At 36.6% G+C, this 130,748-nt stretch overlaps 18 protein-coding genes, 1 non-coding gene and 1 pseudogene across 22 annotated transcripts in view; 9 read left to right on the plus strand and 11 right to left on the minus strand.

The window, feature by feature from the left end:
* Positions 1-538, minus strand: part of LOC137710912 (kinase-interacting family protein) — a 1,317-nt gene extending 779 nt beyond the window's left edge. The window contains exon 1 of the mRNA XM_068450072.1: positions 1-538. This exon is cut by the window's left edge and continues 779 nt beyond it. Within this exon, the coding sequence (XP_068306173.1) occupies positions 1-404 (404 nt within the window). The 5' untranslated portion in view covers positions 405-538.
* Positions 539-22,354: 21,816 nt separating this feature from the next.
* On the plus strand, positions 22,355-23,809 carry LOC137711398 (germin-like protein subfamily 1 member 13). The gene is made up of 2 exons (XM_068450635.1): positions 22,355-22,575; positions 23,098-23,809. Exons 1-2 carry the CDS (start codon positions 22,449-22,451, stop codon positions 23,649-23,651), a joined length of 681 nt encoding a protein of 226 aa, XP_068306736.1. The 5' UTR covers positions 22,355-22,448; the 3' UTR covers positions 23,652-23,809.
* An 801-nt stretch (positions 23,810-24,610) lies between these two features.
* Positions 24,611-26,746, plus strand: LOC137710325 (uncharacterized). 2 transcript variants are annotated; one of them, XM_068449272.1, is made up of 5 exons: positions 24,611-25,213; positions 25,317-25,454; positions 25,655-25,771; positions 26,212-26,269; positions 26,348-26,746. In XM_068449272.1, exons 1-4 carry the CDS (start codon positions 24,725-24,727, stop codon positions 26,257-26,259), a joined length of 792 nt encoding a protein of 263 aa, XP_068305373.1. In that variant the 5' UTR covers positions 24,611-24,724; the 3' UTR covers positions 26,260-26,269; positions 26,348-26,746. The 2 variants fall into 2 exon arrangements, 1 of the variants encoding a protein (XP_068305373.1); XR_011064967.1 differs by having other exon boundaries at positions 24,613-25,213; positions 26,212-26,347; positions 26,445-26,746.
* On the minus strand, positions 26,566-31,120 carry LOC137710324 (kinase-interacting family protein-like). Its single transcript, XM_068449271.1, has 3 exons — positions 30,885-31,120; positions 29,679-29,896; positions 26,566-28,183 (listed from the first exon to the last, which is right to left on the minus strand). Exons 2-3 carry the CDS (start codon positions 29,857-29,859, stop codon positions 27,183-27,185), a joined length of 1,182 nt encoding a protein of 393 aa, XP_068305372.1. The 5' UTR covers positions 29,860-29,896; positions 30,885-31,120; the 3' UTR covers positions 26,566-27,182.
* A 398-nt stretch (positions 31,121-31,518) lies between these two features.
* On the minus strand, positions 31,519-35,238 carry LOC137710893 (dehydrogenase/reductase SDR family member FEY-like). The gene is made up of 8 exons (XM_068450050.1): positions 34,912-35,238; positions 34,569-34,689; positions 34,371-34,488; positions 34,135-34,271; positions 33,782-33,883; positions 33,178-33,270; positions 32,902-32,974; positions 31,519-32,139 (listed from the first exon to the last, which is right to left on the minus strand). The coding sequence occupies exons 1-8, from the start codon at positions 35,097-35,099 to the stop codon at positions 31,877-31,879; spliced, it is 1,095 nt and encodes a 364-aa protein (XP_068306151.1). The 5' UTR covers positions 35,100-35,238; the 3' UTR covers positions 31,519-31,876.
* A 2,348-nt stretch (positions 35,239-37,586) lies between these two features.
* On the plus strand, positions 37,587-38,970 carry LOC137710422 (uclacyanin 1-like; annotated as a pseudogene).
* A 1,689-nt stretch (positions 38,971-40,659) lies between these two features.
* Positions 40,660-41,736, minus strand: LOC137710264 (uncharacterized). The gene has a single exon (XM_068449190.1). The coding sequence runs from the start codon at positions 41,734-41,736 to the stop codon at positions 40,660-40,662; it is 1,077 nt and encodes a 358-aa protein (XP_068305291.1).
* A 14,610-nt stretch (positions 41,737-56,346) lies between these two features.
* Positions 56,347-60,421, minus strand: LOC137711247 (probable ADP-ribosylation factor GTPase-activating protein AGD15). The gene is made up of 8 exons (XM_068450477.1): positions 59,350-60,421; positions 59,181-59,239; positions 58,933-59,023; positions 58,436-58,490; positions 58,140-58,230; positions 57,838-58,039; positions 56,874-57,054; positions 56,347-56,631 (listed from the first exon to the last, which is right to left on the minus strand). Coding segments are annotated over exons 1-8 (732 nt in total). The 5' UTR covers positions 59,401-60,421; the 3' UTR covers positions 56,347-56,629.
* LOC137710265 (sufE-like protein 1, chloroplastic/mitochondrial) lies at positions 60,059-60,391 on the minus strand. Its single transcript, XM_068449191.1, has one exon. It carries the CDS (start codon positions 60,389-60,391, stop codon positions 60,059-60,061), a length of 333 nt encoding a protein of 110 aa, XP_068305292.1.
* A 109-nt stretch (positions 60,422-60,530) lies between the features above and the next one.
* On the minus strand, positions 60,531-60,603 carry TRNAF-GAA (transfer RNA phenylalanine (anticodon GAA)). Its single transcript has one exon. It is a non-coding gene; the product is annotated as a tRNA-Phe (tRNA).
* Positions 60,604-63,472: 2,869 nt separating this feature from the next.
* Positions 63,473-67,386, plus strand: LOC137711049 (E3 ubiquitin-protein ligase RING1-like). 2 transcript variants are annotated; one of them, XM_068450249.1, is made up of 2 exons: positions 63,473-64,780; positions 67,105-67,386. In XM_068450249.1, the coding sequence occupies exon 1, from the start codon at positions 63,626-63,628 to the stop codon at positions 64,769-64,771; it is 1,146 nt and encodes a 381-aa protein (XP_068306350.1). In that variant the 5' UTR covers positions 63,473-63,625; the 3' UTR covers positions 64,772-64,780; positions 67,105-67,386. The 2 variants fall into 2 exon arrangements, with proteins under 2 accessions (XP_068306350.1, XP_068306349.1); XM_068450248.1 differs by having other exon boundaries at positions 63,475-64,780; positions 67,099-67,386.
* A 1,361-nt stretch (positions 67,387-68,747) lies between these two features.
* LOC137711040 (uncharacterized) lies at positions 68,748-70,919 on the plus strand. Its single transcript, XM_068450236.1, has 3 exons — positions 68,748-69,252; positions 69,386-69,516; positions 69,741-70,919. The coding sequence occupies exons 1-3, from the start codon at positions 68,989-68,991 to the stop codon at positions 70,486-70,488; spliced, it is 1,143 nt and encodes a 380-aa protein (XP_068306337.1). The 5' UTR covers positions 68,748-68,988; the 3' UTR covers positions 70,489-70,919.
* Positions 70,920-71,139: 220 nt separating this feature from the next.
* On the minus strand, positions 71,140-72,013 carry LOC137711310 (protein phosphatase 1 regulatory subunit INH3-like). The gene has a single exon (XM_068450538.1). It carries the CDS (start codon positions 71,864-71,866, stop codon positions 71,519-71,521), a length of 348 nt encoding a protein of 115 aa, XP_068306639.1. The 5' UTR covers positions 71,867-72,013; the 3' UTR covers positions 71,140-71,518.
* Positions 72,014-72,468: 455 nt separating this feature from the next.
* On the minus strand, positions 72,469-77,054 carry LOC137710362 (dolichyl-diphosphooligosaccharide--protein glycosyltransferase subunit STT3B-like). The gene is made up of 6 exons (XM_068449316.1): positions 75,870-77,054; positions 75,184-75,720; positions 74,361-74,815; positions 74,027-74,149; positions 73,364-73,423; positions 72,469-72,913 (listed from the first exon to the last, which is right to left on the minus strand). Exons 1-6 carry the CDS (start codon positions 76,806-76,808, stop codon positions 72,784-72,786), a joined length of 2,244 nt encoding a protein of 747 aa, XP_068305417.1. The 5' UTR covers positions 76,809-77,054; the 3' UTR covers positions 72,469-72,783.
* Positions 77,055-77,197: 143 nt separating this feature from the next.
* LOC137710363 (DNA-directed RNA polymerase II subunit RPB7-like) lies at positions 77,198-79,228 on the plus strand. The gene is made up of 6 exons (XM_068449317.1): positions 77,198-77,449; positions 77,745-77,910; positions 78,036-78,086; positions 78,261-78,326; positions 78,441-78,509; positions 78,967-79,228. Exons 1-6 carry the CDS (start codon positions 77,334-77,336, stop codon positions 79,027-79,029), a joined length of 531 nt encoding a protein of 176 aa, XP_068305418.1. The 5' UTR covers positions 77,198-77,333; the 3' UTR covers positions 79,030-79,228.
* Positions 79,229-79,683: 455 nt separating this feature from the next.
* LOC137710651 (plastid division protein CDP1, chloroplastic-like) lies at positions 79,684-84,555 on the plus strand. Its single transcript, XM_068449732.1, has 12 exons — positions 79,684-80,099; positions 80,396-80,509; positions 80,631-80,768; positions 81,082-81,186; positions 81,278-81,400; positions 81,682-82,050; positions 82,199-82,294; positions 82,438-82,557; positions 82,925-82,990; positions 83,078-83,851; positions 83,963-84,153; positions 84,274-84,555. Exons 1-12 carry the CDS (start codon positions 79,842-79,844, stop codon positions 84,356-84,358), a joined length of 2,439 nt encoding a protein of 812 aa, XP_068305833.1. The 5' UTR covers positions 79,684-79,841; the 3' UTR covers positions 84,359-84,555.
* A 633-nt stretch (positions 84,556-85,188) lies between these two features.
* On the plus strand, positions 85,189-88,429 carry LOC137710416 (succinate--CoA ligase [ADP-forming] subunit alpha-2, mitochondrial-like). The gene is made up of 7 exons (XM_068449430.1): positions 85,189-85,515; positions 85,977-86,186; positions 86,435-86,605; positions 86,846-86,969; positions 87,661-87,722; positions 87,902-87,983; positions 88,078-88,429. The coding sequence occupies exons 1-7, from the start codon at positions 85,300-85,302 to the stop codon at positions 88,215-88,217; spliced, it is 1,005 nt and encodes a 334-aa protein (XP_068305531.1). The 5' UTR covers positions 85,189-85,299; the 3' UTR covers positions 88,218-88,429.
* A 6,795-nt stretch (positions 88,430-95,224) lies between these two features.
* LOC137710288 (nascent polypeptide-associated complex subunit beta-like) lies at positions 95,225-97,766 on the minus strand. Its single transcript, XM_068449219.1, has 6 exons — positions 97,631-97,766; positions 96,468-96,535; positions 96,042-96,190; positions 95,889-95,945; positions 95,645-95,683; positions 95,225-95,567 (listed from the first exon to the last, which is right to left on the minus strand). The coding sequence occupies exons 2-6, from the start codon at positions 96,533-96,535 to the stop codon at positions 95,389-95,391; spliced, it is 492 nt and encodes a 163-aa protein (XP_068305320.1). The 5' UTR covers positions 97,631-97,766; the 3' UTR covers positions 95,225-95,388.
* Positions 97,767-116,420: 18,654 nt separating this feature from the next.
* LOC137710289 (uncharacterized) lies at positions 116,421-123,024 on the plus strand. 2 transcript variants are annotated; one of them, XM_068449220.1, is made up of 13 exons: positions 116,422-117,000; positions 117,632-117,681; positions 118,201-118,472; positions 118,558-118,632; positions 118,718-118,776; positions 118,928-119,063; positions 119,732-119,828; positions 119,928-119,994; positions 120,296-120,394; positions 121,089-121,178; positions 121,746-121,900; positions 122,318-122,419; positions 122,589-123,024. In XM_068449220.1, the coding sequence occupies exons 3-13, from the start codon at positions 118,220-118,222 to the stop codon at positions 122,713-122,715; spliced, it is 1,260 nt and encodes a 419-aa protein (XP_068305321.1). In that variant the 5' UTR covers positions 116,422-117,000; positions 117,632-117,681; positions 118,201-118,219; the 3' UTR covers positions 122,716-123,024. The 2 variants fall into 2 exon arrangements, with proteins under 2 accessions (XP_068305322.1, XP_068305321.1); XM_068449221.1 differs by lacking the exon at positions 117,632-117,681 and having other exon boundaries at positions 116,421-117,000.
* A 331-nt stretch (positions 123,025-123,355) lies between these two features.
* Positions 123,356-126,066, minus strand: LOC137710290 (uncharacterized). The gene is made up of 6 exons (XM_068449222.1): positions 125,935-126,066; positions 125,333-125,503; positions 124,497-124,629; positions 124,262-124,376; positions 123,483-123,671; positions 123,356-123,414 (listed from the first exon to the last, which is right to left on the minus strand). Exons 2-5 carry the CDS (start codon positions 125,488-125,490, stop codon positions 123,613-123,615), a joined length of 465 nt encoding a protein of 154 aa, XP_068305323.1. The 5' UTR covers positions 125,491-125,503; positions 125,935-126,066; the 3' UTR covers positions 123,356-123,414; positions 123,483-123,612.
* Positions 126,067-130,748: the final 4,682 nt, after the last annotated feature.

Genomic DNA, 130,748 nt, shown 5'->3' on the forward strand with positions numbered 1-130,748 from the left:
ATCGCGTCCAAATCCAAAACCATGCCATCATCCTGAGCGGCAGCAGCCAGAGGTAATTGCTGATAGGAGAGGGAACTGTCCACGTACGAATCCATCTGGCTTAATGTATCACCATCTCGGTCTTGTTGGTCATGATAGTCGTCATAGTAGTCATTATCAGTGATTGAGGTTTGGGAGGAGTGTCCGCGTCGATGATTGGTTTTGGCGATTGTTTGAATGTAACGATCGGATAAAGTGAGGTAGGCATTGTACAAGTCTTGAAGCAGAGAGAGAAGCTGAGGGCGTCGTTTGTAGTAAGCCTCGGCTCGTTCAGCGAAGGTGTCTCCAGTGTCTTGTTGAGCTGTGTTAGATGCCAGCATCTTCATCCTCTCTTCCATATCTGACATATATAACAACCGAGGCATCCGTTAATCTTATTTGAACTAGAATGCAGCATTCGCTTCCGCTCATATTTGTCATCAATAACATGCACATTATATGCTGCTGGGCTTTTTCTTTTTTGGGTCGGGCTGCTGAGCTTAAATGTGGAGTGCAGAGATCAAAAGTAACAAACAAATTAAACATGCAATTAAAAAAATCAAATTGGAGTTTAAATTGGGAAATTATGATGGAGACTAGAGAGTGAGCAGAGCATCTAATTCAAAAAGAGATTTTGAATGAACAGGACCACCAAATTGTGAAATGACCAATTTCCCCCTGGAGACATATATGTCACTATCCATCAAGATATGTAGAGCATGTTTGTTATCCTGCTTAAAAACTTAAATTGGTCTTGAAACTAACTTTTAAGAACATTTCTTAGAAACAGTTTTTTTTAGGTTTCAAAAACGTGTTTGGCATTGAACTTAAAAACTATTTTTGAATCTAAAAATTTGAAAACTTGTTTGGTTTAACTCTTAAAAACAACATTTTTTTTTCAATTATGTATTTGTTTTAAGATATACAAAATATATGAAATTAAACCTTAAACATACTATTTTGATATTCATATGCTAATACAACACATATATGCTCGGTGATCAAATTAAACTTCAAGTCTTAGACAATAAATATTACATTAAAACATTCTAGAAAACCAATAAACTTTGAGACTAATTGTTATTGACGTAATCAAGCCACATTAATCCGGCTATGTGGTCTCTAACATCATTCATAACATTGTCGTCATTCAAATGCATGTTTTTCCCTTCTGAACTTGAACCATCCAAATCAGATGATGAATCACTTTCTGAACTTGAACCAATGTTGTCCACTTCATTTGAATCCATCCTATATAGACAAACCAATAATTATATTCACTTATGAATGTACAAAGCTAAAAGCTACATTCACTTATGAATGTACAAAACACATATATACTCAGTTCTATGTAGTATGTACTATATACTCAGTTTTCACGAACTAGATGATAAATAAAAAGGCATTTTATGCATGCGAATATCAAACAAAATAAGAGTAGTGTGACCTAAGAGTAACTCATTTACCTCTTCCAAAGACACATGCATGATAATACGACTCCACGCAAGTCCCCAGTTGAAAAGACAAGGTTAAAGGAAATCTCAAAAGAAAGGGGACATAGTTTTTGTATTGCAAAAGTCATACAAATTTACCAGAAAAATGAAAGATCAAAACTTAAGTAGCATTCAGTTCTAATTAGCTAAATATGTAATGAACAAGAAGAATAAGGGCAACCCTAAACCAACAAGTCTCCCGCTTTGTGAGGAACATAAACCCCCATGAATAACAAAAAAGATTGGAACTTTGCCTTCCTATTCATTGTTCTTCATTCACCAAATTAACCCTTAATTTGTAACAAATTAACAAATTTAAAAACAAGATATTCACAAAGGCTCCTATTGAAATTTGTAGGTAAGTAGATGCTATTTGTACCAGAGAATCCAATGTATCTAATGAATAAAAACAAGATATTCACAAAGGCTCCTATTGAAATTTGTCAAGTTAGGTTAGATGGGAAGTGCTTCGACCACTGCACTCATCCCGTCTTTCCAGCCTTTGAACATGATGAATCAAATGGAGAATCAAAGCAAATCAAGGGTTCCAAAAAACAGAAGGGTACATGAGAAGTTGAGAACACAACTGAAAATCACTACCCTTGTTGAATTCCAAGGGTTAAAATCCAAATTGCACAATTTTCGACACCAAAATGAAAACAGAACTTCTCTTATTAAATCCAAACAGGAACTATCGCTAAAAAACACAATGTAATTCAAAGACCAAGTCTGTCATTAAAGCATTCACAGAGAAAATATGAAAAATTCATTTTTGAACTCAAACATTTGACATTTTGGCTACTCCAAAGACCCATCCAATGAAACAAGTATATCACATAATATTACTTGCTACATACATGTAGCAAATGTCAGAAATCCATTCTATGAAACAAGCAACCATATGAATTTTGTAACCAACCACATATTTACCATGTCAGCATAAAAAAAGGATCTGAACCCATCAGCTAATTCGTGCCATCTATCAATTCAAGATAGCAAAAATCCAGCTTAAAAAGATGATTTTCAAGCTCGTAGCCATCTAATAAACAAACCCCACTTCCAAAAACTCCTCAAAAGTTGAGTTTGAATGGAAAAACGGATAGCAAATTATGACCATCAAACTAACAAAGAATGGATTTTTTAATACACTTTTCATGTAAATTAATCACAACCAGATGGTGGTTCCCAATCCTTTTCTGAAACTAACTACGTAAAATGCGAGTGATGAACAATCAAAGCATTAAAGCATGGGTTTTTTTTTGTTTTTTTTTATTTTTAATATATATATATATATCTATATATATATATATATATATATATATATATATATATCTATATATCAAAGAACAGAGAAGATGAGGAGGAGGACCTTGTTCGATGATCGGATTCTTGAGCTAATAAGGCTTGTCCAGAACGCTCTCCATCGAGAACGAAAACGACCGAGTCCGATTTGATGTCCTTGTGAACAAAAGCTTGTATTTGTTCTTCCTGGAAACGAAATCGATCAGTTTGGATTGCGATTTGCAATGCCACACTGTCTCTGCTCCGCTGCTCGAAATATATATACAGTATATAAATGAATCGCACCAATTAGACAGATAAACTCAATTTCTCACAACCCAACACATAAATCCAACTTTCTGATCATTTTCTTCATTCCGAGGAACCAAACAAAATAGTAAGAGAAAGACCCATTACCTTGATTGTTCCTGACAGTGAAGAGAATGACCTAGTCTCATCCCCAATCAACCACTCGGAGATTCAAAGCTTAAAGCTATTCGCCGGAACCTTCACCCTACTAGCCGAAATCTCTTGGTCGTTCGTGGTTGGTGAGGCGGAAGGCTTGTTCGTGGTCTGCACGGCGCAGGTCACTCAAACCTCCATTGCGATCTGAATCTGTGAAAAAGAAAATACTAAAACCTGACTTTTGTTGTTTTCAAATTATAATGGGTTGTTCTTAAATTTTTTTGAGTCCAGTTTTGCAAAATGGGCTTACCAAACGGGTTTTTTTACTTTAAAACTTAAAAATTGTTTTTGAGTTAAAAACCTTGGACTCAAATCCAATACCAAACAGGCCCGTAGATTCCCTCCTTTATAGTTGCTTAATACCACGGTTTAATGATATTCCTTTTCATCTGTAAAACTAACTCCAATGGTGGGCTAAAAACCAAATTACCCCCCAAACCCACTCCAACCCAAGGGGAAATTTTGGGCTAAATGCTAAATGCTAAACCAATGCCAAATTCCTCCCAAAATTTAGCCCAGAAATTAAAGTGGACTCCATCCAATATTTATCGGAATTTAAATTTTTTTAGATTAAAATGTTCATAAAATTAATTTACGATAGTCTACATATTTATTTTTTTAAAAAAAAATTAATTTAACAAAAAAAATAGCCTAAATTCATTCTTTAATAATCTCGGGCTAAAATTTTAGGTTAGAACGGTTGGAGCAGAAAAGCTATTTCTAGGCTAAAAGCTAAATTTTTCGGGCTAAAAAATTTGGCTTTTAGCCCAACCATTGGAGATGGTCTAAGTGAAAAATCTTAAATTCAATTTTCGTCAAAGACGAAGGTGAACCACATTATTATATCAAGCCTATTGTAAGGCTTAATCACTCCCTCATCCGCTTAATGTATATACTATAGTTTGTTCAAAACATAAAAAATAAATACCCTCCCCCATTGGTTTCAAATTTGATACAAACTAAAACTTATAGCGAATCAGCAATGGTTCATACTGGAATGTGTAGATGTGCACAGCATACACCAGTTCATACTCAACTTTGATGATAAGTCATAATGTTTGTTCTGCTTGATTCCAGGTGGCTCTCTTTAGATGGTTTTCAGAACATTATTTCACTTGACTGTACTATACTTAGCAGAACATCTCAAACATGATTTCCTTTTCCCCAATCCCAGTTTCTACAACTCAAGACAAGAGTCCAGCCAATTTTGACCCTGATGTATTAACAATGGCAGTAAAAAGGAAGAAGAAGATGATGACGTATACTGGAATATTCCTGACGGCGTCAACTGACGCCGTCAGCGTGCCAGGCACGTGCCTGCGCGTGGCCGGCGCGTGGGGGCGCGTGCGACGGTGAAAAATTATTTTAAAAATATGGGGATGTTCCTGAAGTTGAGTAGATCACGTTGGTGTATTCATACACCTCATTTGAGCATTGTATGAGAAGTTATTTCTAAAGGTTGGTTATGTGCTTTAAAATTAACGTTTTTATAGTTGTTTCGCATATAGGTGAATCCTATCCCGAGGACGAGCGTGGTCACTCGAGGCAGGGGGCTTACGACCCTTCCACATACCAGTGAGTGGGCTTTTAGTTTTCCGTATATACCTATACACTTATATTTTCCCAGAAAGTGATTTAAACGTTTATTAGTTATATGCCATATGTTATATTGCCATTTGTTATGCATGATTAGTTGCATTTATATATGTCTATGTATTGGTGCTGCGGACGCACAGGTAAGTGCCAGGTAAGTGTAATTCATGTTTACTTTCAGTAGTGATTTGAGATGCATAGAGAGCTCATAACCTGCACCCCCGGTGTTAGTGCTCCCGCCCAGAGTTGGGCACAGTCCTTCACGTGATGTTCACCTCCCGCACCACACGCTCAGCTTGGATCCAAGTTAGGTGCACAGTCCTGTCGTACAGACCACTCTAGGTGGTTCCGACTCGTAGGTGACCCGCGATTATTCACACAGCCTTCACGTGATCGTATCACTTGAGCGTATATATGTTACAGCCAGGCCTGTCGTACAAACCACTTTAGGTGGTTCCGACTCGTGTGCAGGTCTAGTTAGCGAGATTGAGATTTGAGCTCTAGATTCAGCCGTACAAGTCACGTTAGGTGACTCCGGCTGACAAATTATATGACATTGCTTGAGCACTTGCATTTTACTTTGAGGTTTTGGCATAGCATATTCTTGAGCATGATTTATATATGTATATATTCTATTTTCTGGGAAGTATACAGGTTTTATGGCGAGGGGTTAGAACATTTTTACTAAATGGTTTTCGAAAAGCTTTGTTTTTGCCCACTGACGCTTTTGTTTTGCTCCCCTCCAGGTTCTAGTTGGCTAGCACGTTTGGTGGTTTCCCAGAGGGTTTTCCCGGCATATCTAACAGATGATCACCAGGGTAGGACCACCTTCGGGTGTACTTTTGTTGCGTCATTTTCTTTTGGACTGCTTTAGGCTTTCATACTCTGAACTTAGCATCGCACTTACGTTGCACTTGTTTACTGTTACCTTATGTAAGACAAGTTTTTATTTATTCGTACTATTTACATTATTATTTTATTAGCTTCCACACTGTGCACATGGTTACGTCACTTCCACGTGACGGCCAGCATGCCCGGATCTCGATCGGGGTGTGTCAAAAGTAGGCTTACGATCACTGGTTTAAAGATTAGCAAAATTGATCCAAAATTGTGACGTATAGCTGACAATTTTAATGAAAACTGAAACTTTTGAACATTTGCAAAGGACTCATAAGGATATTTTACTGATTTTTTTTTTTTTTTGTGGTGAAATAAAAAAAATAAACAAACGTTGGCGCTGATCAAAAACGATATCCGAGATCTAGAAAAATCATTAAGAGCCTTACACATATTATTATCAAGCTTATTGATCAATCAAAATGACATGAAAGTACGCTTACGATCACTACTTTAGGAATTAGCAAAATTGATCAGTAATCGTATAGCTCAGATTTTTCGTGAAAAATGCAAATTTTGAATTTTTTTGGTACATGCATTCAAGAATGTCTTATAAGCTCTTCGGAATTAGTTGGCCCATTTTTTAAGACCTACAAGCTTTTTTTTTTTTTTTTTTTAACGGATTATTAATGTGATGAAATAGAAAAATAAATAAACACTAGCGGAGACCGGAAATGATATCCGAGATCCGAAAAAATCATTAAGAGCCCAAAACAGATTATTCAAAAACTTATTGATCGATCAAAATGACACGAAAGTAGGCTTACGATCATTGGTTTAAAGATTAGAAAAAATGATCCAAAATCGTGACTTATAGCTCACAGTTTTAATGAAAGAAGAAACTTTTGAACATTTGCAATTTTTTTGATATACGCTTCAAACAAATTATTATAAACTCTTTGGAAGTAGTTGGACAACGTTTTAGGACTCACAAGAGTATTTTACTGATTTTTTTTTAATTTTTTATTTTTGTGGTGAAATAGAAAAATAAACAAACACTGGAGTTGAGAGAAAATGATATCCGAGATCTAGAAAAATTATTAAGAGCCCTACACAGATTATTGAGAAGCTCGTTGATCAATCAAAATGACACGAAAGTAGGCTTACGATCATTACTTTAGAAATTGGCACAATTGATCCGTAATCGTGACTTATAGCTCACAGTTTTTGTGAAAAATGCAAATTTTGAACATTTGTAAATTTATTGGTGTACGCATTCAAGAATGTTTTATAAGCTATTTTGAAATAGTTGGACCGTTTTTTAAGACCTATAAGTTTTGTTTTACGTGGTATTAATGTGGTGAAATAGAAAAATAAATAAACACTAGTGGAGAGCGGAAATGATATCTAAGATCTAGAAAAATCATTAAGAGCCCTTCACAGATTATTAAGAAGCTTATTGATCAATCAAAATGACACGAAAGTAGGCTTACGATCATTACTTTAGAAATATCGTGATCTATAGCTCACAGTTTTCATGAAAAATGCAAAATTTGAACATTTGCAAATTTTTTGGTATATGCGTTCAAGAATGTTTTATAAGCTCTTCGGAAGTAGTTGGCCCATTTTTTAAGACCTTTAAGTTATTTTTTACGGATTATTAATGTGGTGAAATAGAAAAATAAATAAATGCTAGTGGGGAGCGGAAATGACGTCCGAGATCTGAAAAAATCATTAAGAGCCCTAAACAGATTTTGTTTTAATTTTTTTTTTTAACAAACGATATTATCTATACTAAGGGGAAGGGGGCGGGCTTATCCTCACATTGGGCTATGGCGATAATCTAACCTAAAACCTCTCACTTACAAGTGAAGAGAAATACCACTAGACCGTAGTACTAAGTGGCTCCCTAAACAGATTATTGAGAAGCTTATTGATCCATCAAAATGACATGAAAGTTGGCTTACGATCACTGGTTTAAAGATTAGCAAAATTGATCCAAAATCAAGATTTATTGTTCACAGTTTTAATGAAAAAAGACACTTTTGAACATTTGCAATTTTTTTGGTATACGCTTTAAAGTATTATAAGCTCTTCGAAAGTAGTTGGACATTTTTTTAGGACTCATAAGGATATTTTATGGATTTTTTTGGTGGTGAAATAGAAAAATAAACAAAAACTAGCGCTAAGCGAAAGTGATATATGAGATCTAGTAAAATCGTTAAAAGCCCTACACAGATTATTGAGAAGCTTATTGATAGATCAAAATGGCATGAAAGTGGGCTTACGATAACTAGTTTAAAAATTAGCAAAATTGATCCAAATCGTGAGTTATAACTCACAGTTTTAATGAAAAATGAAATTTTGAACATTTGCAATTTTTTCGGTAGACACTTCAAAGAAAGTATTATAAGCTCTTCAGAAGTGGTTCTATAGTTTTTTAGAAATCATAATTATATGTTATGGATTTTTTAATGTGGTGAAATAGAAAAATAAATAAACACTGGCGTTGGGCGAAAATGATATCCGAGATCTGGAAAAATCATTAAGAGCCTTACACAGATTATTGAGAAGCTTATTGATCAAACAAAATGACAAGAAGGTAGGCTTCCGACCACTACATTAGAAATTAACAAAATCAATCCATAATCGTGACTAATAGCTCACAGTTTTCATGAAAAATGCAAATTTTGAACATTTGAATTTTTTGGTATACGCAATCAAGAATGTTTTATAAGCTCCTTGGAAGTGGTTGGACCATTTTTTAAGACCTATAAGTTTTTTTTTTTTTAATTTTTTAATTTTTTTATATGGATTATTACTGTGTGGAAAAGAAAAATATATAAACACATGGTTTTTTTTTTTTTTTTAACGGGTTAATAATGTGGTGAAATAGCAATTTTTTTGGTATTTGCTTTATAGAAAGTATTATAAGCTCTTCGGAAGTGGTTCGACAATTTTTTAAGATTGATAATCTTATGTTTAAATATTAGCAAAATTGTGTATGGCTTAAATATTAACAAAATTGATCCTAAATTGTGAGTTATAGCTCACAGTTTTAATGAAAAATGAAACTTTTCAAAATTTGTAATTTTTTTGATATATGCTTTAAAGAAAGTATTATAAGCCCTTCGAAAGTGGTTGGACAATTTTTCAGGACTCATAAGTATATTTTACGGATTTTTTTTTTTTTGGTGAAATAGACAAATAAACAAACACTAGCGCTCATCGAAAACGATAACTGAGATCTAGAAAAATCAAAAAGTGCCCTCCACATATTATTGAGAAATTTATTGATCAATCAAAATGACACGAAAGTAAGCTTATGGTCACTAGTTTAAAGATTGGCAAAATTGATCCAAAATCATGATAGCTCACAGTTTTAATGAAAATGAAACTTTTGAACGTTTAAAATTTTTTGGGTACACGCTTTATAGAAATTATTATAAGCTCTTCGAAAGTGGTTCGACCATTTTGTAGGCCTCATAACCATATATTATAGACATTTAATGTGGTGAAACACAAAAATAAATAAACAATGGTGCTGAACAAAAATGATATCCGAGGTCTAAAAAAATTATTAAGAGCCTACGCCGATCAGTAATTGTGACTTATAGCTCACAGTTTTTGCGAAAAATGAAAATTTTCAACATTTACAAATTTTTGGGTATACACATTAAAGACTGTTTTATAAGCTCTTCGGAAGTAGTTGGACCATTTTTTAAGACATATAAGTTTTTTTTATGGATTATTACTGTGGTGAAAAGAAAAATAAATAAACACTAGCGGTGAACGCAAATGATATCCGTGATTTGAAAAAATCATTAAGAGCCAACACTGATTATTGAGAAGCTTATTTATCAATCAAAATGACATGAAAGTAACACTGATTATTGAGAAGCTTATTTATCAATCAAAATGACATGAAAGTAGGCTTATGATCACTAGTTTAAAGATTAGCAAAATTGATCCAAAATCGTGACTTATAGCTCACAGTTTTAATGAAAAATTGAAACTTTTGAACATTTGCAATTTTTTTGGTATATGCTTTAAAGAAAGTATTATCAGCTTTTCAAAAGTGGTTGGACATTTTTTTAGGACTCATAAGGATATTTTATAGATTTTTTTTTTTTTTTGGTGGTGAAATAGAAAAATAAACACACACTGGCGTTGATCAAAAAGGATATCTCAGATATAGAAAAAACATTAAGAGCCCTACATAGATTATTGAGAAGCCTATTGATCAAGCAAAATGACACGAAAATAGGCTTACGATCACTACTTTAGAAATTAGCAAAATCAATCCGTAATCATGACTTATAGCTTACAGTTTTCGTGAAAAATGCAAATTTTCAACATTTACAAATTTTTTGGTATATGCATTCATGAATGTCTTATAAGCTGTTCGAAAGTAGTTGGCCCATTTTTCAAGACCTATAAGTGTTTTATTTTTTTTAATTTTTTTACACGGATTATTAAGTGGTGAAATAGAAAAATAAATAAATACTAGCGAAGAGCAGAAATGATATCCAAGATCCGCAGAAATCATTAAGAACCTTGAATAGATTATTGAGAAGCTTATTGATTGATCAAAATGACACAAAAGTAGGCTTACGATCACTGGTTTAAAGATTAGCAAAATTGATCCAAAATTGTGACGTATAGCTGACAATTTTAATGAAAAATGAAACTTTTGAACATTTGCAAAGGACTCTCATAAGGATATTTTACTGATTTTTTTTTTTTTTTTTGTGGTGAAATAAAAAAAATAAACAAACGTTGGCGCTGATCAAAAACGATATCCGAGATCTAGAAAAATCATTAAGAGCCTTACACTTATTATTATCAAGCTTATTGATCAATCAAAATGACATGAAAGTACGCTTACGATCACTACTTCAGAAATTAGCAAAATTGATCAATAATCGTATAGCTTAGAGTTTTCGTGAAAAATCCAAATTTTGAATTTTTTTGGTATATGCATTCAAGACCTACAAGCTCTTTGGAAGTAGTTGGCCCATTTTTTAAGACCTACAAGCTCTTTCTTTTTTTCTTTTCTTTTTTTTAACGGATTATTAATGTGATGAAATAGAAAAATAAATAAACACTAGCGGAGACCGGAAATGATATCCGAGATCCGAAAAAATCATTAAGAGCCCAAAACAGATTATTCAAAAACTTATTGATCGAGCAAAATGACACGAAAGTAGGCTTACGATCATTGGTTTAAAGATTAGAAAAAATGATCCAAAATCGTGACTTATAGCTCACAGTTTTAATGAAAGAAGAAACTTTTGAACATTTGCAATTTTTTTGATATACGCTTCAAACAAATTATTATAAACTCTTTGGAAGTAGTTGGACAGCTTTTTAGGACTCACAAGAGTATTTTACTGATTTTTTTTTTTAATTTTTTTTTTTTGTGGTGAAATAGAAAAATAAACAAACACTGGAGTTGAGAGAAAATGATATCCGAGATCTAGAAAAATTATTAAGAGCCCTACACAGATTATTGAGAAGCTCGTTGATCAATCAAAATGACACGAAAGTAGGCTTACGATCATTACTTTAGAAATTGGCACAATTGATCCGTAATCGTGACTTATAGCTCACAGTTTTTGTGAAAAATGCAAATTTTGAACATTTGTAAATTTATTGGTGTACGCATTCAAGAATGTTTTATAAGCTATTTTGAAATAGTTGGACCGCTTTTTAAGACCTATAAGTTTTGTTTTACGTGGTATTAATGTGGTGAAATAGAAAAATAAATAAACACTAGTGGAGAGCGGAAATGATATCTAAGATCTAGAAAAATCATTAAGAGCCCTTCACAGATTATTAAGAAGCTTATTGATCAATCAAAATGACACGAAAGTAGGCTTACGATCATTACTTTAGAAATATCGTGATCTATAGCTCACAGTTTTCATGAAAAATGCAAAATTTGAACATTTGCAAATTTTTTGGTATATGCGTTCAAGAATGTTTTATAAGCTCTTCGGAAGTAGTTGGCCCATTTTTTAAGACCTATAAGTTATTTTTTACGGATTATTAATGTGGTGAAATAGAAAAATAAATAAATGCTAGTGGGGAGCGGAAATGACGTCCGAGATCTGAAAAAATCATTAAGAGCCCTAAACAGATTTTTTTTTAATTTTTTTTTTTAACAAACGATATTATCTATACTAAGGGGAAGGGGGCGGGCTTATCCTCACATTGGGCTATGGCGATAATCTAACCTAAAACCTCTCACTTACAAGTGAAGAGGAATATCACTAGACCGTAGTACTAAGTGGCTCCCTAAATAGATTATTGAGAAACTTATTGATCCATCAAAATGACATGAAAGTTGGCTTACGATCACTGGTTTAAAGATTAGCAAAATTGATCCAAAATCAAGATTTATTGTTCACAGTTTTAATGAAAAAAGACACTTTTGAACATTTGCAATTTTTTTGGTATACGCTTTAAAGTATTATAAGCTCTTCGAAAGTAGTTGGACATTTTTTTAGGACTCATAAGGATATTTTATGGATTTTTTTGGTGGTGAAATAGAAAAATAAACAAAAACTAGCGCTAAGCGAAAGTGATATATGAGATCTAGTAAAATCGTTAAAAGCCCTACACAGATTATTGAGAAGCTTATTGATAGATCAAAATGGCATGAAAGTGGGCTTACGATCACTAGTTTAAAAACTAGCAAAATTGATCCAAATCGTGAGTTATAGCTCACAGTTTTAATGAAAAATGAAACTTTTGAACATTTGCACTTTTTTTGGTACACACTTCAAAGAAAGTATTATAAGCTCTTCGGAAGTGGTTCTACAGTTTTTTTGGACTCATAATTATATGTTACGGATTTTTAAATGTGGTGAAATAGAAAAATAAATAAACACTAGCGTTGGGCGAAAATGATATCCAAGATCTGGAAAAATCATTAAGAGCCTTACATAGATTATTAAGAAGCTTATTGATCAAACAAAATGACAAGAAGGCAGGCTTCCAACCACTACTTTAGAAATTAGCAAAATCGATTCATAATTGTGACTCATATTGCTCACAGTTTTCGTGAAAAAATGCAAGTTTTGAACATTTGGAAATTTTTTGGTATACGCAATCAAGAATGTTTTATAAGCTCATAGGAAGTGGTTGGACCATTTTTTAAGACCCATAAGTTTTTTTTTTTTTTTTTTTTTTACAGGTTATTAATGTGGTGAAATAGCAATTTTTTGGTATATGCTTTATAGAAAGTATTATAAGCTCTTCGGAAGTGGTTCGACAGTTTTTTAAGACTGATAATCTTATGTTTAAATATTAGCAAAATTGTGTATGGCTTAAATATTAACAAAATTGATCCTAAATCGTGACTTATAGCTCACAATTTTAATGAAAAATGAAACTTTTGAAATTTTGTAACTTTTTTGATATACGCTTTAAAGAAAGTATTATAAGCTCTTCGAAAGTGGTTGGACAGTTTTTTTGGACTCATAAGTATATTTTATGCATTTTTTTTTTGGTGAAATAGAAAAATAAACAAACATTGGCGCTCAACGAAAACGGTAACCGAGATCTAGAAAAATCATAAGTGCCCTCCACATATTATTGAGAAACTTATTCATCAATCAAAATGACACGAAAGTAGGCTTATGATCGCTAGTTTAAAGATTGGCAAAATTGATCCAAAATCGTGACTTATAGCTCACAGTTTTAATGAAAAATGAAACTTTTGAACGTTTAAATTTTTTTTGGTATACACTTTATAGAAAGTATTATAAGCTCTTCGAAAGTGGTTCGACTGTTTTTTAGGCCTCATAATCATATATTACATACATTTAATGTGGTGAAACAGAAAAATAAATAAACAATGGTGCTAAACAAAAACGATATTCGAGGTCTAAAAACATTATTGAGAAGCTTATTGGTCAACCAAACTGACATGAAAGTAGACTTACGATCACTACTTTATAAATAAGCAAAACCGATCCGTAATTGTGACTTATAGCTCACACTTTTCGCGAAAAATGAAAATTATCAACATTTACAAATTTTTTGGTATACGCATTAAAGATTGTTTTATAAGATCTTCGGAAGTAGTTGGATCATTTTTTAAGACTTATAAGTTTTTTTTACGGATTATTACTGTGGTGAAAAGAAAAATAAATAAACATTGGCGGCGAACGCAAATGATATCCGTGATTTGAAAAAATCATTAAGAGCCTAACATATTATTGAGAAGTTTATTTATCAATCAAAATGACATGAACGTAGGCTTATGATCACTAGTTTAAAGATTAGCAAAATTGTGACTCTCACAATTTTAATGAAAAATGAAACTTTTGAACATTTGCAATTTTTTTGGTATACACTTTAAAGAAAGTATTATCAGCTCTTCGAAAGTGGTTGGACAGTTTTTTAGGACTCATAAGGATATTTTACCCTTTTTTTTATTTTTTTTATTTTTTGTGGTGAAATAGAAAAATAAACAAACACTGGCGCTGAGCGAAAATGATATCCGAGATATAGAAAAATCATTAAGAGCCCTACATAGATTATTGAGAAGCCTATTGATCATTCCAAATGACACAAAATTAGGCTTACGATCACTACTTTAGAAATTAGAAAAATCGATCCGTAATTGTGACTTATTGCTCACACTTTTAATGAAAAATGCAAATTTTGAAAATTTGAAAATTTTTTGGTATATGCATTCAAGAATGCCTTATAAGCTCCTCGGAAGTAGTTGGCCTATTTTTTAAGACCTATAATTCTTTTTTACGGATTATTAATGTGGTGAAATAGAATAATAAATAAACGCTACTAGGGAGGGGAAATGATATCTGAGATCCGAAAAAAAATCATTAAGAGCCCTTTAAACAGATTATTGAGAAGCTTATTGATCGATCAAAATGAGACGAAAGTAGGCTTACGATCACTAGTTTAAAGATTACACAAATTGATCCCAAATCGTGACTTATTGCTCACAGTTTTAACGAAAAATGAAACTTTTGAACATTTACAACTTTTTTGGTATACGCTCTAAAGAAAGTATTATAAGCTCTTCGGAAGTGGTTGGAAAGTTTTTATGACTCACAAGGATATATTTTATGGATTTTTTTTTTGTGGTGAAATAGAAAAAAAAAATAAAAATACTGGCCCTAAGCGAAAATGATATCCGAGATCTAGTAAAATCATTAAGAGGCCTACATAGACTATTGAGAAGCTTATTGATCAAGCAAAATGACACGAAAGTAGGCTTACGATCACTACTTTAGAAATTAGCAAAATCGATCCGTAATCGTGACTTATAGATTACAGTAGTCGTGCAAAATGCAAATCTTGAACATTTGCAAATTTTTTGGTATATGCATTCATGACTGTCTTATAAACTCTTCGGAAGTAGTTGGCCCATTTTTTAAGACCTATAAGTTTTTTTTACGGATTATTAATGTGGTGAAATAGAAAAATAAATAAACACTAGCGAAGAGCGGAAATGATATCCGAAGAAATCATTAAGAGCCCTAAACAGATTATTGAGAAGCTTATTGATTGATCAAAATGACAAGAAAGCAGGCTTACGATCACTAGTTTAAAGATTAGCAAAATTGATCCAAATCATGAGTTATAACTTACAGTTTTAATGAAAAATGAAACTTAAGCTCTTCGGAAGTGGTTCGACACTTTTTTAGGACTCATAATTATATGTTACTGATTTTTTAAAATGGGGAAATAGAAAAATAAATAAACACTGGCTGGGCGAAAATGATATCCGAGATCTAAAAATCATTAAGAGCCCTACACAGATTATTGAGAAGCTTATTGATCAAATAAAATGGCAAGAAGGTAGGCTTCCGACAACTACTTTAGAAATTAACAAAATCAATTCGTAATCGTGACATATTGCTTGCAGTTTTCGTGAAAAATATAAATTTTGAATAATTGCAAATATATAAACACATGGTTTTTTAACGGGTTATTAATGTGGTGAAATAGCAATTTTTTGGTATATGCTTCATAGAAAGTATTATAAGCTCTTCGGAAGTGGTTCGACAATTTTTTAAGACTAATAATCTTAAGTTTAAATATTAACAAAATTGCGTATGGCTTAAATATTAGCAAAATTGATCCAAAATCGTGAGTTATAGCTCACAGTTTTAATGAAAAATGAAACTTTTGAAAATTTGTAATTTTTTTTATGTACGCTTTAAAGAAAGTATTATAAGCTCTTCGAAAGTGGTTTGACAAATTTTTAGGACTCGTAAGTATATTTTACAGATTTTTTTTTTTGGTGAAATAGAAAAATAAACAAACATTGGCGCTCAGCGAAAACGATAACTAAGATCTCGAAAAATCATTAAGTGCCCTCCACAGATTATTGAGAAGCTTATTGATCAATCAAAATGACACGAAGGTAGGCTTACAATCACTAGTTTAAAGATTGGCAAAATTGATCCAAAATCGTGACTTATAGCTCACAGTTTTAATGAAAAATGAAACTTTTGAATGTTTAATTTATTTTTTTTGGTATTCTCTTTATAGAAAGTATTATAAGCTCTTCGAAAGTGGTTCAATCGTTTTTTAGGACTCGTAATCATATATTACAGACATTTAATGTGGTGAAACAGAAAAATAAATAAACAATGGCACTGAACGAAAATGATATCCGATGTCTAAGAAAATCATTAAGAGCCCTACACAGATTATTGAGAAGCTTATTGGTCAACCAAATTGACATGAAAGTAGACTTACGATCAGTACTTTAGAAATATGCAAAAACGATCCGTAATTGTGACTTATAGCTCACAGTTTTTGTGAAAGATGAAAATTTTAAACATTTGCAATTTTTTTGGTATACGCATTAAAGACTGTTTTATAAGCTCTTCAGAAGTAGTTGGACCATTTTTTAAGACCTATAAGTTTTTTTACGGATTATTACTATGGTGAAAAGAAAAATAAATAAACACTAACAACGAACACAAATGATTTCCGGGATTTGAAAAAATCATTAAGAGCCTACACAGATTATTGAGAAGCTTATTTATCAATCAAAATGACACGAAAGTAGGTTTATAATCACTAGTTTAAAGATTAGCAAAATTGATCCAAAATCGTGAGTTATAGCTCAAAGTTTTAATGAAAAATGAAACTTTTGAACATTTGCAATTTTTGTAGTATACACTTCAAAGAAAGTATTATAAGCTCTTCGGAAGTGGTTTGACAGTTCTTTAGGACTCAGAATTATAAGTTACAGATTTTTAAATGTGATGAAATAGAAAAATAAATAAACACTGGCACTGGGCGAAAATGATATCCGAGATCTAGAAAAATCATTAAGAGCCCTACACAGATTATTGAGAAGCTTATTGCTCAACCAAAATGATATGAAAGTAGGCTTACAATCACTACCTTAGAAATTAGCAAAATTGATCTGTAATCGTGACTTATATAGCTCACTGTTTTTCATGAAAAATGCAATTTTGAACATTTGCAATTTTTTTGGTATACACATTCAAGAAAGTTTTATAAGCTCTTTGGAGGTAGTTGGACCATTTTTTAAGACCTATAAGTTGTTTTTTACGGATTATTAATGTGGTGAAATAGAAAAATAAATTAACACTAACGGAGAGCGGAAATGATATCTGAGATCCGAAAAAATCATTAAGAGCCCTATACAGATCATTGAGAAGCTTATAGATTGACCAAAATGGCCTGAAAGTAGGCTGAGATCACTTGTTTATAGATTTGTAAAATTGATCCAAAATTGTGACACACAATTTTCGTGAAAAATGCAAATTTTCAACCATTGCAATTTTTATGGTATATGTCACATCCCAACTCCCAGCCTCCAAGGATATTGTCCGCTCTTGCATTCCCTGCCCGAAGACAGGGCTACCTCGCGGTTTTGTTTCTGTGGACCGGTACTCGCCCGTAGGCAGCGCCTGCCAACCCCGAAGGGCCTGCCCACAAAAGGCCTCCTTGAAACTTAAGAGTTGTGAATGGATATATAAGGCCAGGACTCGACCCTCGTGTGGCCGATGTGGGATACTACAATCCACCCCCCTTAGGGAGCCCGACGTCCTCGTCGGCACACCGAACCAACACGAGTCCGGCTCTGATACCAAATTGTCACATCCCAACTCCCAGCCTCTAAGGATATTGTCCGCTCTTGCATTCCCTGCCCGAAGACAGGGCTACCTCGCGGTTTTGTTTCTATGGACCGGTACTCGCCCGTAGGCAGCGCCTGCCAACCCCGAAGGGCCTGCCCACAAAAGGCCTCCTTGAAACTTAAGAGTTGTGAATGGATATATAAGGCCAGGACTCGACCCTCGTGTGGCCGATGTGGGATACTACAGTATACGCGTTAAGGTTCTAAAAAACGCTAGGCGCTAGTCGGGCGGCGGGCTAGCGCTTAGTGTCTAGGCGGCTCGGCGGATTTAGGTAAATTTCTTGTATATCTGGTAAATAAGTGCATATTGACACTTACAAAAAATTAAACTTGTATGAGATCCATGGATAAGATAATAAAAGAATAATAAAATGCAAAAAGAGTATCCAACAAGTCCAAAATTTAAAGACACATTAAGCATATATGCCATAGAACCATAGTGAGGAGTATTATAGGATGACACATGTACAATAAGTTCACAATTTAAAACCACATAAAATGCAAAATAGAAGGAAAATAAGGAAATATAGTAATGTAGATAGGATTTTTTTTTAATTTCAAAAAAAAAAAAAAAAAACCTCCTAGCCGCCTAGCACCGCCTAACCCGCCTAGAGCCGCCTAGGGCTGCCTCGCCCGTCTAGAGCCCAACTGATTTTTCCAACCGATTTGCGAGAAAACGCCTCGGGTCACCACCACCCAGCGCCTAGGCGGCCGCCTAGGCCCTTTTTTAGAACATTGCGTTAAACAAAGTATTATAAGCTCTTCGGAAGTAGTTGGACCATTTATTAAGACCTGTATGTATATTTTGCAAATTTTTAATGTGATGAAATAGAAAAATAAATAAACACTAGCGTAGAGTGTAAGTATTATATGAGATCTAGAAAAATCATTACGGGCCCTACATAGATTATTAAGAAGTTTATTGATCGATCAAAATTACACAAATAAGTAGGTTTACGATCACTGCTTATGAAATTAGCAAAATTGATCCATAAATGTAATTTATAACTCACAGTTTTCGTGAAAATGTAAATTTTGAATATTTGCCAATTTTTTGGTATATGCATTAAAGAAAGTTTTATAAGGTATTCGGAAGTAGTTGTACCACTAATAAGACCCATAAGTATTATTTTCGGATTTTTAAAGTGGTGAAATTAACAAAATATAAAATACTGGTGGTGAGCTAAAGTGATATTTGAGATTCAAAAAAATCAATAAAAGCCCTACACAAATTATTGAAAAGCTTATCGATCAACCAAAAAGATAAAAAAATAGGTTTACATTCACTACTTTAGAAATTAGTAAAAAGCTCACAGTTTTCGTGAAATGAAAATTTTGAATTTCCAAATATTTTGATATATGCGTTAAGGAAAGTTTTATAAGCTCCATAGAAGCAGTTGGGCCATTTATTAAGACCTAGAAATAATTTCTCCATATAATTAATATAAAATAGAAATAAAAATAAAATTACTGTCGGAGAACGAGTGCCAATTCATATATGTTATCCATTAAGAGAGCATTACGCTTTGGAATACTTCAATTGATTGTAATATAATAGCAACGGCTAATTAATTCATTTCCTCTCCATCTTCCTCATTGTATAAATATGTATATACCTCACAGACCTTTACTAAAGGTACCTTTAGCCTGATATTCTTCACTTGTTCTTTTTTCAAGCAAGATTATATATTTTATTTATTCATTGAAACAACAAAAAGTGGGACTCAGTCAAATTAAGCTTTTGAAAATTCTATCTTAATGCATGGTTGATCGTCCTTTTTATTCATATTGTAATTTTAACTTCTGGCTATCTTAATTGAGATCGATTTAATTAACACCTATTTATGCATGTATTTTGAACAATATTTTCAATAAAATTCCCGACGAACAAAAAATGCAATTCAGTTTAAAAAAAAAATTTTAATAAAATTAATCAACACTGAGAGAAATGAGGATTTGAACCCAAGTGTAATGTATCTCTAACTATTAGGGTAATCGACCGCATACCAAACTGCAATACGGTTAGTGGCTTATTGCCAAAAGAATTGGTACATATTAATATTGAATTTTAATCCAGACCAGTTCAATTAATTAGTAGTTACAACCAAGTCTATACCTGCTTCTAAAAATTAATCCAAGTCTTTTACCTGCTTCGATTATCGAGAGGGAAAATCCAAGACCAGTTCATCATCAGTGTCTCTTGCTAATCTATAAATACAGAAGTGTCCCCATACATAATTTTCATCCATCTCAAAGCAACTGATCATCTAGCAGCTACTACTACCACTTTTTTTAAAATCACCTCAGTACCAAATCAGGGCTTAACCCAGGATTCCGTTAGTGGAGCTGACCTACCATATATGTATATTTTTTTTTTAGTTTTATATTTATAAATTCGTTGAATTCAATGATTAAGATCTAACTTGATCAAATCCAACGGTAAAAAAATATATCTAACGGTCCAAATTTAAATCCAACTGCTAAAGTAATTAAAAAAAAATTATTTTCTGTGTTTCATATTCTTTTGTAGTGTTCCACGAGTTTCATGGTGTCGGTTTAGTGATTTTTCAATATATATTGGAATCTAAATATTTTTAGGTTAAAATGTTCATAAAATTAAATTATGATAGTCTACATAAATTTTTTTTTAAAAAGTTACTTTAAGAAAGAAATTATCCTAAATTCATTATTTAATAATCTAAGGCTAAAAATTTAACCTAGAAGGGTTGAAGGAGAAAAACTGTTTCTGGATTAAAATCTAAATTGTAACATCCCACATCGCCCTGGAGAGTGGATCCTGTAAGCCTTATATGTACCTGCCCACCTCCAAATAGCACGAGGCCTTTTGGGAACTCACTGGCTTCGGGTTCCGTAGGAACTCCGAAGTTAAGCGAGTTCGCGCGAGAGCAATCTCAAGATGGGTGACACACTGGGAAGTTCTCGTGTGAATTCCCATAAACAAAATCGAGAGGGCGTGGTCGGGGCCCAAAACGGATAATATCGTGGTATGGTAGAGTTGAGCCCGGGATATGGTGGAGGCTCGGGCCGGGATGTGACATAAATTTTCTGGAATTTTCTGGATTAAAAAATTTAGATTTTAACCCAAAGATGGAGATGGTCTAAACACTTCATATTTGAAGTTGAATAAGCCGCGACCATATATTCCTTATAGTAAAACTCATTCTATATTGGATCACTTCGAAATTCAAGTGCACCAACGTAGACATATTTTTGTTAATTGTTCACTTTTGATCAATTTGGATTTACATGAGAAATCAGGTCCGCATTGGACATCTTTTCGGCCTAGATTTGGACCAAACTTTGTTCATTGCCCAATTTATGAAAACATGACTAACCATGACTAAAAGATTACTACAATGAGAAGAAAATAACGGAAATTACATATTATGGAACACAGTAACATTTGGTGTTTTCACGTTTTATCCCCTGTTTTGCTGTTCTTTTGCTCTTTTATTTTCAATCTTAATAGTAAAATGACAGTTTTATCCATGTGGTACGCATGTGGGTATAATGCGTCCTTGAGTTCCAGCTGTTGTTCTCCTTTCTCGACAGGATAAACCCACGTGTTGGTCATCGCGGGAAGCTCTTCTACTGCTTCCGATACACCTCTCTCGATCTCTCCAGCTCTCTCCCAAAAACCAGGAACAAAAAATCTCTTAAGTTCTCTCGGCCAACCAAAGCTCGCCCATTTGGGCTTCCACTCCCATCCAACCAAACCCCCAATAACAATCACAACAATCGACATTGGGGTTATCAACATCATCAACTCCCCCAGCACCTCAACTATCGTGGGTCGTCTTAGAATCTCCATAAAAGCCGACGCCAACACCATCGTTGAGCAGAAAAAGCACAGAAAAATCCAAAAGTTTAAAAAACGAAGAAAAAAAAAGAAGAGAAAAATCCTCGATTGAATCGGATACTCGTATGATCCAAAAGTTTAAAATTCTAGTTTTTCATCTCAGATTGTAGTTTTTCTTTGTTGCATTTGTCAATTGCCCTCAACAATTGTGGGATTAAAGTTATCTTTAACAGGATATTCTTCACTTGGTTCTTTTTCAAGCAAAATTGTATATTGTATATTGAAACACCAAATAATGGGACTCGGTCAAATTATTTATGTGCTGGAAAATTCAAACATAAGTAGCTTCTGATTTCAAGTGTCAAATTATTCATAATTTATAGTTTTAATTTCGGTTATCTTAATTGAGATCGATTTAATTAGTTACTGAAAACACCTATACACGCATATTTTAGTTTTACTAAATTTTATTAATAATAAATGTTAATCCAAGACCAGTTCAGTTAATATTAAATTATAATCCAAGACCAGTTCAATCAATTCGTAATTACAACCAAGTCTTTACCTGCTTCGATTATCGAGAAGGAAAATCCAAGACCAGTTCATCATCAGTGTCTCTTGCTAATCTATAAATACAGAAGTGTCCCCATACATAATTTGCATCCATCTCAAAGCAACTGATCATCTAATACTACTTTAGTTACACGGTATATATCAAAGTACAAGGTCCAAGTCCTTGCTAATCTATAGGATAATCTCCTATAAACTTTAGCTAGCGATGAAAGGAGTTCATTTCCCTGTAACTGCTATTGCCCTATTAGCATTCGCCACCCTCCTTGCCTCTGCCTCTGATCCAAGTCCTCTTCAGGATTTTTGCGTAGCAATTAATAACACCGATCCTGCTGGTACGTATAATTATATGTTTTAATTACATAAATACAATATCATTAATTAAGATTACTATTATGTTGTATAATTAATTTATGTTTTATTTTTTTGTCAAGTAAAATTCCTTTTAGTAAATATATAGAGTACGTAGGAAATAACAAGGCCTAAAGAGTAATGTTATTCATACCATATTAGTCTTATTAACTATTCTCAAATAGAATGTGCTCTTGGGTTGTATCACATTTTTATACCACCTTAGGTAGCATTTGACGTGAACAACCATATCATTTGAATTACTCAGATTTTTAAATTTAATTTATTATTTAATAAACTAATAATTAAGAAAATATGATACAAAAACATAATATGAATAGTATTACTCAGCCCTAAACCTTATATGATTGTGCAAGGCTGATGTTACATGGCTGATGGCTCATCATCATCCATGCATGTACAACACGTACGTGCATAAAAAAAATTTAAAAAAAAAAAAAAAGAAAAAAAAAGATTAATTTGTTTGTCTGTTTCATTTCGAACAGTGTTTGTGAACGGGAAGTTCTGCAAGAACCCAAAACTTGCGTCAGCAAACGATTTCTTCTCTGACAAGCTTCGGAACCCCGGAAACACATCGAATCCGATTGGTTCAATTGTTACGGCAGCAAACGTAGACGATATACCCGGACTCAACACTCTCGGCATATCCTTTGCTCGCTTAGACTTTGCACCAAATGGCCTCAATCCTCCTCACACTCACCCTCGTGCCACGGAGATACTCATAGTCCTGGAAGGCTCACTCTACGTCGGATTCGTCACATCCAATGCCGACGGCAATCGGCTGTTCACCAAAGTGTTGTACAAGGGAGATGTGTTTGTGTTCCCAGTCGGTCTTATTCACTTCCAACTCAATGTCGGAAAAACCAACGGTTTGGCCATCGCGGGTCTCAGCAGCCAGAACCCGGGAGTGATCACCATTGCGAATGCAGTCTTCGGATCCAACCCTCACATCAACCCTGATGTTTTGGCCAAGGCATTCCAGGTGGACGAGAAGGAGGTTGATTATCTTCAGAAACAGTTTTGGTACAACAACCATTAATCAAAACGACTACACAAATTATATGAAATCTAATATTAAAACAACTACACAAATTATATGAAATCTAAAATTAAGTAAATAAGAAGATCATGGTTTGATTTTGCTTATGTAATGATGTACCAGTATAATATTAATAAAACAGTGATGTATGTTGCTTATCCCGAAATTTCGGTCGAGCTCTTACTTTTAGTTTGAACAATCGAAAAAAGCAATTACTTGTCATGTAGATGTAGCTGGGTTTTAATGTTTTGTGTGTTGTGTTGTGTTGGTCAGTGCAACCATACAAAGAGGACAAAGCAATATTGGTGGATTTGTGTGGTCTTCGTGATTTCACCATAAAATGGAGAACAAAGTGTCAGGTATCAACAAATACAAATACTTGATCAAAATGGAGGTAGCCTAATTACAATGAACCCCTCAAATTTTATTTTCATGTGTGTGGATACAGTCACTGTAATTGTTTGCCAATTTGATCTCCATTTATGATGAGGTCACAAATCCATCATATTGTTTAGCGGGTTCCACAAAATCACTAAATGCTCTACATGAATTATTAAGAGCCTTACAATTGTTCTTTTGGATTAGAAAATATTAATAAGAAATAATGACTTGCAGCTCATAATTTTCGTAAGAATTACAAATTTTAAATATTATAGAAGCTATAAGCCCATTTCAAACTTCAAAGTGTTGGAGCATTTATTGAGTAATATATAGAAGTTTTTTTTATTTTTTTTATAGATTTTTAATGTGTAGTGGACCGAAAATAAAATAATTAAATACTGTCGATAAGCAAAAGTGTTATCCAAGTTCTAGAAAATCACTGATCGCCCAACACAATTTATTAAAATGCTTATCGCACGACGAAAATGATACAAAAGTAAGCTTCTGATTGGTCCTTTAAATTAGAAATTTACGACTTGTAGCTCATAATTTGTGAAAAAATACAATTTTAAGGGCATTAAAGAAAAATATCGTAATTTGTAAGTGAAACGGTTGGAACACAAGTAACGGAAGCATTTGTTACGCGGATTACAGTAGGAAATTAACTGTCATCTATCTCTGCACATAGAGAAATGGATGTGGTGCTGCCTCTACCTGGAGCTACTGCCTCCGCCGCCTCTAGATCTTATTCCAGGCGTGTGCGACGCCGCATCGTGGTCAAAGATTGTCAGTCAGCAGAGGACGTCAAGGAAATTAGGGTGTGCACCAACCGCACTTGCCGCAGACAAGGTTCGATGCAAATCGTTGAGGCTCTCACCGATCTCGCGCCTCCTAACGTCTCCGTCAAATCCTCCGGCTGCTTGGGCCGCTGTGGGGCAGGCCCCAACCTCGTGGCGCTTCCCGCCGCGACTTTGGTCGCTCACTGCGGCACCACCGCTCGAGCGGCCGAGGTCCTCGTGGCACTAGTTCTGCCAGGGGGAAGAGGAGGTGATGGTGGTGGTGGTTCGAATTGGAACGCTATTGTTAACAAGAGTTTGGAAGCGCTGGCGTTGAGAAACAAGGCGCGAAGTGAAGTAGTTGACAAGAACAATTTCTCTCAGGCTGAGCTCCTCCTCTCACAGGTACTCTCTAGCTAGCTCTCACTACTCTCAGTTATATATTTAAAAGAAAATATAACAAGTGATTTAATTTAATTAAACACAATTAGCATATTACTGCATGCAGGCTATAGAATTAGGACCAATTGGGGGTGTTCATATTATGTATAAGGAGAGGTCCCTTGCAAGATTAGCATCCGGCAATTGTTCCGGGGCTCTTGAAGATGCCGCTCAAGCTTTGGCTTTGCATCCTCTCTATCCTGAGGTGCATGCTTGGTCTCATTATTTGATTCGTTAACTAATAAATTATTCCATTGCTTAATTAATTACCACGTGTGTATGTATATATGGTTATTAGCATCCAGCATTTCTCCCTGCTGCCTCTGCCTCTCTGGGTAGGCAGTAGGCAGTGGTCACAATACATTTTAATTTCATAAAGTTGATCATAATTTGTACTTTGTTCAGGCTTATATTTGCCAAGGTGATGCATTCTTGGTCATGAACAAATTTGACTCGGCGCAGAGATCATATTCGACAGCTTTACAGATGGATCCTTCTCTTCGACGTTCCAAATCTTTCAAGGTAGTCAATTTTTATCACTGACTTTGTGACTATATCCTTATACATGATTATCCATGTAATCCGTTCAATGTGCAAGATTTGATGCGTTCTGGAGACTTTGTCTACTCCTGTCCTGAATGTAATGCAAGATGTAAATACACAAAAAATTTATAACTTTAACTTGAAGATGGCTTGGAAAATGGCACGGAACATATATATGTACGTGAAATTTCACTGCTCTTAGATTTGATTTCTGCCTTCCATTGCTAGGTCGGTTAAACGTACAATTTGGTTTTGGGTTGAACAGTGCAATCTGAACCTCGAGTTTGTTTTCTGTAGTCTGGAGTTGAACTTGATCCAGAGCTAATGCAATTGGATTTTTGTTTACAAATGGTGGTTGTCGAATTCTTTTCCCATTTATTGATATCATACTTTTCTCATCACCTGTGCCACTGATGCAGGCTAGGATTGCAAACCTAGAGAAACTCACTGCCGCAAATCTGCCTTAAGAGCTGCAATGTTCCTGGAGTCATGTATAAATCGATCAATTACTCAACTTTGATGATAAGTCATAATGTTTGTTCTGCTTGCTTCCAGGTGGGTCTCTTTAGATGGTTTTCAGAACATTATTTCACTTGACTGTACTATACTTAGCAGAACATCTCAAACATGATTTCTTTTTCCCCAATCCCAGTTTCTACAACTCAAGACAAGAGTCCAGCCAATTTTGACCCTGATGTATTAAGAATGGCGGTAAAAAGGAAGAAGAAGATGATGACGTATACTGGAAAAATGGTAAGTTATAGGACCAGCACTTTTCTCTTTAAATCAATTGCAACAGCCTCAGGGCATTGTATATATACAAATTCGTGAAATCTGCAAGTTTTTTCTTCATGAGCCTAACTAGCACTATGTCCTCGGACGAGTGGGGATCTCACAACTTTCTGATGCACCTATTTAATAGTCGTAATCTACACAAGACATTTGTTATACTAAGGATCAGGATCAGAGTGTAGTGTTCATTTTACTAATCTTCCAATCTACTCGTTTTAGTCTCCTCATATCCGATTGTTTAGGCAAGATTTTGACTAAATTTAGAGACAGAATTCTGTTTGAGAACTGTCCCTTTTTCATCTGTGTGAGGAAATCGGTTTTGCTTAATGAACTGTACAGTTTCCAAATAACGACCTAAACGCTGGAAATTCATTTGAAACATTCAATAGTTTAGTCATAGATTAAAAGTTGGCAACTTCAACTTTTGTGGCACACCTTACCTGGTTTCAGCATCAAATTCTCCTTGACCATGAAACTAATATAAGGCAGGATCACCATGGAGTCATCAGGTTCATTACAGCGTTGAGTCAACCGAACAATAGAAGAAATATAAACAGACCACCGTTAACTTAAGTTTACTAAACAGATACCATTAAGGTTAAGTAGAGCCTCCGCACAGAAACAAATCCATGTTCTTGACCTTTCCCCACCAACTCAAACCCTTCTTCCCGCTCACAGCGCCAAAATCCTTCACTGTGCTATGACCGCTCTTCAGCCTCCGATTGATCTTCCCTATTTGGAAGCAAACCTCCATGTTCACCTCATTCCCATTAAACTTGCTCTTGTTGTTGATGCTCCTACTCTCTTCTTGTACAAGTTGGGAGGACCATTGGTCTCTCTTCACGAGTTGCTCATAGTACTCCTTGTTCCTCCTCTCCAACCCATAAATCTGGCCCTGCAGGTCCTCGATTTTACGGCTAAGCATGCACACCCTCTGATCCTCCCTCACCTTGAGCAGACATCTAGCCAGCTCTCCAGCTTTCCTCTTGATGAACATGGACTCGGATGCGAGGGCTTTGTTCTCTTCCATCAGTGCACCCATTTTGTACCCCAACTTGGCATTCTCATGCAGTAGTATGAGCCTTTCGGACTCCAGCACCTCAAGCAAGCTCTTCTGCAACTCTATCTTCCTGGATGACTCATTGTATCGCCTCTCTGTGGTGTTGGCCTCATCAAGTAAGATATCGCATTCGACATTCTTCATCACAATCTCCGTAACAATCGCGTCCAAATCCAAAACCATGCCATCATCCTGAGCGGCAGCAGCCAGAGGTAATTGCTGATAGGAGAGGGAACTGTCCACGTACGAATCCATCTGGCTTAATGTATCACCATCTCGGTCTTGTTGGTCATGATAGTCGTCATAGTAGTCATTATCAGTGATTGAGGTTTGGGAGGAGTGTCCGCGTCGATGATTGGTTTTGGCGATTGTTTGAATGTAACGATCGGATAAAGTGAGGTAGGCATTGTACAAGTCTTGAAGTAGAGAGAGAAGCTGAGGGCGTCGTTTGTAGTAAGCCTCGGCTCGTTCAGCGAAGGTGTCTCCAGTGTCTTGTTGAGCTGTGTTAGATGCCAGCATCTTCATCCTCTCTTCCATATCTGACATATATAACAACCGAGGCATCCGTTAATCTTATTTGAACTAGAATGCAGCATTCGCTTCCGCTCATATTTGTCATCAATAACATGCACATTATATGCTGCTGGGCTTTTTCTTTTTTGGGTCGGGCTGCTGAGCTTAAATGTGGAGTGCAGAGATCAAAAGTAACAAACAAATTAAACATGCAATTAAAAAAATCAAATTGGAGTTTAAATTGGGAAATTATGATGGAGACTAGAGAGTGAGCAGAGCATCTAATTCGAAAAGAGATTTTGAATTGAGCAGGACCACCAAATTGTGAAATGACCCATTTCCCCATGGAGACATATATGTCACTCACCATCGTATCCATCAAGATACGTACATTCCCTCCTTTATAGCTACTTAATACTACGGTTTAATGATATTCCTCATCTGTAAGTGAAAAATCTTAAATTCAATTTTCGTGAAAGACGAAGTTGAACCACATTATTATGTCAAGCCTATTGTAAAGCTTAATCACTCCCTCATCCGCTTAATGTATATACTATAGTTTGTTCAAAACATAAAAAATAAATACCCTCCCCCATTGGTTTCAAATTTGATACAAACTAAATCTTATAGCGGAATCAGCAATGGTTCATACTCGAATGTGTAGATGTGTATAGCATACACCAGTTCATACTCGAACGTAATTGAGTCACTGATTTTTTGTCTACTACACTTTTTCATAAAAACAAAGTTACCATGGGGGATTTATAATTAAATTCCACACTCTATGAGCTTTAAATAAAATAAAATGATGCATCATTTCATGCAGAATTATTGTTTAAAAAAAAGAAAGAATGTTGAAAAATGTTGCATCAATTCATGCAGGTTATCTCTCTTTCCTTGAATCCTGCACCTAATCCTAGCACCATGAGTTTGTAGCATAGAACATGAAAAAGAAGAAGAAGAAAAAAAAAAGAAAAGAAAGGGGGGATCGAGTAATGTGCAATGAAAGATGAAAGAGAGAGGTCGGTGCCTTACTTCCTGCCTCGAATAAAAATATTAAACAAAATCAATTATATACCGCTACAAGCCAATGGCCATGTTATCTTCCGACTAGACTAGTGACCACTCATCAGATGGAGTTTTGAAATTCAAATACAAAGGAAGGGTGGATGGACAGACAAAGAGACAAAGATGGTAAACTCCAGGCTACGTACGTTTACCTAGTCAGTTGTCACATCCCATCATCACATGTGCTTGCACGAAAACCCTCCTAAGCTTTTCCATTCAACTTTTCATCCATAATCAAACTAAAGTAATCGGTCAAGATCACAAGTACGTTGTTCAATTCAATCATGCATGCACCAAAACAAAGATAAAAAGAATTATAGAGAATGACTTGAATGCAACATTGTATTATTCAACTAAACGCCAAATGATGGTCTTTTTATGCAAGTTGTTCTCCGGGTCCATGAGTAAAAGTTGAAGGGAGAAGAAAAATGATTCAGGTGAAAATGTTCCTACCGTCAAGGACGGGCAAGAGCCATGGGGGTTTCCGATTCATGGTGGACTTGTTGCTGCTGCTTAAACTGCTTCTTGGACTTGGAGGAGCCGACGACTCAACTGAAGGAGGAGGAGGAGGAGGATTTGATGAAGCTGATGACATTGTTATTTGCTTCTTCCCCGCTGTCGGTCCCATCGACATGTCTCGAGACTCTCAAGCCTCCCACAACAGTCAACAGCTTCATAAAAGTGAATAAATTAAATTAATAAAAGAAAAGCAAAATAAAAACATTAGTTTGCTGTTCATGAACAGTATAAACTTTGTGGAAACAGAAAGAGCAGGAGTAGGGTTTCGTTTCTGAAACGCATTTAAGACGGAGACCGTACGTACACCTTGTTGTACAAGACAAGAAAGCGCAGATGATAGCAGAAGCAGCAGCACCACACAAACCTATTTCTTTCCCTTGCAGTACAAGACATTAAAGCGCAGATCTCGAGGAGGAGGAGGAAGAGCAATGAATTCGAAAGATAATAATGTTCTTCTTTTCGGTTTATAAAACAACGAGTATCAACACTGTTCATTTCACATATGTGTGCGTATGTATGTATGTATGTATGTACGTGGGTTTAGCTTTGGAACATTGATCATGACTCAATTCCCCATGCATAATTTCCAGGGAGGAAATTAATCAGTGTGATTTTATTTAGGAGAAAGACATCCTAATTTCTATCCTTTGATTCTTTCTTAAAAAACACAGACGGATTAACTGAATGAAAACTGGATTTACTAAACAAATGATGATCAGAGACAGAAGCATAATTGTTTTTTCATTGTTTGTTTGTCTGTTTGAATCTCAATCTCCCTTTCCATTCCAAATTCCAAATGTTTGTCTCATCTGCCCACAAATCACAATATATAATTACATATGCAAAGAAAAGAAAAGAAAATAAATTAATTAATTAATTAAGGAGATGATGAGTTGATTTTTAATAAAAGACAACCGTTGAGAGATTATAGTATGGAGACTCAGACTCTGTGTATGGCATTCAAAATTTCAAATCATTAACGCCGCTTTCATAATTCATACTTGCGGGTGCGGTGCTTGAAAGATATCATTATGTGCGGTATTTGAATTACTGAACAATACTAAGTAATGAACAAATGATATGAGAGAGAGAGAGAGAGAGAGAGAGAGAGAGAGAGAGAGAGAGAGAGGAGAGAGTTACCTGCAGGCAGAGGCAGAGGCAGGACCAGAGAGAGGAGAATACTGAATACCCAAGAGACTCAAGACGACGGGGGAGCAGATGAAATAGCTAGCGCTGGTTCCAGGGGTATAGCTGTAATTAAACCACGATTATATATTATCCCTGCTCTAAAATAAATAATATAAATTAAGGAGAAGAGTAACGTATGTGAGGGCAAAGCAAGAGCCTAAGCAAAGCTCCTAATAATACTTATTACATTCCCACCATTCTTGATTAAGGACGGAGAGAGAGAGAGAAGTGAAAGAGGGTCGGCGCTGTTGAGTGTATATATGTATACCATTACCATGTGTACTCTCACATGCTGCCTCTTTCCAAATCTTTTCAAATTTTTATTTTCACATCCGAGTGAGAATCCAAGTCTTTGGAGAGATATAGCGTTCCAAAGCACTAATACAAAATCATTTATAATATTTTTCACATAACGTTGTATTAATGGTTAAAAACATTACATTGGCAGTGGCCCCCATGTACCCATTAAAACGTAGCGTTGTATTGTTTGCTTGCATTGTCCCGCCTCCTATAACTTCCATCCCATCTCATTTAAATCTAAATTCGTGGATATTGTTTGCTTGCATTCTTAAGTCATTACTCATCTTTTTAACACTGAAATTGTGTCTAAATAATTCTCTACATATAATGTCTATGTAATTGAAAACATTAGTTTACACCAAGAAAACAATTCCACCGGTGGGAACTGGGAAGAGCGGGGTTGAAAACACCATCACAAGTTAAAAACCAGCGTCAGACCTTCATAATCGTTTCTGTTCCCGCACCCGTCACAAGTTAAAAACAAATCTAAACAACTAAATTGGTGTACAACACAACACAACACCATCTCTTCAAATTTCTTCCAGATGATCGTGCCACTCCAGTCTTTCTTCTGCATTCAACCCTTCCACACGTTATCTAGGCTGCACATTTGACACGCACTTTTAGCATATCATGCAATAAGGCTACTCCCCATGAGCCCCGTATCTGCATGCAACTTCTTCCCCTTCTATAAGCCTCTCCACTGCATCAGACGGAAGGCCAATCATCTCAAATGTCTTCTCCCACACTTCGTGAGAAGTGTCAACATTATGCGATTCTTCTGAAGGATTCGTTGGATGGCAATCTTGAGAAATAAAGGCACAAACAGGAAAGTCATCCGTTTTCAACAATTCACAGTACTCCGGAATCTGTGGATCAGTGGCTGCAAACAGAGCACTCCTAGAACCTGCATACAATAAATCAGTCCAATATGATTTTCACAATCCCTCCCTCCCTTCTTTTGGTTCTGTCTTCAAATGAGCATCAAAAGCTTTATTGATTGCTTGGGCGGTAAAATTAGGATCTGTTAAGTAGATCACTTAGGAGCAAAGAGTCAACAGTACCTGATAGCTTAATAATTCATAAATAAGTGATTAGGAAGTTATCTATCATAAAGATGAGGTTTTCATCTACACTTTACAAGTCTAGGATGATCCCAGGGGTACTCAGAATAATACCTTGTTTTATTTTCTTTACATTTTACGTTTTCAAATTTAGGTACGTATGCGCATCTAGCACATATAAGCACAAGCCACGTCTTTGTAGCACATATATAAGTGTTTCAGTTTCTTAGACATTCCTATTTGCCAAAAGCTCTTCTAGCATTATTGTTGTTCTTTCGTTTAAAAAGTCGCAGTTGGGTTTAAGCAAGTTCTTTGGGTTTAACAAAGTGAAAAAGGAACAGGACCAAGACAAGAAGATGATGAGAAGAACCGACTTTTCTATTCCGTTCCATCTTATCTTTTTTAATCTTTATCTGGCCAACTCACAGGCTCGGGTGACTTTAATTATGGCCCACTCTTAACTTTACTAAATGCAGTAAAATACGAGATGATATTAACTACTCATCAAAGATAAGTTACAAACCTTGCTTCTGAGGTGCTTTCAGTATCTTATAAGTAAGAAGGTATAAAATGGTAAATGAAATGTAATAGCAAGAGGGACACACCTTCTTGAGCACTAAACATAAAATAAGGTACTAGATGATACGCAGCCTGAACAATCTTGGGTAGATCCCTTGCCTGTAATTAATTGAAACCCAAAATGATACATAAAACTCAATATACTATACTGTATATGTAAATAATATTTGAACGTAAAATCTTCAAGGTACATAAAACAATAACATGCAAGACTGTCAATTAGAACTTTCATATAGAAACCTTGAAGGCACATCCGTCTTCAAGATAACAAAGAATGGAGGGGAACGCGTCAAGATACTTACAACATTAGTCTGGACAATTCCAGGTGAAACGCACACTACACTAATGCCAGATTCAGCAGGCAGCCGCTTATGTAGGACACTACTAAACATAATCTGCAATCCATATACAACTAGGTTAGAGTAGTCTTGTTTTAGTTTCGAAAATTATATACATACCACCGCAGTTAATTGACATTTAATTATGTGCAAATGTGTCCAGCCTTGGGTAATAGATGACCAGCTTTTACACTAATAGATAAGAGAGATCAAAGCAGAAGTTGAAACCATAAAAATTAAAAAAATTAAAACAAAATTATAAAATAAAAAAAATAAAAATAAAAAAAAATAAAAAAAAGGAGGAAAGCCAAAGAACACAAGCAGATTATAGCACCCAATCATCAAGCATTTGATCAATGTACAGGTCCAAGTAACTAAAAAGATCTAATTAAAGAGAGAGGCACCTGTATTTCAAATATATATATCACACAAAGTAGCTAAACTTTACAGATCAAGAGGACCTGAATTCATTTCCACAAATATGGATAGGAAAAAAAGCTTGTAGCTCTTACAAGCTTGTTCCGGCTAAAATATGGAAACCATCAAACAATAAAGACTTTCAAGACACCTGTGCCAACTTGCTGCTTGAGTAACCCACTAAGCTTGTATATTTTCTTTTCCCAGAAACAACGTTCATGTCTTCTGTGTCAACAAAGCCAACATAATGCATCTATATAAAGAAAGAACGAGCATTCTCAGATTAACATAACAGTAAAACAAGAAAATCAAACTGTGAAATACATTTATAGTGCCAATATAAAAACCTAAGGATGTATCTACAACTAGTTAGCATATATGCCATCTAGTTTTTCTTTCCATGTGTGTGTACGTAGGTGTGCGAATGTTATATATATCATATATAGCCAGAAAAGCAAAAGCAGAAGAGCGTAAAATTTTATGCACGATGACCGTGGAACTTACAACGGAATTCAAATTAACAATTCGACTCGGAGATCCTCTAATGAGGGAAGGCAATAGCAAGACGGATAGCAATGCTGGAGCCAGATGATTCACTTGCAAGTGTTCTTCGTAACCATCTTTAGAAAACTTTTGTGGCTCTGAACACACCAAAGACAGAGTAGTCCAGCAAATGACCGATCAGATTCTGAAGGGATGAACATTTGAAATCAGGTAAAAATGTCTACAAAAGGATCAACCTCCAATTGAAAATATCCCAGCATTGTTGATAAGAACATGGAGAGGTCCTAAACGAGCATTCCATGCTTGGGCAAATCTCACAACAGAATCCAAAGAAAGCAGATCAAGTTCCATAACCTATTAAAGTTAAACAATATTATTGTTTGTATACAATTAATGAAATGTAGATATTAGCGTTGGCCCTGTTAATAAGTTACCTCAATATTGAGAGGAAGCCCCATTCCAGACCATTCATTTTGCCACTTCTGGATCAGCTCATTAGCTGCTTTCGTATTCCTCACCGCCATTACAACATGCGCGCCTGATTCCGCTAGCTGCCTGTTCAGTTTTCATGTTTAAGCAAAACTAATTCAAAATTCAGAATTGAAACTGAGAAATGGGCACCAGGTTATCAAAATTCTCAGTAACCAAATGGTGGGACCCCTAAGTCCCAATGCAATCTTGCTAACTGAGTTGATTCATTTATACTAAACAAACAGGCCAACAAGAAAACTGAAATCGTCAATGTTTCGAGATTTGAAGGAAGGAGAAGGAGGAGACCTGGCGATTTCGCGGCCGATGCCGCTGGTGGATCCAGTGACAATGCAAGTGAGATCGTTGATGGGAGGCAAAGGCATGGGGTTTTGCAAGTGGCTGGCCGTGATTCTCTGGAACAGCATCTCGTACGCCAGATACAACCACCCTCTCATCCACTCTATCCATCCCAATCCTTCCTTTTTCTTCTTCATCTTCACTTCCTCTTTCGAATTTGACGCCGCCGACACCGCCACCTCAGCCTCCTCTCTCTCTTCTCTGATGCGAGTTAAAACAGTAGCTTGAGCCTCCGTGTCTATACGGCCTCTACTCGTAGTGGTACTGGTAGTGGTAGTGGCAAGTGGATTTGGACGCCTTGCCCGGCGACCATTTAGGTGTACGAAATATTTTATTATTTTTTCCGTAATTTGTGCTGACTTAAAAATGGTTCGAAAAGCCTTGGTTATTCTGGAATCGGGAGTTTTAGATGGCTACAACTACAAATATAATTAGTGAATAATTTAGTTCTAAATAAGCTCTAGTTAAATTCGAGTAATCCAAATTAATATTAGAGTAGATTAATCCCAACTCAAACAAAAAACAATGAACGTTGTAAATTGAATACGATTGATCTCAAATCGTAGCACTAAACATTATATCACATCAAACTCAAAGCCTAGTATTTAATAAACACCAGCAACATCACAATCACTCTTTTTGGAAGTCAGGATATAGCATTATCCAGGCAAAGATGCCAAAGTTATACAAGAAAGCCTACACCACGGCAAACAGCCGAAATAACTACTAGAAAAGAGTAGTGCGAGGAGGTCACATTTAAACCATGGTGCAATGCTAGAGCGTCCCTCCTCACACTACCAAAAGCACTTAGGGGGGGGCATGGAAGGTCATCATTACGCAGAATATAAATAAGGGAAGATGGGGGTATGTCAACCCAAACATGATCACATACTTCCCTACAACGTCGCGACACCAACTGGCCCACTGCCAAATTGGCCAGTCTTGGAACCCAAGACCAGCGACAATCAAGAAAATCCTTTCCCAATCTGCAACACTTCACAGGAATAGGGAAGGCATCCCAACTGCCTTTCTTTGCCATGTCCCTAAGGCAAGAAATTGATTCCAAAGAGTAGGACTCAACAACAATCAGGTTCCAACCCCTACTTTTTCCCAACATACACCCATGCATAATAGCCAAAGCCTCCGCCATGGCTGCACTTGTAGCCTTCACACAATCACTCTTTTAGATAACTTAAGTTGTACCACTTTGTTTTTACAAGCTACAAATTCACTAGCTGAAGGTACTTCTCTCTTATGCCTCGTTTATTAGTTCGTAATCAAGAAATTGAATTGAGGAGTTAGAAGGTGGTGAAATCAGAAAGGAAATTATTTGTTATCTTCACTTGTTATTGAAACTATTTACTAAAATGAGATGCAGGGTTCAAGGAAATTATTCCCGTTAACTCTATCAAGAGTTTCATTAAGCCTCAAACATAATCGAGGTGGAGCTCGCTGATTTGATAAATATGTATACAATGCAGTTATTATACATTGAAGTTTTTCAACGTATAATTTAAAACGAATTATTAAAACTATGTACAAAAATATTTTTGAGAAATACTAATTAGAAGTGCTAAAAGGTAGAGTTTGAAGATTGGAAAATGATTTAGGCATGTTGCACACGCGCCAAGTGTGCTCATCGGGGCAGTTTCCTTTCCTATAACAGAATTCTAACGAGAAATGCTAGTGTAATAACCACCACCCCCATTGCCCGCTGTGCCACCTCTCCATCCCTCTCCTTCTCTCTCCAATCACCTTCTCTCTAAAAACTAAAAGGTCGCATGGCGATTCAACAGCTGCGTGAGAGCAGAGTATATATACACTCGCACTGCGCTTAGCTAAGCTCTTCAATCCATTCCACCACTCCGTCGCTAATTCCTTTCGCTTTCTCCATTATTCAAGAATTTCTTTTGCTCAATCGACCGTCGTCGTCTCGATTTTCTTTTACCAACGCAAGAAATCAAGAACTGCAAGTACGTACTGAATCAGTGAGTCACCTGAGACTTTTGGTTGAGATTTACTCTGCTACGTACTGCGTTTTGACTTGCATTGGCGTTCGATTTCAGTTTGTTTTTGCTTATTTATTGTTTCTTTCTTTTCACGATCATGTCATGTGTTTACCAAGTGTTTGCGCATTTTCCAAGGAAGTGGCATGAATTTTCTCTGCACATTTTCCAGAGAAAATGGTATAATCTCCTGAGAAACTTTCTACGTGCTGCATTTTGACTTGCATTGACGTTCAAGTTCAGTTTTTTCTTGCCAATTTTTGTTGAAAGTGACCCTGCTGCTACGTACTGTGCGATTTAACTTGATTGACGTTCGATTTCAGTTTGTTCTTGCTTATTTCTTCTGTTTGATTTTCTTGAATATATCCACTAGTGCGTTGAGTGTGTGCGTTCTTGAGCTCCGCCGATCCATTACATCATTAATTTACATTCTAATTCTTGTTTCTTTCTTTCATGATCGTGTGCCTGTTTACCCAAGTGTTTGGGCTTTTTCCTGAGAAATGGCAGAAATTTTCTCACCATCATTTCTTGAATTTGGATATTACGCTGTATCAAATTATCGATTACTGTAGTTACTAATTAGAAAATGTATGCGTGCTGATTTTTCAGTCTGCAAAAATGAAGGATTTAAGACCAGGATGGGCAGTGAAGGCGATCCTTGTCGTGATATTCACATCTATGTTCTTCCGCTGCGTCTCTGCTGGCCCTGCAGCTGCTGCAACCAACACCAACCACTCTGTTGGTGGAGCTTCCGGTTGGGATCTCTCCTCCAACCTCCAAGCATGGGCTGCTCGCGCCACTTTCCGTGTGGGCGACTCTCTTGGTGTGTAATCTGATTATCCTATCTATTTGATTAGCTACATTTAGTTCATTGGTTATCTCTTTGTCCTTTTTAATTGATTTGATTACTTCAATCTTGTCTTACTTATTTGGTAGCCGTTTGGTTTGAATCCTTGAATAAGGCTGCAGGGCTTAAGTATGACATAGCATATTACTAAATTCACTGAAGATGAACAATCAGTTTTTTTTTTTTAATTTTCTTTTCTTTAACCTTCTTGATAACGAAACAGGTTGAATTTTGATATGTAGGCAAAACTGCCGTTTAATTTGAGGCTCTGTTTTAAGCCTGACCCTATCAGTTAAGATGGTGAATAACGGAATCAAACAGGGCACATTGCTTATAGGAGGGAGGGGGGGGGTGTGGTTTGGTGTAATTAGAGGTTGATTAATGATTGATTATGGATAGAGATGATATATTTGAATCTGAAGTTAACATTTGATCATATGGTGGTGGTGGTGTGAGGCAGTTTTCAGGTACACGCCGGTGCATGATGTGCTGGAAGTGATGAAAATGGACTACGATTTGTGCCACACAATAGACCCAATGGAGACGCACAATGATGGGGAGACAGTTATTCCATTGAGGCAAACCGGAGACAGGTACTTCATATGTGGGAGGCTGGACCACTGTGCCATAGGCCTCAAGCTCCATGTTCTTGTCCTGCCTGCTCTGCAGATGAGTCCCAATGTTAATGCAACCTCACCCAGCAGCCCCTTGATCACTAGTCCTCCATCAAATACTGCTAATTCAATTTCCAACAGCAGCAGCAGACATGGTCCAGATGGTCAAGCAGTGGGAAATGATCATGTGCTGCCTTCTCCGCCGCCATCTACTTCCAATTACTCGATTAATTCTACAGATGGTTCACCTCCTGATCATGCTACAGGCAATAGTACTACATCTGATGGGCACTTAACTTGGGGCAGCACCTGGATCCAGCCATTGGTTACAGTTGTTGCAGCACTCGTGATCATGCAGCTCATGTTTACCTCTTCTTAGATTCCTTGGTGGAGTGCCACCTCCATAGCTGTGTGTGTTCTCTTCACTCGTGCTGCCCTGTTTCTTCTCGTCACTGTTGTTGCTGCTGAGTTACTTGTCATCATTCATGCTGTCGTATTTCTTTTCATCATTGGAACCATTGTTGCGCATCTTCTTCATTAGAAGCACTGTTCCTGGTGCTGCGTTTCTTGTCGTGGTTAGAACCATTGTCGCCGCCACTGCTGCTGCGTCTCTTCTCTTCACTGCTTTGAGATTGTTCGGGTCTTAAGTAATTCGCCTTGGTCTGATTTGCTAGCTAGCAAATAGCTCTACATACATAGAATATTATGGATGGATATAATATGAAAGCCTAGGCTGATATAGGTATAGCTCTACAACTTGAAGGATATAGATATTTTGGAGTTAGTCAAATATTATTGTTACTGAGAGGGAGAGCTTTGTGATACTCTAATGCTCTAACCATTCTTCTTCTTCTACTTTCTTCACGTAATTGGTGTCCTAAATTTCCACTCTTGGGCCTGCCCTATCAAATGGTTCAATGGGTTTACTTTTGTTGAGACTTGTAGCCCAAGGTTTTGGGTCCATTTCTCTATCTTGCGATTTGTGTTCACCGTCATTTTTCTTTGTATGTATACTCTTGTTAATTATGTCTCTTGATAGCCTTTCGATTTTGTTGAATCCAATGATTAGAAAAGAAGGAAATGAAAAAGGTCTTATTAGCCAGCCCTCTTAATCTTAAATCCGCACAAATTTCACATAACTACTAATAAAAAAAAAAATAATAAAAAAAAGAAAAAGAAAAAAAAAGGATTATATCCTAGACCTCAATTCACTTGTATTTTACTCACTCTCTACTTTGGCAATGCAATTGCAAACAGCTACTGATACTATCCCATTAATTGTAGTCTCCACAAGTTCAGAAAGCAAAGACATTTTCCCCATGTGGTAGAGACGTGCACACTGTACAATATGGGAGGTAAGACAATGGCCTCCGATTTTGATATATTTGAGCATACGCTACTTTGTTTTCAAAATTTGGCTTAATCTCAAATTCGTGCTGCTGAGAAACCGTTCATGTTGTAAATTCTAAATTGGATGAATGCTGTTCTCACTCCTAATTACCTACGGAAACCTGCCTAACCTTTACATACTGCTACTTTTGGTTGATAACTACATTAACCAATTAGATGCCTCCATATAATCAAATATCAAACATACAAGGTGGAGTGGATAGTCATGGAAGTAATTGAACAGTACTGTAAACAAGGAGTTGAAGGATCATTGTCTAATTAACACATAAATATAGGGAGTTGCAAGATCTATATTTTTTTATCATTGGGTGGAATAAATTAAATTGAATTAACAGATAAAAATTAAACATGGATGTGTGAGAGACTAAAAAAAAGTGCGTATTTAATTTTTTAGATTATAATCCTAAAGAAAACAGAAGTTTATCTAAAAAGATTCCACAACGTATGTAGATTTACTAATGTATAAGCCAAAAGGCAAAAAGGAATTTCTCAGCTGAGAGCTGTGAGCTGTACTCCCACAAAATTCTAATAGAACAGCAATACTTTGCAGTACTAATTAAAACAAAGTTTATTAATCAACAAGGTAATGACAATAGATATAAAACTAAGGTAGCTAATGAGTGGTTTGGTTTAGTAGTTGATGAGCTTCTGCCAACTGATAACTAATTAACAATACATATATAAGAGATAAACAAGCTTAAGGTACAGACAAGAGAACCTCTCGTATTCCTTGTGCATTTAAAAGTAAATGGAACAAAAATAAGGTAATTAAATACACACCAAAAAGAAAGAAAAAGGTCTATGATAATAGTGAGAGAAGCTAAATTCCGGTGCTAGCAATCTCCCTGAAACGACGTTGATCAGATTCTAACCTCTGAAGCCTGATGTCGTTGTTGAACTTCTTGATGAAGGCCTCTGCTCGCTGGTTCAACTCTTCCTGAGTCATCGACTTTTCCCTTCTCAACGACCCTCTGTCGCTAAATGTGTCCGACTTCTTAAGCTCCCGGCGAGCCCATGTCACTGCATCGTCCTCGTCATCGTGACCATCATCAAAGTTACATTGATTTAGTTGACGTTGTGGAACTTTGAATTTGGTACTTGTGATGGCCAATTGCCGGCCGGTTAGGCGAGGAGGCGTGTCCCAAGTGTCACTCTTTTTGAGGTGCTTACCACTTGGCTTGCCTTGCCCCTCCATGATGGCCTTCCATGTCGTGTCCAATGTCTTGGTGTCATCATCCGCCTCCACCTCCTCCTCTGTTGGCATCGAGTCAGCGCAGCACTTTTCCAGTGACGTCCCAGATCGCTGATGATCATCGTAATCAAAGGTAGTAGTGCTAGTACTCAGACTAGTACTTGGCATGACACCTTCTTGTACTGTGTGAATGTCAAGCCAACTCATCATCTCATTATTCGATGAGTACAGATTCTTGTCCAGAGATGATGAAGAAAATAGAGAAGTTGCATCATCTTCCGGATGACTTTGGATTAATGTGTCCTGCTGCTGCTGCTGCGGCTGGGCGGACAACATCTGGGATTGGCTGCTGTTGTGCTTCTTGTCGGGGCTGTTGTCTGGACTGTAAATAAAATCGTGAGAGGGGTCAATGCTGTCGGTGGCCTTGGCATTGTTTTTGTGGTTTCTGCGTTGGAAAGCGGAGGAGGCGGCGATGGTGAGGATGACAAGGTTGAGGATGATGTAGATGTAAAGAGGGGATAAGGAGCAGCAGCTTTTGAAGGAGGTCCAGATGTGGGGGACGAGGGAAAGACAGAGGTTGAGCAGGTAAGGAATGATTGCTGCTTTGAAGAAAACCGCTGTCGACACTGTCCCTACACAAAGCAGCAAAACCTTTGCCGCCCAGATTGCCGTTTCCAGTCTTCCTCTTCTAAACATATGATCCATCATCTTAATTTGCATCCTAATTATAATAATTCCTAACTGGAAGAAGGATAAGTTTGAGAAATTCAAATTCAAAGTAAGAAGAAAGAAGCAAAGAATGTGTCAAAAACCACACGCTCTGCCTCTGCTCAACAAAAGGAGACCCAAAATAGCATATAAAACGGCCATTTTCGAAACAGTAGAGACTTGGGATATTGGAGACTACTTAGGCTAGACACGGAGACTAAGGAACAGAGAGAGAGAGAGAGAGAGAGATGACAGGGTTCCTTAAAACAGCGTAAAAAATTGCTGGAATAAATTTCTACCTTAAGGCTGGAGACAAGAAGAACAAGTCTGGTGCGTGGCACTTGATGAAAATATGTATATGAGCAGCCTTATAGCCTAGCTAGGATAGGATCGCATGAAAATATTGGATCACTCCCATATCATATTATACACACACACGCACACACACACAAGGAAAGAAGAAGAGAAATTAAGGAGAAGAAAATGAAGAGGGAATGAAGGTGGACTGATGGAGTCGGACTAATTCATTCATATAGAGCTAAGAAGAATGGACAGAAAGTAAAGCAGAGAACGGATGCAGTTTGCATTCGCAATTGCAGACGGATTTTGCATCTCTTCGACTTCAATGGCGATGCAGTGAATGGGCTTTTTATTTAGAGAGCAACAACGAAAGAAAAACAACGAATTAATTTAAAGAAGTTGAGCAAGGACAAGGAGGGTCAAGAGCCAGGGACAGGGAGGGAGGGCTTAAATGCACAAAAGCCGAGGGGAAGGCCCTCTGTGCTTGTGGGAGGCGCTTAAACTCCTCTCAACTATTCCTTCCTTGATCAAATCTCTACCCTCCAATTTTCGTATCCTCTCCCAAACTGTTCGACGTTTGCCACGTTATTCTTTTTATAATTAAAGACTAGCATTTGCTTACACACTTTTTGTATATGAACACGAACACATTTTTTTCAGAAAATAAGAAGGAGAGAGGGAGAGAGAGAGGGAGAGAGAACATGGGGGAGTGGGAGGTATTTTTTTTCGGTTTTTTTTTTTTAATATTAGAGGTATTTTCACATCAACTGCAGGTGAGATTTCAATAAAAAAAAATGTAAAATTTAGACATGTGAAATTACATTATTACCAATCTTTTTTTTTTTTTTTTTTATGATTGAAGACTAATTTATCTTTTCATCACAAATAAGATTTTATTAATTAATAGAAATTATTTCCTTTATTATTATTATAGTCATATATGGCCCAGCACCAGCAACAGCCGATAAGAAAATTAGTTGATGTCACAAGTTAGACCAAAGTTTTGAATTAATTAACCAAAATCTAATCTCCATTAGATCCAGTACCGTGCCTCTTTGCTTTCATCCACCGCTCAGTCCTACTCCTAAATGGAATTTATTGTGAGTGCTTGCCCAACTAATTATCGCACAGTTAATTATTACTATTAAGTGTTAAATTTTAGTAAGACGTGTCAATGATTTAACTCTGATATTATTCTTCAACTTCATCACCTACTAGCTCAGCATGAGTTTGATTTCATCCTAAAAGGCCTTACTGAAATTAGGAATGGAACCTTCTTTTATATTATAATTTATTTTGTCAAACTTTACATGGAATTTTCAGCCCTACGTAGTAAGTTCTAACCCACACTCATAGTTTCGCATTTTATTAGCTTTGATTGCTTGCTTATTTGTGTGTGTTCCTTTCTCTACTATTTGAAGCATGCTCTCGAATTTTGTAAAGAACAATTTATGCACAAACCATAAATAAGTTAACCAATTTAGGAAGTAAACTCAGCCCAACAAAAGGACAAATTTTTTAGTGTTCCGGAAACACTGGCTGACATACCAAGTATAATAATATAATTGATTGGAAAAAAAAAATATACATATATATTTCAACCAATTATGTTATTATATTTGGTATTTCAAGTCGTGTTCACAGCACACTGCAATTTTTCTCGAACAAAAATCCCTCATTTCCCTCCAGCTCTGTTCCTTAGGCCAAAAAGAATGTCATCATGAAATGGAATGGAAGCTGTATATACTTTTATGTTTGTTGTTTTTGGAGGGGTTGGTTGGTGGGTGGAAATTGGGCTAATTAGCAGCTGTTCTCCATTCCTAAATTTCCTCCTCTATTTCTCAAACAAATATTAACCAGCTCCCCTATTCTATTTACTTGACCTCTAACATTCTAGGCTCTTGATCATCATGTATATGAAAGTTTGTAATTTCTTCTTGAGTATCAACTTAAATATTAACTTAATTACCATGGATAATTAATTAGATGTATCAATTAGATCCTGGTAGCTAGAAGCTTGCTACGTGCTCATCATCATTTTAATTACAAATTAAGGAAGTGCCAAAGTGGCACTGTTTAGGAGGAGGATGCATGTGATGAAAGTGCCAAGGCCGCATAAGTTAACCAGGCTGATAAGCAGAAATGGACCCTCCCTTCCATATGGGGTTGGGGGCCATTGGAGGTCTCCTCCTGTCTGACCCCAGGGAACACCCACAGCCATGCACTAGCCACCACCCTACGTACCCACCCACCCACCCACCGTGGTAGCCTGCAGGTTCTGCTTTTCCAACAATCGTTTTTCTTCTTTTCTTTTTCTTTCTTTCAATATATTACTTTATTTTATATACATATGAATATTCTGCGTTGAAACTGATAGCACCCTAGTCACTCACTACGTACCAAAAACACTCCGCCATGTCCCGACAAATTCAATTAAACCCCTATATTTCTCTCCTCTAAGTTCTCTTATATATGCAATTTCAATTAATCACTACTCTTCGACTCCTTTTTCCAAATTAGGCACTGATAGGCAGTACTGACACTGGCAGGCTTCATGCCGTCCAAAATATTGCAGCCAGCTAGACATCATGTCCAGTGCTGATTGCCTGATTGCCAAGAGGTGAGGCTAAGGAGGAATGTTGAAGATAGCCAATGACCGATGAAGAACACAAGAATGTTGATCATGTGGGACACAGAGATAGAAAATGCATATATGCATGAGAGATGAGACGTCCAGTTATGTTTATGGTTTTCTCGTAGGAAAATAATTAAGAACTATGGTTTCATTTGTAGTTTATATTAGGGTTTAAGATTGCTTTCTTATTTGTTTCATAATTAGGTCTTTATAAACACCTTTTAATTGTAACTTTCTAATTACTAAGTATAGCAAGATCTGATCATTTGGTTATATAGTCGTCTTGACAATTTGTTATATTCTTATTTATTTTAATCAATAAAATATGAATACAAGTTTGTAATGTGTTTGCTCAATTTCTTTTTCCGTTCTTTGATATAGATATATTTTTTAACACAACGATTATATATAGTAGCAAAGTAAGCAAGTAAAAGTAAAACTAACGTCACTTGGAATGAGCTACAGTGTATATATATTAGACTACTACCACATAATACTACTAGTGATTGATGGCATTGCATTTACAAAAGAGAAAGAGAAAGATCTTTCTATAGTCATGATCACAAACAGTTTTGGTTTTGATTTTTGTTGCCCAAAAAAGAAAAAACATAAATCCATCCGTTAAGAGAAGGAAATATTTGTTAACTTCTGATCGAGGAGGCAGCTCGTAGGAGGATGTGGTCGGAGGAAGGAGCTCTCCATGACATTGTTCTCATTGTCCAACTGATCGATCCAAGGAATGGTTTATATCACTAGTAGTTATCAGGAGTCTTGTTCATTATGGACTAGGATTATCTCCATTCCTATTTTCATCATCTCACCTCACATTATCTATTTGGTCTTCCTTTTACATATAAAAAATTAATATAAGATTTTGACGTGGTTTAATCGTGACCGTTCAAATAGGAGGGAGAGGGAAGAGGAAGGAAAAAAAAAAGGAGAGAGAAGCATACTTCATCACCATTGGTCCACTTCATCAAACTTTCTTTATACGGTTGATGAGTCATCTATCGTTATTAAAATAATTTATAATCCCCATTTTACCCTTGTTGTTAGTATTTTCCACTACTTAATTTTTGCTATTATTTAATCTTATTTATGGTGATTGGAAAGAAAGAAAAAGAAAACGTTGTTTAGGGTGATTTCTGTTTTGGGTTTCACAAAGCTTTGCTATCACATTCTCCCTTCTCTTTCATACAAATGTTTCCCTCTCTCAAGTAGGTGTTGTTCTCTTGTGTAGGTTTCTTATGTCACTTTGTTCATTCTCTTTTGCAGGTAGCTTATATAAAATACCAGAGAGAAGGAAGGCATACCATATAGAATGAAGATTGTAAACATACATTATTGAAGCATTTCCCACCCTATTCCCTATCCCTTTTGATCAATCCTTCTCTTTCATGGGTATCTTAGTAACATGTAGATTTTAACAATTCTAGATATTTTTCATAATTAGATAATGATGTGTTATCATTACCTTTTTTTAAAAGATAATGATATCAGATCTTTTTCACAAGTAAATATATATATATATATATATATTTATCTTTGTCCAAGGTAGAAAATTATATCTGTTTTCGTATTCTCACTTGTAAATAATTGTGTTAGTTTTTGGTTACCTAAGTTAATTTTCTTTTCTTTTTTTTCAACAAGAATTTGAATATGTTAGTAAGGTATTTTATATTACTTATTTGCAATTTTAATACTTGACATTTTTTGTTTTGATGTTGCTGGTGACCATGACAACAACACAAAAATTCAAAATTCAAAAGTTCAAAGTTAAAAGTTAAAAGGGAAATTGAATGCATAAATTAGGGTCTTCATTTAATTTCCATAACCTAATGCAGGGATAGGATGGACATCAAATAAGAATTAAAACATTAATTAACAAATAAATTGACTTGGTCTTTTTCCCAAAGTAGTGTACATTAATTGGGTCTCCATGAAAATGGACGGCCCTTAATTGTAATTTCTAATTTATTTACTATATATTGGCTCATCAAATTGAGCTTAATTTCCTTTTGATACAATGTATGCACGGGATTCTTTGAAGATAGCTAGACCCACCGATGTCACAGATCCCTCTTTAGTCATGCCTACCAGTGACCCCCTCTTGGAGTATTTTGCTATAATATCCACATTCTCCTTCATCGATTTCCTTTTCATTTGACGTACGTACGTAGTTGCTTGGTGAGTCGGTGACAAACTTAAGCTCGATCGCCTTTTCTTGATGAAAAACCAGTTTATTAGAATACAAGAATAAACCTGTTTATATATAGTACTAGCTCCCAATCACAGCCCATAATTAATTATAAGTGAAAACATGATTGGGATATCTCACTAACTATGAATATATTGCTCTCTTAGTTTGACGGATCTTTCACTTGTGGACATTCAATTTCAATTTTGCCCATTGAAGTCCTGTTTACATTTCTATCAAGGGCAATCCGTCAAATCAACAAATTAACAGAAACGAAAGTTGATGTTTTAATAATTTACTTCAAGTAATGGACACATGGATGAACATAATTGGCATGTTTGAGCACGTTTAATATCGAACCTGAATACTTTCATTCAGTCATAAAAAATAAATTCTGAAGGTTTTTCCATCAACACTTTCTAGAGGATTCATGGTAAAACGAGGGGAGTGTTTAGCCCGCTTTGATAATTAATTTAAGGTTTTTTGTTTTTGTTTTTGTCAAAAAATAAATTTGTTAAATTAAATGTTAGATTAGGAAGTAAACGAGGTTTGAACTCACACCGTAATGTAAATGTAACACTTCTCTTTCCACCACTACGTTAGAGGGCTTGCAATTAATTTAAGAATTAAGGTGAAAATAAAGTTCTAAAATATCGACTTTTAAGAGTATGGCCACAGTATATAAAAATAATTATTATTATATGCAGAAATAGTCAAAGGGTATTGCCCAGAAATATATCAAAAACCTTTATATATATACATATATATATATATATATATATATATATATGTCTTTGAATTCTTGTTCCATTTTATAAGATAACAGGTGTAACAATGTTATTGTTGCAGCAATATTCTATAATATCTAGATATGTATATATATAGGTGAATTTGTCCAAAGATTACTTTTGTTTATAAATTGGCTTCTTTGTCACCAATTGAATTACCACTGACGGCATATCATTATCCTCTGCCAGTATACAATATACAGTACACTGCATGCATGCTTTTTAAAATGAAAAGGTTTGAGCAACTAGAGAGTCCAATTTGACGGCAACTGCTCCCTGCGGACTGCAGTTTAATCTCGGCGGCAACGGCGAGATTAATAAACAATTCCAAGAGAATATTGTTTCATCCCCATGCCACCATGCAAGATATTGACGACCTATAGATTATGATAGCCGGAGCTATATACGTATAAGAAATAATCAAGAGAAGTTTTTATGATCAACGTCTATGCCATCGAGTTAGTTATCACATATAATTATTGACCAGAAATACAAAAAATGTTGACTATTAAGTAGATTCACACGCATATATATCATCTTCTAAGAATTGAAAAACCACAACTTTTGTTTAATTACTGATGTAATTAGGGATAAATGGAAGCTGCTTGTAATTAACTAAGATTAACAACTAAGCAAACAGCCTAGTGAATATATAGTGAATTGTATTCTTGATTGTTTGAAGTAGTTAGCGCTTGATTAATGACTGTATAAAGAGATGGAGACATATGTTGGAGTGACACTCACTGTGCTGGTAGGGGGCTACACCGCTATATTATATATAAATAGCCCTGTACACATCTACATTATATCCCACTAGAAACCAAACCAGAGAGAGAGAGAGAGAGAGAGAGAGAGAGAGAGAGAGGAGAAGCTTGAAGATGGGCGTTGGAAACTTTGAAGCGCTGCCGCTAGTGGTGGGTGTCCACCAAGCGGCGTCCTATCCCTTTTGTTTTAACTTTTCCGTCGCCCTAATTGCCAAGTGGCCACTGTCCATGGATTTAGGGTTTATATGATATGATACATATCTTTTCTTTCTTCTCTCTTCCTCTCATCGGTCATCTCTACTAGTACTATTATATACCATCCGACTGCTACTACAAGGAAGGGTCATTGACTCACTATATATATAAAATATTTTGAAGGGCCCTACGCAGCTATATGTATATATATATGTTAACAAGGTATATAACATTCAAAGAAAGGAAGAAATGGAATTGGAAGGTCTTTCATCTTTCATTTGAATAATGGCCTTGAAATAATGGGTGAATTAGTGGGTCCGCTCCCCCTCCCCCTCCCTTAAAGAGAGAGAGTTGGAGTGGCGTACAGAAACAGAATGACTTGGCGGGCTGAGCGTGCTTGTCTATATAATTGTATTGCTGGTGAGTGTTTTTACATGATATAATGGTTGGTTGCTTTTTTTTGTTTTTTGTTTTTTGTTTTGGTAAACTAATGGTTGGTTGCTTGGGGTGGAAGACTAAGGACGACTAAGCCACCAATTCCAATTTGCTGGGCGGCACCTGCTTTGCTCCCAAGCTAAGCTTAAGCTAATTATAACTGCTTTTGCATTTTGCAATATATAATATATATAACCAAATACAAAACACTATTGTAGATATGGCCATCCCCTTTTCATTAATCATGATTCCTTTACATGCACTATACAATATACATATTTATATACCATCACTTTTTGGTTTTCTAGATATTTAAATATAACACTGTTTGGACCCAAATTTACACCATCGGCCCGTGCAATCAAGGCCATTGAGTGAGCATAGCTCTCAACCGTCGGATGAAAAGTGAAGATAATTTTGTTATTATTGAAAGATAATATTATGATTTTTATCATAATAGTTATCGTTTAACAAATTATCTTGATATTTTCTTATACGGGATAATAAGATGCAAAGTAAGTTTCCGAGCAAGCAGTACAATTCAAATGGACTTGGGACTCCTATTATCAGATTGAGCAGCAGCATGGTGATGGTGCATTAAGATGAGAGTTTGAATAGTCAATATGCACGGTTTTGAGATAACGTTGAAGTCAAGATAATGATGCAAATTGGAATGTCATTGGTACATGGAATTTGGATGACAGAGATCCACGACATTTAAATATTATAATCAATCTTTGGATTAGATTGGTGTTCTACAAAGATGAAAGGAGCACACGACATTGACCCGAGGAATCTTGACTTTGAGGGATATTATCAAAAAGGTTCTTTATGACAATATATGGACGCCGAGAGTTAGAATGGAACTGGAATATTTTATTTCAGTGGCTAAGCATTACAAAATCTATAAATAGAGGCAGTGGCAACGACAAAAAAGACTTCCAATTCAACACACAACTGCCATGCGCAAAACCTCTTAAACATCTTAAGATTTTTTTTATTTTCTTTTTTCCGCGTACACATCTTCAATTTGGATAAACAGCACTATGAAGGCAACCGGCAAACACCTTCAGTTTGGATAAACAGCACTATTGCCGTAAAATCAGCCGACCGAGGAGCACCTTCAGTTTAGATAAACAACACTGCGTCGAGGCCGACTGGTTACCTATCCAAGTCTCGGTCGAGAAGGGTTTCCAAATCCTTATTGGCAGAGGTCATCTTATTAGCCTTCTCAGCGAAGTAAGGTGTTACGAGTTACGATATTCGGCGCATTGAACACCGAGTGATTTTATGATTGGATACTCACAAGTGAGTTTCAGAGTTCGGCATTCTGATGTCCGAACCACATTCACCATCAAGACATACATCACCTTTCAATACTTGTGTCCGTACAGTCTGGTGTCGATTCGACGTGCTTATACTTTCACGAATATAATCACTGTGACTGAATCCGGCGTCGACAATTTGTGAACTTCGCAGAACTAGCGGCCTTGTCTTCAAGCTCGAGAATCCAAAGGCCGAGATTTGTTCCTTCCTCGGCCGCAGTCGCAAGATAAAGAAGTCAACAACGCGCTCAACGCAACATCAACAAATTTTACTCCTCGGCTGAGCTCGGCTGACGAGTTGGCACACCCCGCATTCAACCAAATGACGTAGTTAGCTTATTAGTTACTTGGCCTGCGCGCCACGTAAGCTTTGTAATTGTTAGGATCAACATTTTGGCACGCCCAGTGGGACCCAGTGCTAAAACTACGAAGTTCATATGATATATCAAGATGTCAATCCGACTCCATTTAGCCGATTGCACGAGCTTTTTATGCAATTGAAAAGAATCAGTGAGGAGAATACGCAACGCCTTGAAGAGAATAGAAAACGCCTTGCAGAGGATAAAAAATCGTGGGAAGCGGTAAAACTTCTTCGTGGCGTGAGAGCTAGGCAAAAATCATTCACCTACATGTTGAGAATAAAAGCTCCTATTACCCTGTAAGAGTAATAGGTAAACGAAGACAGGGCTCGATTTAATGCCTAGCTAGATGAAGAACGTTTTCCTTACGTTTCTGACTATCGATCAATTCTCTTTGAAAAATGGTTAAATCTAAAGGTCAGGGGGCAATTTTCCACTCCGGCCACAATCAAAATTCGGCCTAAAAAGATTGTCGAGACGGCCGCAGACGAACCTAGGCCACCTATTTTCTCGGTCGAGACTGAAATTGTGGTAAGCCTAGAAGAAAAAGTTCCAGTTTCTGAGCCACAAATCAACTTGGAAAATTATTTGTCAGATGAGTGCTCCAATGACGAACAGGGCCAAGACATGGTCTTAGATGTCGAAACCATGACAATCGATATGGTTATTGGTGATAAAGCCAATATGGAGAAACCTCGTTTGGCTAAGTTGTTCAAGTTAAGAGCCGAAGTTGACAAAATTATTATGCCCAGGGGACATAATAATTATTCCACACGTTCGGCGGCCGATGATAAAAAATATTTCGTCAAGTCAAAAGTATTTGGCAATGATTTTTTATTCGGCCCTGGAAAAAGGCAAATTGAAAATTTTGTTGTTCCAAGATCTCGACTTGGAATAAAGCATCGTTGGCCTCCTCATTTTCATGGATTGGCCACTTTTATTCCCGTATGTTAGATTTCCATTTTCTTTTTATATATTCTTATCCATCTGGCTTTTTGAGCCGATGCTGCATAAGAAAATAGGGGGCCAACGAGTATCTAATTTTGTACCTCGTAAAAAAAATAAAAAAGGGAAGAAACTTTTGGCCGAAGGAGTATAAAAAATATCATTCGACTTTTGGCTGAAGGAATGGGAGCTATTGGCCCAAGGTGTCAAAAAACTAAAATAAAATAAAAACCGCAAAAGAGGCCAAGGATATTAACCCATTTAGCCGGCTCAGAAGGAATGCTTTTGACCGAAGTGACCGAAAGAATGCTTTTGGCCACAGGAACAAAAATCACATGCGTTGCTGACATTGGATATATAGTAGCATCACATCAATCAGGCTACCTATTTAGTCATGATTGCTGACAATAGATTGTGTGTATGTGTTTATGTATATGCATGGCCGAGGAACAAGTTATCAAGGAAGATTTTTCCCTCGACCCTTCACCCTCAACTCTTCTCGACCTGTATCATACATGCCGAGCTCGACGAACTGGTGCTCGGTACAGGTTCTTTATATACATATATATATATATATATATATATATATATATATAGGCATGACCAACAAATTATATTAGGTAATCAGGTTACCTATATATCTTGACCCTCAACAGCGTTCGGTTTTCCTCGGTCCAAATTTTTTCGAGATGGTTGAAGAGGTTATTTATTAAAGTGGCCGAGCCTTGTATAGAATTGTGGTAGCCGAGGAAGACCATAGCGTTGGCAGTACAGAGGTGTTGCTGAGTAAAAAGTTTCATTATCGGCGATACGAGAGTTCTTCGACTGTGCTAATTTCCTTAACCATTCGGCCTACAAGCCGAAGTTCAAGGAAATTGGGGGGCAATGTTTGGACCCAAATTTACACCATCGGCCCGTGCAATCAAGGCCATTGAGTGAGCATAGCTCTCAACCGTCAGATGAAAAGTGAAGATAATTTTGTTATTATTGAAAGATAATATTAGGATTTTTATCATAATAATTATCGTTTAACAAATTATCTTGATATTTCCTTATACGGGATAATAAGATGCAAAGTAAGTTTCCGAGCAAGCAGTACAATTCAAATGGACTTGGGACTCTTATTATCAGATTGAGCAGCAGCATGGTGATGGTGCATTAAGATGAGGTTTGAATAGTCAAGATGCATGGTTTTGGGATAACGTTGAAGTCAAGATAATGATGCAAATTGGAATGTCATTGGTACATGGAATTTGGATGACAGAGATCCACGACATTTAAATATTATAACTAATCTTTGGATTAGATTGGTGTTCTACGAAGATGAAAGGAGCACACGACATTGACCCGAGGAATCTTGACTTTGAGGGATATTATCAAAAAGGTTCTTTATGACAATATATGGACGCTGAGAGTTAGAATGGAACTGGAATACTTTATTTCAGTGGCTAAGCATTACAATATCTATAAATAGACAGTGGCAACGACAAAAAAGACCTCCAATTCAACACACAACTGCCATGCGCAAAACCTCTTAAACATCTTGAGATTTTTTTTATTTTCTTTTTTCCGCCGACACATCTTCAGTTTGGATAAACAACACTGTGAATGCAACCGGCAAACACCTTCAGTTTGGATAAACAGCACTGTTGCCGTAGAATCAGCCGACCGAGAAGCACCTTCAGTTTGGATAAACAGCACTGTGTCGAGGCCGACTAGTTACCTATCCAAGTCTCGGTCGAGAAGGGTTTCCGAATCCTTATTGGCAGAGGTCATCTTATTAGCCTTCTCAGCGAAGTAAGGTGTTATGAGTTACGATATTCGGCGCATTGAACGCCGAGTGATTTTATGATTGGATACTCACAAGTGAGTTTCAGAGTTCGACATTTTGACGGTCGAACCACATTCACTATCAAGACATACATCACTTTTAAATACTTGTGTCCGTACAGTCTGGTGTCGATTCGACGTGCTTATACTCTCACGAATATAATCACTGTGACCGAATTCGGCGCTGACGATTTGTGAACTTCGCAGAACTAGCGGCCTTGTCTTTAGGCTCGAGAATCCAAAGGCCGAGATTTGTTCCTTCATCGGCCGCAATCGCAAGATAAAGAAGTCAGCAACGCGCTCAACGCAACATCAACAAATTTTACTCCCCGGCTGAGCCCGGCCGACGAGTTGGCATGCCCTGCATTCAACCGAATGACGTAATTAGTTTATTAGTTACTCGGCCTACGCGCCACGTAGGCTTTGTAATTGTTAGGATCAACAAACACATATATCTAACTAGTTGCAGTTCCTTCCAGCATGCATAATTTTAACTAATTCATATATAAATTTGTAAAGTAATTAGTTGATGGTAGAGAGAGTTGTTAGCTAGGCAGGCAATGACAAGAATCTAGGGTTTGTATGATTGAATCCTTAAAAGCAGCTTATTCTTATTGAATGCTTTTTTTCTTCTTCTTTCTAAATAACCAAATATATTTGTCCTAAATATTTCTAGGTAATACTTTGTTTAACATTTTAATTACTATGTTCCTGCCTAGCAAAAAGAAAAAAATTGACCTTTTCCATATTCTTGCCGAGAAGCTAACCCGGAATTAATAGTAATCTTTCAATTCAAGTTCTGATCACAAAACACACACACACACACACACACACACGGCTACCTAGGTAAATGGCAATGTTATATCATCCAATAGGAAAAGGGAGAGAGGCCCACACAGCCACAGTGTGTTGTGTAAACTTGGACAGAGAGAAATAGAAAGGGCCCGAAATTAAAAAATATTAGGTGCTTCATCATCCATCATGCAGTTGGTTGTTTAATTAGTTTGAATGGATATATCATATTATATACATGTATGTACATAATAATATTAGAGAGATTATATTTATGGATTACATTTGTATGTCAGATGACACAAATAATCAACATCATTTGCCTCATGGTATGTATACATTAATTTTTACATACACTAATGTAGTATAAAAATATGATTTTCTTAAAAAATTTCATTTATATAAACTAAATATTAAAGCATCTTCATCACGAAAAATGAAAAATGAGACAGAAATGATTAATATAGATAAAGAAACCAATTTTAGTGTAATGACTCAGCCCCATGGATTCCCCATGTGCACATGCATGATTTTGTTGGTTTGACGATGACCCTTTGTAATTAAGTAAATATTAATTAATTAATGTCATAGTTAACAACATTTGTGCTCCCCACCTCATTACAGCCCCTTTATACAAAGTCCGGTTAATTTTATATTTACATGTATTAATTATATGTATATAGATGGTGACCGAATTAAAATCACGGACGACAAAAGCATGCATGCATCAGTTATGACTATTAATTCAAATTAATTCATGAAGTGAAGGGTTCTAATTAATATATATTTCTTGATTATATATTAAACGATGTACACTGTATCATGTACCAAATTAGATGAAGATGTTTGGAAGGAGCGAGGAGGATGGAGAGAGAGGGACAACAGTTGACATGTCATTTCACTCTTATATATAATATATACATTGGAAGTTATAGAAGTATATATATAACAAAGCAAAGTATGGGAAGTTATTGATCTGCTGCCTCCATCTCCATATCTGTAGGAGCCAAATTGAAATTTTGGGTCAGACCCTTCCGATTAGATAACAACATCTGTACAACATCCAGGTTGAACACTTTTATACACAAACAAAACATACATGCAATGCAATTATTGATTTTTGTTCTTCTGATAGTCTCCAGTTTAAAATAAAATGAACCAATTAAACGAGCCAATGCATAAGAGATCAAGACACTTGTTTTGAATCTTATTGTACATATAATTATATAATTAATTAGCATCTAATCCAATGATCAACTGTATGTATATATGTGCATGCATGATAATTAAGGAGGTTAATCAAAGTGGCAATGAAAGGCGAATTCAGGTTCCTTTTCTAATTTGCAGGACAGTGCAGCAACATAACAATGTCGGCAAATTTGACCGTATAATTTGCATAATCTAGTGAAAGCTATGTGTGCCCTTATAATAATAATAATACATAATCATCATCTATATAAAGGGCCTTTGTTTTTGGTACTGTATTATATACAATATTCCTTGGATTGTGGGACTCCAAAGTTCAAATCATGAATCATCGAAGCAGATCAATTAATTGTTTGCGAGTAACACATCTTCTTTGTTCTGTTTAATAATTCTTATAACAATTATTACATTAATTCTTTCTCCAGTCTGCGTTATTAAAGAACATGAGATGGAGACGCTGGAGAAGGCGGCTGGCTGTCCAACACTAGATCTTTTGATTGTTTCAGATCTTTTCTTCTCTTCTCTTCTCTTGCAATGTATCTAGTGTAGAACGATCGAACGAACAAGCAAAAGAAATTAAATCTAGTCTTATTACAGAAGAAACTACTTTTCGTTTTTAAGGTGATCGATCGACATGAGAACAAGCGCAAATATATATATATGGTCAAACAACCTCATCCTTGCAAGTTGCAACTAATTGAAAACGAGAGATTTTTAGTGTACTAGGAACACTGTCCGGTACACAAGTGTCATAATACAAGTTTCCAATCACTTGTATTATGACACTTGGTGTACCAAGTCGTGTTCCCATTACATTGAAAATTTTATTCTGGAAAACGAAACTTGGCAGGAAAGAAACCAATTAATGACTTATTCTGCAGACTCGGTGTGAAAACTTTCTTGCACATCATTTGATACCATTTTTTTCTTCTTCCATTCATAGTGTTAGTGTGTGACAACTAAAACAGCAAACCTTGATGTCCAATGTCCAACCCTACAATTTAAGGGTAGGAATAAATACAGACTCAGTGCTCACTCCAGTTCAGTTATAAACTATGGCGTTAACTTCCAGCTGGTTCAACATTAATTAATTCCATGGGCTTCACTTAAATTATCTTCTCCTGCAAATCATGGATGGTCACAAGGTTAGAGCCGAGTCCGGTGCTTACAATTTAACACGCAATTTTACAAGACAGTAGAAATCATTTTCCATGTATTAAACATGTTTTAGCTGGGGATTATTAAGGAACTACTCAAATTCAAGTTATTTTCCATCTTCCCTTCTTCAATTTTACTACTTCCTTCCCAACTGCAAAATAGTAAACAAGTAACAAAAAGAAAGATGTTACTATAGTTTTCTTACAATCAAAAGTTTGCCAGAGCGGAGGAGCGGCATACTTCTGCTTTGCATCATGAACATAAAGCAAGCTGAATAGGTCTGTTGTACCGTTGATCTTTTTTGTGACTGTATCACATTCCATCATTGGTGGTGGCCCCCTTGCTGGAGGTGACGTAGTAAACTTATGATTCAAATCTAAAGAACCCTGCAATAAACAAGGGAAATTAACTAGAAAACGTCTTCGACTTGTCAAAAGTAGCATAAAAATTACTTATCAAAGATAAGAGCATTACCAACTCATTTGACAAAGCACGCAAACAGACACGAAAGAGTAGACATACAACAAATCACGGAAGCAGATAGCTCCTATGAGAAGTGGCTTTTCTCTTCCGTTTCATCTTTTCGACATGTGAAATCAGTTATATTTTAGGTTACTTAGTATGGATCGATCATTTTCTGGAAGAAAATTTTGGGAAAGGCCTAAGTACAGTATGATAGGCATATATTAAAGGGTAGAGGCAAATAGCAGCTTAATAATCTATGAAGTCCAAGTATGGATCGTGTACGACAAATATTAGGGAAATCAACAAGGCAAAAGAGAAAACTTCTTTTGCTTCACCAGACCTAATTTCTCAATCTCATAATCTCCAAAGAAAGTGACATCGCCAAGCCAACAAAGAATCTCGATTTTCTTGCTCTCAGCTTTAAACCGCCAATTTTCTAAAAGCTCCCTTATCTATCTAAGAATGAGCATGACCCATGAGAACTCAATTAGGGATCAGAAACACACATAAAGCTGTCTATTCCACACTTGTAAACACGCCAAGTGACAGAAACTCCCTAATTAGTGATACCTAGATGACAGGTTTATTACAGATGCAAAATATGAGGAAGAAGCAAGAAACATTTTCCTGAACCTAACACCTCCAAACAACTTGATCATTTTCATCAAGATAACATAGCAAACATAACCAAATAAACAATCTACCCCACGGGATCTTGCCACTGTAGGAGCAGCTTCTGCCAGGTTCGTAAAAAGCATTGCCTCCTCAAGAGAATGTCTCCTTGTTTTCTTAGGAACTCCACATGTGGCTCCGCCCTTTACCAAACTGTTGGAACTGATGCTCATATCTATTGGTTTAGGAGTTGGTTGTTTTGCATTCTTCAAAACCCACATTTTCCCCTCATACCTGAAAGTTCCAAAGAAAGTTAAGAGCAGAAGGAAATGATAACTAACACATTCTCCATGTTCCACATGAAGCTCATAATTAGCTTCAGAAAACAACTTACTTGGCACGAATAAATTTCTCAGTCCCACTTCTGTCAAAATTTGGTGGCAATTCTTTTTCCCAATAACTGTTTGCCTTTTCATTACCCATGGCTACGCAAAAGTGCATAGAGAGTTGATTAGCAGGATAATGAATTGGAACACAGTAGTCGGTTAGAAAATATTAAAAACACACAGAGCAAAAATGTTAATAGTGAACTGATGCTTTCTAACAACTATTTCGGGGAAAAGAAGGAAAAAAATGTCACTGAGATGACAAACAATGCATAAGTATCAGTTACCATAGTTGTGTTCTTACATTCCATAAAAGCAACCTGTTCTGGCAGCCATGTATCCAAAGTTGTAGACCGTACCTATTTCCAAGATCAACCAGGCTAAGCTATTATTAGAACATAGAGTTGCAATAATATGAAAACATATGCTACTCAAACAGATTGACAATCAAATAGAATATTACTCAACTTTGATAAAAGTAGTTCAGTGGACCAGAACACGTAAATAACTGAATGCAGATTCAGGCTATGCCAATCACCATTGTCATTCAAAACATTTTCGATTACTTAAGAGGTATTAAGTGGCCTCATTATCAATCTTTAACAATTTCAGAAACCAAGAATAATTCTTTAGTCACATGGCTGTTCAATTTCTTCAATGAAGAGTTACCAGACATTTGTTAATGACTTTCATGAGTACCAATCCATTTGAATATGCGAAGCCAGGAAAGGAAGGGTGAAAAAAAGTTTACTGGCAAGAACAGCATATGAAAATAGAGAAATGATAGGTAGAAAAATAAACCTTTGATATATGCACTCCAAGACTCCGATGAATTCCTGAGCACTGCATGCAAATAAATATTCCCAGGTTGACACTAGCCCATCGCGGGGCTCTGAAAGAAATACATTGCAGCACAAAGATAACGTTAATACGGACATCAGATTGCCACAATCAAGACCAACACTAAGAAATATAGCCAAGACAAGCACGTGAAGAGAGTAGTAAAAATATACTAGACAAAAGAAAAGAGAGGGATGTGAAATGCGTACTTGCTCCGGCAATCAGCACATTCCCTGTTTTGTGGCAGCTTAAGAAGGCCTTCTAAAATCTGGAGGCACAAGCAACAACGTGCAACACAAGACAGAAACAATAAACGGGGATTGTAAGTGTAGCACAAGAATGTGCAAGGAAAAGAAAACGACTGAAAATAAAGGATACCTTGAGGTGTTTGGCGTTGAGGTCTTTGGAAACGGAGGCCTTGTTGTTCATAGTTGCTAGTGTGAATGTGTATGCTTGTGCGCCTACCTTCGCTAGTTTGTTGGTTTGGATGATACGGGACCGGAAACAACAACACAATAACACATACGCAGCAGCAGCAGCAACAACGGAGGCAGGCAAGGCGTTAAGACTTGAGAGCGAAGGAAGGCAAGGCCCAAGGCCACGGAGAGAGAGAGAGAGTATGGAATGAAGGTAGAGGCTAATTCCAAGGAAAAACGGTTGGCATTCCTCAAAACATGCCTACAATCATTTTCCATTTTCATACTTTTCTATTCTGTTCTGTTCTATTCTATTCTATTTCTGTCTTCTTTTTTTCTTAAAAAAGCCAGCCTCATATTCTCTCTCTCTCTCTCAATACTTGCAAAAATGCAAAACATTCATTCAAGCGCAAACTGCAATTGAAAACTGCAAAATTATAATCAAAGGGCACAGCATAATTCTGGAAGAAATAAATTGGACATCATCACCATGTATGTATAAGCAACCATTTCAATTTCACATTAAAAACCAACAAAAATTACATAAATTATTAATAATAAGTATAATAATAATAATAATCTGATAAATCCTCCAGCATAAATAAAGCACTAGCAATTAGCAACTGAATTAACCACAAAAGAGTTTTCATTAGTTGGAATTTCGAATCCTATTATTTGGGGTTGAGGACAATCTCTTGGGGAGTCTTGGCCACGATGGACAGCGCGTGGAGCCCGGACTGGAGCTCGTCGGCCAAGGCATCGTAGACCATGCGGTGTCGTTTCACCAGGCTCTGCCCCTCGAACTTTGGGGACACGACCTTGAGGTTGAAGTGAGTTTCGCCATTGCTATTGGCCTTCTCTCTCATGGCGGCGTGGCCGGCGTGCTGATGCGACACGTCTTCAATCTCCAAAACGCTCGCTTCCAACGCCGTCTGCAATTTCGACCTCATTCTGCTTGCTCGTGTCAGCTGCGACACCACCGTCGCTGCTCCTCTCGAACCCATCTCTCTTTCCACACTCCAGCACCATCACACTCAGACTCGGTCACATTCATATATTAATTATTTTCTTCGCTTTTTTTTATTAAAAAAAATAAAAAAATGAAAAAGAGGGAAACAACGAATTGAAAAAGAAAAAATTTGGTGCGGTGAAGGTGGATCGAACACCTGACCTTCAGATCTTCAGTCTGACGCTCTCCCAACTGAGCTATCCCCGCAACGGATGACATTTCGCACTATTTTAAAAATATTAAATATATATGCACGGACCATTCGCATTTCAAATAAACACAATACAGATTCAAAGGCTTGATTATTAATTAATTAGAAGTTGATAAGCATTTATTAATATGGTATATCTATACATGGTGATGGTGGTGTCCATTGTTTAACTATAATATTTAACAACATATGCGCCAAATCCGAAAGCCACAATCACAGCAACTGCCGCCAGAAACTTCACTGTAACATCTTTTCCCACTTTTAATCGTTTAGAAACTAACATCCTTTGGCCCTTAAATTCGCAGCTTGTTGGTTTATTAGCATCATAATCACCAGCATTGACTACTACAGGCATTGTCACTGTAAGGACTCCTGCACTGTGAAGCTTAGCGTGAACGTCATTTGGATCGCACTTGTCTGAAAGTTTGATTTCTTTGTGGAAGCGGCTCCATGTGTTTCCATTACTTTCCTTCAAAGGGCGTTCTCCATGGATTGTAACCATTCCCTTATGAATTTGAACCTTCAGGTGTTCCTTTTTAAAACCTGATCGACATCGATTAGTACAATAAGTACAAGAATTAGTTAACAAAAATAATTAAACAATATCAAAATCATTCAAATCAACATATATACATTAATTCTTTATCTAATATATATATGCATACAAGTACGCGGGAAGACCATTTGTTTATGTTTAAAAGAAAAGAATAATTGTGCGAGCATATGTGCATGATTTCAGGCAGTTGGCTGGGGGAAATGCAATGGAATTAATGTAAGGGCTCCATCCTTTCAACATAATTAAGGCAAAAAAGATAATACAAAGTGATTACCGCGAAGATGGAGCTCAATCTCGTCGCTTCCATGCCATTTGCAGAAGGGTTCAAAGTCTTCGTAAGTGCGTTGGGACTCAGCTACGACCTTGTTTTCCATGAAAATTTTCTCTTCTTTGATCTTTAGACAGACTCTAGCAAGATGAAGAAGCGATTATATCTATATATGTTACAGAGATATTGTTGAAATTGATTGATGAAGATGTAGGCATGTCAATTGGCAAGGGATGAACCAACACAAAGGCACAAAGCTAGCTGACCGGTTAAGGTAATCTCTGAGCTAGCAAGCTAGAGGTTTCTTTTGGTTTTCCTTTTAATCGAAAGAGAGTCATTCTTTTTTGATTTCCTAGGGTTTCTGTCTTCTCGATGGCTTCTGAACCTTCTTTGTTTTAAGAACAATATTATATAGTGCGGAAGTGTTTCCTCAAATCGGGTACATCCATCAGTTGTGCATGTTGTGATATTCACTCCTCGCTTGCAAGGGTTATGAGAATGCCCTTTTTTTTTTTTTTTTAGAAGGAATAATTACGTACCATCTTCTTTGATGTAATGTTATATGGCCAAACAACAATTCACATTGTCAGAAAGAAAGGTATATAAACAAATTCCCTTGTGACATGTGGCACATTTACCACCATATATTCGTAACCTAAAGTTTCCGTAGTAACAAATAACGACTTATAGTCTGCTCTTGTTTTGCTCTCTTTAATTTGATTATTATCTCTAAATAAGATGTCAAAATATCGAAATCAGCAATAACGATAACAAAAGACAGCATTAATGTTTTCGAATCGAGAAGCCAAATCTGATGTGGCATGACATGAATTGACATTTATCCCCCTTGCTGCCAAATTTGACAGCACCTTCAAATTTATTTAATTAATTATTAAATGCTTTTTGTTAAATTTTTATTGGTTTAAATCATTATCCTTGTTTCTTTTCATTCCCAATGCAAAGAAAATACATATGAATTATTATTTTATATTTAAAATTTGACATATTGGTTGAAGATCAAAAGTTTAAAAGATGCCAAATTTTAATGGTACATTTATTTTGTGTTAATTTGTCCTTTAATGGTACATTTATCACATTTTCTTCTAGATTTTATCTTTTACTCAAATTGACGAAAATAACCTTAAATTGGATAAAATTTGAAGAAAGGTGATCAACCTATGGCCATCTATATGCAAACAGTAAAAGAAATCTCTGATGACATATATCCATGGAATTGTAGTTTTGTTTTTGGGGTCAAATCCTCTTTTGACGAACATAAATTATTCATAGAAGTTGGAAGATTTAGCTGCCTTAAATTTGAAGGAAAGTTCTCGAGTAATAGTAGAGAGATTAAATTAATAAATTAAATAAGATTTTATTAATAAAAAATAAGCATGTTTATTAATAATTAAAATAATCTAATTATCAACTTTTATATTATTTAACTTACGAAATTTAGTCTAAAAATTTAATCCCTTTCCTATCATCCTACTTCCAGCAGTGATAGTAGCTATTTCTTGGGGCCATGCAAAACGTTGCTTGTTATTGGATTTAGCAACAAACCCCCGTGTCTGCCTGGAGTGCCCACCATTTTATTGCAATTTTCAAAGAGAGGAATTGATGCTGGGTTTTCCAAAGACGTTGGCAACTAGGTTTGAGTTGCACGCGCTTTCATTAGGTTTTTTATTTTTATTTTCTTCTTGTATTTATTATTAAATAACTTTTAGTTAAAATTTAGAATTTTAAAGTGTTTTTTATTAAATTTTTTTTTATACATTAATCATTAGATGGAAAAAATCTAAAGCCTATGTAGGATTAAAAAAGAAAAGGGAAAAACCATTTAAATAGGATGAAAAATCAGGAACTGAATTAGAAAATAAAAATAAAAGATGGTGCTGTATTTGGACAATGAGTCCGCTCCTAGTCATCTACATCCGTCGTGTTGCTCGTGTACTCCTATATCGGCGGCGCGCGCACTCGCCTAAACGCCATATTTCATCCACCCATTCAACTTTCCACTACAGAAACTCTCTCTCTCTCTCTCTCTCTCTCTAAAATGTAAAATGTAAAATGTAAAATGTAAAAACTCCCTCCCCCTTCAGCCTTGAGTTTCAGGTCTCCCTTGTTTCGTCCTCCATATAAATCGCCTTGCCCGCCCTCTCTGTCAAATCTCTCTTTTCTCAAGCCTAGCGACATGTCGTCCTCGGGCGGCCACTCCGGCAGTGTTGGCGGTCCGATCGCCCCTCAGCTTTACTTTTGCCACCAGTGCGACCGTACGGTTTCCCTCACCCCCTCACCTACCTCCGATCTCGTTTGCCCTCTTTGCAGCGGCGGCTTCCTCGAAGAGATGGAAACCCCTAACCCTAACCCTTTCCCCCCCAATCCTTTCTTTTCTTTCCCCTCCTCCGACGCTCCTCCCTTCGCCTCCAGCGGATTTCCCCTCCTCTTCTCCTCCTCCGCCTCCGGCCCCGCTCCCGGCCCTGCCAATATAGCCGACGATCTCTCCGCCCTCTTCGGTGGCGCACCCCAACGCTCCTCACCCTTTCACGACCCCGACGCCTTCAACCCCTTCGTCTTCCTCCAGAATTACTTGCAAACCCTAAGGGCAAATGGTGCCAATGTCCAGTTCGTGATCGATAGCACCCCCGGCGGTGGCGGGGACCCATCAGGCTTTCGTGCTCCCACCAATCTTAATCTCGGCGATTACTTCTTCGGCCCGGGCCTCGAGCAATTGATCCAACAATTAGCCGAGAACGATCCAAACAGGTACGGCACGCCACCCGCCTCAAAATCGGCGATCGATGCCTTGCTGGTTGTGAAAATCTCAGAGGATTTGTTGGCTTCGGATTCATCGCAGTGCGCTGTGTGTAAGGACTCATTCGAGCTCGGTGAGGAGGCCAAACAGATGCCCTGTAAGCACATATACCACTCGGATTGTATTCTGCCTTGGCTGGAATTGCACAACACATGTCCTGTCTGTCGCCACGAGCTGCCCACTGATGATCCTGAATACGAGCAGAGGATTCGTGTGGACTCTGGAAATGGCAATCAAACTGGTCAATCTGGGGCTCGTGGTGGAGCCAATATTTCTATGGGCGGCGGTGGGAGTAGTAGTGGGTTTGGGTTTGGAATTGGCGCGCCATCTCCAGACAATCAGAGTCCGAGTCCTCGAACTGTGGAGCGGAGGTTTACCATCTCCTTGCCGCGCTTTTTCAGGCCATTGGGTGGTACGGCCGAGACTAGCAATACCGGGAGTGGAAACAATGAGGAGTCGAACTCAGGGAATAGGGGAGGGCCTAACTCTGGACCAGAGGAGCCTAGGCAAGAAGATCTTGATTGAGCACAATTGGTATTGCACTTGTTACCTTACACATTCATATATGTTTGTCTTCCATTTGGTTTATTCTGACCTCACAAGCTTGAATGTGCCTGTCAAACTCTGTTATTTATGTCTTGACAAACAGTGGCTATTAGCTCCCTTTATTTTTGCATCACTAGTTTAACTCATATGGACATGCATGAGCTATTTCATAAAATTGTGCTTCATGGAAAGTCATGTACATTTGAAGTCTTTGTTTGATAATTACTTATTTGTAAGCCTTCTATGTGGCAAACTTGCAACTACATTGTACCTTAGAGACATTGCTTTGCATGAGTTATTTGTAGTTAATCATTCCCACACGAATATGAGGGTCGGGTCCTATAGTGTTAGGTAAAAGGAAGAAAACATGCAACCAATGAAAAATGCTAGAAAATACATATTTAGACACTGGCAAGGGTATGACTTTCCCATTTGTGGTTGATCTAACATGACATAAAAGTTGAACCCACGCTTACTCCGTATTAAAAAGATATCTTCATGTAACAGTCCTGGTAGACCACCATTCATTTCCATCAAGCCTCAACAATCTTATAAATCAACTTCTTTGAACTAGTTAAATTCTATAATGCATACCTGAAGAACTTTGGAAATATACAGATGTGAATTGTGGATGCATATCTAATAATGCTAAACCATAGTGTATACCACACATAAATGCCGCTGCAATGGTTGATACTCATAATTATTGGTTTTTTGGGATGTATCATATATACCATATTGTGATATGGGTGATATGACCCGTATGTCATCAGATGGTTGTAGGAGGTGACTTTAACGATATCTCTAGGATAATGTTTGATATCCTAGACGTTATGATATTTGTTATAGGTGAGAGATCTACGAGGTGCATAAGCACCAATGCCACGACATACTAGGTTTTATTATGTGTAGTGGCTAAAATCACCATCTGCAGTGTTCTAGGTTCATGTTGTCTAACCCCTGGAATAAACATACTCTTTCTAGAAGTGAACCTTCCGTTCTTTTTTTGTGTGTTACTCTGATCACCATCCCAATCATGTATGATTATGGATGTATAACAGTGACCCTATTCTCTAGATTTGAGAATATGTGGCTTATATTTATTTCACAAGATCAAGTTGTTCCGGAGTTTTCTCCTTTTTATGCATCCAGCTTTTGAAAGTTACTCACAAAAAGTGGAGAAGAGATGGGGTTGGATGTAAAGGTGGGTCGGAGTGCTTTTATAAATTCTTCGTGGTAATTTGACTAGAAGCTAGTGGGAAAGTAGTTATTCTGCTCATATTCCACTTCCTAAATGTGGAAGTTATGAGAGACAAATTCTAAGCAGTAAGTTGACTATAAGCTATTGGGGAAGTAGTTATTCTGCTTATAATCCAATTTTCTACATATGACAGCTATGACTAGCAGATTTCAGATTTGTCAGACTCTTGACTCATTTGATACATTAGATCTTTCATAGGAGCTTACTTTTTGCATTTTTAGTTAAATTGTAATACTCATAATTCTCTTCCTTCTTTTTTCTGTCAAAATCACCTGAAGTTGTGTGCTGATGAGATTTTTATGTGGTGTTCCATCCATTCAAAAGAGTAAGACCATACAAAAATATAGTCTGTCGTGTTTGTATCAGTATTGGGTAGTATGAATATTTCCATCCATTCAAATCTAGATTTTAATGTTTATTTTTCTTTTCCATTCAAATTAGGCTGTCTTGTTTGTATCAGTATTGGATAGTATGAGTATTTCTGTATGACTAAGTTTTCTAAGCCAAACCATACATGAACGAGGTTCTTTTGTTTTAGTATGCTGAAACTTGAGGAAATCAAGTGCATGTTTTACTATATTTCTAGCAGCAGTTATGTGCATGATTCGTTTAGTTTATGAAAGTCTTTAACATAGCTCTATGTTCCAAGTTGTAAGACCTTTTGGGATTGCTTGGTGTCTAGGATTGAATTGGAATGGATAACTCGTAAAATTCAAGGTATATTGAAGTTAGTGGTGTATGATTTTACATTTTTAGGGGATTAGAAGTGGAAGATTAGACATGAAGGAAACTTGACCCTTCTAGTCCTATCTTTTGGGGGGATTGGATCATTCTTCTACTTTTTGGTTGGAATCAATTTTTCAGTATCTGCCTTCAAAATATATTGAATATAGTGAAATATTTAATCCTAGACACCGAACAAATCCTTTGTGCTTTTTTTTTTTTTTTTTTTCTTTCCAGTTTGCTATGTGGCATTGTGTGTAATTACGAATATTGTGTGCTCTCAAGTTTTTAAGTAAATGGTTGCCTTGTCTCTTTTTGGTAGGTACAGTTAGCAGATATGCAACCAATTGTTGAACAAAGAGAGAGGAGGGCTTACACATTAACAGTTAGTGACAGTTGTTTTTCTCTAAACATTGTCCCGATAATCATAGGTAAATGTCCATCGTTATATAGTTCGTTGTTGAGAATTCTTTTGTAGATTCATCATCAGATTTATGAGAATTTTATGTGCATGATCTGTGTTGTCGATTGCGGTGTAAATTTTTTTGATTTGGGTACCATGGTAATGTTGGGGATATGTCTGTAATGAAGCTTTGCCTTTCTTTCTTCATTGGGTTATATTGCAGTTGAGCTTTGAAATGGTTTTGATATTGTTATCTATATATTTATTATTGTGATGCCCAACCCACCCCCGCCCAAATTGTGATTAGGTGTCCTAACCACATAGCTTAAGGCCGTAATTGTAAATCCGAGTAGTGGTGATGAACTTGACTGCCAATGCCAATATACGTTGAGTAGAAATGGAGATTGGTATTGCCATGGCGTGACCAAAGCAAGCTTCAAGTTAAATTGAAGGAGGAATTTTTGGCCGTGTTTATTGGATGGTTGATCAAGAGTTTAATAGCCAAAAGTCAAATTGTGTATGATATTCAAAAGTTCACATTGGATTTGGTGGGGGTGGGTTGGTGGGCCGATGATGGCAACTCCAGCACATGCATTTGTCTGCCCGCCTCAAAATCAAAATCAATTTCAATATTAAACGTGGAAGAAAGGAAAGTGAAGTCTAATTGGAGTAGTTTTTGTTGTACTCAAAAGAGGAGTAGAAAAGAATTGTAACCAAACCAAAGGTAAAGAGCTTTACCCAAAAAAAAAAAAAAATCATTTTTTGAATTGAATTTTTACAAAAATGATCTATGAATCGAGATTTGCAAAATTAATGGTTTGAATTGTTAAAGTTCGATGTAAAGTAAGCTCTACACCTAATTTATTATTTTTGAAAAAAAAATAGTGTGCTATACACAATTTTCTAAGATGCAGTGGAGTAGTGTGCAACGTGTATAGCACACGCTGTATTGTTCAACAATGTCCCTCTCTTTTACCCCCTCTCATGTCAGATCGTATTGTTCGCTAGGCAGGGAAAGGAAACCAACTATTTAGATCAAATATATATATATATATAATAATAAATAAAAGAGAAAATTTGAAATAGGTCCAATTTTATAGATCATCTTTTGAAATAGGTCTAATTTTTAATGATTTTTAATTTTTAAAATAGGTTTAATTTTTAATTTTTGGACTCATATCAAAAGACCCATTTATAAAAATATGTGACATAATTATTGATGGTAACAAGCTTTATTTTATCATTAATGGCATATAACAATTGTAACTTTAATGTAAAAAGTTAATTTATCTAACATTTATCCGTAACAAAATCCCTAAAAAAGACAATAGGAAATAAAATAAACAAACAAACATCAACTCCAAATGTAGGTGGGGAAGGAGTGGGAAAGGAAATCTACGTATAACATACTCACGACTGGACTACAAGTACGTGAGGGAGGGAAGGTGGGGCCCCGAGGTGGGAGAGTGGTTCGTTTCGTGACTTGATTGAACGATCCAAAATACCATCTTAGTCGGTTCGGCTGAGAGATGTGTCGGTAGTCGGTTCGGCTGAGAGATGTGTCTCTCCCTCTTTCTTGTCCGCTGTCCTCCTCACGTCCTCCCTCAGCTCAACTCAGCTCAGTCATACCGCGTCAGGGAATCATAATGTTAAATGTTAAAAAATAAATAATTAAAAATAAATGTAAATACTGCCTGCCTGCCTTATGCTTCTTCCGCATACAAGAAGAAGAAGCATTTGACTTTCATGTGGACTCCATTTTTCTCTACAACTTAAATATTATTCTTATTCATTCTCTTGTTTTGCTGTATGCCGTATGGATCTGCTTTTGTGTCGGTTTGCTTTCTGAAAAACTCTCCACTCCCAACCAAGACATTGGATTTGAGGCAATCAGGCCCGCAGCTGCCAAGGGACGAGGGATCGGAGAAAAGTGGCAGATCAATTATGTCTCCTTCCAATCCAAGGTCGGTCGAGAATAATGGAGGAGGCGGCGGCGGTGGCAAGAATTACATCGAGCACCAAGTCTCCAAGATGGACACACTCGCCGGCGTTGCCATCAAATACGGCGTCGAGGTTTCCAACTCTTGTCTGAAATACCTTTTCTTAATTAGCTTCCTGCCCTGCGCATTGTTCCTAATTACATTTAGTACTAGTCTGGAATTGCTAAAAATTGCTATGGAATTGATAAATGGTAAACACTAAACAGGTGTGTGACATTAAAAGGATGAATGGGTTTGCTACAGATCTTCAAATGTTTGCTTTGAACACCTTGAAAATACCTTTGCCCGGAAGACATCCTCCCTCTATTCCTTCTCCAACCACAACCACCGCCACAAGGTAATTCTTTCAATTCAAACGTAGATTTACTATTCCTGAAAACTTGATGTTAGGGTTCCTTCCGTAAGACTCTCTGTCGTTTATAACAAAAGAAGCATTCCTTCAAATGTTATGATGCGTTTTGTTTACCAACTTTCGTTTCGGAATGGATGCACAAGTGCATCTCGGTATCTATATATAGCCACCGGTTACATATAGCTAATCATTTGTACAACTTAATGCAGAGAAAACGACACTGAAAAATCCACTCCTTGTCTTGGCCTATCTATTGGTTCAAAACCTCCCAAAGAGAAGAAGGTCACTACAGCAATGAGCACTTTACAGAAATATTATGGTCTAAGATCTCCGAATTTGAAGGGAAAAGCGCAAGGCATGGAGATGGCTGTCTACAGAAGTCGAAGTTCTGAATCCTTTGATCAAAGCGCCATCTCACCATTGTCCGACCCTCTGAGTCACCCTAACAAGTCCAGACATTCTTCCATTGATCTCTTGTCTGAGAATGGTGCAATGGCTGATTACCTTGGAGATGGGCAGGGTGAGAAATTTGATGACAAATCAGTCCGGAGGCGTCAGAGAGCTGAAGTTGATAATGGGGCAGTCACACCAGAAAAGTTGTTAAAGGGGGAAAACAGTGGTGGGACTTCAACAGGAAATGGTTTAGCCATGAGGCAGAAATCATCAAGCCGAGCATCGCTGCAATCTGATTCAGATTCAGGATGGCTGAACTCTGTTCCGGTGGGAATGGGGGATTCTATCACTATCATGGCAGACGACATGGCTGTGGTTCGCAAGTCATCAAGCACACCGAGCTTAAAAGACCAAGACAGTAATAACACAGTATCAATTTGGCCAACTTCAAGGTGGAGCTTGACACAAGACCTTCAAGCTCTCTCAACTGCAACGATGGCCAGACCAATCTTTGATGGCTTACCAAAGCCAATAACTGGCCGCTGGAAAACAGCCCTTGATTAGAGAAATTCATTAGCACTGTGATATCATGGATTTGTTTCCTTACAGTCGATCCAGTTGGCTGAAAGTTACTCAGCTACAGATTCCGCCAAAGGCATACATATTCTAGAGCTGGTGCAGTATTATAATTCTAGCGGGAGAAACATACCTGAGAAAGAGAGAGGGTAGGAGATTACAGTGAATAAGAGATGACGTGCAGCAATGCGTTAATAACAGCACTTAAAAGTGTGAAATAGTAGATGCCATGCCGCATCTTGAGAAATGGAGATGGTATTGGTACACGACCAAATTATTTATTGTTTTGTTCTTGGTCGCTGTTATATGTTACTTGTTGTATAATGATAATGTATGCGAGGCTGTGCATTACAGCAGAATTGTTTGTTGCTTATTGGCAATGCAAATTGAATTTGTTAGCACAAAACTCTCTTCCACTTGCTCTGTTTGTTGATTTTATCATCTTTTACTGCTCGGTTGTACTCAATGGCTTAATGTTAACACACTCAATAAGAAGCAACTTTGCCTCCACCCGCCACTCCAGTTTCCAGCCCATGTCTCTGCCTCCGTGCTCCGACCGACAGTGTTTTGCGCTTTTGGGGGCGGAGACAATTGAGTTCAGCGAGCTTAGGAAGCAACCAATTGTTATCAGAAACACTCGATGCAAACATTTGGTTGAGTTTTTTTATTTAGTTCTATCTTTCGACCACGAAAGCAGTCTAACAGATTGCATTTGGATGCAAGTTACAAGTTTTGGATTTAAAAACAGCATCACTGGAATTCATCAGCATCATATATCAATCATATATCAATTCTCAATTCTCAATCACGAAACCCAAACACATGGATCTTGGGGCATTACAATTCTTGTTTTATCACCGACAAAACCTATACCTAATTCATTCCTCCCTCCTCCCCCTAACAAACACCTAAGCGCATTACACAACACCATCACAGATCTACAATACTACGAATCAAATCCATCCTATCCAATCAATCCACTCTTTCAGATTCCAATACTAGATAGATTGACTATTGATCAGACGGAGTTGCTGTTAATGCCTGAAGAAGAAGGTGAGGGGTGCTGGTGGCCATCGTGATCGTGATCGTGGTGGTGATGGTGTTCCTCATCGTCGCTGTCGTCCTCGTCGAAGGGCTTCTGCTTGTGGAAGATGCAGCACTTTTTGGAGCTCTTCTTCTGCATAAACTCGTTGTCCACCGTCCCTTCCTTCCACGACACCTGCTTCTTCTTCTTCCGATTCAGCTTCAGCACCACCGCTTCCGATTGCGACGACGATGCGCCCGCGTTCTCAAGGGTGATGGTCGTCGTCATGCTCCCGCTCGTCGTTGGTGCTGTTGTGCCTCTGCCTCTCCCGCCGCCGCTCATGCTTCAATCGCAAATCGCAAATCTCAATCAATCGTCAATCCCAGGGCGTTTGGCCCGGTTCGCTCGCTTGCCTTTTACCTTTCTTTCCTTTCTTCTCTCTTTTAATTAGATTACACCCCTTTGACCTTCTCTAACCGCTCACCAACAATTGCTTGCTTTTTTCCTCCTCTTTATTTTCCCACCCACTCACTAATGAAAATGTTAATAAAATGCTTATTCTTTGGGTATAAGAAATGAGAAAAACTAATGAAAAATTTAAAAACTTTGAGTTTTAACGATAAGGACAAAAAAAAAAGTAAAGTAAATAGTACCAGATTTGATTTTTTAGTGTAAAAATATAATTTTTCGTTAAAATAAACAGTACCGTGAGTTTTTCGTTAAAACTTCGTAAGAAATAATGGTATTAGCGTTAAGGCAGAGGCATGTATGATTTATTGTCCGACTTAAACTTTAATAAAAAACCTTCAGTCCTGTTTCCTTTACTTAAACTTTAATGAAAAATCTCCGGTACTGTTTACTTTAACAAAAAATCACATTTTTACACTAAAAACCCAATCCTGATACTATTCACTTTACCTTTTATTTTGTGTTAAAACTCAAAATTTTTAAACCTTCTTCATTAGTTAATAAGAGAGCTTAAATGTAACTTTATAAAATCTTTCTCAACGATACAAATCAACAAAACCGTTGGTAATTCACGGAGGCAAAACGACGGGCTTCCAATCAGGGGTTCCGGATCCAGATCAAATCAGTCACTAAATAGCCTTCAGTGCCACAAACCGAGTCTGTGAAAAAGAAAAATACGCTTTTGCTATCTTCTAAAAACTACATCTCAAGACTCCAAGCTCTCCGCCTTTCATCTAATCATGCTCCTTCACTGTTCTCCTTTCCTTCTTGTCGCTGCGACTGCACCGGACTTACCACCTATTATTTGGTGGTTTCACTTTGTAAATACGAACAATCCAATTCGATGTTGTGAATGCCTCTTCCAGGTATTCAAGTTTGATATCCTTATTTCCAATTTCAACCCCCCGTGCACGATCATACCTGTCAAACAAAACAACTGCAATCAGCAATTTGGCATAGGTAGCACATGCTGATGCACTGCAAACACACACAACATAAACGTGTTTATGCAATAATGCACTCTCCATTTTCACCCAATAACGTACTAGGCCTCAACTAGTGATGTAAACCCAAGCCAACGGAGAATTACCAGCCTACTGCAGCCTTTAATGCAATATAAAACTTAGGAAGAGCACCCAGTATTATCAATCTTGCATATTGCGGCCATTCTCCCCATAAGGATGCATAGGCTCCGGTTTCTAGGTTTTCTATTTTTCAATCAGTTTAGACAATTGTTGGTAGTGTCTCAATACTCCATGTGCTACGCTTTTGCATTATACTTGTGCTGTGCGTTTCTTTGCACAGCAACATGCACACCAACGCACAGCAACATGCACACCTACAGTTGTTATCAAGACACATGAAACTTACCCAGGTGGTTTCCCATACTCTGTCGTCATCTCTCCAAATCGATAGTAAGACAGCTTGTACCTAATCACCATACAAAACGAAAACCAAATCATTCCTGTACAGAACTTGACATAATACATAAGGAACACTGATAATATAATAATTTCCAAATGGATATTTCACCCAAGGGTCTAAGATTAATTTTGGGTGAGATAGCGCCCAAATACCCCGCACATTAGAACCAGTGGTCCAGCAGAAACGAAACTCAATTTACTTTCTGATATACAGCCCACTATATCAATCACTAGGCCTTAAGGATTGCAAACCAAAAAATCATCAAAGCCAATCAGCTCTTTGACTAATTTCAAGCAAGTATAAGGTGTTATCTTATTACTAAAAGTTTTAAAGAATTCATTCATAAAAGAACAATCATACACATAAGCTCAGTGTAACAAGCATATGTTTTCCACTTTGCCTACTTTAAATCACCATACAGATTTTCCTACAAACAAATTGTTCTGGATTATGGAACCCCTTTGGACGCATGCGTTTTTTCTTTTATACTATGTTCGTGAAATGAAGTAAGGTGTGATCCCGCTAGAAAAAGATGAAATTAATAGCTCTGTTAAAAAATCTTACATGTACGTACACAATATATAAGTCTAGCTGTGTTATGAAACTTACATGAGACAGTTCAACATCTTGGGAGCTGCACCTTTGTCAACACGATATTCACCATTAACAAGGTAATCAGGTTCCTTAATCACAGGAAATACTCCACCCCCAATTCTCACCATCCACAGAAATCTGGCATACAGAAATTTGTCTTACTATTACAGTATTACTATATGGTGAGTGCAGAATAACAGACAAGAATATAACTTTCACTTAAATTCAACAAAAGGGTTCTGAAGATGAATCAGAAACATTGGTTGAGATAGAAGTAAGACACATGCATAACTACACTGGTCCACCAACACAATCATAAACAAGTATTATGAAATAACAAGTGACTTACTTGTTGATATCATCAGAAGAATAACCAGTAACACCACCAAATACAACTAAAACATAGTCCACGTCAAGTGATCTCATTATGTCATATGCCTCATCTTCATAAGATGACATTGCACGCCCAACTGTAGCAATGTGTGTATTGTTCCAGGTGTTATTGTCAACTATAACAGTTCTGTTTCCCATTGCAGTGATTTGGTACCCATAATCCCACCATGACATCACTTTAGCATCTGGAGGAGTATTCTGACGAAGCCAAAAGTATGCCTCACGGTAATCATCAAAAATGACCCTGTTCCCATGGGCACCCCTTGCAGCCAGAACAATTGAGGGAGATGAGTACGCCTCTGATGTAACCCAGGTGCAGTGAGTTGCATACTTACTAAGCAAGTAAAATGCACCAAAAAGTAAGGCAAAAGCACCATTTCTTTGAAAAGGCTGAGATTGATCAATTGAACCCTGTTTGTAACACAAATTTTAGCAAAGATACTGCTATATACTGTAACTAAAAACATAAAACCAAAAATAGTACTTGATATATACCACCAAAATATCTCAAAAGAAAATCACCACAGAACAAAACATTAGCCGGCATTAACCAGTTCTAAATGGCGCACACAAAACACACTCACAATATTGTCCTCACCGCTAAGAGTCAAAATCCGTACTAACCATGTTCACATAAAAATAAATTTCCTATTTAGAGATTCAGTAGCTGCCACTGCATTTGGTTCAAACACTTGGTGAGTATGGACTCTGTACTCCACAGTGAGCAAGAGATCAGAACTGTAAGTGTGTGTATGCATATAAAGGAGCAAAGATCTCACCTTTGAAGAACCTTTTGTGCTGCTGGCTCCTTTGGCTGAACCAGTTTGAGAAACCTTGTCCTTTGCCCTTGCCAACTGTGTCAAATTCTTAATAGTCGCAGAGACAGCAATAGCACTAATAAGACAAACTGCAGGTGTGGCAACAAGAATCAACCGAACCATGACACCAGCGAAGTACATGCTTGTAAGACCATACATTACTATAAATATGGTGGCATCTGACAACCGCTTGAAGCAGAAGTAGAGACCGGCAGGGAAAAGGAAGAGCAAGATATGGAAATCGAACATAAAAGATGACCAAGCTGTTGGTTGATGCTCAGAGACAGATGCAATAATAGGAATGTGATCCTTGGCATATGTTGGGTCTAGCAAGGAATAAAACCGGCCAGTCCATGGAGAGATATAGCCAGATGCAGTGCCGACTCCCAAGGCAACACCACCAACGGCCACAGCACAGGTGACAGTGATCCTTAAAAAGGCTTGAAACATCTTTGAGTCACTTAGCAGGTGCTTGACATAATCTAAGAAGTAAAAAACCTGACAACCCCATCCCCCGTGCCACCAACCAAACATGGAAAATGAAGTAAGCACTAAGAAATGAATTGACATAAGATGTTTACTTCATAAAACAAATAAGTTGGTATATCATAAATTGAATTCTGCATGGAATGGAAACGTAAAGCAACCTGCATCAAGAAGAAGACGCCCATGGCAGCCATGTGCTCCCCAGACTGAACGTGCTGAAAGCCGACAAAGCGAATTTGCATAGCGAGCAACATTCCGAGAATATAAGTGCAATTGTAGGCGACATACAACCTCATGGAATAGCGCCCGGTGATCAAAAGCACCAAAACGTAAAGGGGAATCAAGTTGATTATAAAGATATAACCTCCCCAGGCAGAGACCATGTAGAAGTAGCCCAATGCGGAGCCCAACGCCCAAGCGAGCGAGCCGGTGTTGACGGCCTTGACGAACAAGTAAAACGTCAGCAACAGGGCGAAAATGGCGACACCCTCATTGTCGTAGGAGCCAGCCACCGATCTGGAGATGTAACCTGGGCAAATGGCGATCAATGCGGCGGCAACAAGGCCGGCACCGGTGTCCCATATCTCTTTACCAAAGAAATAGGCAACGATGGTGGTGTTGGAGGCGAAAAATGGAGCGGTCAAGACGCAGACCTCTCGAATGTGAACGGCGAAGCTGAGGAATCGGAGGGCCCAGTAGATGATGGCGGCGGTGACCATGAGGCCAGGGTAGAGAGTGCCGCCGATGATCCGACCCAAGGGGTACCAGCTCTCGGAATCGAACCAGTTCCAGAATTCGTAGAAGCCCTTCTCGGTGAGGTAGAGGGTAGTACGGTAATTGAAATAGGGATCGAACTCGTGGATCATTGACTCGTAGCGGAGGACGCTGAAGAGGCGGGTGATGAAGGCGAGGACGTAGACCAAGCAGAGGATGGAGACTCGGATCAGGAGCTCCTGCTGCTTGGTCTTCAGTTTTAGGGTTTTGAACGAGAAGTTGCCGAGGAGATCTGACATGGGTGTGGCTGGGGGAGGGGATGGCGACGAAGATTGGCCGGTTTTCGCGGTGGCTGTGCCGTTGAGGGGCTCAGATTTTCCGACCATGATGTTTCAGTTTCCGATGAGAAAGAAATGAACTGGAGTGAAGTGAATTTCAGGGGTTGTGAGATAGTTTTTTCAGAGGGTTATGGGATTTTGCGTTTCACTGCTACACTTAAGAGTGGTGGGAGTGACATTTTAGGGTCGCCACGAGCACGACGGACAAGGATCAGGGATCAGGAATGGGATCTGCTACTGCGATTACAAGAATCTCCCCGCAGGTCAAACGTTAATACAAGCATTAACAGCGTTGGACTTGGACATGCGAGCCTAGATATTTTGGGCTTATATTTTATCCGGCTTGGCTGGGCCCTCGAATTGGGTTTTCCTTTTTACTACGTTGTCCCACGGCGAGAAGGAATCTGCCTTGCTATTTAAAGAATTTTTACGAATAAAAAGGAAATCCCTAGGTCGGTCGCGCTCTCGAGAGTAGTAAGAAGTTCCAAGTTGGAAGCTCAGGGCAAACGTCGAATTCTCAATTTCCATCTCACCAATCAGAATTGAGAGATTAAGATTCAGAAAGAGAGAAACATGTTCTTCCATATAGTGTTGGAGAGGAACATGCAGCTCCATCCTCGCCACTTTGGGCGCAATCTCCGTGAAAATCTCGTTTCCAAGCTCATGAAAGATGTCGAAGGCACCTGCAGGTTTCTCCCCTCCTCCTTCTTCTTCGGTTTTTTTTTTTTTTTTTTTTTTTTTGCCTTTTTTTTGTTCCCACAATGTCGCCTGAGGAAAATTAAAAATTAAGGACGAAAACGGGAAACCCCTCTTTGCTCTATGCTGGTGGGAAGTAAACTTCAGAACACAAAAACACCCCAAAAAATTTGACTTTTGTCGATCCTTTTGTAGACAGTCATCACTATGATTCAATTCAATTCTCTTCACCGTTTTCATCAGGGTTTGCGATGCATCAAATAGTTGATTTGTATACTTTTTGTGCAGTGGCCAACATGGATTTGTGGTTGCAATTACGGGCATAGAAAACATTGGGAAAGGGATGATTCGTGACGGGACAGGCTTCGTCTCATTCCCCATGAAGTACCAGTGTGTTGTTTTCAGACCATTCAAAGGAGAGATCTTAGAAGCTGTTGTTACCATGGTAAACAAGGTATGCTATTTCCTCCTTCACCTGCTAACGTTTTATCATCAGTGTTCTTACTTTGGTTTTGCAAGCTCTTGTATTCTGTATAATACTAACTACGAAAAATGTAATGTCATCTCGAAATTTTATAGATGGGATTCTTTGCTGAGGCTGGTCCTGTTCAAATCTTTGTTTCGAACCATGTAAGTATCTCTTCCCCTTCGATTATTCTGGGCAGTGATAAGCATTATCCATATCTTGTTAGAAAACTTTGTTTTCCATAATTTTTTTTTTTTGTCTTGTACAAAGTTGTAAACATTTGCAATGACTTGGGTTGTGTTGTTGCTATGGGTTAATGTCGTCATCTTGTGTTGTAGTTGATACCGGATGACATGGAGTTCCAGACTGGGGATATGCCAAACTATACAACATCAGATGGATCAGTATGCTTCAGTTTCAAACTTTCAACTGATTCTCAGCTGTTTCTTTTAGCTTTAGATTTATATGGTTAAACTTGTTTTAAAAAATGTTTAAATTGATTTCTTGTTATTTTGCAGGTTAAGATTCAGAAAGACAGCGAAGTGCGATTAAAGATAATTGGAACCCGAGTAGACGCTACTGAAATTGTATTACCCTCAATCTGTTTTCTCTTGTCTCAGCGGTTTTTATATTTTGCCATCTTCCTTGTACTGTACAAGTGATTCAGCTTTTGTTATGGAGGAAAAGGGTGGTGTGGGGGGGATGATTTAGAGGCGTAAAGTAGTACATTCATCCTAGCCTTCTAGGAATGGTCCTGTTTAATGTTTCCTTGATTAGTCAGCGAGTCTTATTTTGGATTTTTGACACTAGTAAATCATACTGAATGTGGAGTGGTGGGATGATCATCATGATCCTAACCTACATTCTGAGGAATGTCTTACTTGTTTGATCCTGGATAGCTGCCGTAGTCAGTTTTTGGTGCATTAGTTTCTTAGAGCCTGGCTGAAGCCACTTATGTAAAAACGGACTAAAATAGTTTCGTCCTCCATGCAAGTTAGCTTCTTTTTGTTTGCTTCTGATACTAGTTTTCCCTGTATTTTGCAGTTCTGCATTGGCACCATAAAGGACGATTTCTTGGGTGTGATAAACGATCCTACGACTGCTTAATGAAGTTGGGATATTTGTAGGCATGGACATTTACCCGTTTGCCTTGTGGCATTTGTTCTGTTGGATGGCTGAGTAGCGTGGATTTTTTGTATGTTAAGTGGGGGAACGTTTAGACCTGCTTTGTAATCCTAGAACACATAAAACCATCCTTGTAATTGTGTACAATTTAATCTTATTTACTCAGAGCATGCTCAACTCATTCATGTTTTTTGTTTTGTTTTGTGGTCGGTCGATTTGTACATGTTACTTGGGCGAAATGGCATAATGGATCATCCTTGTAGTCATGAGAGAGCAGTATAATCCTTGTCATTTGAGGTTCGTGTGTAGGGTAATGGTATTTTCATGCTCAGATGGAAGTAGCTCATGTGAAAACCAAGAGTTTGGCGATGCAATGCATCCGAGGTTTTTTCTACGATTCCTTACATCCCGACGTGTTTGTAAAGTCTGGTCAAAACACATAAACATAAAACCTAATCAACCGAAAAAACATCACAACTAACAACGGAAAGAAAAAATAAATTCACGACAAAAAATTACAACAAAATCCTCAAAAACTGCATCCTTTGCCCTTTCTCTTTACTTTTTGGGTCTCAGTCGAAATCCAAAAACAATGAGTGATGAGCGTGTTTTGTTTGTTCTTTCCTTCGCCTTTAATAATAATATAATTATTTTCTCAAAAAAAAAATAAATATATATATATAATAACAATAATAATAATCTGAGAGATAAAATGAAAGGAACGGTGAAGGTGAAAATTCCAATTCTCTTCATCAGCGACAGCGAGCGAGGAGGTAGTAACTAACTAGGAAGCCATGACAGCTGCTTTGTCTCACGCCTTGCTAAGCATTCCGTCATCTCGCAGTTGCCTTTGCCGAATCGGTAATCACAAGCTCTGCGTTTGGGGTTTCTCCAGTGAAAGAAGCGACTCCGGAATCGGAATTTCTAGGGCTTACAAGAGGAACCGTGATAATCTCACCGGCCGCTGGAGTCTCAAATCACTCGACACCCACATTGGTGTCGAGACTGCTCCTCCTCGCACCACCGTTGAAATCCCCGTCACCTGTTACCAGGTCGCTTCCTCTGCTTTAATTTGGATGGGCTTTGTGTTTGTCAAATCGAGTCATTTTTACATCTACTTTCTTTCTGGTTGAGAGAGATCCTGTAACAGTGGCTGAACATACTCAGTCTGCTATCCTTTCGCTAGCAGCATATGCAAGCCTAGCAGTCCCATAATTAATTGTTATCACAGTTTGTCTAGTATTTTAGCGATTAAGGGATTTGTTTCTTGTGCTATGATTTCCCTATTTTCGGAACTTCATTATAAGTCACCATTTACTAACTTAATGCCAAACGAATGACTTTGCAGCTTATTGGCGTTCCTGCTAAAGCTGAGAAAGATGAGGTTGTTAAATCAGTGATGGAATTGAAGAGTGCTGAAATTGAAGAAGGCTACACTTTGGATGCTGTGCGATCTCGCCTGGTACGCTCTTGGATTTTATTCTTTATTTTTTATATCATATCAGCTGGGAGGAGTTTTCTTACAAGTTGTGCTATATATTTTATATCGTTCGATTCTTTTTCTCTTACTGCTTTGTTTTCAGGGTCTTTTAATGGATGTGAGAGATAAGCTTCTTTTTGAGCCAGAATACGCTGGCAATATTAAGGAAAACATCCCACCTAAATCTTCCCTACGAGTTCCTTGGGCATGGTTGCCCGGTGCACTTTGCCTTCTTCAAGAGGTACTTAGTTTTACATCGAATGTTTCCTTTAAGGCTCTTTGTTCCTTTCCTTCCCTTCAATGAAAAATAAATATTGTTGAGCACCAGTTTAACTGGAATTGATTTCTTTTTTCTGAAAATTAATTACTGTACTCTTTCAGTGAAACTCCATTTGGCACCATACTTTACATTGTGGATTCTTGTAGATGCTTTATTAATATATTTGTAATTTTAGAGAAAAACCTTTTTTTTTTTGTCTAATTAAAATCAAAAGAAAAAAAATAGGATTTTGTTTTGAAAGACGGGTATATGTTATGGGATTTCTCCATTCTAGGTTGGGGAAGTTAAGCTTGTGCAAGATGTTGGCCGCGTGGCTGTTCAGCATCCAGATGCTAAGCCTTATATTCATGATCTTCTTCTATCTATGGCGCTAGCAGAGGTAAGGCATATCAGGAAAGGGGTCTGGATATTGTGCCATCTGTTTCAGCCTTGTTATGCCTCCTTTTCTTATCCTAGGTGCTTTCTTGAAGTGTGCAACTGCAAAGGTTGGTTTTGAGAAGAACAAGGTGTCCCAAGGTTTTGAAGCTCTAGCTCGTGCTCAGTGTCTTCTAAGGAGTAGAAAGTCTCTTGGGAAAATAGCATTGTTGTCTCAGGTAATACTCTCATCTTCTATTCTGTCAATATTTTGTTATCTGGTTTGTCACTCTGGAATGGGACTCTTGTTTTTCTGTTGCAAAGTAGTGACCAGATATCTACATAATAATCCCAAAAGTATAGTGGATCAAATGTTGAGATGTTAAGACATTCTTAGTCAGATGGATCATGGACCTGCTGGTTGAAATCTGTCACAGCATTTAACTTTTTTCCATGCTTGTGCCCAAAAGTATACTTGCTTTTGCTGCTGTGTAACACATATGTTGGCCATGCTTAATAGATAGAAGAATCTTTGGAGGAGCTTGCACCTGCTTGTACATTGGAATTGCTTGGCATGTCTCAGTCACCTGAGAATGCTGAAAGAAGACGAGGAGCAATTGCAGCCTTGCGTGAATTGGTCAGACAGGGACTTGATGTGGAAGCTTCATGCCGGGTCCAAGACTGGCCATGCTTCTTGACCCAAGCACTTAATAGACTAATGGCTTCAGAGATGGTTGATCTTCTTCCATGGGATGAGCTAGCTATTACAAGGAAGAATAAGAAGTCCCTAGAATCACAGAATCAACGGGTTGTAATTGATTTTAATTGTTTCTACACGGTGTTAATAGCTCACGTTGCACTGGGTTTTTCAAGCAAGCAAAAGGAATTAGTAAGTCCATTATTCACCTAGGTTACTGGCTTTGAAATAACTAGTTTTGAATATGAATGCTGATGGAATAGTTCTCTTCAAATTCTCTCAGGGTGGTTGTTGTGTGTTCCATTTTGTTAATTTCAGTATTTATCATATGGTTGGGCAGATTGAGAAAGCAAAATCTATATGTGAGTGCCTAATTGCATCAGAGGGTGCTGATCTGAAACTTGAGGAAGCTTTTTGCTTGTTCCTCCTTGGTCAGGTATATTCTTCCTTCTAGTTTTATTTCCTGCACTGTTTCATAAAATTCTTTTGGATATCATGCAGAGATAGAATTTTTTCCTAGAATTTTTTTCCCTTTTTCTCCTTTCTGTTTCGTTAACTGAATATTTACTTGCTTTCCAGGTTGATGAGGCTGCGGTTGTTGAAAAGCTTCAGAAGCTGGACTTGAACTCAAATTCTGCTGCACGAAATTCAATCTTAGGGAAGGAAGTTAAGGATACTTGTGGTGCAACTCAATCGTTGGTATATATCTCTTATTGGTTATTGTTGCCTCCCTATTTACACAGCGTTATCGTGGTATTAGCTGGATTAAAAGGCTCTGTGTATCAACTCCTTTTGATTAGTGGCATGCACATCAGTGGTCCAAAAAAGCATACACCAGCAACCAGGGGCCACTCTAGTCTATTTTCTTTTTTACTCTCTATGTGTCATGTCATGGTTTCAGGAAAAGTAAAAGTTGTTTTTAGCCTGCGGAATAGATGGTTTATCATGAAAATGCAATGTGTTCTATATTGTGCCACTTCACACTCTACTTATTTCAGTACAAACTTTATGTTTGTTTTCAAGGTCAGTACTTTCTCATGTCGGACTGCCTGCTGAACTTGATCAGGAAATGTGGCTGAAGGATGCTGTCCTTTCTGTGTTTCCAGACTCACGAGATTGCTCTCCATTGTTGGTGAGATTCACAAGGATGGATTGATTAAGGATCCTATCTTTAGCTTTACCAGATGGTTGATGTATGTGTGTATGTATGTCTTTGTAGGCCAACTTTTTTGGTGGTGACAAGAGGACTCCTTTGAGCAAGAAAAGCAAAGTAGCTCCACAGAAGTTGCCTATCATAAGTCAAAGACCAATATCCACTGCTTTTGTGTCGGAACGGAGGGATTTCGATGAATCTTTTTCCCATATGAACTCTTCTCAACATCTTGGGACAGCTGTTAAGCAGTTGGCTTCAACTGATCTGCAAAGTCCCTTAAAATTGGGCAAGACTGGCAGTGGAAGCAGCTCTAATGCATCATCTGTTCAATTGGAAAGGAATCTTGGCATGCACCGTGGTAAAGCTTGGGATGGTTGGTTTGCGAGAGGAGTTTTGGTGGGAAGAATCGCTTTAGCTGGAGTTTTGGGGTGCATTGTTTTTGCTTCCTTAAGGTTAACAGGCTTGAAGGGAAATGAGATGAGAAGTGCTTCTAAACAGGCCTCCAGTAAGCCAAATATGCACACAAGTTCTATTGCTTGGACGACAGTTTCATCTGCGGATTCTAATCTAGTCCCTGCTTACGTCAAGGGAAATGGACTAGCAGGCAGATTTAAGAAGCTTTTGGCGACTTTTATGAAGCCGGTGGGGACCTGCTCAGATGCTGGAAATCCACAAATTCTGGATCTGTCTTCTTCAACAGCCGTGTTCCGGAGGCTTATGTCTATTGAAGAAGCTGAAGACCTTGTGAAGCAATGGCAAGCAATTAAGGCTGAAGCTCTGGGGCCCACTCATGAAATTCATAGCCTCTCTGAAATCCTTGATGACTCGATGCTTGTTCAGGTATATTTAAGCTTACTTCTTTTTACATGTTCTTTTCCTTGATAATTCTTGCAAGTTTCACTGCTTCACTGTATGGGTGTGGGTGGTTACGACTGCGTGCATGATACACAGTGGCAGGCTTTGGCTGATGCTGCAAAAGCGAGGTCTTGTTATTGGAAGTTTGTCTTGCTACGACTGTCAGTCCTTGGTGCTGAAATTATATCAGATGAAGTTGGAGGGGAGAGAGCAGAGATCGAGGCTGTCGTAGAGGAAGCGGCTGAACTTGTTAATGAATCTGAGCAAAAGAACCCAAGTTATTACAGGTGAGCTGAATGAAGGAGTTATGATTACTCTTGTGGTTTCTGTTACCATATGTGGGGTGGGGAGGGGGTGATGATTACCATGGCTTGTATTTGATTTGTTTTCTGTTGGAGTGATTGCAGTACCTATAAAATTTGGTATGCTCTAAAAAGGCAAGAAGACGGTTCGTGGAGGTTCTGTGAAGGGGAAGTTCAAGCACCACCATAACATTGGCCTTGCCTAATAGTTGCTGCTGAATAATGCTTATCTAACTTGGTGGGTTTTCCTCCCATCTGTAATTTTTATTGTGGAGGAGGTCCCGACTAATTGGAGATGTGGATCTAAATTTAGGGAGGTTTTTTTTTTCTTTCGCACAAGTTTGAAAATGGTTTGTTTTGATAATTATTTAGTTTTGATTATGTTAATAATTGTTTACATGTAGCTGGTATAGAATGAGCGTTGCTTTCACCATCATGTGTTTGGTGACTCTTTTAACATAGGAATTGTTTGAGACATATACAAATTATTAATTAATTATCCAACTCAAAGGACAAGGAAGGAGGATCAAGTTTCCAAATTTACCATGTCTTGTTATGCTAATATACCCGTTTATCTTTTGAAATCTTTTTATTTTTTTTTTAATATAAATATGAACTTGTCAAAAGATTAAGAGGTGACGAGCAACTTACGTGGAATAAGCTTATTGTCATTGTGGCATTCTTGTCCAATTAATTGGATCGACACTTACTTTTGATTTTCGAATATAGTAATAATTGACACATGCATTAAGTCAGAACTAACAGACAAATGCCTGCAAATAATGGTGTTGCTAAACAAACAACCCAATGCCTTGATTGAAAAAAAAATAACAAACAAACAAACAACCTAACGGGGAAAATGAGGTCTAAAAGAAAACAAGGTGGAAGCCCATGATGAAATCCATCATAGGATTTTAATTTCCCAAATGCGGCTCAACCCACCAGAAAGCTTTTGAGAAGAAAGCCCAGCCCAGCCCATATTAAACCACAGCGCCCCACCCCCACAGCCACAGCCACAGCAGAAGAAAGAAGAATCTGAGACTAAACACTGTTTCGTTCATCTCATTGAATTGAAGCGCACAAAATCAGCCCCCGCCAGCCAACTGAGAGCGAGCGAATCACGACGGTGTGATGGGTCGCCAAGCCGTAGCCAAGCTGATCGGTTCGATCGCATCGCGCAAACCATCTCCTTCAACGTCTTTACTTCAGCGCCGTCATTACTCCCCGGCTCCGCCCCCGCCCCCCGCTGTCTTCGTCGATAAAAACACTCGCGTCATATGCCAAGGCATCACCGGAAAGAACGGCACTTTCCACACCGAGCAAGCCATCGAATATGGCACCAAAATGGTATCTATCACTTGCACCTGTCTTTTCTCCAAATTGGTCTCTATATGTGCTCTCGCTCCCATCTGTTTTCCATTTCCGTTTGCTTTATTGAATTACTGCTCTGTTTATGTGTTTAGATTCATTTGCTCATCTGCTTAAACTTGTTTGTCTCTTCCTAGTGAATATCAAAGGCGGGCTTTCAATTCCCTATAACTAATTCAACGTGAAAAAACGAGCGATATGGGTTTCATAATGCGCCAACATGCTGCTAATGCAATATTTTAAGAAAACCCCCACTGTTTACTTACATGTAGCAATGGGCAACCTATTCCAATGAACTGCTATATAGGAGTGATCACAATTAACGGACTGGGTTTCAATGTGAATTTCCCAAAATAAGCTTTCTTTTAGCAATATACTTTAACCATTTTTTTTTCTTTCCTTCTTCATTGTTTAATGTGCATACGATTGTGCTGAAACAGGTGGGTGGTGTAACACCGAAGAAGGGTGGGACTGAGCATTTGGGACTTCCTGTTTTCAACTCAGTTGCAGAAGCAAAAGCTGAAACAAGGGCTAATGCCTCAGTCATATATGTTCCCCCACCATTTGCTGCTGCTGCTATTCTGGAGGCAGTGGAAGCAGAGCTGGATCTTGTTGTCTGCATTACTGAGGGGATCCCACAACATGATATGGTAGTGTTAATTTCACCAATATCTTCAAATAGAAAGGATAAGGTCACCATGTTTTTACTTGGTAATTTGGGTTTTGAGACTTCTAAAGAACCCCTGACCATAGTTATTGAGTTTATCCTTCGTGGACTATCATATGGCTTGACTTTTGGACTTCATTGAACTTGATCTGGGCCCTGATTATTATTTTCAGTTCACTAGTTCACTGAAAGCCTTGTTACTGATCTTGAATCTGGTCTTAACTGATTCAGGTGCGTGTCAAGGCTGCTATTAACAGGCAATCTAAAACTCGGCTCATTGGGCCAAACTGCCCTGGAATTATCAAGCCTGGTGAATGCAAAATCGGAATTATGCCTGGCTACATTCATAAACCTGGGCGCATAGGAATTGTTTCTCGATCTGGTACCTTGACCTATGAAGCGGTGAGTACTATTTTTAATCCAGGGAGACTGGGAGAGTTATCTGATTAGGCTCTACAATTTTCCCTTTCCAACATACAATTTTCATATTAATTTGGTTCTTTCAGCAGATGGGATACTCTTATTATGATTCAATCTTCAGCTCTTCTTGTTTGATGTTTGGATCTTGTGGGTACCACTTCCATTTACAATTTTATTCCTTTTCCTTGTAAATCTGACTAATTTATTCCTTTTACCCTGTAGGTTTTCCAAACAACTGCTGTTGGCCTTGGACAATCCACCTGTGTTGGTATTGGGGGGGATCCGTTTAATGGTACAAACTTCGTTGATTGCATTGACAGATTCCTACAAGATCCTCAAACAGAAGGTTAGGAGCTTGATTTAGTTTTTCTCCTGTTGCAGTTGGTCAAATTGCAGATTGAAAGGGAGGAATGTGCATCCCTTCATGCACTCATCTCTATATGTTTATATTGCATGTTCATATTGATGCTATGAGCGTCTGTAAAATAATAGATTGTTTTAGGACGCTTATTTTTCCCATCACTTTTGTCGAGTCAAATAGGACATGTTCGTACGCTCTGATTCTTCAACACTTTTTAGGGGCTTTATGAAAAGCATATCATGCTCCAACTACTTTGACTGGATTCTAATTTCCATGTAAGCATCAAGCTCCATGTAGTGCAAAGTCTTTTATAAGAGGATATGAAGATGATATCCAACTTTTTGTGGTTAATGACTCATGAGTCAAATTTCATTTAGATTCCTCATTTAAACCTATTTTCATTTTCGATTAAATTCAATTTTTTGATACAACTGTTTGTGTTATGTCTCTCTCCATGAGTTCTCAAATTACTACTAAAGTTCGTCCTTTTAGGACTTTTGTCTTTCATGATTTTGGATGCTCGTCCATTCTACTATTTTTGGCTTGCTGTGATTATTAAAGTGTATGTATTCTTCTTACCTTTGTCATCAGTGTAGATATTGGTGAGGTATACAAGACAATACGTGTTGAAGTAGAGGACTAGTAATTTGAACTAATTCTAGAATGTATGTTTCAGGTATCGTTCTTATAGGAGAGATTGGTGGGACTGCAGAAGAGGATGCTGCTGCATTGATTAAGGTCAGAATGTCACCATCTTTGGTTAGGGTTTTGAGTGGCCATAACCGGAGAGAAATACCTTTCTGTTGCTTCGTATCTTTCTAAGGATTTGTTGAGCCATAAATTGATTTTAGTTACTGGTGTCTATATTTGTTGTCTGGATATGGGTGCTCAGACTGATTCTCTGACCAATGAAACAGGAAAGTGGAACTGAGAAGCCTGTTGTTGCATTTATTGCTGGATTGACTGCTCCTCCTGGTCGTCGAATGGGTCATGCTGGAGGTATATAATTCTTTACCCTCTCTCTCTCTCTCATTGTCTAAGGTTGAGTCTCTGGTTTTCGATATGTTATGATTGCTTGCATTTGGTTGTGCAGCTATTGTGTCAGGGGGAAAGGGTACAGCACAAGACAAAATCAAGACACTAAGGGAAGCTGGGGTTACCGTGGTGGAGTCTCCTGCGAAAATTGGGGCGGCCATGCTTGACGTCTTCAAACAAAGGGGCCTTGTGAATTAGCAGCTTGACAATGTCAGTTCACTTGCAATCACACCTATAATATTCTATGGCAAGATGCCGAAAACAAGATGATTGTCTCCAGTTTTTCAGTGATTATAAGTTAACTATGAAGGAGCATTTGAATGCTCCGAGTTTTTCCTTTGTCCCATCAATTTGTTTATGAGATACGTTTTGTCATACATAACAAATGAAACTACATATGTTGAAGAGTATTCCCCGCATAACCAGGTTGAAAATAATTTATCAGAAGAGGAAAACAATGAATTAATGAAACTACATATGTGCAGCCTACAATACATCTATAAGGGCGGTTTAGGGGAATGGATCTCTTTAAAAAGAAATGTGAATTAGTTGTAAGGTTCACATCACATTGTAAACTTTCTATCGAAAAGTAACACCAACTCACCAACACCGAAACAAATTAGCAAATTGGCAATAAGCCCCTGTTTATTAGGCAAGGCTTCCATAGAATTGTATAAACTAATTGAGACATTTTCTAGAAAGATGTTTCATACAAAATAACTCAAGGTTCTTGGATAATATAGTCAACAACACCATATTGTATGTTTGAGCAGCATCTTGGAAACTTCCTTCGTCGTGGTGGGTGCTCGATGCTTGAGTAAGTATTGACAGACTCACTCTTACAAATATAATAAGTGCAATTCTTCTAATCTAATATAATATTAATATAATATAATAGAGTAATGTTATTTGTATCATGTTTTTGTACCATATTTTTATACCATCTTAGGTGACATTTGATCTAGACAGCCACATCATTTGAATTAATCAAAATTTTAAATTTAGTTTATTATTTAATATACTAATAATTTAAAAAAACTAATTAATTAAATGATGATTATGGTATACGAGGAGTCTTTCTCCTTTCTTTCTTGGGTTTTGCAAATGAGTATAAAATAAATATAGAGACACAATAAACCTCGACTAAATCGGAAAGTAAGTTCCTAAAGTATAGGTACTCACCGGATATATTGTGTATGTCCTCACATATAGGAACTGTATAGAGACAACCTTGAGCAGACAAAGTGGCCCACAATCTTGATTGAAGCTTTTAACACTTTTAATGTTAATGTTTTTAATTAATTAAAAAAAATATGTTAGAAAACGGGGCTTATAATCTTGATTGAAGATTTTAATGCTTTTAATTAATTAAAAAAGGTTAACATAAACAAAAAATGTGCACTTAATCAAACTTTCACATAAAGTTATAAAAGTTTTAAATTTAGGAATTCTACTATAAGGAATTAGAAGCAATATTCCTTTAAAAACACAAAGATTTTCTTTAAATATTTAAATAAGTACTCAAAAGTAATAATGAAAGTCTCTAAATAAGAACTTCCATTAAAGATGTTGGCCCTCTAAAGTCAGAGAGTATTGATGAAAGCATTGCTTAATATGCAAATTCATCAGTTGCTCGATGCAAAACTACTATAGGTGTTTTCAGTTAACGGCGAAAGCTTTGCATATGCTGATCAATCCTCAATCTCGATACCCCTAACATGTGTATAAACATGTATCCTAAAGGACAGAGACTTTGTGTCATATTCACTGTACTAAAGATTTCCGACTAGATGTTAAGGAGTTGATCACCGTTCTGATTACTTGTTAGGGCGTTTGAAAATTATGAAATGGCGCCTATATCTTCCTAGGCACCACACCTGACTCACCTAAACCCACCTAAGTCGTGACTCTCAATTCGACAAAAAATAAATAACTTCCAATTTGCATTTTATTTTTCAATGAATTATGAGAGCAACTCCACCCCTAAAGACTTTGCGTCAACACCCAGCCCATTTATCCACTTCAGTGAACAGTAATAGACCCTAATGAACAGTAATATGCCAAAGCATCTCCACCCCAAATAAAATGTGCTGGCACCCAGTCTAAAAATGAGCTGGCACAAACGATCTCCACCTTACAAAATGCGCTGGCACCCAGTCCATTTAAAATATTAAATATTTTTTTTATAAAATAATAAATTAAAAAATAGTTTTAATTTCGGATAGGATTTTTAACCAATCTCGTCACGCCACGTGTCATTATCCTTATGTACTATTTTGTTAATAGATTTCCGCTAAGATTTTCAACCAATCCCGACAAGCCACGTGTCACTTTTTGTTTACAATAATTTAGGCAAGATTTCGATAAGATTTTCAACCAATCTTGTCACACCACGTGTCATTATCCGAACGTACTATTTTGTAGATAGATTTCTGATAAGATTTTCAACCAATCCCGACACGCCACGTATCACTTCCTGTTTACAATAATTTAGCCAAGATTTCGATAAGATTTTCAACCAATCACATAGTGCCACGTGGCATTGTCCAGAACCTCATCTTCTCTATTTTTTGTCCATATAAACCCTACATCCCTACATCCATTCTCACACTAAACTCAATCCTTTTTTTAGCTCAGAATTCTTCTTTATCGTTTTCAAATCTTGAGTTCTTACAATGTTTTCTTCAAGGAGAGTGTATAAATAGTTGCAAGAGCAGCAGAAAAGGTTGTTGGCATAACAGGAAGAATTGGTCAATCTTAACGAAGGTGGAGGTGGAGATGAGGCCTTCGCAATGGATGATGATGAGGATGATCACCATAGAAGGCGGAGGGCCTCACATTCCCGCCGTATCATGGAAGCTGTGGATCAGATAGCCAAACCCAGACGTGCGGCAAACATCGATAGAAGAATAGAAAGACGAGGTAAAGATCTCTTGGAAGATTATTTTATTCCCAACAACGTTTTCCCTGATCATGTTTTTAGACGTCGTTTTAGAATGCAACGAAATTTGTTCGATAAAATCATGAGTGCTGTTTGCAACCATGATCCATATTTTGTGCAAAAAGATTATGCTTTTCATGTTCTAGGTCTTCTTCCTGAGCAAAAAATTATGCCTACCTTGCGAATGCTTGCATATGGAGTATCTGCAGATCAAGTGGATGAGATCGCAAGGATGGGAAAAACAACAGTTTTGGAGTCCCTAATGCGGTTTTGCTATGCAATTAAAGCCCTCTACACCAATGAGTACCTTCAGAAACCCATGCCAAGGGACATGCGAAGGCTTCTGAGGAAGGGTGAGATGCGAGGCTTCCCTGGTATGATTGGAAGCATCGACTGCATGCATTGAATATGGAAAAACTGTCTAAGTGCGTGGCAAGGAGCTTATGGCGATAGAAAAGGAGCCAAAAGCATCATTTTGGAAGCAGTGGCTTCTTTTGATGCATGGATTTGGCATGCTTTTTTTGGTGTTCCAAGAGCTCAGAATGACCTAAATGTCCTTGCCCAATCTCTAGTGTTTGACGAACTACTACAAGGAAATGGGCCGAGATGCACATATTGGGTTAATGGTAATAAATACGAGGGACCATACTACCTTGCAGATGGTATTTACCCAAGGTGGTCAACATTTGTCAAAACAGTGCCACATCCGCAGAGTGAAAAAGAAAAACACTTCGCAAAGTGTCAAGAAGGGTGTAGGAAGGATGTCGAGCGTTGTTTTGGTATCCTGCAAGCTCGTTGGGCAACTGTCAGGGCTGCAGCTAGAATGTTTGATGTCGAGGCTCTTTGATCCGTCATGATGACGTGTATTATTCTCCACAACATGATTGTTGAAGACGAGTATGATTATGATGCCGTCGATGAACACGAGCCGAATCCGATGAACAACTCAAGAACATAAATCTACTATACTCATGACCGAACCGAAGATCCTGTGCAACACAAGCCGTTGGAACGGGATACACGTTACAATGAATTGATCATTCAGCGGTACACTTCATTGCAAGAGCCATACTGGCACATAACCCGCCAGAATGACTTGATTGACCACCAGTGAAGATTGCACGAAGGCGAAGATACTTAAAATAAGGCTTGTGGTTGAAGAATAAAGTGTATTGTTTTTTAAGTAATCTTATTTAGTGTGTTTTTTTTTTTTTTAAGTTTATATGGTGAGGTTATGTAATTTTATTTGGTGTTTTTTTTTTAAATGTTTATTTGGTGAGTTTATGTAATCTTATTCAAATATTTAAATAAAGTTCTAAAAATAAATAAGAAATTAAATAAAGTTCTAAAAATGTTAAGAAATTACATAACAAATTAAATAAAGTAGTACAAATAAATACGAAATTATACAAAGTCTGTGGAGTTAGGATACGTGGTGCTAGGATCTTGGTTGCTAGGATTTCTGTAGCTAGAACCCCCTTGACTTGTTTCGGCATCTCTTGCACGCCTCCTTCGCATGATATCTCTTTTTTCTGATGTCCAAAAATATTTTGAATTTGGAGACAGTCCTACTAGAAACTTGTTCATAGTGTCACGATCTGCTTGAGCCATCCTTTCTTCTCTAAGCATCTCATTCTCTCGATGAAGTGCTTCTCTAATCATCTCGTTCTTTCGATTAACTATTTCTCTTTGTCTCTCAGCTGCCGCATCACGAGCCTCAGTAACTGCTATTATTGCTGCCATAGCAGTAGCTTTTTCCTCATCTCTAGCCTTTTCCCATGCCATGTTCAGTTCACCTTGGCGAGCAAGTTCCTCCATATATTTAGTGTAGTCATTTTTGGAAGAACTACCTTTTTTCTTTGATGCCTTTTTACCTTGAGGCCTGAGGGACTGACGAGTCGGTTGGGTCTCCGGCACTTCTTCAGGCGTCCGTTCCGTGTCTTCAAATGTGTTGGCTTCTTGTTCGGCCGTGTCTGCTTCTGGCGAACTGTGTAGACTCATACCGTGCATGACAACTTCTGGACCGGTTGCCACAATTTTGTATCTAGGGCAATCTTTGACAATTTGCCAACATTCCCATTTGTTGAATGATTTGTTACGGTTCTTTGCATTGTAAAATGCTTGTGCTTGTAGTGTCTATAAAAATGTGGGATAAGATAGTATTAAAAAATAGGGTGTAACACAAATAAATAAATTAAAATATTGATGGGCGTGGAATGCATATAAATTACATAAGAAATTACATAAAAATTACATAAGAAATTAAATAAATTAAAATATTGATGTGGGTGGAATGTATATAAATAAATAAAAATATTGTTACCTGATCCGCTAAACTTGTCCCACTACGCAGATTACCAGAAGCATGAGCGATGGCATTTTTCCAACAAGTAAAGTATGCGTTGAGTTTTTTCCAACGACCTTGAAGACCTTGACTAGATCTGGCATCTTTTCCATGTACATCGCAAAACGATTTCGTAATTTTACTCCATATTTCTCACTTATCCATCTCATTACCTGTAATCGGGTCATGAGTAGTGTGAACCCAACATTCACACAACGTAACATCTTCAATGAGCTTCCACGAAGTCATTTTTTTCTCTCGAAGTGTACAAAATATTCAAATGTAGAAAGTGTAGAAAGTGTAGAAAATATTGAAATGTGGTGTAAGGTGGAAGATGAGGGTTAGGTATTTATAGAAAAAAAATTAATTTTTTAAAATTTTTCTGTATTTTTTAAAAAAATTTCACAAATTTTAATTAATTTTTAATAAATTTTAATGTTGTAATTAATCTGGACCGTTGGATTTGAAAAATAATCAAATCCAACAGCCAACCAGCTGCCACGTGGCCAACGGTCAAAATTCTGACCGTTGGGCCTTTTTTTTTTTTTGTTTTATTTTTTTTTTTGGTGAAAATAACGTGGACAACATCTATGATCGGACGGTCCATTTTAAAAGTCAAATTTAAATTTTTTTTTACCGTTGGAAATCCAATGGCCTACAAAAACTAGCCGTTGGAAATCCAACGACTCTGAGGAGGGCCACGTAGCACTCAGCCGGGTAAATGCAAGTGGCCTGAGAAGCGGGCCCCACCGCCTGCAACCTTGTCTCTTACTCGCGCCCAGTCGCGAGTGTCGTGCACGCGCCAGCCAAATAGGCCGGCTTCTGGGTCTGTCCGAAATGGGCTGGTCTGTTGCCTGGCTTGGGCTGGGTGCCAGGCTGTTTTGCGGGCTGGAGCTTTTGGACAGGGTGCTGGCTTGTGTTTTGGACAAGGTGTTGGGCAAGCCCACCTCCGGTGGAACTGCTCTAAGAGACTTATTGAATGCTTGAAAAAATACTCATTATATGGTTGCTTCCTATGTTTTTAATATGTTTTAGTTCTTTATAATTTATAATGTCATTCTATTTAGCAATTTATGCATCGCAAGGCAATTATTATTTTTCTAAGTATAAGTATACATTTATTTATTTGTTATATAATAAGTTTAAGGATTAAGTATCTAAAATACTCAACATTTTTAGTGTCATTCCAAATTGGTCCCAATTTTTTTAAACATTCCAAACAAGTACCTAATATAATCAAAATGTCACATTTGTTAAGCCCCAGTTGAATTTTGTTAAATTAACTAAGGCTTACTTTGGGTCTATTTCTAATTCAATTCAATACTCTTTTGATCAATGGTTTCCATATTATATAATTTCTGTTTAAAATCTAGGTTACAAGACAACTAATATTAATGTTGACCATTATATACCCAATTGGTAGATTTTAAGTATAAAGGTTGGGATGGAGTTTCAGTGGCCGTAGATTGAGTTCCGAAGTAACAGGAGCTTTTCCAATCATCATTTTTGTGTTTCTTTTTATTTGGAAATTTATTTATTTATTTATTTATTTTCACCTTCATGTCCGTTTAAGTTACCTTATTATTTGTGTCCAAATAAGCTAAAGAAGTGAAACCCATAATTACCACATGTACATTTAACGAAAAATTGATTAAGACTTTAACAGATGAGATATTTTCAACTGATTGAATCCTTGTTTGAAAGGTTTAAAAAATTAAGACCAATCTGAAATGACTCTGGAAGATTAGTGAGTTTTAGATGGTTAATTCTAAATTTAATTAAAATTCTTAAAAAAAAAAAAAGACCAAAGCCCCTACCCGCCCCCCGCCTTCCGCCCTTTAGAAGCTTGGTCGTATTTCGTTTATTATAACAAGGAATCATCCAATTTCAACACTATTTAGCACACTACTCGATCAAGAATTAGGAAATAGTAAACTAAATTTTAACCAAGAGATAAGTAAATACTACCCAATGCATCACAAGGATAATCCGTCAAACATGGTCAGACATGAACAAGGTAAAAGCAAAATCAAAAACTTTCCCCAGCATCGAGAGTATAAATATAACAATCCCCTCAAAATTCCCTAAGAAGCTTGATTCTCCTCCTTGTCCTTCTCCTCCGCAGCAGCTTCAAAGGTCTCCCCGGCCACAAGCTCAGGGACCTCATCATCATCGTCCTCTTGTGCAGTGGCTCCACCAGCACCAGGTGCTTGCTTCTGGAACTGCTCAGCCAACTTCTTCAAATTGTCCAAGTTATCTGGCCCTGAAAATAATCACAACTCACCGTTAATTGAATCACATAAGCAGCAACAATATAAAAAGGTTTACAAGCACACTTACCCAAGTGGCTGATAATACTGGGAAGAATATCTTGCAACTCTACAATAACGAAGATCATACGTCAAGTTACATGCCAAAATGTCTAAAATCTGAAGGACAATTAAAGGTAAAACAACAGCAAACATGGCCGTCAAAAGCTAATGCAGCATGATGGCAAGGCACAGCCACAAACAAGGATGTAAATATGTCCAATATTCCAAACAAATTTCAAACTCTAAAGATAGAAAAAGAAATAGTGACATACTCTTTGTTTGAGGAGAACCGCTAACAACCCAGGTGTTGGCAGCAATTGAAGCTTGAACTGAAACGTACAACAAACATCATCAACTATTAGGGGAAAAAAAATTGAAACAAACTGATAAAATACAAAATCAGAGTTTTGTAGAGTTGGCTTCACCTTTGGGGTTTAAGAACTGGATAACTACATCATCCTTGAATATGTTAACTTCCTCGATTGCAGGAATAGCATTCACCCCTATCCTCTTGAGGGTGCTCTGAAGCCGTTTGTCGTCTGTGGTAGTTGTCTTGTGAACAGCCTTCTTCTTTCTGAAGTTGAGAGCAATGATTAATAAACAAAGTCACATACAAACAGGAAGATAAAAAAACCACTGAATGACTAAGTTTTATAATGAAACAATTGCCATAAAGGCAGTAATATTGGCAAAGCAATATTATTTATCATTAAGTGATTGCATTAAGACGTCAATCAAACACCAAACGAATATTCTCTTTAGAAAAGGAAAACATGGTAAAAACCAATCTACTCAACATGCCATCAGGGCAACAGCTTCACAAAAATTTTAAAATGGAAAAGTTTACTCACCTCCTCACGCTGCCCTTTCCACCGGTGCGAACCGCACCAGCCATCTTCATAAGTTTCTCCCTATTCATCTGCATAACGTAAGAGTATAATGAGATGAAGTCATGAGTTTTAATCGAAACATGCAACAAAAAGTTTCAATAGACAAAAAGTCGTATCTTCAATTACATTATAAGTTTTAAGCAGTAAAATCTCCAGCTCACAAAGCCTTTTGTTTTAAAATGTGTAAAATAATAAACAATTCAATTCCACTTTCTATTATCTTGTTTCTTCAATCTCATACTGTATTAAGAAAATGAGCCTGAATTATAGGAACTTCAACAAAAATGCTATATGATGTGCCAACATGCAACCAAAGAAAAGACGCATCAATCATACAACTTCACACACTGAATAATTCAGTTCACAACATCTTCCAAATCCTATAAACATTATAAATAAAAAAATAAAAAAATAAAAAATCTTCAAATTTGAGTTTATCTTCACTAAAAGGTGAAATGGGGAAAGCAAGTGATTTAAAGATGATAAAAACAGAAAAAACAGAGTTTTTATTATAACCAACATAATGCTCCACACGAAACTCGGGCCACAGCATCCTAAAACTGAGAAATCTAAAGCCACAAGGCAACACATGAGAACTAAGTGAGAAAAAATATAGTATACATAACTATACAACCGTGATATAAGTAAAATTAGCAATTTTGTCATAGTAATATTAATGACACTGTCGAAGTAAAACCCAGTTCAGAATTCATAATTGGGCACCATCAGACCCCTTCGCCCAAAGACGCTTCTACTTGGACAGTGACACCAGTGAGGACCTATGCAAACAATAAGTGCACAGCTTGAGCAGATTCATTCGGAATCCCACACGATCAAAACTAGAAATCTAAAAATACAATATTTGCACCGGAAATGATTGATTTAGCTTTACCCACCAACGAACAAGCTCCTCCAAGGACACAAACAGCAAAAAAAAAAAATACAAACACACTCACAGTGGGTGCTCTGCTCAATAATCCATCCCCAATCATTTGATTAACCAGCAAACAAGCACAAGCGAAATCAAAGCAAACGAGCTTTTCCAGTAAACAAATCAGAAACAGATTCCATATATAAAATAAAGGATTGAAAAAAAGAGAGAGAGCGAGTGAGAAAGTCTTCACCTTGGCGTTGGGGGATTTGGGGGTTTTTTCCCTGCTAGGGTTTTTGCGTTCGGGATAAAGATATAAAAGATTATGAATCCAAGCTTTCACCTCAGACGGCGCTATGGTTAGGTTTTCTCTTTCGCTATAAAAGCCCTCTCTCGCCTCTCCTCAACATCCGACGGTCACCAACCCATCTCTCTTGCCACGTGGTGCGTTCCTGCTAGGGTTTGATTATCACCTCGTTTTCTGATGCGATGTACACTCTAGCCTGCGTGGGCTACTGAAAAAGAAAAATAAAATAAAACCCAAAGGTTATACGCATTTCTTTTTTAAATGGTGGACAATTTTAAATTAGACTTATTTTGGATTTTAATTTGATAGAATACAATTGGTACATCATGTTCCTATCTCCTTCAATCTTCTTTGATACAATTGATGCATCAGGGCCAATTTTTTTTTTTTTTTAAATACGATATTTGTTAAGGTGATAAACAAGTTCTATGAATATATGAATTTACATAAGAACCTTGTCAAGTTACGCTACATTTTTACACTGATGAAAAGCCAAACCTCTTGCATTAATTTTATCTTTTGTGACATCTAAGAACATTTTGTTCTTTAACAAACAATAGGTTTTTTAGATTAAATATTAGATTAGAGAACCGACGAAGTTCAAACTCACACGGTGGTACAAATGCAACACTTTTCTCTACCACTATAGTAAAAGGTCATATGTCTCTCTTTCTTCAAAATTTATTCATCTTTGACTTTAAAAGTTTTTCTAAACAATTGCTTAATTGCTACTTAGCAATACGGTTATTGTTATTCTTATTCATTTGTAAAGAATATGTCTTATATTTAAATTTCATAGATTATGAGCTCGATATCAATTTATCCTCACCCCTTCACGTAAATATTCGTTTTTGTAAAAGTGTTCAGAGCGGTGCTCGAAGAGACGTGTAGGATAACCAAGGCTGAGCAAGACGCTCGGTTCGTACCACTTTCAACTAAACACCTGTCACTTCATCATTGAATATCTGGTTAATAAGCGAAAAGGTACAGTATGCTAATTTTACGTAGATAGCTGTGAAGACCTATATTTTTAAATGCATATATTATTTACAAGAAAATAATTATTCCCTATTGTGATTATGTGTATATATACATTTCCTAAAATCATATTTTACAATATTGATTAGATATTTAGCGTGAAAGGATTTATAAATATCTTTAGTATTTTATATTATTCTTATTACCCATCCATAATTTTTAGGCGGTGTAAGTTTGCTTTTGGTTTGATCTCATCTTCCTCTATGCCGACTGACTTCCCTCTCCTATGAATAGATATTACAAGCATGAATACCCGCAATTTGCTACAAGGTTTAAGAATACGGTTTAAGATAATGGTATTTAATATAAATAAGTTTATATATCAATATTTATATGTACGTTGTTTGAGAAGGTAAATTAGCAATATATTACCGTGATCAAAATATTAACAACATTAAACTGATCATTATTCAAAATATTTAGATAGATTATGAACATGTTACAGAGTCTAGATTTTCCTATTTCACTGTTTCCGGCTCTTCTTCATCTTCATTATGTTGAGGTTTACGGTTTCAGCTAGTTCCTACAAATTAAAAAAAAAAAAAAAAAAAAAAGTTGTTAGTGCGGACATATAAGAAAACAAAGGGGCGACATATAAGTAAAAATAGAGATAGAGTTCATTTGTGATCCTAAAGCTGCAAATGAGATTTTTGTCTCCCTCTATTTTCATATGCTCTATCAAATGCAAAAAAGGCTAAAATGAGTGCATTCAAACCAACCCATTATTTGCACTTCAATCAAATATCAAATATATCTCAATGATACTAATTAGATAGAGTCGGGGAGTTCAAATAAATCACTTATAGCAACAAAAACAATAAAATACAAATGTTTATGAAGAAATTAAATAGTAAAGAATGTATCGTTATGACAAAGATGTAATAATTTGTTATGATTAATTTCACGAAGAAAACATATATAAAGGAATCATGTGCAAACAATGCAACATTAGAGTGTTAAAAGGCGAATGTAGATTATATGAAATCTGAGAGCAACAACATACAAATGAGTAACAGGTAAAGTTAAAATAGAGAAGACATTGATGTACAATGTTGTACTGGAGGAGGGCATACATATGTAGAATATATATAAAGTAGGCTGGAACTAGAATTTGTTATTCCAGAAACAAAAAAATGGAATTTGCAATTTTCTTTGTATGGGTTTGCATTTAAAAAAAAGAAGCTCTTAGTGCGGATGGTCTGTTAAATTTAACTCAAACCAATAGAATATAAAAGTAAACAAATGGGGGACACATATCCAAAAGTTAAGACAGTTTTCTTATGATAATGAAGGAGCATATATAATCCGTTATTCGCTTTTTTTTTTAGGAAAACTAATGAAAAAAGACTTGAAAATTTTGAGGTTTAACAATAAGAACAAAATAAAGGGTAAAGTGAATAGTTGCAGGATTGACTTTTTAATGCAAAAATGTGGTTTTTCGTTAAAGTAAACAGTATCGGGAGCTTTTCGTTAAAGTTCATTTTATTTTTTTATCTGCTCTATCAGATACAATGTGCGACAAAATGAGTGCATTTAAATTAGAAAGAATTGGGTTAGGCATAATTGGACAAAGAAAAGGTCTTTATTGCAACAAAAATGAAAAACTGCTTTATAACTGGACAAAGAAAGAGGAAGATAAAAAGAAACAAAGAAAAGGCCCTTAAAATTTTGGCAGAGGCATTTTCAGCAAGTGAACAAAAAAACAGAGCCATTTCCAAACAAAAACTCAATATCAATATGCAGTGAAAAGAAAATAATGCCTGAGCAAGGGAAAAAAAACAAAAAAAATTATAAACATGAGTAGCGGCGTAGAATTCATTTGAATGCAATATTTTCCTTTCAAACGAAGACTTGTAGGAAAATAAAAAACCAAATGAAAGAGCATGGCAGAAAAATTGAGGAGGAAAATAGATTAAAAAAAGTAAACAAAAAAACAAAGAGGACTAATGATTGTGTCCAATGTACGTAATTTCTCTCGAGTATAAAGACAACTTACATATTTTCTTGTCCATATGAGATTAGTAGTTGACATAATTAGTCCAGCCGCAAAGAAACCTAATTCTACGCTTAAACCTAACTTATCACTGAAAATGCATATTATATACATCCTTTCAATCATTCATTAGATGAATGTGTTCGAATGCCCCTGATGGCAATGATAAATTTCAGTACTTTGCACATACAAATTGTTCAGCCAAAACAATTGTTCATAAAAAATTAAAGCATCAAAGTGCATGAAGATATATCTATATCTAAAGAGGAAAGCTTATCATAGGCTTCAGGAATCTGTAAAAGAAAGGTGAGTATATGAATTCTCAAAATATAAATTGAAATTGAAATTCTTATTTCTAAAGGAATTGAAGACAAATTAAGATTATATTATCAATTGAATATTTATTAAAAGTAAATTCAACACTATTTTTTCAGGAACTAAATTATTGCGTAACAATGCTCCTTCTGACCTAAGATCAGTTCAATATTTTTAACAAAGTAAGGTGCTGCAGATTGTTGCTTTTGATCATCTCGGTCCTTTTCTTTAGCTCGACTATTGTCATGGTCATTTCAAAAGTTGGTGCAAAGATGTAAGTCTGCAATAAGGAACAAAAAAGATACAGATTAATCCTTACGATGGCTAGAGGTTGCAGCACCTGCAAGTAAACAAATATTGTAGCGGTATAAGTTGAATAATTGCAGCAAGCAAACAAATACAAAATTTACTCACTCTCAAAATCCAAATTAGAAAATAAAACAAAGTGAATAGACTATGAGAGAAAATTTATTCACCGAATTAGAATCAAACTAATAAAGTTGAACTGAACAAAACTCTAACTCAAATTTATTGAATTAGAATCAAACTAATGAGATTTAATTGAACAAAACCCTAACTCAATTGAAGCCCTTGTTAAAAACCTATCTCTGATATTAGATAATCTTTGGGTATATTGGGTACGAGTGAGGGTATTGACCTTCACCAGCCATGTCGTGTTCGAAATTGAAAGAGTGTGGGATGTGATTTTGGTGGAAAATGGGCAGTGTTGCAGAGAGAACAAAGCAAGTCCATGTTTATGTGGAATCAAAAGTGCAAAAATCAAACAATGTAGACAAGGATTTTGAAGATTCTAAATGTAAGAAAGAGAAGAGAAATTTACCTTTGGGGAAGAGTGGTGACTGTTGCTGTTGAAATTGAAGAGATTTTCGCAAATGAGTCGAGAAAGAAGACAAGAGGAGTATGATGCAGTGAGTGTAAGAATGAAGTCGTGATTGCGAGCGACAGAAGAGATAAGCGAGATGAAACGATGAGCGTGAGACAAAACAAGAAGCGGGATGATCTTCTATAGATGAGTCAAGGAGGGAGAGGGAAAAAGCGGCGAACACCCACACATCCCATTTTGTTCGCCGTTTGACCAAACTGGCAAAATTGAAATAACAGCAAAGTAAGCGGGAGTAAAACTGGAAATCCAAATTTCCCCACCAATTTTAGTATTATAAAATATAATTTCTTCAGTTTTCTCTGCTAGCTAGGTGAGCCATTTATAGAATAGTCTTTCTATTCGCCTTGTCCTTTAGTGACAACCTCTCATGTACTGTAAATAATGTCATACTGATTTCTACTCCTGGAAACTGTAGGGGCGTGTTTACGTGTCCGTAATCGGAATCAAAAGTCAGAGTGTGATTCCGATTACGAGTTATTCTTGTGTTTACTAAACTTCGGACGAATCAAAATGGGCCCCGCACATGAAAAATGGAATTGCATTCTTGATTTTGGAAGAGTTGTATTCTTGAGGTGGGAGGTGGGAGGTGGGAGGTGGGAGGTGTCATTTGAATTCTGGGAGACAACCGAAATCCGGAATACAACTTTTCTACCTATTATAACCCCACCTAATTCCTAAAACTCCAATTTGCCACTGAAATCAACAAGCTCAGACCTCTCCGCCTGCCTCCCATTCACCTCCCTTTGCATTTACTCCCCAATCAACCAATCCCAAGAACCCTAGGACGTCTTTAGATATCGTAAAGCGTTGTGGTCCTGTGGGGATGGAGGAACGGGAGATAGACGGAGCCGTAAGAATTGGTAATGAAGGATATGCAGAAAATTAAATGTAGGGGAGGGGAAAATTGGGCTGCTTGGGAAGTTATGGGGGTTGGTATAAAAAATTAGGTTTAAAAAGGTTAAAAAGGGTTAAAAATTTAGTTTATAAAGAAATGGAAAATTCAATTATTTATGGGTTAATGTTGTTATGAAAAATTCAATTTTATTAATTATCACATAAAATGACTCATTTAGACCAATGGCAATTTAGTAATCAAATGGTTTCGATTCAAATTCAAAAGTGAATTGATAAACAATTTATATGGAACTAACATTATTCCTACTCCGTTTCTCGACAGTTTAGTAAACACCTTTCATAGGAATCCGTTTCTGATTCCCCATCAATTTAATTCCTCCTCAATTCAATTCCACCTATTTTGATTACAGATTAGTAAACAAGACATAAGAGACTTACATGTTATTCTATTGCAGGGACTTACACACACACACACTGTAAATAGAAGTTATTTTCTTTAATTTTCTTCGCTAACTAGATGAGACGTTTTCTCTTTCAGGTTTAAAGACTTACTTTCTTGATTTTCCACTTAATATCTCTGTGTTGATATTAGTGAATTATAAATGTTTGAATATCAACTAAAATGGGCTGTTGGGCATCATTCTGCTTACATATTTAAATTCGTCTATTCTGCTGCCTTGGTTTTATAGAATAGTCTTTCTATTCGCTTTGTTCTGTTGGGCATCATTCTGCTTACATATTTAAATTCGTCTATTCTGCTGCCTTGGTTTTATAGAATAGTCTTTCTATTCGCTTTGTTCTTTAGTGATAGCCGGCTCTCATGCACTGTATTTCACATTTACATACAATATCATATTGATTCCTATTCCTGGAAGGGCACTTAACTGTAAGAGACTCATATGATGTTTGTTGATGCAAATTTTTGCCGTCTCTAACTTTGACGAAAATGTATCTGCAAAACAATCAACACGTTTGATCAAGGACCTAAGTATCACGTGCCCACGAGTAGGGATAGGCAACGATTATGGTGGGCGGGTAACCGTGATTATTTACCCATAACCATTTATGTTCATACATGCATAACCGTTTACCCGTTGGGTAATTGTATAAATGGTTATACCCATACCCATAACCTTTTATAAACGGTTAATCATACCCATAACCGTATACTCATTTAACCATAACCGTTTACCCAATCAACCATAATCATTTACCCGTTTACCTGTTTTTGAACTCGTTTATTCTTTTTTTAAACCCATTTACCCATTTTTTCACCCGTCTACATGTTTTTTTTTTAACAACTTGAAAATTACAAAATAAAAATTTGTCATAATTTTCGTTATAACCGCAGTATGTGCTTACCAGTATATCGTTATAACGAGTATCAATTTATAGTAGTCTGTAAAAAACCTAGCTAGTTCTGGAATCACAAATGCTAGGCCTTCTCCACCCTCTCATGCTATTTCAGATGATGGTATGTATCTGTCCTAAACTCTCTTTCGAACCTTGTCATTAGTCCAGACCAGATTTTGTTTTAAGTGTTTGTGTTATATGACAATTCTTGTACTGAGGCTTCACCTCATATCTTTCCTTTCTTCGGATACAAGCCGGGAAGGCTCTATGATCTCAAAACAAAATATATAAACAAAGATGAATTGAAGTCACTGGAAAGCACATACCACAGCAATGAAATAGAGTCTGTGGCAGATATAGTACCCGTTATAACCAATTATAACCGTTATTCATTGAAAATTACAATATATAAACAAAGATGACTTTTGTTACAAAAGTAAAAAACAAAAATAAAGATTAGTTTTTTAAATTGTACATATATTAAATTAAATGAGTAAATGGATACTCATTATAACCGCGGGTAATACCCATAATCGATGAATACCTGTTATAACCACGGGTAATACCCATAACCACCCATTTAAATTTCACGGATAAACGATTATACCCATAACCGTTTGTTCGTCTAAACGGTTACCCATAACCATAACTGTGAACTTGAAATGGGCGGGTAACCACGGTTACCCAAACCCATAGGTATTTTGCCCATCCCTACCCACGAGGTGAGAGGGTTAGGCCAATGGATCTTCGATGACTAAGCTAGTTTCTCTTAGAAGAGTAAGTGTTTAGGGCTTTTTAGGATTGTAAAAGTTTGCCGCAATTTGGTATAATATGGGGTATATATAAGGGAGTTTTAGGATTGTAAAAGCTTCCTGCAATTTGGTAGAATATGGAGTATATATAAGGGAGTGGCCGACCATGGTGTTAGGGTTTTACCTACATATGGCAACATCATATTGGCCAAGGTTTTTATGGAGAAATATTCTCAAGATATTAAATAGGAAATAATATCTTGAGATAATGGAGTAATTATCCCTAATTGATTTAAGGGGCATTTAGATGTGAGTTCAAAAAATTGAGCTACTTTCCAATTGAGTCCAATTCCATGTGCCTTATCAGTTTAGGTTCAACTAATCTTTTTTATTATTTTGCTCTTTTATAATCTAAATAAAAATAAATTTAAATTTCTTGATTTATCCAAATTTTGAATCATTAAAGCCTTTAATCTATTCAATATCCAAGGAAAAAAATTAAAATTCTTGGCATGTTTATCAACAACAAAATCTACTGTGATATACATTCTTGATAAAAGTAGATTACAAAAAGAAAAAAACCTATGATATAGGTACATAAATATAAATTATGTCATGAAGATATATTTAAATAATATCTAATTAAACTATGGTGTAGGTAGATAATGCAACTAATCTGTGATGCAGGTAGGCAATGCAATCAATCTGCGATGCAGGTAGTTAATTTACAAACAAAAAAACATATGATACATATGCAATTAATCTCTAATATGGGTAGAGTATTATAAAAGAAATCCTTTGGTATAGGTAGATAAACACAATTAATCTTAAATTATCAACAAAATATATAATATATATAGGTAGATAAATACAATTATTCATGATACATGTACATTATAATATAAAAAAAATAAAAAAAAAGGACAAGTGATATAGGTAGATAAAACCAAAAAAAATCGGGAAGAAAAATGATATTGACGGAGGAAACACTAGAGAAAATGCTAATTCCATAGAACTTCAAAATTAAAAAAAAAAAAAATATATATATATATATATAGGAAAAAGAATATAAAAAAAAAAAAGACGAAGAATCCAAAACACTAATGCAATTTTTTTTTTTTTTAACCAATCAAATGTATATTGATCATTCTTATGGAAGAGGAGGAGAAGAGGAATATTATGGAAGAAGATTACTCGGCAAAATAACACAGGAAAAGAAAGATATTGTGAGGGAGAAACCAAAAAAGAGAATTGAAACAAGAAAAGAGAAATTAACGGTTGGGGAAATGAAAAGAAAAAAAGAGATTTCAATCCCTAATCCTATAATTAAGGATAAGATTAAAATTAATCACAAATTAAAAAAACAGTAATTACTTAATTAGTCAATTTGAGGGTAAATTTGGCAAGAAAATACAAATAAGCTTAAGTGGATAATAAATCACTGGACCTAACCTAAAATTTAAAACAAAATTGGACTCTAACTAATAATGGCTCATAAAATTGGATTTATATTAAGTTTCCCCTTGATTTAAATAGGGATTACTTACTTGAATAGAGTCAATCTTTAATTGGAAATGTATTAAAGATATGATTTGGGTAATTAATCCTTATCTTTAATGCTTTAACTTTTCCTTGCCAAGGGCAGGTGAGCTGTGGACAGTCTTATTCAACTACAGGGACCTTCAGGAGTGTGAGCTGCGCGTGTGAGTATTTGAGATGTCTGCCCATTTAATGAGGGCAATCTTGTCTTTCTTGACCAAAAGTTCACATGTTGCCTCCAGAATATTTGGAATTATTTTAGGCTCCACAATGTTCTATTGTAGGGAGTAGAGTCGATAGATATATATATATATATATATATATATATATATATATATATATATATATATATTGTATGTATATGTATATGTATGGACGTGTGTGTATTGGTAAAGAAGCATGTTGGTAACCACTGTTCATACTTTTAATATGCTTATACTCTTCACTGACATGATACACACGCGCGCGCGCGCGCACACACACGTACATGAAGCCTTTAAGGGAAAGGATTTCTATTTTTTTCTTATAAACTTGAGGATTAGTTGTGGGGTTCACACGACATTAAATTTTAACGATCCGAACCATTTATTTTTCAAGTTACATAGATTATCCTTGCAAAATATTAACAAAATCAAAAATATTTAAGACATCTAATTGGGTTAAAAAAAATAACGAATACTTTGTTACATAATAAACAATGAAATTTTATCTTGATAATTAAATAGGCAAATGATTTTGGATTGAATTGAATTTTTGTAAAAATGATCGATGAATTGAAACTTACAAACTAGACGGTTCGGATCGTTGAAGTTCGATGTGGAGTGGGCCCCACACCTAGTCCTTATTTTTGAAAAAAAAATAAAGATCCCTTTGCATAAAGAGCCTGTATACATACATATAATATATATATATATATATATATATATATGTATAGTAATGACAAAGCTTTTATATAACTAAAGTGTTTTAATGTACTATAGTATTATATTTTAAGCTATACCTTCACTGATTTTGCAAAGCCATTTCCATTCCAACGTGTGCCTTCTCTTTTAAGTATGTAATTCGATAAACCAAAATGACTTTTGAATTAGTAGTGTGGAATTAGCAAGCTTAAACATGTTGATCAAGATTATAGTTCATGTCATGCATTTGGTTATAATTGGATCCTTTGCACCCAAATTTATTTTATCCTTTTAACACCCAAATATATAAAATATCACCTACCTGATTAATCCAATACATGATGCAAAGAGGTATTTATGCCCAAGTGAAGGAAACATAATTAATCTGTTGAAATCAACTTAATCTGATCCATATACATTTCATACAAAATGAAACTGTCATCTAATATTCTTCGATCAAACTTTCTAACATGCATTGTTTCATCTCAGGTGTCACCAAATAATTACTCTCGGTCCTATCAAGTTGAATCACTAAAAGCCAATTCAATCTGTCCTGTCACCCAAATCAACCAAATATAACACTTTTTAGGCATTATTTATTCATGTCCTATACAGTTGAGATCCACATCTCGTGTTGTATATATTCAAATTTTCTTTTGCTAAAACGTACTTATTAGGACCAATCAAGGAGCTTACAGCAGTCTTTCGAATCGAAGAAGGAATAGTGAGGAAAAATTTTCAAAAAGAGAAACCGTACCTCTGGATGCATGGCAAAGAAATGAATAAGCCTAGAATTAAAAACTTGGCGCAGAGCTATATAGTCAGATACTGGAGAATGAGCTTGTACAACACCAACTGGCAATGTGATATTCATATATGGATCGGTTCATATAGCTTTCTTGTCTTGCACCAAAATACTAACTTTGTGGCTTCCGGAAGTATAAATTTCATTTGAGCAAGATGCTTGTACAACAACTATCTGAAAAAGGAAAGGAAAAGATGAACACTTTGTTATAAGTGGAAAGACAATGAAAAATTCAAATATGCTAATAAACAATATTAAACAGATACCAAACTAATATTAAACAAAACTAATATTTCATACTAAAAGCAAGACCAAAATATAAAATGTATATGGCTCAGATTAATGTAATACTGAATAGTTCCAAATAAAGGCCATTATTTTAGTACATACTCAAATATGCATCGAAGTATATTAACAGAGTATGAATAAATGAAACTAATATTAAATAGATAAAATGATGGTCGATGCTTGCACACCGCAATGTTCTTGAAACAGAAATTCGCCTTATTCTATGCTTGTAGTTCTATAGGCGGCTACCTCATGAGAATTCAACGATCTAAATTAGGATTCTAGCACTGGCAAACTTAGTTTATGGTGAATATCTTTGTGGTTCTCTTATCAAGAAGGTTTTGGTATTTCAAAAGGAATGATTTGTTTTTTTTTTTATTTTTTTTTATGTTCTAAATGCAGTGCACATGAATGTATATATGATGTACATATACTTGTTCGCAACAAGTATGAACTTGGAATGTGTCTTATGGGAGGCATCTTCTCAGAAGGGGTGTGTGCTGCTCTGGTATTCTTTCGTCATCTCAGACTTCATTGAAAAGCATGAGTTTGTTGATTTAAAAAATTAATTAACTAATCCGAAATTAATAAAACAATTAATAATTAAATTTAATTATTACAACCCGAGCTTAAGAGGCCGAAGGGCCATCTTTTGATAATTAAATACATATTGATTATATATTAGTTATCATAACCTAAAGTCTAAACCCAAAGTTTAAGCCCAATTTTGCTCTCTGTGGTTCATCTCTCCCATCACTTTGTAAGAGAACTTCATGTTCTAATGTGCGTGAAACTTTCTAACTTGACCAATTTGAGACAAATGAGATAGAAGGAAATTTCCTCTCAAAGCTCCAACACTTTGGAGCAATAAGAAGCCTTGAACCGGTAGTGGCCCAAATCAAAATAGCTCAAGTCAGGTCACGGAGGGAGAGACGATCAAAGAGAAGGCTTCACTCTCACGCATAATTGGTGCTATATGTCTGCAGTTGTGGTCATGCTTTCAATTTCAGCTTCATGTGGTCATCCTTAGGGGTGGTTTGGTATGGGATCCCAAATCCCAAACCGAAAATTTTTGGGATGGAAATTTGAAGACCAATCCCGAACCAAAATTTCGGTAGTCCTAATTTTTGGGATTCCCAAAATATTTTTGGTATTTCGGGGTGGTTCGGTATTCCCAAATTTCATGCAAATTGAAAACAATCATTCATATCAAGTCAAATTAACATGTAACCAAAATAAAATAAGTAACAAACCCAAAAGTAAAAAACTAAGTTACAAACCTAAAATATTCGGAAACTAACAATACAATTTTTTGATTTTGTGTTGAAGAAATAGACACATTTCGTGGGAGTTTGGCAATAAAGGGCTATGGTTACTACCTGTAGACCACACCAATTATATTGCTGCAAGTAGTTAGCAACAATTCAAATGTATAATACACACACACACACACACACACACACATATAAATGTATAATAATATATAATATTTATTTTCGGATAGGTATGGGATTACTGAAACATCGAGGAGACAATACCAATTCTCGTACCAAAATTTCAGGATCGGTTCGGTATGTCATCCCAAAAACTTTGGGAATTTTTTTATTTGGCATCAGAATTTTTTTGATTTGGTTTGGGATTTTCAAGAATTTTTTCCAGCCCTAGTCATCCTTGTGATTTGAGGAGAACTTTTATGGGCTCCCTAAAAATAAGTCGTCACGTAATATATTATGTTTAGTACTTTAGATACACATATTTTTTCATTTGCGAACGTAGCTTGAACAAATAAAAGCAATTATTTGAGCCTTTTTATTTACCAATCTTTCATTGTATTGGGGATAGTTTAATCATTCAAAGGTATAAAATAAAAAGACGGTTCATCATGAATATATTATTTGGTACTATAGTCAATTTGTCCTGTACATTTAAATGAGTAAATAATTTATGATTAAAATAATTTTTTTTATAGGTGTGATCTTCAAATAAGAAATTAAAGAATTAAATAATTTCAATTATTTTATTAGTATGGTCAAAATATGTTAGTCATTAGAGCTGAATGAGCTCATTCTCCCAAAAGTATTTATCATATATTATTCTTCGTGTTGTATAATGTCGAACAACAAAAATGATATGGTAGGCCATCTCCAATCGAAGGGTCCAGAGGACTGAAAATAGCCCGAAAATTGTCTCCAACTGAGAGCTAGGTCAGGGGGCTCGTGTGCCCCACAAAATTTGAAAGGGCCAAAGGGCCACAAGGCTGGCCCCTTCCAGCCAGCCAACCAACTAGGGTTGGCCAGAATTTTGCTTAAAATTGTCGGATATAACCGACATGAATAATTTTGTTTATCGCGGTTATAACCGACACGAATAGTAACGGCTACACATGAATACTTTTGATTAATTGCAATCGTGTCGTTTATAACCGACACGAATAGTATGAAAATTTTGAATACAACGGCTAGCTGAGTCGGCTAGTCGTTGTATTCAATTTTTTTTCTAGAACTTCCTATAACTTCTATTTTACAAAATTTGGTTCATATTTTTTTTTTAAATTCTATTTTCTTTTTACACACCCCGACCTAGATCGAGGCGTGACGGCCAGCACGCCTCGATCTAGGTCTGGGTGTGTTGACCCATTGGGAAGTTTTACTCGTGTGATGTCCCAAAAACAAAACGGTGAGGGCGTGGTCGAGGCCTAAAGCGGACAATATCGTGCTACGGCGGAGTCGAGCCCGAGATGTGGTGGGGTCCTGGACTGGGATGTGACATTTTTCCTATAACTTCTATTTTACAAAAATTGGTTCGTATTTTTTTAAATTCAATTTTTTTTCCTGTAACTTCTATTTTACAAAATTTGGTTCAAATCCAACAGCTAGCTGACGTCACTTAGCCGTTGAATTTGAATTTAAGTTGTAGTTTTTAAATAATAAATTATGTTTGACCCTTTGATCCTCGGCTGGAGACGGTTTTTTGTGACAGGGCTAAAACGAGCCCTATGGTCTTTTGGCCCTTAGTTGGAGATATGGGCAAATATAGTCATGTATTATTTATTAAAATATTAATATCTTGAAGAGCTAGAGAACTAAAACGAGTTCTCTGATCGGCTCTCGGTTATCGATGACCTTAAATTTTTAGAATAAATGGTAAGAATTAAATTACTATTTGAGATAGTAGTAGTGGTCACAATAAAAAATTGTTCTCTTGTGGATGTGAGTTGTAAACTCTTGATGAGGCGTCAGATAGTTTGTCTGCTCTGTGATCTCAATCCAACGAACCAACCAAACCAACCCAGGCAGATGGTTGCCACTGAGCATTATTTTTACGTTGAAAAATATTCCACACGTGGCATGCAAGGAGTGGACCAAACTGGTAGACTTTGTTGCCTGGAGGCTGGAGTGGCGTGTACCTCTCATGTCATCATTCATTGTCCAGTGTTGTGGCAGCCATAGCGGCATCCCAACGTCACACCAACTGCATGCCACAACCTTAGCCGAAATCGGCCAAAGTATGGAACGGACAGCCACCGCTCGCCACGTGTTTCTTCCCCTCTATTGAAAAATGAGATATTTCGGATTTGTTTCCATCCCAGTCACCGGCCTCAGCAAATAAGAGGCTGGAGTTAGATATATACACACTTCGGTGATGCCACATGTTCAGGGACGTGGAGTGCTTACAGCTCTTTGACGGTGGGCTTCATGGGAGCTGCTCTGCCGTGGTCGATGTCTGGTCTCGCTATCACTGGTTTAGCTCCCACATAAAACCAGCCCCCACATACCCTCTGTAAACACGTACTCAAAAGTCTGTCCAAAACTGCAAGCGAGCTATATATATCAAGAGTGTGGATGTAGAGTACTCTTGAAACAAGCAAAATGTATACAAGTATTATTCTTTCATTTATCGATGGGGAATTCGATTTAATTAACAAAAAAAAAAAGCTACGTATTTAGCTTTGATTAAAAAAAAAAAAAACTATGTATTTAGTGCTACTTTTTATTTTTATTTTTTTACTCGAAATTAAAGAGCATATCGTTGAAAAATGAAAAAAAAAAAAAAAAAAAAGCAAAAGCAAGGAGAGAGATTCCATATTTTTCCCATTTGTCCACGTAGCATGCATATATTATAGAATGATGAGTTGCTTATCAAAGAGGAAACTAATGAAAATGAACGACGTAAACAAGTCTAGCTTGTTTTGTAATTATATCATTATATGTAATGTATATATATGTAGTCATCAATCAAACACTTTTTAATGGTAACGACAATTAGTTATGATACGACACAAAGATTTCAATATATATAGATGATGATGCATGCGCAGCTAGCCAAGAGATCTCATGAGGTCCCATAAAATCCGGTCCTTTTGATGAATGTGTCTTGTTCCTAGCAAGCAAGCAATTGCTAAGTCATGGCTATGCATATGCATATACATGCATATCTTAGTCGATCACAAGTCTAAAACGACTACTATATATGCATGCATATGTCTAGTTCATATAATTTATTAAAACTTAACAGTAAGTACTTGTCAAAATCCACGTTGGCAAAACAGGTCTAATAGTAGTTTAAATTCTTACCATCGCACTCCTGACAAAAAGTTTTTCATATTACAAATTAGCATTTGCCTACATATTTTGTGTGTATGAACAATTTTTTTTAGAAAATGAGAAGGAGAGAGGGAGAAATAGAGAACGTGGGGGAGTGGGAGGTTTTTGTTTTTAGTTTTTATTTTTTTTATTTTTATATTAGAGGTATTTTAACATCATCTGTAGATGAGGCTTCAATAAAAAACAGTAAAATTTGGACATGTGAAATTACATTATTGCCCATCATTTTTTTTATGTGATAGAAGACTAAGGAATCTTTTCACCCTCTTTTGGTTAACAAATAAAGTTTCATTAATTAATAAAGATAATATATATATAGCTCTAAGAGGAAATATAGACCAGCGAATAGCTACAAGTTCAAACTCATTTTCTTGAGTTTAGATTAAATTAGTGCCTAGTTGAACATGCTTTTTGTTTTTCTTTTATCAAAAATAAAAATACAAGTAAACATTATGAGCTGAGGTCGGACGGGGTTTGATATATAACAGATAATACTATTCTAGAACTACCGGAATCAGTCACGACAATGACCAAATCCAAATGATTTTAACATATTTTGAGAAATTCAAATCATTCATTTCCCAAAACGAGAGCAGGTCCTTCACCTGTTATCGTACGTATGCATGCCTGCCAAGTTATTTACCTACTTACCATTGTAATGAAAGCCAAAATAACGTGTCATAAATTTATTATATGTCCATATTATTCATTTTTCTTTATTTGTTTGTCATAATTCATTTTTCTTTTATTTTTTTTTGTTACAATTCATTTTTCTTACAAACAACGTTAACTACTACTCCGGAACGCAACGCGTTGTACAAAAATTCCATATTGATTTAGGATTGTGATCAAGTGTCAATTAGGATATTCAACGAAGTAACAAAAGAAGAGTTTAAATATATTAATCCCATTCTCATTAATACCAATGTTTTTTTTGTGATAAAACTTATACTTGACAGATTGTGCAGGTGATAATTACTAAATTGGGGACCATATCGGTATTGTTGGAAGTGGACATTTGGGCCGTCGCTCTGATAATTTGACACAAACAACAATTGCATGATGAATTGTCCATTTATTAAATATATATTTGCGACTAAACAATCTCTGATTCAAATGATTGTTAAAGTAACGATCTTCAAACCAAATAAAGATTAAGAAATTGAACGATTTCTATTATAAAATTTATACCATTTATACAAAATCCATACCTTGAATATATGTTATAAAAAATTGAGATGTATACATTCTATGGAGAGATGCAAGTTTTTTTTTTTTTTTTCATGCTCATAAGTTTGTAATTACTGGATTAGTGCAGATATTGTTATTCATTCGGTGTCAACGATGGATGAAAGGGAAGGAGACATGAGGACAACATATCCATATCTCAAGTAACAATTGAAATAAGTACGGTAAGAGCTTGACTCCTTAAAGTTTGTGATATATTAACAGAGTTTCGTTTTTATAATAAAAAACGTTCATATTATAAATTATTCTGTAAATATCATTTTTGTAAAAAATAAATTAAAACTAAGATCGTTTTGTCAATTAATTATAGCAAGTAGATAGACTGTACATAATGCTTTTACCGAATTCGTCTATTTGTTATTATATAGTTTGATGACTAAATAATCTTAAGTTTAATTGATTTATAATATGAATGGTTCCGATCATAAACACGAAGTTTTATAGATATGTCACAAGGTATTTTAAGATTGATACTTGATTTTTCAAAGATGAGGAGGGATCGTCTTCAAAATACTTCGCGTCTGATTTATAGAACTTCACTAATACTCAAGATCGTTCACGTTACAAATCACTAGATCATCTCACAAAAAAAACAAAAATTAAAAAAATTAAAACCAAGGTCGTTTATCAATCACCTATTGAAAATAGATAAACGGTTTTTAATGTTTTAATCAAAATCGACCATCTATTGCATACCATTCAATGACTAAACGGTCTCATATTATATTAATTTTTTGTAATGATAACCTTTACATATTGATTTGTAATATATTGTTCTAATCATAGGAATAAAGTTATTTTGAATCAGTTACAAACTATTTTTAGGAGCCAAATTAATTTCTTTTCTATGGTGCTTCGAAAGACGTGATATTTTGGGCTTTACAATGATTAAATATTTGTTCAAAAATACAAAAAACAAGATATGATGAGAATAAAGGAGCAAGATTCTCTTCTCTCTTTTTTCCTCTTTCATTCCCTCATATTTGAATGGTCACGATTAAGTCACATCAATATCTTATATTAATTTTATATAGAAAGAGAAAGACAAAATAGAGAATGTGAGAGAAGAGAGAGAGAAGGGAATGGAAAGAGAAGGGGAGAGAATCATAGTCCGAGAATAAAAAGGATTTTGCATGCGTTTATAAGTAAATGAACTACTTTTCATATTAACAATTAATTTTGAGAACATTTATTAGTACTCCAAAAATCATAATTTGCACTCTTGACATGTGTATTTTTCTTTAAAATTATAGAAAGTTTAAAATGCAAAATGAGATATTTGAAGTGCTATAACAATTTCTTTAATTTTATGGTGAAACTTTAATTTTTTCCAAAATGCAATAGTTTTTGTTCAAGAAAAAATTATCACAGTTAAAAATCTTGAAGTACCTTATATTCGGCAACACCATAAAATTTTGGGATAAGCCTCTTTCTCAAACGAGGATCCTTTCTGGATCCTCTTTATAAGAATTCTGGGGATCCTCAAATCATGTCCGTTTATTGTACATCGTGTAGCCAGTTTTGGTCAATTACTATTCATATTTAATTTTAAATAAAAATATTTAATATGATTTCTGATCACACGATATACGATGAACAAATACAATTTGAACATCTTCTGGATCCTCACAAAGAGGATCCGGAGAGATCTTCATCCTTCTTTCTCCCCCTCCCTCCCTACAATTAGGAGTAGTTGCACCATTATTGGGTTTTGACACTTGTCATGCATTTTGTGAAATATTTAGTCGTGATGAGGACGAAGTGGATCCAAGTCAAATGGAAGTGGCTTTGTTTTGTTCTATTTTTTTTAGTTCTGAAAAGGGAAAAGAAGAAAAGATGAGTTACCATATAAACAAGTGCGCATTCCAATATCAACACCAACATTCTCAATTGAAATTAATTATTGGGATGTTAATAATTGTTGCCGAAAATAGAAAGAAGGGTGAAAAAGTAAAAATGACAAGAATAACGGCTGTTTAATATTGACAGAAGAAAAAAAAAATGAGACCCACCAATTTTTTCCGTCTCATCTCATCAGCCGAGTAGCGTCCGTCTGATGAGGGATGAGCACCGCAACGAGAGAGAAAAGAAAAAAGAATATAGGGAATTTTATTTCGGGAATAGAGTGCCATTAAAAACTCGATTAGTATCCAAGGAATGAAAAAAGAAAAAAAAAGAAGGGAGAGAGAAAGCGACTGAATGGGCGATAGAGATATAATAAGAAGAAGGAAGAGGATACACAAAGTCGAAAGTTGCATAGCGGTTTTCAGTTTTCCAGTTTTCAACTTCCACCAATTCCCCCCTTTGTCAATTCTGTGTTGAGCGAGTGATAGTTAATTAAGAAAGAGGAGAATATAACAAAGTAAAGTATAAACAAAGGGCCTCCCACTGGATTTGATTTTTATTTAGTATATTTATATAAGGAATTTCCATTTTCCAAATTTCCAATACCCTTCTCAGTCCTCTCCTCACCTGTTTGTTTGGCTCTTTCTTCTCTGGACTCCGGACGACTCTACTCCTACATCAACAAAGGCAGTCTGGGCTTTTCCTCCTTGTAATATCTTTCAAGGTCTGTTGGCCTCTCTGTGATCTATCTCTCTCCAGACTGCGGACACCAAATAAGCTTAAAGCTGAAAGCTTCTTAAAGGCTAAAGGCGGTAATTGTGGGGTGTCCACCAACTTGCAAACTCGATCCAAAGTTTCTGCCTTTATGTTAATTGGTAAGTATTCTCGCCTTCTCACCCAATCAATTATTCAATTGCTTCCAATTGCTTGGATTGGAGCCTTGGGAGACTTTGGAGTCCCTTCAAGCTCGATGGTTTGAGGTTTAAAGCTTGAAGCCTGAATTCTGGGTTGTAATATAATTTAACTTAATCGAATTCTTTGCTCCAGTTGTTGCTTGTTTCTGCTTGTTTGTTTGGACACCCTTTCTTTCCTCACAATCCTCAGCTCAAGTTCACTGATTCGTGAGAGGAGGGGTTGCTTAGGTTACTCCAATTACCAAATACGAAATGCCTTCCTTTCCTTTCCTCCAGTCCAGTAGAGTATTTGTAGTACAATTGTTGGATTGCTTTACTTTCACATTTAACATTTCATTCAATGGACGGGCAAACGTATGCATATGCAAATGCAATTGTGCAATTGTGCAATTGGTTGCACGAGAAATCACCCCCTTCTTTCTCTTTCTCTTTCTCTTTCATCTCTTGTCCAGCGACAGCGCCAACGCTAACGCCATGCCCCCCTCATGCCTTTCATGTGATTCATTCTCTTCCCTTTTCACAAAAAAACTAACTAATTTTTCTTTCTTTTAGCGCCTGTAATTCTGCTGTTTCATTTTTCTTTTTGCTGCAGAAAAAACCACAACGCTTGACGAATCACTCACCCTTCCTATAACAGACAAGGTTTGTTTTTTATTTCATCAATTTTACCCAACTCATTTATTTCTTTACATACTACTACGTGACGCTCCCTCCCTGCACACGTGGTCTACCTTTGGAAAGTACATAGATATGTATATAGATACATAAATATGTATAATAGTTTTTAATACCAATTGAGAAAAATTAATATCTCAATCTCAAAGACAGAGAGAGTTCTAGTCAAGCCATTTGGGTGTCACTCGTGAATAACAACCTACTACTTGTGCACTTTGGTGGTTGACATTTAATTATGCCTTGCTTGCTGTTTATGTTTCACCTCCTTGTGATGCCCATCTTCATCCTTTGGTCTATAATATTTGAACAATCTTCGTTTCTGGTTCATATGCATGCATTTCTGAATTCACCACTGTTGTATGTGTGAGAGAGAGTTTGTCTTCAATAAGTTGCAAATTCATATACATAGAGAATCGTATGCATGTGTCTATATACATAGCCTCAACTGTGCCGATGCTGATTGACTAAAGTTTGTTTGGGTAGCAGATATAGTCAGTCTTAGGATATGGGATGCCTGGTCTCAACACCGAAAGATACACTAGGAAATAGGAGAAGGCCCGCAAACATTGGGGAAGTCTCTGTCTATGTCCCTGGTTTGCGAATCCCTAAACCTGTTGATTTCTCTCAGTCACTTGGTGATCACTTGTCCAAGAGTTTAGTGGAACGCCTATCTGCATTAAGGACTCGCATAGTTGTGATGGCTGCCCAAGAAGGTCCGACAATTACCAGAACGAAGAGAAGAGCTGCTACTCAACATGGTTTGTCATAGACACAAGCTTGTTGATTTTTCCAAATGATATCTGAAATCAGATATTTCTTTATCTGAATGATTCTTGTTCTCAGGTGGTTCAACATTGGCCGATCTTCAGCAGGCTCTCGAGGATTACTTGCCTGTCCTTTTGGGATTAATGAAAGATGGTAAATCATGATCTCATGCCATCTCATTAATTGTATCCACAAGTTTTAGTAAACCCTAAAGGTGTTTCTTATTTCTATTGTGAAGGAAGCCAGCTACACCACAAGGTTCAATTTTTGTGGGTAAATCAAGAGGATGATGCAGAGGTGGGCATGTAGGAGCGCTCTTAAAACTCATATTTCTCTGTTGTGCATATTATAGTTTTTGCTTTCCCTATTTGGTCGTTCCTCAAATGGTGTTCAGATTCCATGATATTGTAAAGGGAACCTGGCTTAATTTGAATGAATGATTTTTCAGGAAACAGCTATGTCTAACGCATGGTACGAGGTGCTGTCGATTTTGCACTTAATGGCAATGCTAGCATTATCACAAGCTAACTTGTTACTTCTTCCAAGAACATCTGCTGATGGTTATCAGCCAAAAGTAACAGAAGGTAGGCATTATCGCATGAAAACTGAGCTATAGACAATTAAATCATGTTGTCTTTTGAATTTTATCAACTCAATTATTATCCTACTATTGCTTGTTGAGTTAACGAGAAAAGTTGTGTTGCCAATGCTTTCTGGAATGAGTACACCTTTAATGGTGATGAAGTCCTCTCTTTAGAGTTTTGAAGAGAGCTTAGTGCTATAGCTCGAAACTGTCGCCTGAATTTAGGAACCAGAAACAGTAAGTTTTGGGTGAAACCTTGTATGGTTGACTAGGAACTAAATGAAAAATAGTAGACATTGGAAAACCGGAGATACGGACAAATTCATTAGATTATGTCATTAAACCCTTAAAAGCAGGATGCTGATATGTAAAGAATTCACTAAGGCGAGTGAAAAATGGATTTTCTGATCCATATACTTAAATCGAGATTCTTGTGTTTGATATTTCGTACTAAGTTCTATGTATCACCTGTTTATATTATATAATCAGAAATATTGTTTTCGTTAGACGTCTAAAGAAAATTAACAAAACCTGTGCATGCAGTAGTTGTCGTCGGTCTACCTTTAGGTTTGTATATTGCCAAGTTTTTCATTTGGTTGTGCCTTGCATGGCTTTTTCTTTTTCATTGGTCATACTATGAAGGTTCCATTGTTTTACTTGTTGCTACAGAGAGTAGACGAGCTTCCATTGATATTTTCCTGAAGGCAGCAGGATACCTTGATTGTGCAGTCCGACATGTTCTTCCACAGTTGCCTACTGAGCTCAAGTTTGTATCAGTTTAAAAATTGCCTGATTTTAACTTTCTGCTTGTTATCATGTTCCTAATGCTGTTATTTATAATCTTTTGACTATTGCTTGATTGCAGGACAAACCTGCCAGTTGACTTAGCAGAAGGAGTTCTTCGAGCGCTTTGCCTACAAGCATTAGGACAGGTAGTACCTTTACTTAAATGGACCGATCTGGTAAATGTTGCATTTTATATTTCAGGCTTCATGCTTCTGAAACGCCATCTTATTTATAAAACATAAATATTGCAGTCAGGCCTTGTGAACCTATCCTGCTTAATGGGCACAAAGGGTACAAGTGCAATAAGTTTGGTTTTCATTCATCTTTTTTTTTCTTTTTTGACATCTCATAAGGTCCAACTTATCCTGAAAATGAAATTAAGCTGGAAGGGTCTTCTGAAAATTATCTTTTGCTGACCCTTTTTCGCACTTCCACCATCTCATGTAGGGTGTTGATATTCAACTTGGAATGGCAATTGATAGCACAAAAGCCACACTTGCAGTGAAGCGAAGGCTTGCATGTGAAATGGTAAAGTATTGGCAACAGGTAAGAATTTATCATCATTGCCGGTTTGATCTTGTCAATTAGTAATATCATTTAATGTCTGGGATTTGTGTAATAAATTTTCCATGCCTCCATTGTGTCCCTATTTCTGTTCATCTCCTTTGGCTGTAGTACATATATTCAAAATGTGCAATTTGAATTTGGACCATTGTAAATTGAGTTGGAAAGAGGAAACATTAGTCAGCCCCGAATAGCATCAGTTTAGGGTCTGAATTTAGATATTCTAGATTAACAGACCATTAGAATGATCCTAAAACTGCGTTGTGAGTACATGATGGATTCCATCCATGGTAAGATGAAAAAACTAAAAATGATTACAAAGATGCACCCTCTGAATACTCCAAACATGAGGATCTAACCTCCAGTCTCTGCGTTTGTCTAAAATCATATTTTTTTTATCAGTATTCTTTTTATTCTGAATCCAATTTTTTGCTACATTCTTAGGTTTTCCTTTTGCCTTTCCCGACATTGAGTAATTTTGGCTGTTCTCTATTCGGAGTAGTTGTGAGAAGTTCCTTTATATTTCATATCAGCTACATGTCATATATAGGTCATTAATTCTTACGGTTCACTATGTTTCTCATGATTACACTCGTCATCCGAGCACATTATATGTTTGGTGAATCACATGGTGATCCTGATTCCTGAACGCTTTCATTCTGCCATTTATTTGCAGGCTCAAGATAACCTTATGAACCTTCCCTTATTAAATGGTTGGGGTGAAAAGCATCGGCTCTTTGTGAAGTGGAAATATGTTGAGGCAAAGGTATCTTGCACTTTCTGCGTGTCCTTTTTTATGCTCTTACTACTATCCTTATTTAAACTTATGAGTTCCTTCCTCAACGCCCCTCCCCCTCTTTCCCAAAGATAGCATATTTAAACCAATGAGTTCCTTCCTCAACGCCATAGTATTTATGAGAGTAATAAGAAAACCAAAAGCATGATTTATCCTTCTGAAGGGAAAATAATGGACTTGTTGTGATTCCTCTAGAAAGCAAAGCACACTTGTAGTTTTCTAAAAAAGATATCAGGTTGGTCATATGTATTTTCTACTTTGGGGATTACTTGCTCATTTGGTTTGTCCTCCCTTGTATTAGATTGTGTGCATGCAGATTTTGATACGCTATTGCCTTTTCTGAATGAGTAACTGCCAAACGAAAGTATCTTGAACTATTCATGAAGAATATTGTATTTCATTCTTTCGAGTTGATCTCACTGATAGAGAGGGGGCTTATGCCGCTAATGTAGAATATTTGTTTTCATTACGATTGAAGTTTGTGTTCTGGACAGCTGACCAAGGTTCTTTGAATTTTAACCTTCCCATTTTAACCAGGCTGCTGCATATTACTATCATGGTTTGATCCTTGATGAGGGTAACACAGAAAAATTTCATGGGATGGCTGTAGCTGCCTTGCAAGCAGCAGATGAGTATTTTAAAGAAAGTAGGAAGGCATGCGACGCATTTAACGCTGCTCCCCCTTTGTCGAGGTAGGGAGAGGCTCTATTTGCACATTCATTTTACTGATTTCAATGGATGCCATCTAGCAGATTATCTGCTGTTTTTCTAGGGGCAATAAAGTATGTGCTGTAGCCGCAATTTGTTTATCCTCTCTCCTTATCACCATTAGTGTCAAACTCAAACTTGTACAAGGACAAACCTAAAATCGTCATCAGTATGAGATTTGCAACTTTAGGCCATTAAAATATCTACTCTAGAGTCATTAATATGGAGTCCATTCTCTAGATATTAGCAAAGAGTAATCTACAGGCCCTTCTTGAAAATTGTGCGTCTCGTATGTAGCATTGGTTGTTTCAAGGTTGAAATGTTCATTATCTGATCAGTTTTCTAGTACTTTTCACTTGTTCCTTTAATTAGCAAGTGCTTATTTAATACACATTATGCAGAAATCCACCGCTCTGGGGAACCATGAAGTATCTATCTGAGAAAATTCCTAAAGATACTTCAAGCAAAGTGCGGATAAACCGTGATCTGTACTCACACGAAAAGTATGTCCTGCCTCAGAGAACTATTACTAATAGTATTTTGTTTATGTCTAAGTGCAATTCCTTTTCACTCTTGGCACCCCTAATTGCAATCTCAATGTTCTTGGTTGATGATACGTAGAACAAACCCTTGGCAATAATTAATGTATGGTTTTGGATACTTCAACTGCAGAATCATGGAGACAGCGCCAACATTGCCCGATTTTGCATTGGCCTTGAAACCGGATGAATTCCAACTTCCTCCAGTAGACCCCTCTTGGAACATGGAGCACATGAATAAGGGTTCCAACCAGCTCTAATGACAGAATATAAGCCATATACAAGAATACTTTTGTGCATTACAGAGTACGAGTCCAGAAGCGTGGATGGCCATTCAAAACCGGATGGATTATTCTTCAATCGCTGTGCATCCATTTTCCCTTATAAATTTCTTTTGTTCCTTCCCCCTTGCGTAATTTACTTTTGATAGAGCCTTGTATAAGTCTCCCCTCTGTTGTGTGTAAGTTGTTAATTGACTGCTTCAGGGAAAGAGCTGAATGGTTTGTTTGCAAATTAACAAAAATGGGGTGTTTGCCCATCAAAGTTAATCCAGTACGAATATGATTGTCCATCGCTTTCATTTCATACAAAAGCATTCCAAAAATTTGTATTTACAGCCTCGTTTTGCTGGCTGGAAGTTGGATGTCACGTTGGACATGGAATCCGAGAGGGTCTTGGGTACGTTTCAATCCACAACTGTGCACGTGCTGCCCTATAATTTCTCCTCTAGGTGGAGGTGGTAGCTGTAACCAAGATTTCTCCTGTAATCTTTTCATCAACAGAACAAGGATAATCAAGCACAACATCACACGCTGTGGCTCCAAAAGGTCGGAATTTCAAACGTGGAACTGCAGCAGGCCATTCTGTCTAAGGTGTTGATAGCTCAAGAATACATTCATCGATAAATAAATCTAAAAGAAGCTGACTTCCAAGTCGCTACTTGCATACAGGTAGCGAGTCTATTGACACCTTTTTGTTGTCAGGCGAAAATACAAGAATTCATTCAGTTTCAACAAAAGCACAGCACAGAGTTTATCATCAATAGTAAAACTAAAAGAAGCTGATTTCCAAGTCGAGTTCAATTCGAAGAGCTTGTGTGATTTTCTTTCCTTTTTCCCCTTTTGTTTTTCCGGTGCCAAGGTTAGGAAAAATCAATTCTAGTCTTCACCATTTCTGCCATCTCCATCCAATTGCTTTTGCTTCTCCTGTTCCTCTGCTAAAAACAAAAAAATTTGAACAGAAAGAGAAAACCAGTGAGTTCAATATGACTAGACCTAGGACTCTTAGGTACAGCCAACGGAATAAGCATTTGATTTTCATTGTCAAAGGTGATAGATTTAGTTAAAGTGTAAAGTGATGCAGTTCCTTGAAACCTTCATACCATTTCCTAACCAAATTCAATGTTAGTCTCTTACTTTGTAAGGCAAGCACATCAAGGAAAACACTTGATCTTTTAAATGCAGAGGGCCAAATTGAGGCTCCAATTATGGTTCCGAAACTGTTTACTTCCAGACAACGCAACCGAATATCCAATGGGACACAGTGTGAGATGGATATAATTTTCCATAATTTCCCAGTGGGTGAAGCATGAACCATTAAAGTAATAATGGCCAGGAAAGTAACAGTACAAGTTATGAAGAGATCAACTGCTTTATTTCTGAAAAAACATGGCAACGGTTTTTGAAACTTATGGCACGCCTTCTAACCAATCCATTTAAGAAAAGATTTGTCATGATTTCCATTCTGTTAAATGTAGCTTTAAAGGGTAATGGTTAATTAGAAAATGGTAACACGGTAACACCATACCCATAAGTTTAAGCATTGCCTTTTGGGTTCGCTTTTCAAGCTTATCAAGCCTCTTCTGCACATCCCTGCGAAGTTCCCAGTTTGGTTTTTTAGGAGCAATATTCACAAACGGGTCCTGAACGTTGATCCATAATTAGCATAAAGCGACATAAGGAACAATCCTTTTGAAAAGCACAGAAGCTAGTGATTAACTGAATAAGAGACTGGGTCTCGAAATTTAGAAGTAACCAAGTACCTCTTTCTTCTCTGATGGAGGTGGTACTCCTGCAACAGGGTCTTCAAACTTTGGCAGCACTGGTGGAACAAGCTTTCCCTCCTGAAGCTGCTTATCATGAGGAACATAGTTTCGGAATTTCATGTTGGTATTACTGCACAAATTTACACTTTAAAGTTAAAGCATCAAATTTTTTTTTATCCTATAAACTTAAAGACCATGAGAACAGAACGATACCTATGTATCATAAAAAATAACAATAATAATAATGAAAAGCATCCTGACATGGGCCTTCTAATATAAATCAAATATCTCACAACGATAAACAAATACAGCCATGAAATGAATTCAAATGCTACTAGAAGTGAAGATAATAGATTATGAAAAAAAAATGGAAGCAGAAGTCTCATATGTGTATGACAATATCTACTTCCAAAAATTAATACCGCTGCCCATTTTGGGGATTATTTCAGATTTACTTTTGTCCTTACCCTAAAGATCTTGTGCTCATGATTAAACTACACAATCCATAGTTATGTTATCCCCCCACATGCATACCTTGTGCTTGTTGAAAAACATGAAATATTAAACGCAAACAAAACCGTTTAGCATCATCTCTAATGACACGTGCGAATAAATACTGAGCAAGTACGGATTGCAAAAATTGTGGGCAAATAACTAAATATTGTTCACATATATCAACCCACAAACTTGTGAATTTGAAAGGAGGAGGTGTTGCGCAACACCTTCAGGGCATTCAGACGAAAAAATTAACATAATACTTGAATAAGACTAATGAGGAAATGGAGGATAGGTAAGGGATACTAACATACAAAACATGAATCGGATGTACTCACGTTTCGTCACTAATTGCATTGCTTTCATTAGTGTTATCGTGAACTTGTGCGGAATCCTCATCTGGAGTGTTTAACAGTTCCTGAGCTGCTTTAAGAGCTCTTAGCCTCTCTTGACGTGCTGCGACTGCTTGTTCAATGGAGTCCTCTTCAGCGGCCATGGCTTCGCCTATGCTATACAAATGAGGGAGAAACAGTCAAACATATAACAGATGAAATGACATTTAAAAAAAATATATATTGGCTTAGCACAAAAGAAATTAAAATAATTCAGACGATTGTTAGAATTTACACCAGACTATCCTATCCAGCATGATATTCCTAATCTTTAATCTTTAATCACAAAGGGATATTAATTAAAGGTTATGCCCAAAAGATGCGAAAAAGGTAATTTGTAATAACAACTGGTTCAAAAAAAAGCCCTAGGCTGGGCTGGTTGGGCAGACAAAGGGAAGAATACAACAGAAGCATGTTTTTCGAACACTCTAAATACGAATCTAATTAGGAAAAAAGGCTAGGGCGTTTCAATTGAAAAACGAAGAGAAATCAGCAGCAGATATAATAATAATAGGATTGACCGAAGGTGCGAGTAGAAGATGGAATACCGGAGAAGACGAAGAGAAGGTCCCTGACCCGTCGTCTGCAATGCACTTTTAACGCTCACTTTGGAATGGAATGGAAGAATTGAGAATTTGAGAGGGTGGAGAAACAAAAGATGTGGAAAAAGAAAGATAGAGCCCGACCACACCACAGCATTGAGATTAATGGGCTTCTTTTCGTGTTGCATGAGTTGGGCCAGGTGAGATAAATGGGCTTCTGCTGAGCGAGCCACGTATTTAAAAACGAGTTGGGTCTGCCTTGCGTGCCCCGTATGTATTGTAAGTATTGTCTCCCTCATTTGCATACCAAAGGCGAAGCAGCTTATAACTCACAATTGATGTCAATCAATATTACGGTATAGTGTTATTTTTCTTCACTTGGAAGTGAAAGGTTTTAGGTTCAAATCTTATGAAAGGTGAATTCCATAAGACTACTCATTGTGTGGCTTAGCCGAACTTCTCCTCCACTTAATGTAAAAATGTCGCTTTGCTTAAAAAAAAAAATTAAAAAAAAAACTCACAGTTGTGAAAAAAATTGAAATCTTTAGTTTTAGGTAATATTTTGCTTACAAGTTAACGAAAATATTGCAAGACTTTTGGATGTGATCCTACCATTTATAAAGTGTCGGAAATATTTTTTTATTAATTTTTAAAGTTGAAAAAAAATAAATAAAATAATATAAACTAATAGCGAGGCCCCCAAATAGATTTGTAAGTGTCGAAAATCTTTGGAATGTCGTAAATTAATTTTAGAAAACATGTGGTGCGACTAGAATGACTCAAATTTTGTCTTATAATGAATCTTGTAAAAGTTCTCAAAATCGATTGGAAAACGTGGGTTATATATAACTCATAGTTTTTTGTGAAAAAAAATTGAAATTTTTAGTTTTAGAAAATATTTTTCGTGGGAATCAACAAAAATGTTGTAAGACCTTTGGATGTGATTGTAACCTTTATTAGGTCCCGAAACTATTTTACATTGATTTTTAAAGTTGAAAAGTAGAATAAAATAACGATAGTGGGGCCCCAAAGAGAATTGTAGGTGTTTGAAATATTGGAAATGTCCTAAATTAATTTTAGGAACACATGTAGTGTAAGTGGATGGGCTTTAATGTGACAACTCGTTCCAAATTTTACCTTTTTTTTATTAATTTTAAAAGCATGTGTTGATGCACAAAATCGGCGAGGACTTTGATACAACAGAAAGTGTCAAGTTTGTGACCTTCGCTAGGTTGCTCTGGTCATTAGTGTGGATAAATATGTAAATGAATAGAGACAGGGAAGCAAACAACACAAGATGTATGTGGTTCACCCAGATTGGCTACGTCCACGGAGTAGAGGAGTTCTCATTAGTTGTGAAAGGTTTACACAAATACATAGGTTCAAACTCTCTTTTAGTGAGTTCTAGTGAATAGTTTAGTACAAATGACATTAGGAATTATTGTGTGAGAATGATCCCCTTTTATAGAAGAGAGTTTCTAGCTTTGTTTTGATATTGACACGTGTCGTGTTGTGATTGGCCTCCTGGTTGGAGGAAAAGTCTTGTGGGTCATTGACGGTATGCTGTTGACCGGTGCTTAATAGTTTCGGGATTGGTCAAGTATGGTACAAACAGCATGAATGTACAAAAATACCCTAGAGGCAAATATTTCGACTAACGTTGACCATCGTCTAGAGAGATGTATGACTTATTCTTTTAGCATATCCTCGTAGTACTCGTTGGTGCGAACGTATAGGCAATAACCGTTTACGAGTCCGGATTATAACGATATAGTTGTGAACATTTAAAGTTGGTTATTGAGAGTTAGTTAAAATATTAAGAAGGACCAATTAGATGAAAAAGAACAAAAAGGCAGCAACCCAATCGGAAATCAAAAAGAAAAAAAAAGGGGAAAAAGCTGGGAGCTTTTCCTGTGGGTTTTCCGTCAGTATACCTCCACAACCACCCATCTTCCAAGGCCTATTCCGGCCGACTCCGATGGAGTTTTTTGACGCCACCACCACCATCTTGAAGCTCTCATTACCCTCTGCAAAATCCATCCAAGAACCACTTTGATTAACATCTGTATGTGGCGGGTTGAGGCCACGAAAGTTAATGGTTCTCACGGTACCTCCGCCACCCATTTTGATTTTCTGGCAAAACGGCAAAGCGATGACCAATGCCACCACTTGGGCTTTGTAGCCCATCATCCCAGGAGCAAATCTCAACCAACCTTGACCTTGTTGGTCCACCGTAGACGATGAATCGACCCCGGAAAGTTTTAGTCACCGTCGGCTTTGTGGGCAAAATTGACCATCTTTCGTCCACTTTTGGACTTCGTGGCAGGCGCCAATCATTTGGGACATCTTGATGTGTGCGCTAGAGAATCATAGCGTGGACTCTAGGTGAGTGGATCTTTTTCTTTTTATCGTACATATTATTGATAGTTCCATCGACACTTTTAAATTGATTTAGGTATATTACCTTCACATAATTAATGTGAATACTTGAAGTACTAATATGAACTACGAATGACTTGATCTCTGTTTAGGGTACGTAGGTAGTCTAACGATACGTTAGATGCATCCATAATATATTTGAGACAAAAGCCTTATTTGGGAAATTGAGCAATGTGAAGGAAGTTGGTGGAAATATGAGATTTAACCTTATGTTTTTTGTGGTTAAATGTTAGTCATAAATCAATGTGTGAGGCATTGAGAGAGTGAAGTAAAGAATTGTAAATAATGATGGTTAATTAAACTAATATTTAGTTGGACTTGTTCCCGATAATTATTCCCGAAATAAATAGTTCGGGAGTGGGGTGTTACAGATTATGCATTTTTTGCCATGTTATATATATATATATATATATATATATATGTATATACTGGTAAATGCTATGATATGGTTGAATATTAGATTGCATCATGACATATCCATATGTATACTACCTGTAAAAAATTACTGTGAATGCTTTGAAGTGCGAAGAGGAACGCAAGACGCACAGGTAAGTTCAGGTAAGTTTATGGTGTTACTTGAAATGGTTGAGATATGGCATGACTATATTTATACTTTAGGCAACTCCGACCTTGTCGTACATGTTGCAATGATAGGTAACTCCGACACTATCGTACAGGTTGCCTATGAGTTGTACATGTTATGTTGAGATGCATTGAGAGCTTATAAACCTGCACCCCGGTGTTAGTGTTCCCGCCCATGGCCAGGGCACAGTCCTTCACGTAATGTTCACCTCCCGCACCTTACGCTCACTTTGGATCCAATGTAGGTGCACAATTCTGTCGTACAGACCACAATAGGTGGTTCCGACTCGTAGGTGACCCACGATTATTCGCACAGTCTTCACGTGATCATAGCACTTGAGCGTATTTATTTACACCCAGTCCTGTCGTATAGACCACTTTAGGTGGTTCCGACTCGTGTGCATGTATACTTATTAAGCCATTGGCTAGCATCTTATTAAGCTATTGGCTAGCAGCTTATTAAGTTATTGGCTAGCATGTTGATGAGCTATTGGCTAGCATCTTATTGAGCTATTGGCTAGCATATTGATGAGTTATTAGCTAGCATGTTATTGAGCTATTGGCTAGCAGGTTGATGAGCTATTGGCTAACATCTTATTGAGCTATTGGCTAGCATATTGATGAGTTATTAGCTAGCATGTTATTGAGCTATTGGCTAGCAGGTTGATGAGCTATTGGCTAGTATGTTGTTGAGCTATTGGCTAGCATGTTGATGAGCTATTGGCTAGTATGTTGATAAGTTATTGAGTCAGCCGTACATGTCATGTGAGGTAACTCCAACTAGCATGTTGGAGTTATTGGTTCAGCCGTACATGCCACAATAGGTGGATCCGGCTGACATACCATTTCATATTGATTTAGTTCACCTGGGTTACTTATTCTTGTTGAGATATTTGACACGGCATAGCTGTGAGACTGTTATTTTGGTTATGGTTTTGAATTATAGGCACGCCTATTATTTTCTGGGAAATTATACAGGTATTACGGCGAGGGGTTACTGCCTTTGGTAATTGAAATTGATTTGGAAAGTTTTGTTTCGCTCACTCACATTTTCTATTTTTGCACCCCTCTAGGTTCTAGTAGCAGAATTCTGTATTAACGAGAATTCGTGGCACTTTTCAGTATATATGTCTTCTTATGATGGTATAATCATTATCTTACCTTACTGTACTTTACCTATGCTCTGTATCACGCGTGAAATGGGTCCAGACCCGCTCATCGTGCACTCGTGTACTTAAGCACTTTTAGGTTTTAATTTATTCACATTTTATACACTATCACACTTTATGGCTTCGTCACCTTCTTGATGTCGGCCAGCACAGCTCGATTCGGGGTCCTAGTGGACATTCCGGGTTGGGGTGTGTCATTTAACTTTTACTTATAACGAATATTGTAAAAGTTCTCAAAATCGATTGGAAAACCGTGGGTTTTTTAACTTTAGGAAATATTTGCGTTGGAGTTAAGGAAAATATTGCAAGACCTTTAGACGTAATCCTACCGTTTATTAGGTCCCGAAGACTTTTAAAGTTGCAAAATAGAAAAATAATATAAACTAATAGCGATGCTCCCAAATAGATTTGTAGGTGTCGAAAATCTTTGGAATGTCGTAAATTAATTAAAAAAACATGTGGTGTGACTAGAATGACACAAATTTTTGCTTATAATGAATCTTGTAAAAGTTCACAAAATCGATTGGAAAACGTAGGTTATAAATCACAATTTTTGTAAAAAACTTGAAATTTTTAGTTTTATGAAATATTTAGAGTGGGATTTAACGAAAATGTTGCAAGACCTTTGCA

Source organism: Pyrus communis, chromosome 12, assembly GCF_963583255.1.
Source record: "Pyrus communis chromosome 12, drPyrComm1.1, whole genome shotgun sequence".
Taxonomy (NCBI): domain Eukaryota; kingdom Viridiplantae; phylum Streptophyta; class Magnoliopsida; order Rosales; family Rosaceae; genus Pyrus; species Pyrus communis.

Coding starts and splice junctions, on each gene's coding strand:
- LOC137711398 (XM_068450635.1), top strand. CDS start 22,449: ATGAAAGGAGTTCATTTCCCTGTAACTGCTATTGCCCTATTAGCATTC. Junction 22,576..23,097: donor TAATAACACCGATCCTGCTG/GTACGTATAATT, acceptor CATTTCGAACAG/TGTTTGTGAACGGGAAGTTC.
- LOC137710325 (XM_068449272.1), top strand. CDS start 24,725: ATGGATGTGGTGCTGCCTCTACCTGGAGCTACTGCCTCCGCCGCCTCT. Junction 25,214..25,316: donor CTGAGCTCCTCCTCTCACAG/GTACTCTCTAGC, acceptor TACTGCATGCAG/GCTATAGAATTAGGACCAAT. Junction 25,772..26,211: donor GACGTTCCAAATCTTTCAAG/GTAGTCAATTTT, acceptor CCACTGATGCAG/GCTAGGATTGCAAACCTAGA.
- LOC137710324 (XM_068449271.1), bottom strand. CDS start 29,859: ATGTCGATGGGACCGACAGCGGGGAAGAAGCAAATAACAATGTCATCA. Junction 28,184..29,678: donor GCTCTTGCCCGTCCTTGACG/GTAGGAACATTT, acceptor TATATATGTCAG/ATATGGAAGAGAGGATGAAG.
- LOC137710893 (XM_068450050.1), bottom strand. CDS start 35,099: ATGAAGAAGAAAAAGGAAGGATTGGGATGGATAGAGTGGATGAGAGGG. Junction 33,884..34,134: donor TTGTTAATTTGAATTCCGTT/GTAAGTTCCACG, acceptor TTCTTTATATAG/ATGCATTATGTTGGCTTTGT. Junction 32,140..32,901: donor TATGTTTAGTGCTCAAGAAG/GTGTGTCCCTCT, acceptor TATTGTATGCAG/GTTCTAGGAGTGCTCTGTTT.
- LOC137710264 (XM_068449190.1), bottom strand. CDS start 41,736: ATGGATCATATGTTTAGAAGAGGAAGACTGGAAACGGCAATCTGGGCG.
- LOC137711247 (XM_068450477.1), bottom strand. CDS start 59,400: ATGAACAACAAGGCCTCCGTTTCCAAAGACCTCAACGCCAAACACCTC. Junction 59,240..59,349: donor TCAACGCCAAACACCTCAAG/GTATCCTTTATT, acceptor TTGTGCCTCCAG/ATTTTAGAAGGCCTTCTTAA. Junction 58,231..58,435: donor ACAGGTTGCTTTTATGGAAT/GTAAGAACACAA, acceptor ACTTTTGCGTAG/CCATGGGTAATGAAAAGGCA.
- LOC137710265 (XM_068449191.1), bottom strand. CDS start 60,391: ATGGGTTCGAGAGGAGCAGCGACGGTGGTGTCGCAGCTGACACGAGCA.
- LOC137711049 (XM_068450249.1), top strand. CDS start 63,626: ATGTCGTCCTCGGGCGGCCACTCCGGCAGTGTTGGCGGTCCGATCGCC.
- LOC137711040 (XM_068450236.1), top strand. CDS start 68,989: ATGCCGTATGGATCTGCTTTTGTGTCGGTTTGCTTTCTGAAAAACTCT. Junction 69,253..69,385: donor CCATCAAATACGGCGTCGAG/GTTTCCAACTCT, acceptor AACACTAAACAG/GTGTGTGACATTAAAAGGAT. Junction 69,517..69,740: donor ACCACAACCACCGCCACAAG/GTAATTCTTTCA, acceptor AACTTAATGCAG/AGAAAACGACACTGAAAAAT.
- LOC137711310 (XM_068450538.1), bottom strand. CDS start 71,866: ATGAGCGGCGGCGGGAGAGGCAGAGGCACAACAGCACCAACGACGAGC.
- LOC137710362 (XM_068449316.1), bottom strand. CDS start 76,808: ATGGTCGGAAAATCTGAGCCCCTCAACGGCACAGCCACCGCGAAAACC. Junction 75,721..75,869: donor GCGTCTTCTTCTTGATGCAG/GTTGCTTTACGT, acceptor TGGGGTTGTCAG/GTTTTTTACTTCTTAGATTA. Junction 74,150..74,360: donor TCTTCTGATGATATCAACAA/GTAAGTCACTTG, acceptor TCTGTATGCCAG/ATTTCTGTGGATGGTGAGAA.
- LOC137710363 (XM_068449317.1), top strand. CDS start 77,334: ATGTTCTTCCATATAGTGTTGGAGAGGAACATGCAGCTCCATCCTCGC. Junction 77,450..77,744: donor GATGTCGAAGGCACCTGCAG/GTTTCTCCCCTC, acceptor CTTTTTGTGCAG/TGGCCAACATGGATTTGTGG. Junction 78,087..78,260: donor AAATCTTTGTTTCGAACCAT/GTAAGTATCTCT, acceptor CTTGTGTTGTAG/TTGATACCGGATGACATGGA.
- LOC137710651 (XM_068449732.1), top strand. CDS start 79,842: ATGACAGCTGCTTTGTCTCACGCCTTGCTAAGCATTCCGTCATCTCGC. Junction 80,510..80,630: donor ATGCTGTGCGATCTCGCCTG/GTACGCTCTTGG, acceptor CTTTGTTTTCAG/GGTCTTTTAATGGATGTGAG. Junction 82,051..82,198: donor CAAGCAAGCAAAAGGAATTA/GTAAGTCCATTA, acceptor ATGGTTGGGCAG/ATTGAGAAAGCAAAATCTAT.
- LOC137710416 (XM_068449430.1), top strand. CDS start 85,300: ATGGGTCGCCAAGCCGTAGCCAAGCTGATCGGTTCGATCGCATCGCGC. Junction 85,516..85,976: donor TCGAATATGGCACCAAAATG/GTATCTATCACT, acceptor GTGCTGAAACAG/GTGGGTGGTGTAACACCGAA. Junction 87,984..88,077: donor TCGAATGGGTCATGCTGGAG/GTATATAATTCT, acceptor TTGGTTGTGCAG/CTATTGTGTCAGGGGGAAAG.
- LOC137710288 (XM_068449219.1), bottom strand. CDS start 96,535: ATGAATAGGGAGAAACTTATGAAGATGGCTGGTGCGGTTCGCACCGGT. Junction 95,946..96,041: donor CCAGTTCTTAAACCCCAAAG/GTGAAGCCAACT, acceptor TGTACGTTTCAG/TTCAAGCTTCAATTGCTGCC. Junction 95,568..95,644: donor CAGTATTATCAGCCACTTGG/GTAAGTGTGCTT, acceptor GATTATTTTCAG/GGCCAGATAACTTGGACAAT.
- LOC137710289 (XM_068449221.1), top strand. CDS start 118,220: ATGGGATGCCTGGTCTCAACACCGAAAGATACACTAGGAAATAGGAGA. Junction 118,633..118,717: donor TTTGGGATTAATGAAAGATG/GTAAATCATGAT, acceptor TCTATTGTGAAG/GAAGCCAGCTACACCACAAG. Junction 122,420..122,588: donor GATCTGTACTCACACGAAAA/GTATGTCCTGCC, acceptor CTTCAACTGCAG/AATCATGGAGACAGCGCCAA.
- LOC137710290 (XM_068449222.1), bottom strand. CDS start 125,490: ATGGCCGCTGAAGAGGACTCCATTGAACAAGCAGTCGCAGCACGTCAA. Junction 124,630..125,332: donor AATGCAATTAGTGACGAAAC/GTGAGTACATCC, acceptor AAATTTGTGCAG/TAATACCAACATGAAATTCC. Junction 123,672..124,261: donor GGCAATGCTTAAACTTATGG/GTATGGTGTTAC, acceptor TTTTGTTTTTAG/CAGAGGAACAGGAGAAGCAA.